Source organism: Scyliorhinus torazame, chromosome 5, assembly GCF_047496885.1.
Source record: "Scyliorhinus torazame isolate Kashiwa2021f chromosome 5, sScyTor2.1, whole genome shotgun sequence".
Lineage (NCBI taxonomy): Eukaryota > Metazoa > Chordata > Chondrichthyes > Carcharhiniformes > Scyliorhinidae > Scyliorhinus > Scyliorhinus torazame.
This window is the reverse complement of record NC_092711.1, coordinates 87,576,444-87,720,622: the sequence shown is the minus strand read 5'-3', so window position 1 is coordinate 87,720,622 and position 144,179 is coordinate 87,576,444. Positions and strand designations below refer to the sequence as shown.

At 46.2% G+C, this 144,179-nt stretch overlaps 3 protein-coding genes, 2 long non-coding RNA genes and 1 gene segment (V, D, J or C); 1 reads left to right on the top strand and 5 right to left on the bottom strand.

The window, feature by feature from the left end:
* Positions 1 to 6,835, bottom strand: part of LOC140418812 (uncharacterized) — a 9,453-nt gene extending 2,618 nt beyond the window's left edge. Inside the window, exon 1 of one of the 2 annotated variants that reach the window (XM_072502426.1) lies at positions 6,549 to 6,835. The gene's annotated coding sequence lies outside the window, so the exon portion shown is untranslated. Of the gene's footprint in view, positions 1 to 4,245; positions 4,376 to 6,548 lie in introns of those variants that run through there. The other variant, XM_072502424.1, reaches the window with a different exon arrangement.
* LOC140418811 (uncharacterized) lies at positions 2,620 to 5,324 on the bottom strand. The gene has a single exon (XM_072502423.1). The coding sequence runs from the start codon at positions 5,322 to 5,324 to the stop codon at positions 4,290 to 4,292; it is 1,035 nt and encodes a 344-aa protein (XP_072358524.1). The 3' UTR covers positions 2,620 to 4,289.
* A 9,566-nt stretch (positions 6,836 to 16,401) lies between the features above and the next one.
* On the bottom strand, positions 16,402 to 20,326 carry LOC140418810 (uncharacterized). The gene is made up of 2 exons (XR_011945350.1): positions 20,172 to 20,326; positions 16,402 to 20,002 (listed from the first exon to the last, which is right to left on the bottom strand). It is a non-coding gene; the product is annotated as an uncharacterized lncRNA (long non-coding RNA).
* A 42,674-nt stretch (positions 20,327 to 63,000) lies between these two features.
* LOC140418808 (uncharacterized) lies at positions 63,001 to 80,738 on the bottom strand. Of its 6 annotated transcripts, none has more exons than XR_011945348.1 (3): positions 80,543 to 80,734; positions 79,265 to 79,387; positions 63,001 to 65,491 (listed from the first exon to the last, which is right to left on the bottom strand). XR_011945348.1 is itself a non-coding variant. In XM_072502419.1 (3 exons), the coding sequence occupies exon 3, from the start codon at positions 71,580 to 71,582 to the stop codon at positions 70,461 to 70,463; it is 1,122 nt and encodes a 373-aa protein (XP_072358520.1). In that variant the 5' UTR covers positions 71,583 to 71,697; positions 79,272 to 79,387; positions 80,650 to 80,738; the 3' UTR covers positions 70,316 to 70,460. The 6 variants fall into 6 exon arrangements, 4 of the variants coding, with proteins under 4 accessions (XP_072358520.1, XP_072358521.1, XP_072358522.1 ...); XR_011945347.1 differs by having other exon boundaries at positions 79,272 to 79,387; positions 80,543 to 80,733; XM_072502419.1 differs by lacking the exon at positions 63,001 to 65,491 and adding an exon at positions 70,316 to 71,697 and having other exon boundaries at positions 79,272 to 79,387; positions 80,650 to 80,738.
* Positions 66,634 to 101,053, top strand: LOC140418809 (uncharacterized). The gene is made up of 4 exons (XR_011945349.1): positions 66,634 to 66,780; positions 69,583 to 69,690; positions 91,736 to 91,884; positions 99,144 to 101,053. It is a non-coding gene; the product is annotated as an uncharacterized lncRNA (long non-coding RNA).
* On the bottom strand, positions 99,178 to 121,557 carry LOC140418807 (Ig heavy chain C region, membrane-bound form-like). The segment is given in 7 exon segments: positions 99,178 to 99,201; positions 99,342 to 99,469; positions 103,055 to 103,384; positions 104,859 to 105,167; positions 105,990 to 106,301; positions 106,501 to 106,800; positions 121,486 to 121,557. Coding segments are annotated over 7 exon segments (1,431 nt in total).
* Between the last annotated feature and the right edge of the window lie 22,622 nt (positions 121,558 to 144,179).

The window sequence follows — 144,179 nt, the reverse complement described above, 5'->3', positions numbered from 1 at the left end:
GCCTTGGGAGACTGTTTACACTTTCTCCCCATGTCTGTGTGCGTTTCCTCTATGTGCTCTGATTTGCTCCCACAATCCAAAGATGTGCACGTTAAGTGGATCGGCTATACTAAATTGCCACTTAGTGTCCACAGATGTGGGGTGGCACAGTGGGCTAGAGACACGAGTTCAACTCCACCTTATCATCATATCATAGAAGTTACAGTGCAGGAGGCCATTCGGCCCATTGAGTCTGCACTGGCCCTTGGAAAGAACACCCTACTTAAGCTCATGCCTCCACCCTATTCCTGTAACCCCACCGAACTGTTTTTGATTCTGCAGTTATTGCTGCTGTTAATCACATCCATGCCGGATCCATGTTTATTCCAATATTTATTTCTGATGTAAATCAGCCCTAGTTGGATGCAGTTTGTGCCCTATAGCATTATAGCATCTCATTTATGTATGAATAGACCATCATGTCTCAAAAGCTTGTTTTAAATTTAAATCACTCCTAAACTGTATTAACTGAAGATGAGCAATAAACAAATCACAGTCCAATCCTGCAGCTCTATATTGACAGGAGAAAGTCTGTTCTATAACTCGAGGATGAGGCTGCATCCAGGATTTTGACCCAGCGACAGTGAAAGAACATTAATATATTTCCAAGTCAGGAGTAACTTGGAGGGGAACCTCCAGGTGGTGGTGTGTCGATGTATCTGCTGCTCTTGTCCTTCTGGATGGTAGAGGTTATGAGTTTGGAAGGTGCTGCCTAAATGAACCTGGGTGAGTGATTGTGCATCTTGTAGCTGGTACACACTGCTGCTACTGTTCGCCGGTGTAGTGAGATTGAATGTTTGTGGATGGGGTGCCAATCAAATGGGCTTGTTTTTTCTGGATGTTGTCAAGCTTCTTGAATGTTGTTGGAGCTGCACTCATACAGGCAATTGGGGAATATTCCATCATGCTCCTGACCTGTGCCTTGCAAATGGTGGACTGGCTTTGGTGAGTTACGTGCCACAGGATTCCTGGCCTCCAACCTGCTCTGGTAGCCACAATATTTATATGGCTAGTCCAGTTCATTTTCTGGTCAGTGCTAACCCCCAGGATGTTGATTGTGGGAGGTTCAGCGATGGTAATGCCATTGAATGTTAAGGGTCAATCATTAGATCCTCTCTCGTTAGAGACGGTCATTACCTGGCACTTGTGTGGTGTGAAGGTAACTTGCCACGTTCAGCTCAAGCCTGGATATTGCCCAGGTCTTGCTGCATTTGGACATGGATTGTGTTATAACCCCAATGGAGGTCCCGGGACAGGACCATACAATTTCCCATGACCTCCCCAGAATAGGAACTGCCCCTTTAAGGGAGCGGGGCTTCCCCTTAACAGGGAGAGCCCCATCTCACATAAAATCCTCGTCTGGGGACAATCAAGGAAGGAGATTCTTTGGGGAGTGAAGGAGTTTGGATTTGTATCGTAATAAACCTTATTCATTACTTTCTACCTATCATCTCTGTGTCCTGCTGTCTGAAATTCGACAGATTGCGTCAGTGTCGGAGGAGCAGTGAATGGTCCTGAACATTATTTAGTCACATGCAAACATCCTCAATTCTTTAAAAAAATTTTTTTAGAGTACCCAATTAATTTTTTCCAATTAATGGGCCATTTTGTGTGGCCAATCCACCTAGCCTGCACATCTTTTGGGTTGTGGGGGCGAAACCCACGGAAAGTTTGGGGAGAATGTGCAAACTCCACACGAACAGTGACCCAGGGCCAGGATCGACCCTGGGACCTTGGCACCGTGAGAAGCAGTGTTAACATCCCCAATTCTGAAGTTATGAGGGAAGGCAGGTCATTGATAAAGATTTTGGGCCTAGGACTCTGCCATGAGAAACTCCTGCAGTGATGTCCTGGAACTGAGATAATTGACATTCAACAAACACAAGCATCTTCCTTTGTGCAAGTTATGACCAGCGGAGTTTCCCCCGATTCCCATTGACACCAGTTTTGCTCGGATTCCCTGATGCAATACTTGGTTAAATGCTGGCTTGGTTTAAATAACAGTCACTCTCAGATTACCTTTGGAGTTCAGCTCTTTTGACCATGTTTGAACCAAGGCTGTGATGAGATCAGGAGCTAAGTGACCCTGCCAGAACCCAAACTGGCATCAATGATAATCTAATAATAATCATTATTAGTGTCACAATTAGGCTTACATTAACACTGCAATGAAGTTATTTCGAAAAGCCCCTAGTCGCCACACTCCGGCACCTGTTCGGGTACACTGCGGGAGAATTCAGAATGTCCAATTCACCTACCAAGCACGTCTTTCGGGACTTCTGGGAGGAAACCGGAGACTCAATGTGCAGACGCCGCACAGACATGACCCAAGAGCAGGTTATTGCTGAGCAAGTGCCACTTGATAGCACTGTTGATGGCCCCTCCATCACCTTACTGATGATTGAGAGAAGACTGATGAGGCGGTATTGGGCTGGGTTTGATTTGTCCTGCTCTTTGTGTACAGGACATACCTGAGTAATTTTCCACACTGCTGGGTAATCAGTAATTTACAAAGATTCCCAATAGCTTCCTTGCATTTGCACTCCATGTCTACATTAATAAACTGAGGACCCCATTAGCTTTTTTTTTTAAACAACTTGATCAACAGTTTAATCACCCAATTGTCGACATTTACCACCCTTCACCCCCACCACCGCTGCGATATTTGATTCTACACTGTTTAAAATTGCACCGTTGACGGAGAGGTTTAGAGAGGGAATTTCACAGTTTCCGGCCTTGGCCCTACACTGATGGTGGAATAATTAAAATGGGGAATGCTAAATAGGCCAGAGTGAGCAGAGTGCAGATATCTCAGAGGGTTGTAAAACTGGAGATTACAGAGATAGGGAGGGATGAGGCCATGAAGGGATTTGCAAACAAGGTAGAGGATGTGAATTTTAAAATCAAGACTGTCCTACATAAGGAGCCAGTGTAGGTCAGTGAGCACAGGGGTGATGGGTGAACAGGACTACTTGGTGTGAGAAAGCCCACAGTCAGCAGAGTTTGGGATGATCTCACGTTTCCGTGGGGGTGAATGTGAGAGGCTGGTCAGTACTGTATTGGAATCATCAAGTCTAAAGGTAACAGGGGCATGGATGAGGGTTTCAGCATCAGATGAGCTGGGGTGATATGGACACAGGTGACATTATGGAGATTGAAATATCTGGTATTAGTGATGGTGTGGAGATGGGGTCAGAAACTCATCTTGGGGTCAAATCTGACACAGAGATTGTGCAGAGTGTGGTACAGCCTCAGACAGTTCCCAGGGAGAGGGATGGACTCGGTGGTTAGGGAATGGAATTTCTAATGGTGACTGAAGACAATGGCTTTGATATTCCCAAATTTTTAATTGGAGGAAATTTCTGCCCATCCAGCACTGGATGTGGGATAAGCAGTTTGATAATTTAGTAACAGTGGAGGAATGGAGAGGGATGGTGGTGAGGTAGAGCTGGGTGATGTCAGTGTACATGTGAAATCTAACATGGTGCTTTGGGATGATGTCACCGAGTGGCAGCGTGTAGATGAGAAATAGGAGGGGCTGAGGATAGATCCTTGGGGGACACCGAGTACAGGGACTTGGAGAGAAAAGGGAGAATGGCGATGGAACGGTAGGTTGCCAGGATGATGGGGTCAAAGGTTTTTTTTCCCGGTTGAATGAGAGTGAATTTAATGGTGGGAGGGACAGAACCAGAAGAGACAGAACCATTAACAATATCAGATAATGTGGGGAGTTGAGTGATCAGTAATTTAGTGGGAAAATGGTAAAGGGAGAATCCGGAAGGTCTCATGGACAGGATGATCAATGAGAAGGTTTGACAGGAGAGAAACTGGAGAAAGATGTGAGTTCAGATCATGGACAAGGGGGACTGTAGAGACAGTTTGGTCCAGTGTGCTAGTGGGAGGGAGGGAAGCAGCAGATTGGATTGTCTCAATCTTAATGACAAATAAGCTCCATGAGTTCCTCACTTGTTGTCGGAGGTGAAAATGGAGGAGACAGGGGAGGGGAGAACCCTTCAAAAGGAGAACCCTTCAGATATTAAAAATACACGATACAGCATGTTTAACACAAAGATGGCATATTTGATTTTTGTCCAGGATATTTGTCTCTATGACTGGTCTGAAATGTATTAACATCAGCAGAAACAGATTACAATGAAAGGGCTCGGTTCTCATTGTGAGTAACAACAAAATCCAATCACCAGTTACCAGTGAACTCGCTGGTGTCTCAGCAGGGCGGATGACGAGAAAAATCACTTCCAACACGAGGAACAGGTAAACTGTCTCTCCCCGGTGTGAACTTGTTGGTGTGTCAGCAGGTTGGATGACTGAATGAATCTCTTCCCACAATCAGAGCAGATGAACAACCTCTCCCCAGTGTGAACTCGCTGGTGTCTTAGCAGAGCGGATGACTGAGTGAATCTCTTTCCACACTTGTAGCAGATGAATGGCCTCTCCCCAGTGTGAGTGCGTTGGTGTACAGTGAGATGAGACGATCGTCTGAACCCAGTCCCGCAATGAGAGCACCTGAACGGTTTCTCATCAGTGTGAACCTGTTGATGGGAGACCAGTTCCTGCGAGGTTTTAAAACACTTCCCGCAGTCCAGACATTTAAAAGGTCTCTCGTCAGTATGAACTCTTTGGTGTACCATCAGGTGTGATGAATTAATGAATCCCTTCCCACACTCGAAGCAGTTGAACGGTCTCTGTCTAGTGTGAACCTGCTGGTGTGTCAGCAGGGTGGATTGGTGAGAGAATCTCTTCCCACACTCAGAGCAGGTAAATGGCTTCTCCCTGGTGTGTATTCGCTGGTGTGTCAGCAGGGTGGATGACTGAGTGAATCCCATCCCACACAAACAGGTGAATGGTTTCTCTCCAGTGTGTATTCGCTGATGTTTCTGCAGGGTGGATGACTGAGTGAATCTCTTCCCACAGTCAGAGCAGGTGAATGGCTTCTCCCCACTGTGTGTGCGCTGGTGTGTCAGCAGGATGGATGACTTAGTAAATCCCCTCCCACAGTCCGAGCAGGTGAATGGCCTCTCCCCGGTGTGACCACGCTGATGAATTTCCAGCTCTGATGGGTAATTGAATCCTTTCCCACAGTCCTCACATTTCCACGGCTTCTCCCCATCATGCCTACATTTATGTTTTGAAAGGCCAGATGATCGATTGAACCCTCGTCCACACACAGAACACGTGTACGGTTTCTCCTCACTGTGAATGGTGCTTTTTTCTTCCATCTTCAAAATCCGATGATATTCAGGTTGCAATAGATTGGGCGCGTCCATGAGATCCTGATATGATCTTTAGTTTCAGTTTCCTGACTGCAAATCCTCCCCTTTCTAATATCCTGTGATATAGATTTCAAAAAGAATAAAGGACGTGAGAGAGAGCCCACAGAAACACAAAGGCAAGTTGTAAAATTCTGCTGAATGAATCTGGTAATTTGTGAGGTCGGCACGAGGAAAGTGACTGTGAAACTTGCTGGATTGTCATAATAATCAGGCTGGTTTACTAATGTTGTTCACGGAATGGATCCCACCACTCAATCTGGGATTACACATAATCTAGCATCGACAGAAGGGGGTGAGAGGAAGAGACAGGGGGTGAGAGGGGTGCAAGAAACAGAGGGTGAAAGAGAGGGATTTTCTACATCTACAGCTTCACCGAAACTCTGACAGAATCTTCTAATCCATCAACCTCCATTGCCTGGATGCACCCGTGTAGGAGGTGCAAGTGAAGATCATCACCTCCTAGTTCATCTCCAACTCACACACACTGTGCTGGCTTGTCTGACATCAAGTGCTGCAGGAGCAGAACTTTCCAGCCTTTAAACACTGGGAAAGCTGAAGCCATTCTCTCCAGTCACCATCACAAATTTCCCTCTCTAATCACTAATTCCATCCCTCTACTTGTTAACTGTCTGAGGCTGAAGGACATATTTTGACCACATATCCACATCATCACCAAGACCACCTATTTCCACCTCAGTTACATTGCCCGGCTCCACTTTAGTGTCAGTTTATCTGCTGGAGAAACCATCATTTTTTCCTTTTGGTTTTATAGACAGATTTATTCTGTTAAAGACACAATATGAATACAAATGATTGTCATTGACCTGATATCATTGTTCGGCGTTATCGATAACAAATTGGAGGCGAAAGAGTGAAGCAGTTTAATGAACAATTTGTTCGCGCTGTTACTGGATAAATTTCAAAAATATTGCCCCTAACAAAGATGGCGGGTGCGCTTGCGCCCTCGCTGTCAGTATCTTCAATAAAGATGGGGATCGCGCCGCCCTGCTACCAGTGCCCCCGACAAAGATGGCGGACATTAATCCGGGTTTGGAACTGAGGAAAGCTGCGGCCTTGCTCTGTGCAAAGGGCGGGGGGGCCATCCCGGATATCGGTAGGTTATTTTTCATGAGTTTGCGGTTCATATAACATGTTTACAAAGCTTCTCCACCCCCCGCGCGCTTGATCCATAGCTCCCCCCGGTTCCGCCATACCCACCTCTGCGGATTATCGTACCGAAAAAGAACCGTCTCGACGCCGCCATTAATCACACTGCGCATGCCTCACACGACCGAGCCCAGCCCGGCCCTCGCTCACTCGGATTGGTTGGAGGACCAGTCACTCCCGCTCGGTCCTCCAGTCCCGCCTCCTCTTTCCCTATTGGCCCGGATATGCCGTCAATCATTCCCTGGACATTGTGAGGTTCCAGGTTAGTGACTATCCGCCGCTTCCGCTTCTCTCCACAAACAACCTCATAGAGACCAGGGGGGAGATACTGACCCAGTGACAATGTCACTGCATTAGTCATCCAGAGAGACAGGAAAATGTTCTGGGGACATGGGCTCCAATCCATTCAATTAATAACATCTGGAATTTAAAGTTAGTGTCAGTGATGGTGACTGAGGGTCCACTGAGAAAATCTTAACACAGTCAGTTCTGGACACAAGGTTAACGTCTGTTATTGTGTCTGCTCAATCAGGGTGATTCATAGATTTCATAGAATTTACAGTGTAGAAGGAGGCCATTCGGCCCATCGAGTCTGCACCGGTTCTTGGAAAGAGCACCCTACCCAACCTCCACCCTTTCCCCATAACCCAGTAACCCCACCCAACACTAAGGGCAATTTTGGCCACTAAGGGCAATTTATCATGGCCAATCCACCTAACCTGCACATCTTTGCACATTCAGATTCATATTTTGTCACAAATCATGAGTGAATTTATCTCCAGATCGTTAAAAGGATCCGGAAATAATTTGCCAAAACATTTTTGGATTTCAGCCCAATGAAGAGGGAGTGTGTGTGGGACGGGGATTTACAGTTCTGGGGGAACGAGAGGGAAGAAATGTTCCACAGAAACTGGAATTAATGTTCAAAATTTCTATCCTGGACTGACACTGGGTACTCTTGTAAACTCCTTTAGCAGGATATTTATGGGGAAGGATTTGCAGATGGGAAACTCAAACCAAACATCACATCAAGATCTGACACAGGCACTCGATTAATCAGGATCTGAATATAATGGACCTTTGAATCTAGAAAAATACATTTATTGCCTTGCTGTCTGTGGGAAAAGCTTTAATGTGAGGCTGGCTAATTGAGTAAACCCCTTCCCACACACTGAGCAAGTGAACGGCTTCTCCCCAGTGTGAATGCGTCAATAGTTTCTCAGTGCACCAGTGACAGTGTGGAGAAATATTAAATGTGTTTGGTATATGGTCATTGCTTTAACTGTCTCCGGCTCTATGGAGAAACTGTGGAAATCTGAGGACTGTGGTAAAGGATTCAATTATCCATCCCATCTGGAAATCCATTGATGCAGCCACACTGAGCCCAGCACCATAGAGAAACCTTGGAAATGTGAAGATTGTGGGAAAGGATTCAAAACCTATCCCTGCTGAGGAACCATCGACGCATTCACACTGGGGAGAAGCCGTTCACATGCTCAGTGTTTGGGAAGGGGTGTACTCAATTAGCAGGCCTTGCAATACACCAGCGAGATCACACCAGGAAGAGGCCATTCATCTGCTTAGAGTTTGGGAAGAGATTCACCTGCTAACACATGGCTTATTCACACTGAGGAGAAGCTATTCAACTGTACTCCCTGTGGAAAGAAGTTCAGGTCTTCAGCCAACCTCACCGCACACCAGCGAGTTCACACTGGGGAGAAGCCGTACACCTGCTCCCTGTGTGGGGAGGAATTTTCCCGGATATCCAGCCTCTAGTACCACCAGGGAGTTCACATCCCAGAGAGGCCGTTCAGCTGCACATCCTCTGGAAAGAATTTCAGGTCTTCATCCAACCTCATTGAACACCAGCGAGGTCACACCAGAGAGAGGCCGTTTATCTGCTCCGTGTGTGGGAAGGGATTCACAAAGTCCAACTTGGTGATGCACCAGCGAATTCACACTGGGGAGAGGCCGTTCACCTGCTCTGTGTGGGGAAAAGGAAGAGATTCACTGAGGCACCTAAAGAACGGTGACATCAGCGAGTTCACAAGTGACATCAGGCATTGGATTCTGTTACTTTTGCTGCTGTTAGTCACGCCCAGAATTGATTGTCTGACAATATCCGGTTTGATTCTGCTGATATTAACAATCCCTGGAGTTTAATATTCTGGAGATGTCGCTGATTTTCGGGGCTGCTGTGTCCCCTTTTAAAAGAACCACCTGTGATCTTTCTCCCTAATTCAAGAACTCTCAACAGGAATTTTTTACAATAAAATTATTAACTTTGACTTAAATCCTGAACTGAATTTAGGTGCAAATCTACAATTGAGTGTTTGAAAGGTTCCACTGATTAATATCTCCAATCAGAAAGTGTTGATTAATCCTTGTTGACAATTCTCACTGACTTGTACATTCTTGACAGTGACATCTCCATTATGAACTTACATTGTGAAGGAACGTGAAATGAAACATAACTATTTTGCAGGAACATCAGGAAAAGCTTCAAGCAAAATCTACCCCATGCACAAGATAAACCCAACAGCTGGAACACTGCATCACACCAAGAGAGCTGTGTAAAATACAGGGAGATGGTTTGTAAATAAACACTGGAGCAGCCTACATCGGGAAATCCAAACTGCCTGTGACAATGAATATGTGCCTGCTGTGTATGTGGGATCAAGAGGCTGCTTGATTCTCCCATCAACAAAGATATTGACAAATGGTGAGCTTCTCACCGACAGAAGTAACCAGATGTCCCCCTGGGTTGAACACGTCTGTGAGCTGTACTCCTGTGAGATGGACATCTCCCAGTCTCTGACTCTCCTACAGCTTCCTGTCATGGTTGAGTTAGACAAGGAATCTTCACCACGCGTTTGAAAAAGCCATTGATCGCTGAGCAAGCAGAGGCACCCGGCAAGGATGGAATTTCAGCTGAACTGTGCAAACATGGAAAGTCCCATCGAATGTCACACCTTCATGATGTCTTGCTGTTTAGGGATGTAAGACTGGTTCACAGAACAGGTGTGATGCAATAACCATAACAATCTGCAAACACAAAGGTGACAGAGAAAATTACAACTACAGGAACATCTCACTCCTTAAAGTCACTGGGAAGCCCTACACTCGGGTCATGTTTAAAAATCTTCACTGTCCTGCAGACTGAGTGTATCCAGAAGCACAGTGCGGTTTCTGTGCTGACAGATCTACAGAGAACATGATCTTCTCCACACACCAGCGACACACGACAAGAGAAGTGAACAATTGGAATTTAATCTAAAATGCTACCAGGTCCTGTGCTGGGAAAAGTGAAATGTTTCAATTACTGAGTGAAAGTAAACCTTTCAGTGTGAATCACAATTTACTGGTACAATTGGAAAAGGCACCAAAATGTTTGATTCCCTGAAAATAAACGTCAGCCTTGAAGTTATGTTTCACAGCCCAAAATCTGTGGGAAGCTCCACTCTCTTTTGCATTTTTTGGTCTAAGAAGGTTGAAGTTTCCCTTGAAAGCTAATTTTCATTTCCCTTCAGTTTATTTGGAAAGGTGCCTGAAGCAGAATGAAAAGAAAAACAATTGGGCAAAACTGAAAAAACAAAAACCCAAAAGAACTGGCGATAAAAGTTGAAAATGGTTCACCTTTGATCTGAAAAGTCATTCAAAGTTGACAATGTTTGCTTGTCCCGTTTGGAAACAGAAGTTAACCCTTTCCACTGACGGCATGGGGATAATTTGAACTAAGACTTTTGTCTTCTAAAGATTTGACTTCATCCTATTTGTGATCTTTCAAGACAAAGTGTTTGAGAACGGGCGATATGGGAGTTATCTCCAAACTGATCACAAATACTTCTGTTTCTGATGTAAAAACAACAGATTATGTGAATATTGATGGATGATCTGCAGGTGGGGAGGATGAATCTGAGTCGATGGTTATCACATTTTACTGGAAATGTTTTACTTTTATTTGTGATGACAGCTCAAGGGTTTGTGTCACTGATTGTGATCATTCTGCTGGCTTTAGTTTGTTATCTACAGTTTATCATCAAGAAATTAGGAAAACAAGCTCACAGCTTTGAAATAGCTGGGTTGTCAGAAATCAGTTGTGTGAAGTCAATAAGGATATTCCCTTTCTCCAGGTTGGGAGATCTGTAAGACGTCCTTGTCCAAGAACCTTATAAAATCTTAAATGTATTGCCTCTGTTTGGAATAGCTCCCTCTCGCTCTCTTGTGAAGAAAGCTTCCTGGGTTGACAAACACAGAACAGTGTTGGCCTGTTTTCTCTGACAAGGACTTGTCTCGAGCACAGAACCTGAAACAAGATAAATGTGAGAGGGTGGGGAGGATCTGAGGACCCATATGTAAACCTGCAGCTGAGTAAAGGTTGAACACAGATCCTAGCAAGCAATGGGCCACAAAATGACCATAAGATATAGGAGCAGAATTAGTCCATTCAAGTCTGCTCTGCCATTCAGTCATGGCTTATATTTTTCTCATCCCCATTCTCCTGCCTTCTCTCCATAATCCCTGATCCCCTTATTAACAGGAACCTATCTACCTCTGTCTTAAAGACACTACGTGATTTGGCCTCCACAGCCTTCTGCGTCAAGAGTACCACATAACCATAATCTTCATTAGTGTCACAAGTAGGCTTACATTAACACTGCAGTAAAGTTACTGTGAAAATCCCCGAGTCGCCACATTCCGGCGCCTGTTCGGGTACACGGAGGGAGAATTCAGAATGTCCAATTCACCTAACAAGCACGTCTTTCGGGACTTGGGGAAGGAAATCGGAGCACCCGGAGGAAACCCACGCAGACACGGGGAGAACATGCAGACTCCACACAGACAGTGACCCAAGCCGGGAATCGATCCCGGGTCCCTGTGAAACAACAGTGCTAACTATTGTGCTACTGTGAGAGAGTGAGAAAGAGAGAGTGAGAATATTCACCACCCTCTGGCTGAAGAAATTCCTCCTCGTCTCAGTTTGAAAGGTTCGTCCCTTCAGTCGGAGGCTGTGCCCTCGAGTTCTAGTTTCTCCTACTGGTGGAAACATCCTCTCCACATCCACTCTATCTGGGCCTCTCAGTATTCTGTAAGTTTCAGTGAGAATGGCAGAGTGGTTAGCACTGCTGCCTCAAAGCGCCACAGGTTCAATTCTGGTTTTGGGTGGCTGACTGTGACGTTTGCACTTTGTCCCAGTGTCTGCGTGGGTTTCCTCCGGGTGCCCCAATGTCCTCCCATAGTCCGAAGATGTGCAGGTTAGGTGGATTGGCAATGCTAAACTGCCCTTTATTTAGGTTAAGTGGGGTTTCGGGGATAGCGTGGGGGCATGGGCCTAGATAGGGTGCTCTTTGAGGGTCCATGAAGACTCAATGGGCTAAATGGCCTCCTTCTGACTGTTAAGATTCTATCCCCCTCTCATCCTTCTAAACTCCATCGAGCACAGATCCAGAGTCCTCACCTGCTCCTCATACAAGTTCTTCATTCCATAACTTCATGGTTTATGATGGAAATAGGAAGCATTACCTTGAATATCTGTTCATTTCTAATAAATCGTTAAATAAATCTCGGTTCTGGGGCACTGCTCATGTGAAGTTTGCACATTCTCCCCATGTCTGCGTGGGTTTCACCCCCACAACTTCAAAGATGGTTATAATAAAATAAAGGTTAGGTGGATTGGTCAGGCTAAATAGCCCCTTTATTTGAAATAAAAATAATTGGGTACTCTAAATTTATATTAAAAAAATGAAAAATTAATAGATAAATAAATGATAAGAACCTCCAACCATGGAGATCTGCAGCCTCCTGATCCGGGATCAGTAAATTATTCTGAGGAGATATCACCTCCAGCACCGGAGATCACCACCCTCCTGATCTAGGATCAGTAATCCATTCCGAAGAAACTGTCACGTCCAGCCCCGGATATCACCATCCTCCTGATCTGGGATCAGTAATCCATTCCGAGGAGACTGTCACCTCCAGCCCCGGAGATCACCATCCTCCTGATCTAGGATCAGTAATCCATTCCGAAGACACTGTCACCTCCAGCCCCGGATATCACCATCCTCCTGATCTGGGATCAGTAATCCATTCCGAGGAGACTGTCACCTCCAGCCATGGACATCAGCATTCAAACCAGCAGGAACTAGTGTTCTCTCCAGTAAGTTCGGAATTCTGCTGCTCAATTTAAAGGCACCTGTCCATTAATCCTACTTGATTTAAAGATACCTGTCCATTAATCCTGTTTGATTTAAATATACATGTCCATTAATCCTGCTTGATTTAAATATACATGTCCATTAATCCTGCTTGATTTAAAGATACATGTCATCTCTGGATCTGTAAAGATTTAATCACCTGCTAATGGTCGCATTGCAAGCATTGTTTGGCATCTTTAAATTTGTCTATATATATGTTTCTGGAACATACCTCTTCTTTCACCGGAGGAAGGAGCAGCGCTCCAAAAGCTAGTGACATCGAAAAAAACCTGTTGGACTTTAACCTGGTGTTGTAAGACTTCGTACTGTGCTCATTTTAGGAAGGATGTGGAAGCTTTGGAAAAGGTGCAAAGGAGATTTACCATCATGTTGCCTGGAATGGAGAGTAGGTCTTACGAGGAAAGGTTGAAGGTGCTAGGCCTTTTCTCATTAGAATGGAGAAGGATGAGGGGTGACTTGATAGAGGTTTATAAGATGATCAGGGGAATAGATAGAGTAGACATTCAGAGACTTTTTCCCCGGGTGGAACAAACCATTACAAGGGGACATAAATTTAAGGTGAAAGGTGGAAGATATAGGAGGGATATCAGAGGTAGGTTCTTTACCCAGAGAGTAGTGGGGGCATGGAATGCACTGACTGTGGAAGTAGTTGAGTTGGAAACATTAGGGACCTTCAAGCAGCTGTTGGATAGGTACGTGGATTACGGTAAAATGATATAGTATAGATTTATTTGTTCTTAAGGGCAGCACAGTAGCATTGTGGATAGCACAATTGCTTCACAGCTCCAGGGTCCCAGGTTCGATTCTGGCTTGGATCACTGTCTGTGCGGAGTCTGAACATCCTCCCCGTGTCTGCGTGGGATTCCTCCGGGTGCTCCGGTTTCCTCCCACAGTCCAAAGATGTGCAGGTTAGGTGGATTGGCCATGATAAATTGCCCTTAGTGTCCAGAATTGCCCTTGGTGTTGAGTGGAGGTGTTGAGTTTGGGTAGGGTGCTCTTTCCAAGAGCCGGTGCAGACTCAAAGGGCCGAATGGCCTCCTTCTGCACTGTAAATTCAGTGATAATCTATGATTAATCTAGGACAAAGATTCGGCACAACATTGTGGGCCGAACGGCCTGTTCTGTGCTGTATTTTCTATGTTCTATGTCCATTAATCCTGCTTGATTTAAAGATATATATCCATTAATCCTGCTTGATTTAAAGATACATGTCCATTAATTCTGCTTGACGGAAAGATACATGTCCATTAATCCTGCTTGATTTAAAGATACATGTCCATTAACCCTGCTTGATTTAAATATACATGTCCATTAATCCTGCTTGATTTAAAGATATATGTCCTTTAATCCTGCTTGATTTAAAGATACATGTCCATTAATCCTGCTTGATTTAAAGATATATGTCCTTTAATCCTGCTTGATTTAAAGATACATGTCCATTAATCCTACTTGACGTAAAGATACCTGTCCATTAATCCTACTTGACGTAAAGATACCTGTCCATTAATCCTGCTTGACGTAAAGATACATGTCCATTAATCCTGCTTGACGTAAAGGTACCTGTCCATTAATCCTACTTGACGTAAAGATACCTGTCCATTAATCCTGCTTGACGTAAAGATACATGTCCATTAATCCTGCTTGATTTAAAGATACATGTCCATTAATCCTGCTTGATTGAAAGATACCTGTCTATTAATCCTACTTGACGTAAAGATACCTGTCCATTAATCCTGCTTGATTTAAAGATACATGTCCATTAATCCTGCTTGACGTAAAGATACCTGTCCATTAATCCTGCTTGATTTAAAGATACATGTCCATTAATCCTGCTTGACGTAAAGATACCTGTCCATTAATCCTACTTGATTTAAAGATACATGTCCATTAATCCTAATTGACTTCAAGATACCTGACCATTAATCCTGCTTGACGTAAAGGTACCTGTCCATTAATCCTACTTCACGTAAAGATACCTGTCCATTAATCCTGCTTGACGTAAAGATACCTGTCCATTAATCCTGCTTGACGTAAAGATACATGTCCATTAATCCTGCTTGACGTAAAGGTACCTGTCCATTAATCCTGCTTGACGTAAAGATACATGTCCATTAATCCTACTTCACGTAAAGATACCTGTCCATTAATCCTGCTTGATTTAAAGATACATGTCCTTTAATCCTAATTGACTTCAAGATACCTGACCATTAATCCTGCTTGACGTAAAGGTACCTGTCCATTAATCCTACTTCACGTAAAGATACCTGTCCATTAATCCTGCTTGACGTAAAGATACCTGTCCATTAATCCTGCTTGATTTAAAGATACATGTCCATTAATCCTACTTGATTTAAAGATACCTGTCCATTAATCCTGCTTGATTTAAAGATACATGTCCATTAATCCTGCTTGATTTAAAGATACATGTCCATTAATCCTGCTTGATTTAAAGATACATGTCCATTAATCCTGCTTGATTTAAAGATACATGTCCATTAATCCTACTTGATTTAAAGATACCTGTCCATTAATCCTGCTTGATTTAAAGATACATGTCCATTAATCCTGCTTGATTTAAAGATACATGCCCATTAATCCTGCTTGGTTTAAAGATACATGTCCATTAATCCTACTTGATTTAAAGATACATATCCATTAATCCTGCTTGACGTAAAGATACCTGTCCATTAATCCTGCTTGACGTAAAGATACCTGTCCATTAATCCTGCTTGACGTAAAGATACCTGTCCATTAATCCTGCTCGACGTAAAGATACATGTCCATTAATCCTGCTTGACGTAGATACCTGTCCATTAATCCTGCTTGACGTAAAGATACATGTCCATTAATCCTGCTTGACGTAAAGATATATGTCCTTTAATCCTGCTTGATTTAAAGATACATGTCCATTAATCCTGCTTGATTTAAAGATACATGTCCATTAATCCTACTTGATTTAAAGATACCTGTCCATTAATCCTGCTTGATTTAAAGATACATGTCAATTAATCCTGCTTGATTTAAAGATACATGTCCATTAATCCTGCTTGATTTAAAGATACATGTCCATTAATCCTACTTGATTTAAAGATACATATCCATTAATCCTGCTTGACGTAAAGATACCTGTCCATTAATCCTGCTTGACGTAAAGATACCTGTCCATTAATCCTGCTTGACGTAAAGATACCTGTCCATTAATCCTGCTCGACGTAAAGATACATGTCCATTAATCCTGCTTGATTTAAAGATACCTGTCCATTAATCCTGCTTGATTTAAAGATACATGTCCATTAATCCTGCTTGATTTAAAGATACATGTCCATTAATCCTGCTTGATTTAAAGATACATGTCCATTAATCCTACTTGATTTAAAGATACATATCCATTAATCCTGCTTGATTTAAAGATACCTGTCCATTAATCCTGCTTGACGTAAAGATACCTGTCCATTAATCCTGCTTGACGTAAAGATACCTGTCCATTAATCCTGCTTGACGTAAAGATACCTGTCCATTAATCCTGCTCGACGTAAAGATACATGTCCATTAATCCTGCTTGACGTAGATACCTGTCCATTAATCCTGCTTGACGTAAAGATACATGTCCATTAATCCTGCTTGACGTAAAGATACATGTCCATTAATCCTGCTTGACGTAAAGATACCTGTCCATTAGTCCTGCTTGATTTAAAGATATATGTCCTTTAATCCTGCTTGATTTAAAGATACATGTCCATTAATCCTGCTTGACTTAAAGATACATGTCCATTAATCCTACTTGATTTAAAGATACCTGTCCATTAATCCTGCTTGACGTGAAGATACCTGTCCATTAGTCCTGCTTGATTTAAAGATACATGTCCATTAATCCTACTTGATTTGTAGATACCTGTCCATTAATCCTACTTGATTTAAAGATACATATCCATTAGTCCTGCTTGACGTAAAGATACATGTCCATTAGTCCTACTTGACGTAAAGATACCTGTCCATTAATCCTGCTTGACGTAAAGATACATGTCCATTAATCCTGCTTGACGTAAAGATACCTGTCCATTAATCCTGCTTGATTTAAAGATACATGTCCTTTAATCCTGCTTGATTTAAAGATACATGTCCATTAATCCTGCTTGACTTAAAGATACCTGTCCATTAATCCTGCTTGACGTAAAGATACATATCCATTAATCCTGCTTGACGTAAAGATACATGTCCATTAATCCTGCTTGACGTAAAGATACCTGTCCATTAATCCTACTTGACGTAAAGATACATGTCCATTAATCCTGCTTGATTTAAAGATATATGTCCATTAATCCTGCTTGATTTAAAGATATATGTCCATTAATCCTGCTTGATTTAAAGATATATTTCCATTAATCCTGCTTGATTTAAAGATATATGTCCATTAATCCTGCTTGATTTAAAGATACATGTCCATTAATCCTGCTTGATTTAAAGATACCTGTCCATGAATCCTGCTTGATTTAAAGATACATGTCCATTAATCCTGCTTGACGTAAAGATACCTGTCCATTAATCCTGCTTGATTTAAAGATACATGTCCATTAATCCTGCTTGATTTAAAGATACCTGTCCATTAATCCTGCTTGACGTAAAGATACATATCCATTAATCCTACTTGACGTAAAGATACCTGTCCATTAGTCCTGCTTGACGTAAAGTTACATGTCCATTAATCCTGCTCGACGTAAAGATACATGTCCATTAATCCTACTTGACGTAAAGATATATGTCCATTAGTCCTGCTTGACGTAAAGATACCTGTCCATTAGTCCTGCTTGACGTAAAGTTACATGTCCATTGATCCTGCTTGATTTAAAGATACATGTCCATTAATCCTGCTTGACGTAAAGATACCTGTCCATTAGTCCTGCTTGACGTAAAGTTACATGTCCATTAATCCTGCTTGATTTAAAGATACATGTCCATTAATCCTGCTTGACGTAAAGATACATGTCCATTAATCCTGCTTGATTTAAAGATACCTGTCCATTAATCCTGCTTGACGTAAAGATACCTGTCCATTAATCCTGCTTGATTTAAAGATACATGTCCATTAATCCTACTTGACGTAAAGATACCTGTCCATTAATCCTGCTTGACGTAAAGATACCTGTCCATTAATCCTGCTTGATTTAAAGATACATGTCCATTGGTCCTACTTGACGTAAAGATACCTGTCCATTAATCCTGCTTGACATAAAGATACCTGTCCATTAATCCTGCTTGATTTAAAGATACATGTCCATTAATCCTGCTTGACATAAAGATACCTGTCCATTAATCCTACTTGATTTAAAGATACATGTCCATTAATCCTGCTTGACGTAAAGATACATGTATCTTTAAATCATGTAGGATTAATGGACATGCATCTTTACGTCAAGCAGGATTAATGGATATGTACCTTTAAATCATGTAGGATTAATGGACATGTCCATTAATCCTGCTTGACGTAAAGATACCTGTACATTAATCCAACTTGATTTAAAGATACCTGTCCACTGATCCTGCTTGACGTAAAGATACCTGTCCATTAATCCTACTTGATTTAAAGACAAATCCATTAATCACCCATGGATCAAAAATAATAACGACAAGATAAAAGATAGTGAAAATAAGGGAATAAACAGAAAGGAGCCTTACAACTGTTGTGGGTCACATGTATTTTCTGCCGATTTAGCTGGGGTACTGCATCTAATCTGTTGTTTTTCATAAACTCTTTAAAATTACCAATGAGATGGACCCCCCTTTTTGGGTAAATTGTGTCTCCCGGAGAAAAAATGTTAGTTTCCAGCATTCATCATGTTGACTCTGAACACAGTTGTAAAGGAGCCTTCTGTCTGTATCTAGGAGCTCTGAACCATGGAAGAGAGCGACTGGGGCGTGTTTCTTACACACCACAGGATTAACCCACACATTCACTCCTGGATCTGATTGACAGCAGCAAAAACAGCTGAACCCAATCCCCGCAGACACTCATGAAGTTGCTGGTGTTTCAGCATAAGTTGTAAGTCAGTGAATCCATTCCCACACTCGGGGCAGGTGAACGATTTCTCTCCAGAGTGAACTTGCTGGTGCATCATCAGCCCATTGCTGCTTCTAAAGCTCTGCTCACAGGCAAAACATTGAAAAGGTTTTATATCAGAGTGAATTTGTTGATGTTTCAGCAGGTTATATGACTGAGTAAATCCCTTCCCACACACAGAGCAAGTAAACGGTCTCTCCCCAGTGTGAATTCGCGGATGCATCACTAGACCATTGCTGCTTCTAAAGCTCTGCTCACAGTCAAAACATTTAAAAGGTTTTATATCAGAGTGAATTTGTTGGTGTTTCAGTAGGTGATAAGACTGAAGGAATCCCTTCCCACACACAGAGCAGGTAAACGGTCTCCCCCCCCCCAGTGTGAAGAATTTGTTGATGTACAGTAAGTTCAGATGATCGCCTGAAGCCAGTCCCGCAGTGAGAGCACCTGAATGGTCTCTCGTCAGTGTGAACACGTTGATGATAGGTCACTTCCCCGGAAGTTTTAAAGCACTTCCCACAGTCTGGACATTTAAAAGGTCTTTTGTCAGTGTGAACTCGCTGGTGTTTCTGCAGGTTAGATGGAGCAGTGAATCCCTTTCCACACAAGGAGCAGATGAATGGCTTCTCCTCACTGTGAATGCGATGGTGTCTCAACAGATACTTTTTGCTTTTAAATTTCTTCTCACAGTCAGAACATTTGAAAGGTGTCTGATCAGTGTGAACATACTGGTGTGTCAGCAGGCTGGGTGACTGAGTGAATCCCTTCCCACAGGTGGAGCAGGTGAATGGCCTCTACGCAGTGTGACTGCGTCGATGCATTTCCAGTTCAGAAGGGTAACTGAATCCCTTCCAACAGTCCCCACATTTCCACGGTTTCTCCATGTTGCTGGTGTCCTTGTGTCTCTCCAGGTTCAGTGGCAAGTTGAACTCTCGTCCACACACAGAACACATGTACGGTTTCTCCCCACTGTGAATGGTGTGGTGGTTTTTCTGTCTATGTAACTGGTTAAATCTCTTTCCACAGTCAGTTCACTGGAACACTCACTGTGTATGTGCGTCTCGGTGCTTTTCCAGTCACACTGATGTTTAAAATCTTTTCCCCAAACTGAACAGACAAACTTTACTCCTTCCACATTCAAAGACCGATGATATTCAGGTTCTAAAGAATTGAGTTACTCTGTCTGATCTTGATGTTTGGTTTAAGTTTTCTGTGGCCAATCTTCCGCTTCTAATATCCTGTAAAAGGAGTTTACAAAAGTCATCACTGTCAGTCTAGGATAGAAATTCTGAACAGACAATTCCAGTTTCTCTGGAACATTCTTTCCTCTCTTGTTCCCCCAAAGCTGTAAATCCCAGTCCCACACACTCTCCCTCCTCCCTGGGCTGAAATCCAAACCCATCTCACCATCTGCACCATTTCTTTCCTCCACTCCCAGTTTTCTCGCTCCTTCTCCTCTACCTGGGTTCAGTTCTGCAGACTGACAATCAAATCAGTGGGTCTTATTGGGGGGGGGTTGGGGCCTCCACTCACCCGCCTGAGTCCAGCTTCATACCTGCACTGCGCATGCTCCAGTTCACAATGGCTGGGGAGTGATTGACGGCGTGTCACGGCCAATAGGAAGAAGGTAATCCGGGTCTGGATTTCCCCTGCAACCGGCCGCCATCTTGGGAAAGGAAATAGGGTCTTTTGTTCTTGGAGTGGAGCGCTGGGGCGGCCATCTTAGTATGGGGAGAGGCCTGTACACCCTACCCAGTTACAGGAACGGGGAAACCGGCGACCGCCGCCATCTTGGGAATGGAAGTCGAGTATTTTGTTCTTGGAGCGGAACGCTGGGGCGGCCATCTTAGTATGGGAAGAGGGAAAAGGCGAGGTTTCCGCTCCTGTCACAGGCTCCTGTCATCCTTGCCATCCGGGCAACTGGCGGCCGCCGCCATCTTGTGGCGGGATTTTCTATCCGGGTCTTTAGTGAAGGACAATGAGCTGGAGCTGAGGTTGAAAAGGTGTTCAGAGGAAAGTCTGAAATCAGATTTACAGCCAGATATCTGTAAGAACCACAAAGTTCACATTCAGTATGTTTGGCAAATGAAATCACAATGCTGCAAAAACTCAGTTCTGAAGAAGTATCAGATTAGATTGGAAATGTTAGCTCTCTTTCTCTCTCCACAGAAGCTGCCAAACCTGCTGAGGATTTCCACAACTTTCTGTTTTCACTTCACATTTCCAGCTTCCGCAGTGTTTTACTCATTATTATTATGGTTTTGAAATTGTGTTACATTACCAGTTCAGAGTAAAATAATTGTCACCATTTATTGAAATGAGGGCAGCACGGTAGCATAGTGGTTAGCACAAATGCTTCACAGCTCCAGGGTCCCAGGTTCGATTCCGGCTTGGGTCACTGTCTGTGCGGAGTCGGCACATCCTCCCCGTGTGTGCGTGGGTTTCCTCCGGGTTCTCCGGTTTCCTCCCACAGTCCAAAGATGTGCGGGTTAGGTGGATTGGCCATGCTAAACTGCCCATAGTGTCCAAAATTGCCCTTAGTGTAGGGTGGGGTTACTGGGTTATGGGGATAGGGTGGAGGTGTGGACCTTGGGTAGGGTGCTCTTTCCAAGAGCCGGTGCAGACTCGATGGGCCGAATGGCCTCCTTCTGCACTGTAAATTCTGTAAATTTAAATGTCCAAATTAATAATTATTTGTTTAACTGAGACTGGGCTGTTCAGGAGCAATGTCAGAAATCACTTCACAAAACATAGTGAAATCTGGAATTCTGTTCAGATTCAGTCAACAGAAACTATAAAAACTGAGATTGATAGAAGTTTGTGAGATGTGAGTATTAATGGTTATAGAATCAAGGGAGATGGATGGATTTAACAAACAGATCAGGCATCTGCAAACTGGAGCTTAATTTTGAAAAACTTGAGGATAGACAAGTCCCCCGGGCCTGACGGGATATATCCAAAGATTCTATGGGAAGCAAGAGATGAAATTGCAGAGCCGTTGGCAATGATCTTTTCGTCCTCACTGTCAACAGGGGTGGTACCAGGGGATTGGAGAGTGGCGAATGTTGTGCACCTGTTCAAAAAAGGAACTAGGGATAACCCTGGGAATTACAGGCCACTTAGTCTTACTTCGGTGGTAGGCAAAGTAATGGAAAGGGTACTGAAGGATAGGATTTCTGAGCATCTGGAAAGACACTGCTTGATTAGGGATAGTCAGCACGGATTTGTGAGGGGTAGGTCTTGCCTTACAAATCTTATTGAATTCTTTGAGGAGGTGACCAAGCATGTGGATGAAGGTAAAGCAGTGGATGTAGTGTACATGGATTTTAGTAAGGCATTTGATAAGGTTCCCCATGGTAGGCCTATGCAGAAAGTAAGGAGGCATGGGATAGTGGGAAATTTGGCCAGTTGGATAACGAACTGGCTAACCGATAGAAGTCAGAGAGTGGTGGTGGATGGCAAATATTCAGCCTGGATCCCAGTTACCAGTGGCGTACTGCAGGGATCAGTTCTGGGTCCTCTGCTGTTTGTGATTTTCATTAATGACTTGGATGAGGGAGTTGAAGGGTGGGTCAGTAAATTTGCAGACGATACGAAGATTGGTGGAGTTGTGGATAGTAAGGAGGGCTGATGTCGGCTGCAAAGAGACATAGATAGGATGCAGAGCTGGGCTGAGAAGTGGCAGATGGAGTTTAACCCTGAAAAGTGTGAGGTTGTCCATTTTGGAAGGACAAATATGAATGCGGAATATAGGGTTAACGGTAGAGTTCTTGGCAATGTGGAGGAGCAGAGAGATCTTGGGGTCTATGTTCATACATCTTTGAAAGTTGCCACTCAAGTGGATAGAGCTGTGAAGAAGGCCTATGGTGTGCTCGCGTTCATTAACAGAGGGATTGAATTTAAGAGCCGTGAGGTGATGATGCAGCTGTACAAAACTTTGGTAAGGCCACATTTGGAGTACTGTGTACAGTTCTGGTCGCCTCATTTTAGGAAGGATGTGGAAGCTCTGAAAAAGGTGCAAAGAAGATTTACCAGGATGTTGCCTGGAATGGAGAGTAGGTCTTACGAGGAAAGGTTGAGGGTGCTAGGCCTTTTCTCATTAGAGCGGAGAAGGATGAGGGGCGACTTGATAGAGGTTTATAAGATGATCAGGGGAATAGATAGAGTAGACAGTCAGAGACTTTTTCCCCGGGTGGAACACACCATTACAAGGGGACATAAATTTAAGGTGAAAGGTGGAAGATATAGGAGGGATATCAGAGGTAGGTTCTTTACCCAGAGAGTAGTGGGGGCATGGAATGCACTGCCTGTGGAAGTAGTTGAGTCGGAAACATTAGGGACCTTCAAGCAGCTATTGGATAGGTACATGGATGACGGTAAAATGATATAGTGTAGATTTATTTGTTCTTAAGGGCAGCACGGTAGCATTGTGGATAGCGCAATTGCTTCACAGCTCCATGGTCCCAGGTTCGATTCCGGCTTGGGTCATTGTCTGTGCGGAGTCTGCACGTCCTCCCCGTGTCTGCGTGGGTTTCCTCCGGGTGCTCCGGTTTCCTCCCACAGTCCAAAGATGTGCGGGTTAGGTGAATTGGCCAATCATAAATTGCCCTTAATGTCCAAATTGCCCTTGGTGTTGGGTGGAGGTGTTGAGTTTGGGTATGGTGCTCTTTCCAAGAGCCGGTGCAGACTCAAAGGGCCGAATGGCCTCCTTCTGCACTGTAAATTCAATGATAATCTATGATTAATCTAGGACAAAGATTCGGCACAACATCGTGGGCCGAAGGGCCTGTTCTGTGCTGTATTTTCTATGTTCTATGTAATGTCTGAGGTTGGACTGATTCTGGTTTTGTTTTGAAGGTGGTGGCGGTTTCCTGTCCTGTCGATTATCTCCACACCTGTGGGTAATTTGCTGGAGATGAGATAATAATCTTTATTAGTGTCATAAGTAGGCATACATTAAGTAGCCTTGCAGGTTTGAAGGGCCAAAAGGCCTCCTCCTGCTCCTATCTTCTATGTAACACTGCAATGAAGTTACTGTGAAAATCCCTGAGTTGCCACACTCCGGCACCTGTTTGGGTAAATTGAGGGAAATTTCAGAATGTCCAATTCACCTAACAATTCGCCTCATGTCGTTCGGAACTTGTGGGAGACACGGGGAGAATGTGCAGACTCCGCACAGTGACCCAAGTGGGAATCGAACCCAGGTGCATGGTGCTGTGAAGCAACAGTGCTAACCACTGTGCTACTGTGAAGGGGAAGAGGGTTGGTACAGTGACACAACCTTGGCTGGTCCCAGTCTTCACTGAGATAGCGCCTGGGTGTTCCCATTGATGAGGATCATGGCTTGTGTGTCATCGTGGTGTAGATGGAGGATGGTGGCCAAGTTCTGAGGACAGCCAAATTTGAAGAACATACTGAATAAAACATCACTTTGACGGTGTAAAGTGTTTTTGTGAGGTCAGAAAAGACCTGTGATTGGTGCTGTTCCTTGTATTTTCCTTGGGTTTGTCAAGTAGTGTAGATCATGTCTTTGGTGCCTCGTGATGGGAGAAAACCTAACTGACTCTGGAAGGAGCTCTTTGGCCACAAAAAGGAGGTCATTGAGGAGGATCCTGGCAGTGATCTTCTCTGTGGCAGACAGCAGGGAGTCGCCTCTGCAGTTACCACAATCAGACTTCTCTCTCTTCTTGAATATAGTCACAGTGTCTCTGAGATCCCCGGCATGCATCCTTCTTCCCAGGTGAGGAAAATGAGATTATAGAATCAAGGGAGATGGATGGATTTAGCAAACAGATCAGACATCTGCAAACTGGAGTTTAATGTCTTGAGGTTGAACTGATTCTAATTTTGTTTTGAAGGTCGTGTTGATTTCTTGCCTTGTTGATTATCTCCACACCCGTGGGTAATTTGCCGGAGGTGAGACAATAATAATGTTTGTTAGTGTCACAAGTAGGCTTACATTAAGTAGCCTTGCAGGCTCGAAGGGCCAAAAGGCCTCCTCCTGCTGCTATCTTCTATGTATCTTCTATGTAGCAATGCAATAAAGTTACTATGAAAATCGCTGAGTTGCCACACTCCGGCGCCTCTAAATTGAGTGTTTTTGTGAGGTCAGAAAAGACATGTGAGGGGCGGCATGTGGCCCAGTGGTTTGCACTGGCACTGAGGACCCGGGTTCGAATCCCGGCCCTGGGTCACTGTCCGTGTGGAGTTTCCACATTCTCCCCATGTCTGCGTGGGTTTCGCCCCACAACCCAAAGATGTGCAGGTTAGGGGGATTGGCCACGCTAAATTGCCCCTTAATTGGAAAAAAAATAATTGGGTACTCTAAATTTATTTTAAAAAAGAAAAGACCTGTGATTGGTGCTGCTCCTTGCATTTTGCTTGGGTTTGTCACGTAGTGTAGAATGTCTTCGGTGCCTCGCAAAGGGAGAAAACCTAACTGTGACTCTTTGCCACTAAGAGGGGATCATTGAGGAGGATCCTGGCAATGATCTTCTCTGTGGCAGACAGCAGCGAGTACCCTGTGTAACTACCACAATCAGACTCGTCTCTCTTGAATATAGTCATAGTGTCTCTGGGATCCCCGGCATGCATCCTTCTTCCCAGGTGAGCAATATGAGATTGTGTAGCTATGCCAGGAGTGTAACCCTGCCATGCTTTAGAATTTCAGCAGCGATTCATTCTCCTCCAGAGGCCGTGTTGTTTTCCAGCTGTTGAATGGCTTTTTCTCAGTGGGATGGGCCATTGAGTGCTTAGGTCATCAATTGTATTGGCAGCGCTGGTGAAACTGTGCATTCCATTGCTTTCCATGAGCTGTTGGCTATCCCTCACTCGTTCTTCTCTCTAAAGACTTCAGAAACTTGAAAAACCAAGAGGAGGCACCTCAAAAGCACTGGAGCAGTACTTCCAGCAGTGCCTTCACAAGATGCTCCAAATCCAGAGGCAAGGAGGGCGATCTAACAGAGGAGAGGGAAAGAGAAAACTGGGAGTGGAGGAAAGAAAGTCGGGGCAGAGGTGAGTGTAGTGGCCATCACTAAGGAGAAGGTACTGGGGAAGCTGAAAGGTCTGAAGGTGGATAAATCACCCAGACTGGATGGACTACATCCCAGGGTACTGAAGGAGATAACTGGGGAGGCTGTGGAGCCATTGGTGGTGATCTTTCAGGATTCACTGGAGTCAAGGGGCTCACAGAGGACAGGGAAATGACTAATGTAACACCCCAGTTTAAGAAGGGAAGGAGGTAGAACAGGGGCAATTATTGACCGATGAGTCTGACTTTGGTTTTTGATAAGATTTTAGAGTCCATTATTAAAGATGAGATTAAGGAGTTCTTGGAAGTGCATGGTAAAATAGGACTGAGTCAGCACGGCTTCATCAAGGGGAGGTCATGCCTGACAAATCTGTTAGAATTCTTTGAGGAGGTAAAAAGGAAGTTAGACAAAGGAGAGCCAGTGGATGTGATCCATTTGGGTTTCCAGAAGGCCTTTGACAAGGTGCCGCACAGGAGACTGTTAAATAAATTAAGAGCCCATGGTGTTAAGTGTAAGATCCTGGCATGGATAGAGGATTGGCTGACTGGCAGAAGGCAGAGAGTAACGATAAAGGGGTCTTCTTCAGGATGGCAGCTGGTGACTAGTGGTGTGCATCAGGGGTTCGGTGCTGGGACCTGTATTCTTGTGCTCAACTTTCGTTACGAATAAAGATATTAATCCTTTCTGAATTACTATATCCTATAACTTCTTAACTAGTTGGCCACTCTAAGGTCTTCTATCCCTTAGACTCCCTTGCTGATACCAGATGGGAACTAATCTATTTCAAACTATTTTTCAAGTTATAGGATGCCAAATCCACAAGGAAGAATTTTAACTCACTTACCACTCAATGTCCCTTAAGTGTGTGGAGTTGTTGAGAATGTGTAGGTGAGTCTTTTGGGTAAACCGCTATTTCAGGTTCCGATTTAAAACAAACCACTGTTTCAGGTTTAGATTTGAAATAAACCACTATTTCCGGTTTAGAGTTAAAATAAAACTTGTTTTTATTTGCCTTTACAAAATCCTAACAAATTCCTTTGTATTTAAAGATCTCTTTTAGTTGATCAGACCTCAAGAGCTCTCTTTAACGATTCTTCTTCTGCCCTGATAGCTGGTGGCTGTTCTTATTCTTCGGTCTTCCAGCTCCTTCCCATGGACCGATGAGCTGACTCGAATCGGATCTAAGAATAAACTCGAACCGAATGCTCTAAGGTTGTCAGTTCTCGGAGTTCTGATTTTGCCACTGGTGATTCGAGGCTTTAAATTTGCCTCTCCAGCACATTTCAGCCACAAAGCATTGTCTCATAATTTCCCTTATGGATATGTCACATTTCAAAAAACCTCGCTGTCCTGCACCTGGCGCAAGGCTGCGATACATTTTAAAACCACTCGTCTCCTTTTTCCCAAAATATACACGTCCTGTTCAAGATTGCCACATTGGCAAAACACCATTTGTTCCCTTTTTCTCAGAAACTAATTTACAGCTAATCCTGTCCACTTAGAATACCAGCAGTTTTCTTTTTAATAACTGTTTTAGTGAGGTAATTTAACAGCAACAAAATCAACAATATGCATAACAAGGAAAATATAAACATAGTGCAAATTCCACCTCCCTCTCCCACCGGTCTTGCTATTACTTACCCCCCTCACCTACGCTAACCTAACCCCCCCCTCCTTTTCTGCTGGCTATTAGTTCTCTGCGAGGATGTCGACGAATGGTTGCCACCTCCGGGCGAATCACAACAGAGACCCTCTCAAGGCGAACTTAATTTTCTCCAACAGAGGAAGCTCGCCATGTCCGATAGCCAGGTCTCCGATTTCGGGGGATTTGAGTCCCTTCATGCCAGCAATATACGCCTCCGGGCTACCCGGGAAGCAAAGGCCAGAACGTCTGCCTCTTTCTCCTCCTGGATTCCCGGGTCCTATGATACCCCCAAAATCGCCACCTCTGGACTCATTGCCACCCTCCCATTTAATACTGTGGACATGGCGTCAGCAAATACCTGCCAAAATCCCCTCAGCGTTGGACATGCCCAGAACATATGGACATGATTCGCTGGGCCCCCCGCACACTTCGCACACCAATCCTCCACCCCAAAGAATCTGCTCATCCGGGCCACTGTCATGTGAGCCCGGTGAACAACCTTAAATTGGATCAGGCTGAGCCTGGCACGTGTTGCAGTAGTATTGACCCTTCCTAATGCGTCCGCCCAGAGGCCCTCCTCCCACTTTTGCTTCAGCTCCTTGGTCTGCATCTCCTCCGAACCCATAAGCTCTTTATATATGTCCGAGACGCTCCTCCTATCCATTTTGCTATTATTCCGACCAAAATGGATAACCTCACATTTGTCAACATTGCATTCCATCTGCCATCAAGGGACTTATGGTTAGGTTTTAGGGTGTGGATAGGTGATGTAAAGGTTGTTGTTGTAATTTAGGGTTAGTGTCTGAATAAGTGTACCCCTCAAGGGACTTAGGGCTAGGTTTTAGGGTGTGGATAGGTGATGTCAAGGTGGTTGTTGTAATTTAGGGTGTTGGATAGGTGATGTATAAGTTGTTGTTGTATTGGGGTTAGGGTTTGCGTATGTCATATAACATACATATGAACATATATTCTGGTGTTATGAAAAGATCATAATTTATCTTGTTTCTGTTCCCCGTCTCCTACCTGGGGCTACACTTTCAAGCGACCAGGTTTTTTTTTGGGGGTGTGGTTTAGGGATAGATTTGTGTTTACTATACCCTAGTTAGGGTTAAGATTAGGGACAGAGTTAGGGTTAAGATAAGGGTGAGGCCCAAAAGTCCAAGGTGTTAGGGTGGGGATCAAGGACAGGGTCCCGGGTCAGGGTTTAAGGTTAAGGTCTAGACTCGAGGTCATGGTATGATGAAAGACTGAATAAGTGTTGTTATCAAGGGAATATGTATTCATGTTTGAAAATTCTGTTCATTTTTCATTTAGACTGTTCGGGGACTTTGTTCTAAGATTTAGAATCCAATGTCTTTCATGTCTTTTTCTTTGTGGAGTTGACCATTTGCCATTTGCTTCTAAGCCTATAATTTGTAATGCATCAAGGCCATGCTCTATAAAATGTATGTTAATTAATTTACGTCTTTTCTGAGTACAGATCTCACTGCAATATCCTGTCAGTCTGGTTTGTAAGGTGTTACCTCTTTCGCCGATGTGCAAAATGTCACACCTTTTACACCGTATAGCATAGACCAAATTTTTATGTTGGCATGTTATTTTTTGTTTTATTGAGGTACTTTTCCTACTCTGGGATTGTGAATTATAGATGTGATTTTTAAATATTTACAGCTTGTGCAGTTGGCACGTCCACAATTGTAGGTCTTTTCCAAGGGTAGTTTGCTCTTGACATAAAGGTCTTTTAGGTTCTTGCTTCTCTTGTCGGCAGAGACTATATCCCAATGGGCTAATGGAACAATGTCCTGTTTAAATTTCTCAAAATGTTTTTTGATGAGTTTATTTATTTGTGTGGTTTATTACAAAAGGTATTTTTGAGGACAAAGTTTTATTGCTGGAGGGGTTATGTAATTCTGCTAGAAAGTTTGACGTAATATATCTCAGAAATCTTTTTGTGTATCCTCTATGTTGTAAAGCTGTAAATAAAGTATGTACTGCAGTCTCAAAATCTGAGTTTTCTGAGCAAATGCAGTGGAACCTTATCAATTGCGATTTAATGGGGACCCTAAAAACTTGTTTCAAGTGATGGCGGTTAGTGTGCAGAAGTGCATGACTGTCTGTTTAAAGAAAACTTTAATTTGTATTCACCATTTGCCTTTCTGACTTTATATACAATGGTGTACAAACAATCTATTGGGCGCAATTCTCCGCCCCCCCCCCCCCCCCCCCCCCCCCGCCCCCCAATGCCGGATGGGAGAATTGTCGGGGCGCCGTGCGAATCGCGCTGCGCCTCCCCGACCCCTGCATGCGATTCTCCCACCCCCCCCCCCAAAACCAGCTCCGCGCAAATCGTGCCGGGCCGCTCGGAGAATCCCCGCAAACAGCGAGCGGCGATTCTCTGGCCCGGATGGGCCGAGCGGCCGCTACGACACGACAGGTTCCCGCCGGCGCCATCCACCCCTGGTCGCTGCCGGCGGGAGCTCTGCGTGAACGCTGGGCGGCGGCCTGTGGGGGGGGGGGGGGGGGGCTACTTCACCGGGGGGGGCCGCCGATGGGGTCTGGCCTGCGATCGAGGCCCACCAATCGGTGGGTCGGGCCCCCCCCCCCCCCCCCGGGGCCTACCTCCTTCCGCGCGCGGCCCCAGAATGCCGGCACCATGTTGGTGAGTGGCCGGCGCACGTAACCAGTTGCCCGCGCATGCGCAGGATGGCGCGGTAAGGAGGCTGGAGCGGCGTGAACCGCTCCAGTGACGTGCTGGCCCCCACATAGGTTGTGCCCGGGCCCTGTTCGTGCCGTCGTGAAATACGACGGCGATCACAACTGCGCGGGCACTTAGTCCCGGGAGCGGAGAATCCCGCCCATTGTGTGTTTGTGTGTAATGACTTTAATTTTAATAGATGGGTGATGATTGTTCAGGATATGTACAATTTGGTCAAATTCCAATTGTGTGTGTGTCCAAATACCCCATATATCATCTAGATATCCGTAGTGGCATAATGGTGTCTTGGGGCACTTTTTGAAGACAGTTTCTTCCCATTCGGCCATGTAGATATTGGCATCGGCCGGTGCAAATTTTTTGCCCATTGCTGTACCCTTAATCTGTAGATAATGTTCATTATTAAATTGAAAGTCATTTCTCTTCAGTCCTAAGTGTAATAGTTGAACAAGGATTGCATCCGGTCCATCAGGTTGCCAATATTTCTTGAAAATATTTCTCACCGCCTCAATTCCTCTATCCGTCTCAAAGTTGGTGTAGAGGTTATCGACATCCATGGTGAATAGCATTGTGTTAGAAGTGATTGTTAGGGATCGTAGGGATCTAGCAATTTCAATTAAATGATATGTGTCTTTAATGTAACTCGGATGTTTTGGGGCTAAGGGGTTTAAAAATGAGTCAAATGAATTCTGCGGTCCTATAGGACTCGCTCCCACAGTCTGAAACTGTGGGTCTACCTGGGGGAATTTCATGTGGTGCAGTCCATGTTTCCGGATTTTTATGTATTTTTGGGAGGAGGTCAAATATTTGTGGTAAAGGTTGAAATTGTTTAAAATAGTCCATTTGTTTCTCAGTAATACAGTGTAAATTGTATAATTGTACTAACAGGTCTGTGATCTGCTCGTATGTTTGGTGGTTTATTGGTGCTGGTAATTTAGTATAATGTTCAGTGTTGTTGAGTTGCCGATAAGCTTCAAAAAGGTATTGTTGCCGATCCATAATAACAATATTATTCCCTTTGTCTGCTGGCTTTATAATGATATCTGAATTAGATTTAAGCTGCATGATTGCTTGCCTCTCTATTCTTGTTAAGTTTTGTTTATCTTTTACTTGTTTGATCTTTGTAATGTCTGAGTTAATTTTTTTGATAAAACTTTGCATTTTGGGGTCTATTTTCTGTTCTGGTGGGTTCCAATCCGATTGGGGTAGGAAGGGTTGTTCATCCTCTGATGTTGAGTATTCAAAGAAACTCAGAATTTTAATTCTTCTGTAAAATCTTTCAAGGTCTATTTGAATTTGTGTATTGTCTGGCTTTTGTACTGGGACGAAGATTAACTCTTCATTTAAAATCTTTTCTTGTATGGTGGTGAGTTTGAATGTGTTTGATATGTTAACTATTGTATTGTCGAGATTAAGTGGTTCTTTTTGCAGGCTTGTTTTGGAATTGTGTAAATAGAACAAAGAATGAAGAAAAGTACAGCACAGGAACAGGCCCTTCGGCCCTCCAAGCCCGTGCCGACCATGCTACCTGACTAAACTACAATCGTCTACCCTTCCTGGGTCTGTATCCCTCTATTCCCATCATATTCATGTATTTGTCAAGATGCCCCTTAAATGTCACTCGTCCCTGCTTCCACCACCTCCTCAGGCAGCGAGTTCCAGGCACCCACTACCCTCTGTGTAAAAATACTTGCCTCGTACATCTCCTCTAAACCTTGCCCCTCACACCTTAAACCTATGCCCCCCTAGTAATTGACCCCTCTACCCTGGGGAACAGCCTCTGACTATCCACTCTGTCTATGCCCCTCATAATTTTGTAGACCTCTATCAGGTCTCCCCTCAACCTCTGTCGTTCCTGTGAGAACAAACCGAGTTTATTCAACCGCTCCTCATAGCTAATGCCCTCCATTCCAGGCAACATCCTGGTAAATCTCTTCTGCACCCTCGCTAAAGCCTCCACATCCTTCCGGTAGTGTGGCGACCAGAATTGAACACTATACTCCAAGTGTGGCCTAACTAAGGTTCTATACAGCTGCCACATGACTTGCCAATTCTTATACTCAATGCCCCGGCCAATGAAGGCAAGCATGCTGTACGCCTTCTTGACTACCTTCTCCACCTGTGTTGCCCCTTTCAGTGACCTGTGGACCTGTACTCCTAGATCTCTCTGACTTTCAATACTCTTGAAGGTTCTGCCATTCACTGTATATTCCCTACCTGCATTAGACCTGCCAAAATGCAATACCTCATCCAAATGAGTCATCCAGTTATTTAGCACAGCAGTGGCTGTTTCATCCGTCCAATAGATGTTGTCTGATTGTACTTGGAAGGATTTGTTTGAAATTGCTGGGATGAACAATGTTGGTTAATGTATTGATTTAAGGCCATGATTGTTTTTATCTGTTTTTGTGGGAGACTCTTACTGTAATTGAGTTCAATAATAAAGATTTCAGCTTTGGAGAATTTTTGTTTTGTTGTATTTAATAAAATTTCGAGTTTAATCGCGATGGAAGGTTTTTATGTGCGATTATTAATGCCAATTGATAATATTACTTTTTGTATTTCCGAATGGGGTTGTAATTTATTTAAAATGGTACTAATATGAGAAAGTTTTGCTCCAGGAAAACAGTCGAATTGAATACTTGGATCTGGGCAATGTTTAATTTTCGTAATGTTAGAATCTCCTTTGATTAATATAGATTTTTGTGGCAAAAATGACCAATCTTTATTCTTGTCATTTGTGTGAGGATGTTATGTCATTGCAATTGTAGTTATATTTTGTATCATGGTGAGTGTTGTGTCAGGCGAAGATGAGTGCACCTGTAATGACTGTGTGGGACGACCTCTATCTACTTCTGGGCTCCCAGCTATGTAGGACCAGGTAAGTGCTTGGATTGGGGCTTTTAAAAGACCCAAATGGCTAGAACAAGTCGGTGTAGGTGATGGGGGTGAAATTATGTGATCGGTAGTTAAATTCTTAGGAGTGCTTGGCACAGGCAATGTGTGTATTGGTATTTTCTGCTTTATCTGTAATGTTGTCAGTGCATCATTACATGTTGTGTATTTTGTGATGTCTGTATGTTTGGAAAGTGGTCCATCAATTTGTCGATTGTCATGTTGCTGTGTTGTGGAGAAGTTTTTGTTTTTAATTCTTCCAATGTTAAGTCTTTTTGTAAATTAAAGATGCACTCTTTTGTTTTTTGGATTGTTTTAGTTCTGAATTTATTCTTCAACTTCCTTTTGTGCCATTGCACAGCTTTTGAAAAAGCTTCCTCGTATCTATTTGTATTAATAATTTTTTGTCATTTATTAAATGTTTTTCGGTTTGTTTTATAGTGTTCAATTATTAAAAATGTATTGTTATAAACCCAATTGTTTGCATTGATTGTTAATCTGTTCGCTGTTGCGATAGTTAAACCTGCTGGTTTGATTGAGTCTATTAGTGACTTTGATAATTCTTCAATGTGTGTAGGGGTGTCCGACTCGAGAATAGATAACTGGTGCACCATTTGTAACATCTTTAAAATTAACTTCACTGTTGGGGTAAATGTATCTGTCTGGATAGAGAGGGGATTCGTTTTGCTGTTCATTTTTAGTTTGTGATGTCAGCAACGTCAAGGTACCTTTAAAAATTGTCAATTGAAATATTTAAATCAGAAATACATATAATCAGGAATATTGAAATAAATGGCAGTTAAGGATTTTAGACTATTTTTAATATATTTCAGAAAAAGTAATTTTTTTGTTAACATTTTCACTAAATTGTCAGTAAGAACTCATTCATTTACAGGAACAAAATGTAATATAAATACATCTACATATTCTTGTTCCCCATTTTTTACCTCGGGCTACTATGTCAAGTAGCTAGGTTTTCTTCCATTGGGGGATGATTTCTATTTACTGTTACTTAATTAAGATTGCAATATAAAACGGTTGTTTTTACCAATGGTTACTGTAGTATATTCCTATACTTGTGTATAATATTGTTACTTTAAAGAACACTATGTCCCATGGAAAATAGAAGGGGATTGGGGGTTAGTTTAAGGGTCAGATTAGGGTTAAAAAATAAATTATTTGTTTTTGAGTTGGTTTTTGGGTTGTATGTTAATTAATTTAAATATATTTTAACCAATTATTAAGGATAGCTGTGGCAGTGTCATCTGTCCAGGTTACCTTGTTATGTGACACATTAAAAACTTTGTTTGATGAGGTACCATCAATTCACTACAAGACGATGAGAACGAGTGAACATAGGCTTTATTATCCAAGAACTTGCCTGCCTGTGACTGCTGTAACAATGAGTGCCGCCCACAGGTGGCAGGCCTATATACTGCCCCGGGGGGGGAGGGGGGGGGCGGAGCCCACCAGGGTTCCGGTACAATACATGGAAGGAGATCATATTACCATTCCCTGGCCATAGGCCACAATACTATACAGACAACTTATATTATGGTGAATACATTCACCACATTCACCCCTTGTTAAAAATGAAGTCCAGCAGGGGTGAAGTGGGGTCATCCTACGTTCAGTCTGTCTGGAGGCCGGATTGTTCTTTTGGACCTCCTCAGCTCTGGCGGTGCGGCGGGTACGGGCGTTGTAGTTGTTGACTCCGAGAGCGTGTTGTCTGGAGCTTTGGTCCGGCATGTCGGCGACGGTTGAGGGGTGGGGGTAGGCAGGGGGGTGGTGGATGGCGGCAATGTAGGTGCGGGACAGTACAGGAGCCCCAGAGGGGCGTTAGGGATTCGCGGGGTGGCGGTAGGCGGTGGGGAGGGGGGCGCGTTGACATGGGAACCATCGAGCGGCAGGTCCCGGAGGGAGACCGTATCTTGCCGTCCGTCTTCGTGTGCGGCATAGACATATTGGGGGTTGGCGTGCAACAGCTGGACCCTCTCGATCAGGGGGTCGGTCTTATGGCTCCTCATATGCTTCCGGAGAAGGACAGGTCCCAGAGTTGTCAGCCAGATTGGAAGTGAGACCCCGGAGATGGACTTCCTAGGGAAGACAAACAAACGGTCGTGAGGGGTCTCGTTCGTGGCTGTGCAGAGGAGCGATCTAATGGAGTGGAGCGCATCGGGGAGGACCTCCTGCCAGTGGGGAATCTGGAGACTTCTAGACCGAAGGGCAAGAAGAACAGCCTTCCATACCGTTGCGTTCTCCCTTTCCACCTGCCCGTTTCCCTGCGGGTTGTAGCTTGTAGTCCTGCTCGAGGGGATGCCCTTACTGAGCAGGTACTGACGCAGCTCATCACTAATGAAAGAGGAGCCCGGGTCACTGTAGACGTATGCAGGGAAACCAAACAAGGTGAAAATGCTGTGCAGTGCCTTTATAACAGCGGCCGAGGTCATGTTGGGACATGGGATAGCGAAGGGGAAGCGGGAGTACTCGTCAATGACGGTCAGGAAGTATATATTGCGGTTGGTGGAAGGGAGGGGCCCTTTGAAGTCGTTACTGAGGCGCTCAAAGGGTCGGGAGGCCTTTACCAGGTGGGCCTTGTCTGGCCGGTAGAAGTGCGTTTGCACTCTGCGCAGACTTGGCAATCCCTGGTCATGGCCCTGACCTCCTCGGAGGAGTAGGGCAGATTGTGGGCCTTAATAAAGTGAATAAGCCGAGTGACCCCCGGGTGACAGAGGTCATTGTGGATAGCCTGAAGTCGGTCATCTTGCGCACTGGCGCATGTGCGGCGGGACAGGGCATCTGAGGGCTCGTTGAGCTCCCCAGGACGATACTTGATATCGTAAGTATAGGTGGAGAGTTCGATCCTCCACCTCAAGATTTTGTCGTTTTTAATTTTGCCCCGTTGTGCATTGTCGAACATAAAGGCTACCCACCGTTGGTCGGTAACGAGGGTGAACCTCCTACCGGCTAGGTACTGCCTCCAATGCCGCACAGCGTCCACAATGGCTTGCGCTTCCTTCTCGACAGAGGAGTGTCGAATCTCGGACGCATGGAGGGTTCTAGAAAAGAAGACTACTGACCTGCCCGCCTGGTTGAGGGTGGCGGCCAGGGCGACGTCTGACACATCGCTCCCTACCTGGAAGGGGACGGACTCGTCCACCGCGTGCATCGCGGCCTTAGTGATATCGGCCTTGATGCGGCTGAAGGCCGAGCGGGCTTCAGCCGTCGGGGGGAATATAGTGTCTTTGATAAGTGGGCGGGCTTTGTCCGCATAGTTGGGGACCCACTGTGCGTAATAGGAGAATAGCCCCAGGCAGCGTTTAAGGGCCTTGTGGCTGTGGGGAAGGGGAAGTTCCATGAGGGGGCACATGTGGTCAGAGTCGGGCCCTAGGACCCCGTTTTCCACGACATAGTTGAGGATGGCTAGCCTTGTTATATGTGAGGTTGAGGGATTGGGTGGTCTGGAGGAACCTCTGAAGGTTGGCGTCATTGGTCCTGCTGATCATGGCTGCAGATGGTAACATTGTCCAAGTACGGGTGTGCAGCCCACAGGCGTACTGGTCCACCATTCAGTCCATCGTTCTCTGGAAGACCGAGACCCCGAAAGAGACCCTGAGGAAGTGGAAGAGTCGGCCGGCTGCTTCAAAAGCAGTGTAGTGGCGATCTTCCGGGTGGATCGGGAGCGGGTGTTAGGCAGACTCCAGATCTACCATGGAGAACACCTGGTACTGTGCGATCTGGTTGACCATCTCCGCTATGCGGGGGAGGGGGGACGCATCAAGTTGCGTGAACCGGTTTATGGTCTGGCTGTAGTCCACAACCATCCGATTCTTTTCCCGGGTCCTGACAACCACCACTTGTGCTCTCCAGGGGCTGTTGCTGGCCTCGATGACCCCCTCCCTCGAGTCGCTGGACCTCCGACTTGATAAAAATCATGTCTTGTGCACTGTACCGCCTGCTCCTGGTGGCGACGGGCTTACAGTCGGGGCTGAGGTTCGCAAAGAGTGAAGGGGGGGTGACCTTAAGGGTCGCAAGGCTACATACAGTGAGAGGGGCTAGGAGTCCGCCGAACTTTAGGGTCAAGCTTCGGTGACTGCATTGGAAGCCGTGTCCAAGCAGTGGGGGGGGGGCTCAGAGGTGAGGGAGGACACACAGTTTAAAATGGGAGTACTCAGCGCCCGGTATCGTGAGGTTCACGACACAGTACCCCCGGATCTGTCCCGAACGGGATCCGGAGGCAAGGGAGATTGTCTGGGACGCGGGGTAGATGTGGAGGGAGCAGCGCCTTACTGTGTCGGGATGGACGAAGCTCTCTGTACTCTCGGAGTCGATAAGACAGGGGGGCTCGCGCCCATTGACCCGGATGGCCATCATCGAATTCTTCAGATGTTTTGGCCGTGACTTGGTTGAGGGTCACTGCGCCGAGCTGCAGGTAGTCTGCGTAGTCGGAGGTATCGGGGTCACAAGATGGCGGCCCCCACGAGTCGCACGTGTCGGGCTGAGTTAAAGATGGCGACCAAGATGGTCACCCCATCGGTCGCACGTGTCTGTTGGTGTTGAATATGGCCGCCCCCATGGGTCGCACGTGTCGGGCTGAGTTAAAGATGGCGCCCCCACGAGCTGCACGAGGCGGATGACGCATCTGAAGGGGATGGTATCAGTAGTCACGCAGCCACTTTGTGGAGTCTGTGGGCCTGTGAGTCCGTGGATCGGGCCTGGTAAGCTTTTGACTTCGGGGCTTTGGATCGGGCCAGACAGACTCTAGCAAAATGTCCCTTTTTGCTGCATGTCGCGCTGCGGGCTGGGCAATGCTGCCGGGGGTGTTGGCCCTGAATGCAGAAGTAGCAAGACGGTCCCCCGGGCTGAACGGGCAGCCGCGCGGCAGAAACCTGGGATGTAGTCTGGTCTTGCGAAGGCCCTGTCTGTGGTGCCCACGAGGGGTTCGCTGGGTCCACCAGGAACGCGCTGAGGCTCTGGTAGGCCACCTCTAACCAGGTGGCTAGTTTTACCGTGTCCTGTAGATCAGTGGCCCCGTTTTCCAGCAGTCGATGCCGAACGTAGTTAGACCGGACCCCAGCCGCGTAGGCGTCCCGGATCATCAGCTTCATGTGCCCATCGGTCTTCACATCCCTGTAGTTGCAGTTGCAGGCGAGTAGTGTCAGGTTCTCTAGATACTCATCCTGCGATTCCCCGGAGCGTTGATGGCGGGAAGTGAGGAGGAGCCGCGCGAACACTTCGCTCACGGGCTTCACAAACTGTTTCTTTAGAATCGCGACCGCCGCTTTGTAGGTTACTGCGTCCTCAATCATACCCGAGATTCGGTGACTCACCCGGGCATGGAGCAGGCGCAGCTTGAGGGCGTCGGAGGGAAGCGTTTCAGAGGAGTCGAGGTAGGCCTCAAAACAGCGGAGCCAGTGGGTGAAGATTTCCTTAGCTTCTGCTGCTCGTGCGCGATTTCTAGTTTATCAGGCTTCAGAGCGGCTTCCATCATGATGTCTTTGGATAATAAATTGATGTACCATCAATTCACTACAAGATGATGAGAATGAGTGAACATAGGCTTTATTATCCAAGAACTTGCCTGCCTGTGACTGCTGTAACAATGAGTGCCGCCCACAGGCGGCAGGTCTATATACTGCCCCGGGGGGGGGGCGGAGCCCACCAGGGTTCCGGTACAATACATGGACGGGGATCATATTACCATTCCCTAGCCATAGGCCACAGTACTATACAGAAAACTTATTATGGTGAATATTTTCACCACATTTGATATACGTGGGATAAAACATTTTTTTCTAATAAATTCACTTAGGGTGATAATTGTCTGTATTTGTTTTTTTGGAAGACTCTGGCTATAATTAATTTCCGTGATAAAGATTTTAGTTTCGGGGAATTTTTGTGTGGCTACTTTTGAAAGAATTTGTAATTGTTTGATTGCAGTGGTAGCTCTCTGCGTACGGTTAAAAATGCCAATTGAAAATATAATTGTGTTTACTATGGGATGGAATTTTAATTTATTTAGAATGGAAGTAATGTGGATGAATTTAGCTCGGGGAAAGCTGTCAAATTAAATGTTAGGGATTGGACAACTCTTATTTATGGACAGATTGGAGTCTCCTATGATTAGAATGGATTTTTTGGGACTAAGCCATTTTTTATTTTTGTAATATGTATGGGGGTGTTGCGATGTGATATGTGTGGTTGTGTTATTTGTGGTAGTGGGTGTTTTGTTGTGCTCTTGACATAGCATAAGCAGCTTCCTTGATGTGCACTCTGACAAAGGAAGGTTCAGACTTGGAGATAGCTTTAACATGTTTATTAAACCATTGACAATTCTCCTACTTGGATTCGACTCTACTGTTAATCCTTCTATAGCTACTCAGACTGATGAACCAGTCTGCTACAATCCACATGGTGGGTGTGGTGTTCAATCAACCCTGTGTCTGTACTCACTGAGTGTCTCCACTGGAAAGAGGAAGATCATGTGTGCTGTGTCCTTTTATATGGATGGTGTAATGCCCCCCTGTGATAGTGTCACCTCTGTGTGTATCTTGAATGCCCATTGGTTGTGTCCTGTCTTACTGACCTATTGGTTGAATGTCTGTGTGTCATGTCTCTGGTGCTCCCTCTAGTGTCTATTTAGTCTACGTGTATTTACATTAACCCCGTGTGCATTTACAGTGATGCATATCACCACAGTGGGTAAGTCCTTTTTTGGTGTTTGTGTAGCATTGGTTTTCTTTTCAATTGGGCTATCAATTGTGTCGATCCATGATTGTGCCTGGACCGGAGCCGTTAATGGGTTGAGATATGCGGGGTTGAGATGTGTGGTACAAGTTGGAACTACTGGTGAGGGTGAAATCCTGTTGTTGTGACGAGGCATTGTATTCTGGAAATCTGAATCCAGGTCCTGTGTCTTAGGTGAATCAATGATGTCAGTATCCTTGGGTGATAGGTTTATGTTTGAGTTGAAAATGAAGTTTTGGGTTTTTTGAATTATATCGAAATTAGCATTTTCCTTGAAGTTTTTTTTTACCATCTTTTTGCTGTGCAGAATGCTTCTTGTGATCTATCCTTATTATCAATTTTTTCTAATTTATTAAGTAGTATTTTTAAATTTGTTATATCATGGTCCATTAGAATTATTTGAGTATTTTGGGCCCAATTGTTTGCATTAGTAATCAATTTTGTACTTATTTCAGGGGTGACTCCTATGGGTCGGATTGAATTAATTAATGTTTTTGACAATTTTTTGATACTTTTGGGGATATCGCCTTCTATTAGAATCATAGAATCATAGAAGTTTACAGCATGGAAACAGGCCCTTCGGCCCAACCAGTCCATGCCGCCCAGTTTTTGCCATTAAGCTAGTCCCAGTTGCCCGCACTTGGCCCATAACCCTCTATACCCATCTTACCCATGTAACTATCTAAATGTTTTTTAAAAGACACAATTGTACCTGCCTCTACTACTACCTCTGGCAGCCCATTCCAGACAGTCACTACCCTCTGAGTGAAGAAATTGCCCCTCTGGGCCCTTCTGAATCTCTCCCCTCTCACCTTAAACCTATGCCCTCTAGTTTTAGACTCCCCTACCTTTGGGAAAAGATGTTGACTATCTACTTTATCTATGCCCCTCATTATTTTATAGACCTCTATAAGATCACCCCTAAGCCTCCTACGCTCCAAGGAAAAAAGTCCCAGTCTATCCAGCCTCTCCTTATAACTCAAACCATCAAGTCCCGGCAACATCCTAGTAAATCTTTTCTGCACTCTTTCCAGTTTAATAATATCCTTCCTATAATAGGGTGACCAGAACTGCACACAGTATTCCAAGTGTGGCCGTACCAATGTCTTGTACAACTTCAACAAGACGTCCCAACTCCTGTATTCAATGTTCTGACCAATGAAACCAAGCATGCCGAATGCCTTCTTCACCACCCTGTCCATCTGCGACTCCACCTTCAAGGAGCTATGAACCTGTACTCCTAGATCTCTTTGTTCTATAACTCTCCCCAACGCCCTACCATTAACTGAGTAGGTCCTGGCCTGATTCGATCTGCCAAAATGCATCACCTCACATTTATCTAAATTAAACTCCATCTGCCATTCGTCGGCCCACTGGCCTAATTGATCAAGATAATTGTAAGATGATGCATAGATTGTAGCATTTTATATATAATTTTGGTTGTTGAACCAATATTTTCTTGAGTAGGAAGAATGGTGGTTTTCATCCTTAGAAGGAAACAGAAAAAATTAATTTCTCATAAAATTTTAAATGTTTTCTGTGAGTAATATTAATTTCCTATTAAAAAAATTATGAAAAAAACGAGAATGAATGCAATCCAAACTCAACCATTATTAAAAAATATATATATCAATATTAATTCAATTATTATTACACTTTAAGCTATTTTAATGTGATAAAGATAGAGAGCCTGAGATCAATCAGATGTGAGACTAAAGGAACTTTAAGAAACAAATTAATAAATATAAGATAATCAAATAGGAGTTTTTCTCTAACAAATTGCGATGTACCTGGAAAGTGGTCCTGTTGAAATTTTGGATCAGATGGTAGTCTAATACTCGACTGTCTCGCGGAAGGAATCGTTTTTTGATTTTGACTTTATTTTTATTTTTAGTAAAAATATTTGAATTGAAAAATGCTACCTGAAGAGTTGTCCTGTTGAAATTTTGAATCGGAAGGTAGACTAACCCTCGATTGTTTAGCGATGGGAATCGTCCTTTGTAAATGTTCCAAGTTTTTTTTACATTAAAAAACGACAGAATTTTAAAATGTGCTACCTGCATCAAAGTAGAGAGTACAGTTCTTTATGTGGGCTACTAAAACCTGTTTTTAGGCAAACTTTGGTCCCTACATGTTTCGCAGACAATACTGCTCCTCAGGGGACTGTTTTTCGTCCACTAAGAGCCTTCCTCTCACTAAGTGTGTAGCACCAATTTCCAAATTTAAAAAATCCTTAAAAATCAAATTAGGTGGATAAATCTTACAACTATGAAAAAGTATTCAATTATTGAAATGGATTTACCTCAAAAAAGTAAAAAATAGCTCAGCTGTTCTGAGAAATGCCTCAAATTGTGGAGAACTTGACAAAGCCAGTGGCTCCTGATTGTGTCTGGAACCTGCTGGCAAACTGCCAAACACCAGCTGCAGAAAACCGCTTGTTACAACTGTCTTTGCCAATGGTTACCAGAAAAACCTCCTATACTTGTGTGCCGTACTGCCACCCTGGAAAACTATGTATATCCCATGGAAAGTAAAAGGTTAAAAATTCAAAACAAAAAATTAAAATTTGAAAAAAAATTAGCATTAAGACATCTAAGCTGTAGACGTATATTAAGTAAGGGGTTAAAATAAATTAGGATAAAGGTAGGAGTCATTGAGGTTTGGGATAAGGTTGGAACTACTAAAACCATCAGGGGACTGAGGGCTAGTCCCAGGGTTAAAAATAATTTAATTGTTGTTTGTTTTCGGGTTGTATGTTATTTTATCCAGTTGTTTAAGATTGCAATGGCAGTGTCACTTGTCCAATGTATGTTGTTAAGTGACACTTGAAAAGCTCATTCGGTATACTTGGGATAAACATTTTCCTCCTGATGAATTGATTTGGGCGACAATTGTCTCCATTTGCTTTTTGGGGAGACTCTGGCTGTAATTTAGTTCAGTGATGAAGAGTTTTGTTTTTGGGAATTTCTGTTTTGCTACTTTTAATAGTATTTGGAGTTGTTTAATCGCAGTAGTAGCTCTGTGTCCGGTTAAAAATACCATTTGAAAATATCCTGTGTATTTTGGGATAATGTTTTAGTTTATTTAAAATGGATATACTATGGATAAATTTGGCTCTAGGGAAACAGTCGAATTGGATGTTGGTGACTGGACAACTATTAATTTTGGAGAGATTGGAGTCACCTATGGCCAGTGTGGATTTTTTTTGAACTAATAACCATTTTTTATTTTCAATTGGGTGTCAGCTGTGTAGACCATGTTTGTGCCTGGACCGGGGCTGCCAATCGGTTCATATCTGCGGTACAGATTGGTGCACCTGATGGTGGTGAAACTATGTGACTGTGACGAGTAATTGAATTCGAAGAATTAAATGAAGCCATCACATCCGGAATTAAATGTTTTGTTCGCCATTTTCAATGACGTTGATGAATTCTTAGGAATTATGTTTTTTGAGGTCTTATATTGAGGAATTGTGATGAAATCCTCAAAATCTGAACTACTCTGTTGGGTCACAGGAGAAGTCATGGTGTTGTGTTTGTCTCCTGAGGTGGTAGGTCCATTTTTGAATTGAAAATGTATGTTTTGTTTTTTTAAATTATTTTGGATTTGGAATTCTCTTCAAAGTTTATTTTATACCTTGTTTTGCTCTGGAGAATGCTTCTTGTAATTTGTCCCTATTGTCAATTTTTTCTAATTTATCGAGCAATATTTTTAAATTTGTTGTGTAGTGATCAATTAGAATCAATTTAGTGTTTTGGGCCCAATTGTTTGCATTAATAATTTTGTAATTATTTCAGTGGTCACCCCTATGGGTCGAATTGAATCAATTAATATCTTTGATAATTCTTTAATACTTTTAGGGGTTATCCACTTTGAGTGGTATTAGGTGATGCATGGCTTGTATCATTTTATAGATAATTTTGACTGTTGAGGAGAAAATGTTTTTTCGAGGAGAAAGTGGATTAATGCTGATATTCATCCTGAGGAGAAAACAGAAAAAATTAAATTCTTATATACGTTTAAAAGCTTTATATACGAGTTGTTTTATTTTTAAAAAATATGAAGAAACAAGGAATGAATACCACATAAAAATCGAAGAATTATTAAATATAAGAGAAAATAAAGTTTTTTCATAAAAAATTAACCCACTTACTGTTAAAATTTGAACTATTTCAATCAGACAAAGATAGAGAGGCCGAGATCAATCAGATATGAGACTGTAAAGGAACTGTTGAGTTACCTGCATGGTCGATAACACGTGTTACTCAATCCTTGGTTGATGGTGAGGTCCTCTGAATCTTGTTGAACAAGACTCAAACTCGTCCAGTAACAACAAAGATTTATTGAGTAACTATAACAATAAGTGCATGAGTTCTTTACCTTAACTTGGAAACTAGGGATAAGGTGAATAAGATTTAACAACAATAACGTAACTCCACTATCTAAACTATTCTGATATTACTCTGTTCACAGTACACTCAAGACAGAGAGAGCGAGAGACCCGGTGTTGCTGCGTTTTATACCCCTGTTGGTCCGGCCCTCTAGTGATCATGTGGTGCTGCTATTTACCCATTAACCCCTTGTGTACATGCACCTACAGAGATCACTACATCCCCCTCTTTTTCTTGTGTTACAGATTTTCAGTATGGTGTATAGAAAATTGAACAGTCAACTGGGGACAGACAATACAAATAACACTGCGTACAGTATGTGATGGTCAATCAATCTTTAAAAAGTCCAATCTTAACGAAAAAAATGTGAGAGTCCAGACTGTATGAATTTGACCAGGTGGGTTGATTTCTTCTGTCGTTGAGGTGGCAGTGTTGATGTTGTCAATTCGTTGTGAACACCGTCAGTGTTTATGTGTGTATGTGAGCACATCACAAGATATCGGAATGGTCGAAGTAGTTTGTTGTCAGTACCAGACTTTCTTTTGTGCTTGCGGTATTGACTCCGTATGTCATCTTTTTTGCAAACTGGGTTGGTTGATTGCTGCGGCGCAGATACAAAATCACAAGATCTGTTGTCATGGAATGTAAAGTTTGTAGTCTTACTCCTGTTTTGAACAGTACTGGAACATTGTCACTTATGTGTGGAGTTGTGATATGATGTGCAGGTCATTGTTTCATTGGTGTGGTTTGTGTGATTTCTGTCTCTGTTGATACCGCTGTTGGTATTGTTGTTGCGGTTTTGCTCACTGACTGTACCATTGAGAATTTGCGTTCTTTTTGCCCTCAGTCTGGTTCAGTAAATATACTGAGTCGGAATTGCAGGTAAAATTAGTTACTTTATTTGCGCGGCTCGCCGGCGGACATCTGTCGAATCCACCAAAGTAAGTAAAAAAACGAACATGGTTCCACATATACATTGTTATCTTCTCAGTAAATTGAATGAGGTTTCATACATGCCCAAATAAGGTAACTTGGCAACTATAGGGTTCCCATAGGTTCTTCTTAACTTCTTAACATGACCAAATAAGATAACTTGGCAACTATAGGGTTCCGATAGGTTCTTCTTACATTCCTTTTGTCTAACGGTCTTTTGCCAGTATCTGTCTTCAACAGAGCGACTCAGTGTCTACCCACCCTGCGTCATACATTCTCAGAATTCCACAGCTGCAGAACTGCACTTCTTTGCAAGCACTAGGCAGGAATCTTTGCAAAGTCCGACAACCTAGCTCCTCACTCCCCTCCAGCAAGAATCACTCCTGACTTGGCCTAATTACCCATCAAGCATTCGTGCCATGCCTGTCTGTTCATTTCCTCACCATGTTTATTATTTGAGTCATACTTAAAGGTGTTCGTGTCAGTAGCCAATTTTTCGATGAGCGTATCTGTACATGCGAGCTGAGCTCTGTCAGTCTCGCTGTAATCTTGCATACCTTGTCTGCCTAGTGTGATCACTTTGTCACTGTTTTTATCGACAGTGGGTAGACATTTAATGTCTTCTCGGTGGTGACATGAACTGGGTAGACTTTCATAGTCTGCTGCTGGCTGCTCCTATAAGGCAGATAGACCGTCATAGTCTTCCTCGTTCACGGCTGTCGCTCCGCAGTCTTTGATTGCGTCCATTCTGGAGTCTGTCAATGAGCTCGCTATGGAGGCTGGTATCACTCCCTCAGTGGAGTCGACCTGTGCTCTCTGCGTGATGTCGCCTTCTTCTAGGATATTTGGCATGTGGCTGTCACCCACTGTATCGACGAGCTGCCATGTCGTCATGGTACTGGATTCCTCCACCATGAGATTCGTATTGAACTTGGCACCCATGTTGCTGTTGCAATGACCATTAGATCCAGAGAACTGATCCATGGCTGAGTGGCATTCGTCAGCGAGCAAATCATCGCTTCTTGTCGACGATGTGTCATGGTGCTCTATTTGTCCAATGAGGAACTCATCTCCTGAGTAATCATCGTCAATGAACAAATCTTTTGCTATGGATTTGTCATTGTGCTCTCTTTGGGTCTTGCAAACTGCATGTTCCAGGGTGTTGCGACAGTGAGCTTTAACTGTGAGTGGAGGCTCGGGCTTCATTCTGTCGTTGGGGAAAATATAAAATATATATATATTTTTTAAAAACTTTAAAACCCTTGTCGTTTACTCTCGGGCATTTCGGATGAGGTGTGGTGACGTAAGGTTCTTCAGTTGCCGCAACCATGTCAACAGCGTATGAGTCATCATAGGCTAGGTCATCATGTTCTGACAGGTAATCACTATATATTGGTTTGCGTTCCATAGATGCCACGTTCCTAACGTCGCCGGGCCTTAGTTTTTGTACCGTGGAAGTCATCTATAGCACAGCTCGACATTTGAATGCATTGTGATTGTATCTTCCACACCTGAATTGAATTGAATTTGATTTATTGTCACGTGTACCGAGGTACAGTGAAAAGTATTTTTCTGCATACAGTCCAGACAGATAGGTCCATACACGGAGAAACATAGGACATACATACGACTGTTTGCCGAAAGCTGGACATTGCCCTTTTAAGTGGGCGCTTCCGCAGTTAGGACACGTCATGACGGTGTCCCGCCACGCTCGCGCAGCGTTGATATTGTGCTTCAGTGTTTTCGTGAGCAGAGCATTTTTGTATGGCCATTTCCAGAGTAAGGTTTTTGTGCTTCAGGAGAGATTTTCTGAGTCCATCATCAGAGATGCCACTGACAAGTTGGTCCCTGATGAGGGAGTCATGGAGGTTCTCATAATTACAGGATCAGGCCAACAGCTTTAAGCCAGTGACAAAACTGTTGAACGATTTTCCTGGTCTTTGTATACGCCTGGTGAATTTAAAGCGTTCAAATATCTCATTAACCTCCGATTTGCAGTGGATGTCGAATTTTCTTATAATTATGTCCCACTTATCCTTGTCCTTCCGCGTAGGTAAATGAATTATATATCTCCATGGCTGGTTTCCCTGCCGCAGCTAAGAGGTATGCTATTTTTTTGGAATCTGGCGCAGCGATCATGTCCTTAATTTCCAGAAACAGATTAAATTGTTGTAGGAAAATTTTCCAATTATACTAGAGATTACCAGAGGTTCTGAGGTGTTCTGGAGCTGGAAGTGACTCCATTTTTCCAGTTTGTGCCCGAGAGTTCCGAGTGTAGCAATGCTTTCCTCGGCCGAATATCTTATCCAAATTTTTTTTTTCTCATCTCTTTTTTAATTGTCGAACCTAATCTAGCTAGTTTCTGTTTTTGTCGTTAAGGCCAACACTTCTTGGTACCATGTGGTGTTACCTGAGTGGTCGATAACATGTGTTACTCAATCCTTGGTTGATGGTGAGGTCCTCTGAATCTAGTTGAAGAAGACTCAAACTCGTCCAGTAACAACAAAGATTTATTGAGTAACTCTAACAATGAGTTCTTTATCTTAACTTGGAAACTAGGGATAAGGTGAACAAGATTTAACAACAATAACTAAACTTAACTCCACTAACTATCTAAACTTTTCTGATATTACCCTGTCCACAGTACACCTGAGAGAGAGAGCAAGACACCCAGTGTGGCTGCTTTTTATACCCCTGTTGGTCCGATCCTTTAGTGATCATGTGGTGCTGCTAGTTACACATAAACCCCTTGTGTACATACACCTACAGAGATCACTGCATAGACTACTCCTATCAGTGACTTTTTCGCCTTACTATTCCTGATTTCCAGCCAAATGGATTCAACCTGATCCTCCATAACACCGATGTCATCCCTTACTGTTGCCTGGATGTCATCCTTAAATAACAGAGCTACACCACCTCCCTTACCATCCACTCTGTCCTTCCGAATAGTTTGATACCCTCGGATATTTAACTCCCAGTCGTGACCATCCTTTAACCATGTTTCAGTAATGGCCACTAAACCATAGTCATTCACGATGATTTGCGCCATCAACTCATTTACCTTATTCCGAACAGTATGAGCATTCAGGTTAAGTACACTACTGTTGGCTTTTTTACCTCTGTTTTGAATCTTAACACCTTGATCAGTAACCTCTCCTAAGTTATTTTTCCTCTTAACTTTTCTCCTAATTTTCCTTGTCGTTGAACCCATATCTTCATGTAACAATCTGCCGCGTTGCTTTCCATTTATGTTTTTACTTCCTGTTTTATTGCTTTTAGTATTAAGGGCCTATTCACTGAGCTCCCCATAGTCACTGTACCTTGTACTGTCGCCCTTTTTGATTTTTGACGATGGCTTCTCTGCCTTACACTTTCCCCCTTACTGCCTTTTGTTTCTGTCCCTGTTTTACTACTTTCCGACGTCCTGCACCGGTTCCCATCCCCCGCCCACGTTAGTTTAAGCACTCCCCAACCGCTCTAGCAAATAGCCCCCCCAAGGACATCAGTTCCAGTCCTGCCCAGGTGTAACCCGTCCAGTTTGTACCACCTCCCCCAGAACCGGTCCCAATACCCAGGAATCTGAAACCCTCCCCCTGACACCATCCCTTCAGCCATGTATTCATCCTATATATCCTGTCATTTCTACTCTAACCAGCACATAGCACCGGTAGTAATCCTGAGATCACTACCTTCGAGGTCTGATTTCTTAACTTCCTTCCTACCTCCCTGTATTCTGCTTTTAGGACCTCATCCCTTTTTTAACCTTTTTTAACCTATGTCATTTGTACCAATGTGTATCACGACCACTGGCTGTTCACCCTTCCCCTCCAGAATGTCCTGGACCCACTCTGAGACATCCTTGACCCCAGCACCAGGGAGGCAACATACCATCCTGGAGTCTCATTTGCGGCCACAGAAACGCCCGTCTGTTCCCCATACAATCAAATCCCCTATAACTATTGCACTGTCACACTTATCACCCCTCCCCTCTGCAGCAGAACCAACTGTGGTGCCACGTGTTTGGCTGTTGTTTTCCCGAGAGGCCATTCCCCTCAACAGTATCCAAAGCAGTTCTGCAGGGAATGGCCACAGGAGATTTCTGCACTACCTGCCTCGATCTCTTGCTCTGTCTGGTGGTCACCCATTCCCTTCCTGCCTGCAGAGTCTGAGCCTGCGGTGTGACCACCTCTCTATACGTGCTATCCACGATGCTCTCCGACTCGCGGATGCTCCACAGTATCTCCAGCTGCCGCTCCAGCTCTGAAACTCGAGCTTCCAGGAGCTGTAACTGGAGACACTTCCTGCACACATGTTGACCCTGGGGACTGGAACTGTCCCCAGTCTGCCACATGGAGCAAGAGGAGCAGACCGTGCCTTGGAGCTGTCCTGCCATGATTTAGTCCTTTCAATTAAACTTTTGAAATTAAATTTTAGAAAGATGTTTTTGTGTCGGATGATATCCAATCTCCTTTTACTATTTGGATGTGGTCCAAATTCTAACAGCATTGGTTCAGTCTTTCGGAGGGTAAAAGAATCTCCCCCTGCTGCAAAAGCGTTAATCTTTCCTGCATTTAGGGGAAATAAATCAGCATAGTCTTGAGTAACACAGGTAAGTTCAGCGCCAGTATCAAAAAGAAAATCAATATTATATCCTCCCACTCTTAGTGAAATATATAATCCATCCTTTTTCTGTTCAAGCAGTGCATGCAATGAAAGACAAAAAGAATCACCAAGAGTGGGGTCCATTAGTTTTTTGAAGCTTCAAGCAGAGCACGTCTTTGTATTGCGGCTAAGCTGTTGAACATGTCAGTCATTTCATTGTCGTCATTGCGTGCATCCCTGCGTGGGAACGGCTGGAGGGGCCTAGGTTCCCTGTACGTCTTGTTGGTACGCAACCCTGGGCGTGTCCTGTCTGTACGCATGACATGGCCGGCTACGGGGCAGAAACATATTGTATGAGTTATTGGACATTTCATAGGCGGATTGATACCAGAACTATTATTTCTTTAGTCGTCTTGTTTGTAACACGGTAGCATAATGGTTAGCACAATTGCTTCACAGTTCCAGGGTCCGAGGTTCGATTCCCGGCTTGGGTCACTGCCTGTGCGGAGTCTGCACGTTCTTCCCCTGTGTGCGTGGGTTTTCTCCGGGTGCTCCGGTTTCCTCCCACAGTCCAAAGATGTGCAGGTTAGGTGGATTGGACATGGTAAATTGCCCTTAGTGTCCAAAATTGGGGTTGCTGGGTTATGGGGATAGGGTGGGGGTGTGGGCTTGGGTAGGGTGCTCTTTCCAAGGGCCGGTGCAGACTCGATGGGCCAAATGGCCTCCTTCTGCACTGTAAATTCTGTGAAATCTAAAAAAATTCTATGTAACAACATGATTTCATCCAATATCCTGTTTTACCACAATAAAGACATTGTGAAGGTTTTCTGTATTCTTTTTTTAAAAATATATTTTATTCAAAATTTTTGGCCAACCATAACAGTACATTGTGTATCTTTTACACAGTAATATAACAATATAAATAACAATGGCCAGTTTTTTAAACAAGAAATAAATAATATATAAACAACATCAAAATTAATAAACAAAACAAAACTAAATGGCAACTGCCATTGTCCAAAATAAATACTCTCCAAAAATACAATTCAGCAGTCCAGTATACAATTACCGATAACAACAACCTATACATATTATACTTATACACTAACATCCCTGAGAGCCTGAGAGTCCTTATGGTTCCTCCCCCTCCCCCCCCCCCCCACCCCCCACAACCCCCCCCCCCCCCCACCCCCTGGGTTGCTGCTGCTGTGTTCTTCTTTTCCATTCCCTCTATCTTTCTGTGAGGTATTCGACGAACGGTTGCCACCGCCTGGTGAACCCTTGAGCCGATCCCCTTAGGGCGATCTTAATCCGTTCCAGCTTTATAAACCCTGCCATGTCATATATCCAGGTCTCCACACCCGGGGGCTTGGCTTCCTTCCACATCAACAGTATCCTGCGCCGGGCTACTAGGGACGCAAAGGCCAAAATATCAGCCTCTTTCGCCTCCTGCACTCCCGGCTCTTCTGCAACCCCGAATATAGCCAACCCCCAGCTTGGTTCGACCTGGACCCCCACCACCTTCGAAAGCACCTTTGTCACCCCCACCCAAAACCCCTGTAGTGCCGGACATGACCAGAACATGTGGGTGTGATTCGCTGGGCTTCTCGAGCATCTCGCACACCTATCCTCTACTCCAAAAAATTTACTGAGCCGTGCTCCAGTCATATGCGCCCTGTGTAACACCTTAAATTGTATCAGGCTTAGCCTGGCACACGAGGACGATGAGTTTACCCTACTTAGGGCATCAGCCGACAGTCCCTCCTCAATCTCCTCCCCCAGCTCTTCTTCCCATTTCCCTTTCAGCTCATCTACCATAATCTCCCCCTCGTCCCTCATTTCCCTATATATGTCTGATACCTTACCGTCCCCCACCCATGTCTTCGAGATCACTCTGTCCTGCACCTCCTGCGTCGGGAGCTGCGGGAATTCACTCACCCGTTGCCTCGCAAAAGCCCTCAGTTGCATATACCGGAATGCATTCCCTTGGGGCAACCCATATTTTTCGGTCAGCGCTCCCAGACTTGCAAACGTCCCATCTACAAACAGATCTCTCAATTGTGTTACTCCTGCTCTTTGCCATGTTCCAAATCCCCCATCCATTCTCCCCGGAGCAAACCTATGGTTATTTCTTATCGGGGACCACACCGAGGCTCCCGTCTTTCCCCTATGCCGTCTCCACTGCCCCCAAATTTTCAAAGTGGCCACCACCACCGGGCTTGTGGTGTATTTCTTCGGTGAGAACGGCAACGGCGCCGTCACCATAGCTTGTAGGCTAGTCCCCCTGCAGGATGCCCTCTCCAATCTCTTCCACGCCGCTCCCTCCTCTTCTCCCATCCACTTACATACCATTGAGATATTGGCGGCCCAGTAGTACTCACTTAGGCTCGGTAGTGCCAGCCCCCCCCTATCCCTACTACGCTGCAAAAATCCCTTCCTCACTCTCGGGGTCTTCCCGGCCCACACAAAATTCATGATACTCTTCTCAATCCTTTTGAAAAAAGCCTTCGTGATCACCACCGGGAGGCACTGAAACACAAAGAGGAATCTCGGGAGGACCACCATTTTAACCGCCTGCACCCTCCCTGCCAGTGACAGGGATACCATGTCCCATCTCTTGAAGTCCTCCTCCATCTGTTCCACCAACCGCGTTAAATTTAACCTATGCAATGTACCCCAATTCTTGGCTATCTGGATCCCCAAGTAGCGAAAGTCCCTTGTTCCCTTCCTCAGCGGTAAGTCCTCTATTTCTCTGCTCTGCTCCCCTGGATGCACCACAAACAACTCACTTTTCCCCATGTTCAGTTTATATCCTGAAAATTCTCGAAACTCCCCAAGTATCCGCAGTATCTCTGGCATCCCCTCCGCCGGGTCCGCCACATACAACAACAAATCGTCCGCATACAGAGATACCCGGTGTTCTTCTCCTCCCCTGAGTACTCCCCTCCACTTCCTGGAACCCCTCAATGCTATTGCCAGGGGCTCAATCGCCAGTGCAAACAATAATGGGGACAGAGGACATCCCTGCCTCGTCCCTCTGTGGAGCCGAAAATACGCAGACCCCCGTCCATTCGTGACCACGCTCGCCACGCTCGCCATCGGGGCCCTATACAGCAGCTGTACCCATCTAATATACTCATCTCCAAAGCCAAATCTCCTCAACACCTCCCACAAATAATCCCACTCCACTCTATCAAATGCTTTCTCGGCATCCATCGCCACCACTATCTCCGCTTCCCCCTCTGGTGGGGGCATCATCATTACCCCTAGCAGCCTCCGTATATTCGTATTCAGCTGTCTCCCCTTCACAAACCCAGTTTGGTCCTCATGGACCACCCCCGGGACACAATCCTCTATCCTCATTGCCATTACCTTGGCCAGAATCTTAGCGTCTACGTTCAGGAGGGAAATAGGCCTATAGGACCCGCATTGCAGCGGGTCTTTTTCCTTCTTTAGGAGAAGCGATATCGTTGCCTCTGACATAGTCGGGGCAGCTGTCCCCTTTCCCTCGCCTCATTAAAGGTTCTCATCAGTAGCGGGGCGAGCAAGTCCACATATTTCCTGTAAAATTCAACTGGGAATCCATCCGGTCCCGGGGCCTTCCCCGCCTGCATGCTCCTAATTCCTTTCACGACTTCCTCCATTTCGATCTGTGCTCCCAGTCCCACCCTCTCCTGCTCCTCCACCTTAGGAAATTCCAGCTGGTCCAGAAAACACATTGTTCTCTCCTTCCCATCCGGGGGCTGAGCTTCATATAATCTTTCATAGAATGCCTTGAACACTCCATTCACTCTCTCCGCTCCCCGCTCCATCTCTCCCTCCTCATCCCTCACTCCCCCTATTTCCCTCGCTGCTCCCCTTTTCCTCAATTGGTGGGCCATATTCGTACTGTACACCCTGTGCCTTCCTCCACTGTGCCTCTGCAGTACCCGTTGTCAGCAACTCAAATTCTACGTGTAGCCTTTGCCTTTCCCTGTACAGTCCCTCCTCCGGTGCCTCCACATATTGCCTGTCCACCCTCAGAAGTTCTTGCAGCAACCGCTCCCGTTCCCTACTCTCCTGCTTTCCTTTATGTGCCCTGATTGATATCAGCTCCCCTCTAACCATTGCCTTCAGCGCCTCCCAGACCACTCCCACCTGGACCTCCCCATTATCATTGAGTTCCAAGTACTTTTCAATACACCCCCTCACCCTTAGACACACCCCCTCATCCGCCATTAGTCCCATGTCCATTCCCCAGGGTGGACGCCGTTCTTTTTCCTCCCCTATCTCCAAGTCCACCCAGTGTGGAGCGTGATCCGAAATAGCTATAGCCGTATACTCCGTCCCCCTCACCTTCGGGATCAACGCCCTTCCCAAAACAAAAAAGTTTATTCGCGAATAAACTTTGTGGACATAGGAGAAAAACGAAAACTCCTTACTCCTAGGTCTGCTAAATCTCCATGGGTCTACTCCTCCCACCTGCTCCATAAAATCTTTAAGCACCTTGACTGCTGCCGGCCTCCTTCCAGTCCTGGACCTCGATCTGTCCAGCCGTGGTTCCAGCACCGTGTTAAAATCTCCACCCATTACCAACTTCCCCACCTCTAGGTCCGGGATACGTCCTAACATGCGCCTCATAAAGTTGGCATCATCCCAGTTCGGGGCATATACGTTCACTAAGACCACTGCCTCCCCCTGTAATTTGCCACTCACCATCACGTATCTGCCCCCACTATCCGCCACTATGGTCTTTGCCTCAAACATTACCCGCTTCCCCACTAGTATAGCCACCCCCTATTTTTCGCATCTAGCCCCGAATGAAACACCTGCCCCACCCATCCTTTGCGTAGTCTAACCTGGTCTATCAGTTTCAAATGCGTCTCCTGTAACATAACCACATCTGCCTTAAGTTTCTTAAGGTGTGCGAGTACCCGTGCCCTCTTTATCGGCCCGTTCAGCCCTCTCACATTCCACGTGATCAGCCGGGTTGGGGGGCTCTTTACCCCCCCCCCCCCCCCTTGTCGATTAGCCATCCCCTTTTATCCAGCTCCTCACCCGGTTCCCACGCAGCTGTGTCCCCCCCAGGCGGTGCCCTCCCGTCCCACCCACCCCACCCCATACCAGCTCCCCCTTCTCCCCAGCAGCAGCAGCCCAGTAAATCCCCCCTCCCACCCCCCCCCCCCTGCTAGATCCCCCACTAGCGTAGTTACACCCCCCATGTTGCTCCCAGAAGTCAGCAAACTCTGGCCGACCTCGGCTTCCCCCGTGACCTCGGCTCGCACCGTGCGACGCCCCCTCCTTCCTGCTACCCTATTCCCGCCATAATTATCATAGCGCGGGAACAAAGCCCGCGCTTCCCTTTTGTCCCCGCCCCCAATGGCCAACGCCCCCAGCTCCTCCACCTCCCTTCCTCCCTCCCCCACAACCTGTGGAAGAGAGAAAAGTTACCGGGTCGCAGGATTAACAACATAAAAATCATCTCTCCCCCCATTTTTCCCCCCTCTTCGCCCCCCATATTCGCCCCACCACTTTGTCTCAAACGTTCTTTTTTAATAACCCGCTTATTCCAATTTCTCTTCAACAATAAATGTCCACGCCTCATCCGCCGTTTCAAAGTAGTGGTGCTTCCCTTGATATGTGACCCACAGTCTTGCCGGCTGCAGCATTCCAAATTTAATCTTCTTTTTATGAAGCACCGCCTTGGCCCGATTAAAGCTCGCCCTTCTCGCCACCTCCGCACTCCAGTCTTGATATACGCGGATCACCGCGTTCTCCCACCTACTGCTCCGAGTTTTCTTTGCCCATCTGAGGACCATCTCTCTGTCCTTAAAACGGAGGAATCTCACCACTATGGCTCTGGGAATTTCTCCTGCTCTCGGTCCTCGCGTCATCACTCGGTATGCTCCTTCCACCTCCAACGGACCCGTCGGGGCCTCCGCTCCCATTAACGAGTGCAGCATCGTGCTCACATATGCCCCAACGTCCGACCCTTCTGCACCTTCAGGAAGACCAAGAATCCTTAAATTCTTCCTCCTCGCATTATTCTCCAGCACCTCCAGCCTTTCCACACATCGTTTATGGTGTGCCTCGTGCACCTCCGTCTTCACCACCAGGCCTTGTATATCGTCCTCGTTCTCGGCAGCCTTTGCCTTCACGACCCGAAGCTCCCGCTCCTGGGTCTTTTGCTCATCTTTTAGCCCTTCAATCGCCTGTAATATCGGGGCCAACAGCTCCTTCTTCATCTCCTTTTTAAGCTCTTCCACGCAGCGTTTCAAAAACTCGTGTTGTTCAGGGCCCCATATTAAACTACCACCTTCCGACGCCATCTTGGTTTTTGCTTGCCTTCCTTGCCGCTGCTCTAAAGGATCCACCGCAATCCGGCCACTTTCCTCTCCTTTTTCCATCCGTATCCAGGGGGGATTCCCTTCTGGTTTACCGCGCAGTGCTTTTAGCCGTTAAAATTGCCGTTGGGGCTCTTATTAAGAGCCCAAAAGTCCATTCCACCGGGAGCTGCCGAAACGTGCGACTTAGCTGGTCATCGCCGCACCCGGAACCTTTTCTGTATTCTTTTAATGGGGCAAGGGAACATGTGGAAGCCGATTCTTCTGGAGAGGTTGCATTTACGGCTGATAACCCTGCAGCAGCCGCCACTGGAGCGGCAGCTGCCACAGGCTGAATTTGGCCAGCTGGAGGGGTATTGTTTGTCTGACTATGCATGCCGCAATCGATCGGAATATATCGGTCAACTGCTTCTCGACTGAAGCTCAATTACGTAGGATCAGGTTTAAAGCGTTAGATATTTCGGCTTTTAAACCAGCTTTTAAAACATATGACCCAATTGGTGGGAAGACAGTGAATTAAAAGCCGTTAGCAGAATTGGTGGACAGATGATGAAGTTAAAATGTCATGTTTGGAACTTACCTTCATAAAAATCCGGTCGTAATCAAAATAAAGTAATTAAAGTAAATGCAGTAGCAACATCAGGAATGTATCAGGGTAAGGTTTCGACCAGATTGGATCACTGAGTGAGCAAATGAGGAGGAGTTTGAGATTCTTTGAATCTCACTCAGGGGTGCAATGATAGAATCAATGTACATCAATGGTAAGGAAAATAAACCAGTTCAAAAAGAAAAAGGAAAGAAATGGTGGCAAAAGAAATCCGGAAGTCCTGGAGAGGGCACTTCTGGAGTATCCAAACGAAGATAGAAAGTACAAATTAAAGAATAGGGCCCTCTCCACCCTTGACCTGTTCATTTGATTTTTCAGATGGAAAAAATAAATAACAGACAAACCAGTTCACAAGAAGGAAGAGAACGACAATCCAGAAAAGAATGTTTCAACAGTATTGGGGGGAAACTAATCATACAATTGGCTACATATTTGGGAGAATTAAATGACAGAGCCTGGAGGAAAACTTTACGGGTTAGAAACAAATCAAAATATCAAATTATTACTGAGCATTGAAACCTCCGGTCAGACATCTCTAACTGGACATCAGCTGATGGATGATCTGCGGTCTCCACGGGGTATGTACCATTCAGTGGATTTACTAAGGATCTCGGCAGACAGCAGCGACTGACGAGGAACCCTAACATGAGAATTTTTGTAGCTTGATGCCACGGTGGGAAAATTATTACCAATGCAGCAAACAATATTGCATTGGAGAGCTGTAATAGTTATTAAGGAAGAAATGTCATGTAAACTGTTAGGGACTGTTATGTATGTATGATAATGGGGTATGTGTGCCGTTCAAGAACTTGATCAGCATTTCTAAACTGTGTGAATGTTTTAATAGAGGGGGAATAGTGGTAGTTTAGTGTGTTTTCTTGATTTACCTGCATAGAACATCACGAATAATATTGATGTTGTTAACACACCATATTTTATATGTAATGACTATTGGTCCCAAAGTGACGAAGTGATGTATTGATATTGTACTTTATTTTTAGTGCTGAAATTGTGATAACATTTGCAAATATGTAAAGTTGTGACACACTGTCTATTTGTGTGGTTAGGTAATGAGTAATGTATTAAGATAAGACTTAATTTTTATTTTTACTGTGTATTTAACAATAGGGAGAATTTATTTGGAAAAAGGAAAGTGATAGTTCGATGTGGTTTTGCGAATACTGTTGGCATATTGTGTTGCAAATGTTGTAATGGAAAAGATACACTTTCATGTTGTAAGGGAAATGATAACAGACAAAAGGGATTTGAAGGAAATTTGTCAGAAAGATATTCTCTCACGTACACCAGGGGCTGGCAGACATACATAGTTCAGGACAATGTTAGACATTAATGTGGAGAAGTCCGGGATAGAAGCAGGATCGATTGAACCTTTTAAATTAATGAAGCAAGGGAATCAGTGGGTGGTACATGATATCATAATTTACCATTCCAATAAGAAACGGAGAGCAATTTGGATGACAGAAAAATGGGACACTCGACAGCCAGTGATGGATAAAAGACCTTTTTGGTTACTGATGGACTGGGTTGTGTGCTGTTTCTAAGGGACATGAGGAAGCCTCTACGGTGCTGCTACCCCAAGGAAGTAAAATGCTTTGGAGGTAGTGGAACACACGGATATAGCCATTGTGTTACCTTCCTGAGCAGCTACAGCTATGGTTCATGGTAATTGGACTTGAGGAACGGAAAAAAAAGACTCTTTATCGACTCTGGTCTGTGATATGGATACATTTACGAATTGATTTCGGTGCACAATTTAAAATCACAACACATACATACAAATGACAAAGATCGTGGATAAATGTTAGTCAGCATAATTGGATGGGGGGTGTAATTGACCAAATGATGTAGTTATGTTTCAAATGTCAAGACGGGATGTAATTGAAAATATGGAAAGATGTGTCATTTGAAACATGGAAGTCTGGCAATATCTGGTCTGAGAGAAACATGAGAGAACATAAGAACTAGGAGCAGGAGTAGGCCATCTGGCCCCTCGAGCCTGCTCCACCATTCAATGAGATTATGGCTGATCTTTTGTGGACTCAGCTCCACTTTCCGGCCCGAACACCATAACCCTTAATCCCTTTATTCTTCAAAAAACTATCTATCCTTATCTTAAAAACATTTAATGAAGGAGCCTCTACTGCTTCACTGGGCAAGGAATTCCATTGATTCACAACCCTTTGGGTGAAGAAGTTCCTCCTAAACTCAGTCCTAAATCTACTTCCCCTTATTTTGAGGCTATGCCCCCTAGTTCTGCTTTCACCCGCCAGTGGAAACAACCTGCCCGCATCTATCCTATCTATTCCTTTCATAATTTGATATGTTTCTATTAGATCCCCCCCTCATCCTTCTAAATTCCAACGAGTACAGTCCCAGTCTACTCAACCTCTCCTCGTAATCCAACCCCTTCAGCTCTGGGGGGAAAGATCCCATGAAGGGTTAACAGCAGCTGCAAAGAGCAGGATTATAAACAGGTGGAGCAAACAAACAGGATTTTTGTATGAAGCTAAAAACAATGGCTCACACTTTCATTGAAATTAACCATCTTAGTAAGCATCTGGAAAAGCATGGATGAGGGTTTCAGTCGAGTTAGGTGATAAATGTAAACCTTTCAAGTTATATCCAAGTGGATTTTTAGCATTACGCTAGAAGCAATGATTCACACCTTCATTGAAGTAAAATCAGCAGATAGAAAAGAATGACTCGGGGTGGGGGGGGGGGGGGGTGGGGGGGGGGGGGGGGGGGGGGGGGGGTGCAAATGTAAGATGTGAAGCTCTGCTGACATCAGGTAAATTAAAAGAAAATTGGAGACTATCAGTCTACGAGAAACATAATTTAAAGCCAAAATCAAAGTAAAAATTATGAGCTGGGGACACAGTTGGAAAATAAAACTATAGAAATGACAGGGATCAAAATTCACACCCCTGTGAAATCGAAGCATTTTGAACACCACAAAGGAAACAATATAATCAGAGATCTATAAGCTGAGGTCATGTCAAAATGAATACCTCGTCGTGTTAGAAAAATTTAGGTTAAAGGTACCTTTTACAATCCAAATGAAATAAAAGTTACTTTACAATAAAGTCATAAAAACTTAATAACTATTAGAAAAATATATAAACCCTGAGAAAGGGGCAGAGAAGGAACAAGAGAAGCAAGCAGAGTCAGCTTACAGTCAGCTCGGCCATGGGACAGAGAAAAGCAGCCGAGCTAAAACAGCTAATACACCTAAGGAAAACCAGAATTTAAAGAGGAGGCATTATCAGCTCAGAGACAGCCAGCAGAGCTAGCTCTCACAGCTCAGTACATGGGAAAGATTGAGCATAGCAACCGAGCAGAACAGTGAATATATCTAAAGAAGACCAGATTTTAAAAAGAAGATTGATTGTCAAGTTGGGCCTGAAGGTCACTTCAACCAACCAGGAGGGTCCAGAAGCAAGATCTTTTTACCTTTCTGTAAAGACAGTGATTGCAGCTTTTAAAAGAAAAAATATAATAATAAAATAGCTTAAAAGTTTTAACCTGAAACAGTGGTTATTAGCCTACTTTACTTACTTAGCAACGCGGGTCCAGGATCGATGCTACTAAGTGGTAAGTAGATGAAATCTTCTGTGAAGGTATGGGTTATACCGGGGGATAACTTGAAAATATAGTTTGACCTGAATAGCACCCACCGAAGCCTGCACAGGAGTCAGGGAGCGAGAATCCCTGTTCACCATTTAGAATGTCGGCACTTTTTGGTATGGGGGACTTCTAAGAATAGTGGTGAGTTTTCAACTTCACAGTTCAAAGCGAAAGTGCAGAAAGTAGTCAGAAATTAAGTAAGGTGATTCCGGAATGAATTGTTCAAAATTGGCAGTACTTTTTAATGTTATGGCTATCACCAATGTCTGTCCCCTTTCTGGCTGTGATTGGGTTAAAGTAATTATAGTATTATTTAATTTGATTGAGATTTCTGTCCATCAAATTTAGGTATGGAGTGATTGAAATACATCTTTCTTATGAACTTTATCAGTTGTCATGAAGATCTGTTCTGGGGCCGTTGCTGTTTGTCATTTTTATCAATGACCTAGAGGAAGGCGCAGAAGGGTGGGTGAGTAAATTTGCAGACGATACTAAAGTCGGTGGTGTTGTCGATAGTGTGGAAGGAAGTAGCAGGTTACAGAGGGATATAGATAAGCTGCAGTGCTGGGCTGAGAGGTGGCAAATGGAGTTTAATGTAGAGAAGTGTGAGGTGATTCACTTTGGAAGGAAAAACAGGAATGTGGAATATTTGGCTAATGGAAAAGTTCTTGAAAGTGTGGATGAGCAGAGGGATCTAGGTGTCCATGTACATAGATCCCTGAAAGTTGCCACCCAGGTTGATAGGGTGGTGAAGAAGGCCTATGGAGTGTTGGCCTTTATTGGTAGAGGGATTGAATTCCGGAGTCAGGAGGTCATGTTGCAGCTGTACAGAACTCTGGTACGGCCGCATTTGGAGTATTGCGTACAGTTCTGGTCACCGCATTATAGGAAGGACGTGGAGGCTTTGGAACGGGTGCAGAGGAGATTTACCAGGATGTTGCCTGGTATGGAGGGAAAATCTTATGAGGAAAGGCTGATGGACTTGAGGTTGTTTTCGTTAGAGAGAAGAAGGTTAAGAGGAAACTTAATAGAGGCATACAAAATGATCAGAGGGATAGATAGGGTGGACAGTGAGACCCTTCTCCCGCGGATGGAAATGGCTAGCACGAGGGGACATAGCCTTAAACTGAGGGGTAATAGATATAGGACAGAAGTCAGGGGTAGGTTCTTTACGCAAAGAGTAGTGAGGCCGTGGAATGCCCTACCTGCTACAGTAGTGAACTCGCCAACATTGAGGGCATTTAAAAGTTTATTGGATAAACATATGGATGATAATGGTATAGTGTAGGTTAGATGGCTTTTGTTTCGGTGCAACATCGTGGGCCGAAGGGCCTGTACTGCGCTGTATTGTTCTATGTTCTATGTTCTATAAGCCCGTGCCGACCATGCTGCCCGACTAAACTACAATCTTCTACACTTCCTGGGTCCGTATGCCTCTATTCCCATCCTATTCATATATTTGTCAAGATGCCCCTTAAATGTCACTATCGTCCCTGCTTCCACCACCTCCTCTGGTAGCGAGTTACAGGCACCCACTACCCTCTGCGTAAAAAACTTGCCTCGTACATCTACTCTAAACCTTGCCGCTCTCACCTTAAACCTATGCCTCCTAGTAATTGACCCAGTCTCATCAGTCTGCAGACTCCTGTTAAATACAGAGCAGTACAGGAGCACACTGACAGTGTAACAGTGTCTCATCAGTCTGCAGACTCCTGTTAAATACAGAGCAGTACAGGAGCACACTGACAGTGTAACACAGTCTCATCAGTCTGCAGACTCCTGTTAAATACAGAGCAGTACAGGAACACACTGACAGTGTAACACAGTCTCATTAGTCTGCAGACTCCTGTTAAATACAGAGCAGTACAGGAGCACACTGACAGTGTAACACAGTCTCATCAGTCTGCAGACTCCTGTTAAATACAGAGCAGTACAGGAGTACGCTGACAGTGTGACACAGTCTCATCAGTCTGCAGACTCCTGTTAAATACAGAGCAGTACAGGAGCTCACTGACAGTGTAACACAGTCTCATTAGTCTGCAGACTCCTGTTGAATATAGAGCAGTACAGGAGCACACTGACAGTGTAACACAGTCTCATTAGTCTGCAGACTCGTTTGGAGACTTGGGCAGAGAGATGGCAGATGGAGTTCAATCCGGACAAATGTGAGGTGATGCATTTTGGAAGGTCTAATACAGGTAGGGAAAATACAGTGAATGGCAGCACCCACAAGTGTATTGACAGTCAGAGAGATCTAGGTGTACAGGACCACAGGTCACTGAAAGGGGCAACACATGTGGAGAAGGTAGTCAAGGCATTCGGCATGCTTGCGTTCACTGGCCAGGGCATTGAGTATAAAAATTGGCAAGTCATGTTGCAGCTGTATAGAACCTTAGTTAGGCCACACTTTGAGTATAGTGTTCAAGTTTTTAACACAGAGGGTAGTGGGTGCCTGGAACTCGCTGCCGGAGGAGTTGGTGGAAGCAGAGACGATAGTGACGTTTAAGGGGCATTTGACAAATACATGAATAGGATGGGAATAGAGGGATATGGACCCCGGAAGTGTTGAAGATTTTCGTTTAGACGGGCAGCATGGTCGACGCAGGCTTGGAGGGCCGAAGGGCCTGTTCCTGTGCTGTACTTTTCTTTGTTCTTTGTTCTCTTTGACTCCTGTTAAATACAGAGCAGTACAGGGGCACACTGACAGTGGATTTCTTTATTGTCACGTGTACCGAGGTACAGTGAAAAGTATTTTTTGCAAGCAACTCAACAGATCATTAAGTACATGAAAAGAAAAGGAAATAAAAGAAAATACATCCTAGGGCAACACAAGGTACACAATGTAGCTACATAAACACCGGCATCGGGTGAAGCATTCAGGGGTGTAGTGTTAATCAGGTCAGTACATAAGAGGGTCATTTAGGAGTCTGGTAACAGCGGGGAAGAAGCTGTTTTTGAGTCTGTTTATGCGTATCCTCAGACTTTTTTATCTCCTGCCCGATGGAAGACTAACACAATCTCATCAGTCTGCAGACTCCTGTTAAATACAGAGCAGTACAGGAGCACACTGACAGTGCAACACAGTCTCATCAGTCTGAAGGCTCTGTTAAATACAGAGCAGTGCAGGAGCACACTGACAGTGTAACACAGTCTCATCAGTCTGCAGACTCCTGTTAAATACAGAGCAGTACAGGAGCACACTGACAGTGCAACACAGTCTCATCAGCTTGCAGACTCCTGTTAAATACAGAGCAGTACAGGAGCACACTGACAGTGTAACACAGTCTCATCAGTCTGCAGACTCCTGTTAAATACAGAGGAGTACAGGAGCACACTGACAGTGTAACACAGTCTCATCAGTCTGCAGACTCCTGTTAAATACAGAGCAGTACAGGAGCATGCTGACAGTGTAACACAGTCTCATGGGCGGCATGGTAGCACAGTGGTTAGCACTACTACTTCATAGTGCCAGTGTCCCAGGTTTGATTCCTGGCTTTTGATCCCTGTCTGTGCAGAGTCTGTACATTCTCCCTGTGTCTGCGTGGGTTTCCTCCGGGTGCTCCGGTTTCCTCCCATATATCCCGGAAGACATGCTGTTAGGTGAATTGGACATGCTGAATTTGCTCTCTGTGTTCCCGAACAGGCGCCAGAATGTGGCGACTAGGGGCTTTTCACAGAAACTTCATTGCAGTGTTAATGTAAGCCTACTTGTGACAATAATAAAGATTATGATTTATCAGTCTGCAAGATATGGAGAGCTGGGAATTGTCCACGAGAGTGACCAAAACTGTGAGATTTGAAATAATCTAGGATTAGAAGAGAAAAGGCCCCAAAAATGAAGCAGTCGGCAACAGGACATCAATTAATCTCCTCGTACATTGGAGAAAAATGGAACATAACACAGTGTATTTGCTCAACAACTGACCAAGCTCACATTCATGTAGAATGGGAAAAAAAATAGATTTAAAGTACCCAATTCTTTTTTTTCCAATTAAGGGGCAATTTAGCGTTGCCAATCCACCTACCCTGCACATCTTTGGTTGTGGGGGTGAGCCCCTCGCAGACACGGGGAGAACGTCTTCATGTAAAATTTCAATAACCTCCAAGATGGGGCTGGAGTTTACTATCAGCAGAAACAAACAGTGAAAGTGATGAACAGCAGAGTCCCACCCCTGCAATCACATGTAAACTCACTGCTCTCACAATAGGTGATGGGACTGAGTGAACCCTTTTCACACACAGAGGTGACCAGCCTCTCCCCAATGTGAGTGCGTTGGTGTGTCTGCACCTCACTTGTACTTCTCATATTCATAACAAGAGGTCATTTATCAATGTGAACAAGTTGAAGTGCAGCGAGGGTGCTTAACCGAGTCAATCCCTTCCCACACACAGAGCAGGTGAATGGCCTCTCCCCAGTGTGAACCCGCTGGTGCCTCAGCGGGGTGGATGACTGAATGAATCTCCTGTCTCACACAGAGCAGGTGAATGGCCTTTTTCCAGTGTGAGTCTGCTGGTGCCTGATCAGGGTGGATGACTGAGTGAATCCTTTCCCACACATGGGGCAGGTGAACGGCCTCTCTCCAGTGTGAGTGTGTTGGTGTTGCATCAGGTTCTTTCTGCTTTTAAAGCTCTTCCCACAGTCAGAACATTCTCAAGGTCTCTTATTGGAGTGAGCACGCTGGTGTGACTGCAGGTGTTGTGACTGAATTAAATGTTTTCCACACAAGGAGCAGGTGAACGGCCTCTCCCCTGTGTGACTGGGTCGATGAGTTTCGAGATGGGATGGGTAATTGAATCCCTTCCCACAGTCCCCACATTTCCACGGTTTCTCCACGGTGCCGGTGTCCTTTTGTCTCTCCAGGTTCGATGATCAGTTGAAGCCTTGTCCACACACAGACCCCGTGTATGATTTCTCCTCACTGTGAATGGTGTGATTTTTGTTCCAGCTGTGTAACTGGTTAAAGCTCTTTCCACAGTCAGTTCACTGGATCACTCTCACCCGGGTGTGTGTGTCTCAGTGCTCTTCCAGTCACATTGATGTTTGAAATCTTTTCCCAGACAGAAGTCAAACAATTCTCCCTCCACATGCAAAGACCAATGAGATTCAGGTCCTGATAATCGAGTGACTTTGTTGAATCTTGATGTGATGCTTGGTTTGAATTTCCCGTCTGTAAATCACCCCTTCGAATATCCTGTAAATGGTGATTACCAAAGTCAAAGCTGTAAATCCCTGTCCCGCACACTCTCCCTCCTCCCTGGGCAGAAATCCAAACCCATCTCACCATCTGCATCATTTCTTTCCTCCACTCCCAGTTTTCCCCCTCCCTCTCCTCTGCCTGGGTTCAGTTCTCCAGCTCCTGTCTGCAGACTTACAATAAAATGAATTGGTCTTATGGTGGGGGGCACGGTTTGGGGTCTCCTCTTACCCACGTGAGTCCACATCAAGAGCCCGCACTGCACGTGTTCCAGCTCACAATGCCCGAGCTGCGATTGACGGCATCTCTAGACCTATAAGAGGCAGCAGTGGGGCTGGAGGACCGAGCAGGAGCAGCTGGTCTTCCAACCAATCAGAGTGAATGAGGGGCGGAGCTGAGCCCGGATCTCTCTCTTTGGCTGAAACTCTGCATCATTTTGAAAACTGATTTGTCTCAAACTCCAGGAGAAAAGTGGACCTTTCTGTCTGTGTTGGGAGACATCACTCACTCCCTCCAGCCTGCTCCACCATTGAATAAGAACCTGGCTGAACTGACTGTAACACCCACTACACATGCAGCGAGCGGGACTGCCCTGGAGCTCAATTATACTCAAATTCTGATCATGTTCAGGTTCTGATGAACAGAGTGACTCTGTTAGAACTTGATGTGATCTTTGATTTGAGTTTTCTGTGTAAATCCAGCCTCCCAACCCCTGTAAAAGGAGTTTGCAGAACCCATCCCTGTCAGTCCAGGAGAGAAATTCACAACATTCTCTCCTCCTGCTGACAGGGAGCACCGCGCATGCGCCCTTAACACGGGCCTCTCACTCCAGATGCGGTCCCGCCGCCTCCGCCGCACAGATACAAACCCGGCACCGGCAGCTTCTTATTCCGGTGTCAGAGCCGCATCGGGGATCAAGGAGCCTCCCCGCCCACCTCTCGGCTCCGCCTCTCCCTCCATTCCGCCATTTCCCTCACCGCCTGTGGATCTGACAAACAAGCATCTGTCCCTGGACACCGCCTGCACTGCGCATGCTCAACGTCACAATGCCCGGGGAGTGATTGACGGCAGGGCCAGGCCAATAGGAAGAAGGGGCAGGGCCGGAGGACCGAGCAGCAGCGGCTGGTCCTCCCACCAATCGGAGTGAAAGGGGGGCTGGGGGCTCACCACTGACTGAAGCATGCGCCGTACGAGCCCCAGAGCTGGAAAAGGCGGTCCAGTTGAGGTCATGATGTGGAGATGCCGGCATTGCACTGGGGTGGGCACAGTAAGAAGTCTTCCACCAGGTTAAAGTCCAACATGTTTGTATTGAGGTCACAAAGAGTGAGAAGTGAATCCGGGGGGGGGGGGGGGGGGGATTGTGAACAAAGCAGGAGGTTGGGAGCCAGGGATGAGATGGTGGTGGAGTGGGAATGTCCCTGGGTGGGTATTACTGAGTCCCCTAGGGTAATGGTCTGAGGAGCTAGTGGAATATTCCCGGTTACCAAACAACTACATTCAATTCATAAAACAGTGAAAACTCAAATCAGTAATGGTGACCATGCAGCTATCACTGGTTGTGTTTAAACTGATCTGGTTCACTAATGGCCTTTAAGAAATCTGCCAACCCTACCTGGTCTGACCTACATGTGACTCCAGAGCCACAGCAGTAAATCTGCCCTCTGAAATAGACCAGTAAGCCATTCAGTTCAAGAGCAATTCGGGATCGGCAACAAATAAGGGGACAGCATAGCAGCATTGTGGATAGCGCAATTACTGCACAGCTCCAGGGTCCCAGTTTTGATTCCGGCTTGGGTCACTGTCTGTGTGGAGTCTGCACATCCTCCCGGTGTCTGCGTGGGTTTCCTCCCACAGTCCAAAGATGTGCAGGTTAGATGGATTGGCCATGCTAAAATTGTCCTTACTGTCAAAAATTGTCCTTAGTGTTGGGTGGGTTTACTGGGTTATGGGGATAGGGTGGAGATGTGGACCTTGGGTAGGGTGCTCTTTCCAAGAGCTGGTGCAGACTCGATGGGCCGAATGGCCTCCATCTGCACTGTAAATTCTATGAAAGATAGTGGATTCACCAGGGATTGCCACAGGAATTGTCATTTACGGGAGAGAATTCCAAATGTGTCCCAGATTTTGTGTCAACAAGTGTTTCCTCAATTCACACTGAGTTCTGTGACCTGGCTACAATTTTTAAGCAATGTCCCAAGTCCTTACTCCCCAGTCAGCAGAAATCACTCCTCTCTGTCTTTGATTAAATCATGCTGTAATTTACTAAACACCAGGATGTGGAGATACCGGCGTTGCACTGGGGTGGGCACAGTGAGAAGTCTTACAACACCAGGTTAAAGTCCAACAGATTTGTTTCGAATCACAAGCATTCAGAGCATAGTTCCTTCCTCAGCTGTGCTCCAAAAGCTAGTGATTCTAAATAAACCTGTTGGACTTTAACCTGGTGTTGTAAGACTGCTTACTGTGCCCACCCCAGTGCAACACCGGCATCTCCACATTTCATAGAATTTACAGTGCCATTCGGCCCATCGAGTCTGCACCGGCTCTTGGAAAGAGCACCCTACCCAAGGTCCACACCTCCACCCTATCCCCATAATCCAGTAACCCCACCCAACATCATGGCCTCAAGATGAGACAAACAAGCGTCTGTCCCTGGGCATGAGCCGCACTGCACATGCTCCACATCACAATGCCCGGCGAGTGATTGACGGTAGCTTTGCAACAATAGGAAGAGGAGGCGGGACTGCAGGACCGAATGACAGCAGCTGGTCCTCCACCCAATTGGAGTGAATGAGGGGCGTGGCTGCTCTCAGATCTCCCTCATTGGCTGAGACTGCATTATTTTGAGTTGTTCCCATTAGCCACGTGCGCACGGGTTCCACGACCTCATTTCCTGTCTGAGAGGGGATGACCAACGGGAAGATTGGGAGGACGGGATGGATTCTGGTCCTTCAGCCAATCAGACTGCGGGCTTTGTGTGAATGAAACTGGGGCTTCACACAGAGTGAAATTTGTTCCTGTGTCAAACCGCTTCAATGGACAAAAATGTCTTATTTCGACTTCAATGGGCTTTTTTTAGAATCCATTGATCCTTCTACAGAACTGTTACAAGGAACAACAAACATTAACTCTGTTTCTCTCATCACAGATGTGGCACAATGGTTAGCACTGCTGCCTCACAGCGCCAGTGACCAGGGTTCAATTCCGGTCTTGGATGACTGTGTGGAGTTTGCACATTCTTCCCGTGTCTGTGTGGTTCCCTCTGGGTGCTCGAGTTTTCTCCCACGAGAATGTGTAGGCTTGGTGGATTGGCTATGCTAAATTGCTCCTTAGTGTCCAAAGGTGAAGTGGGGTTATGGGGAGAGGGTGGGGGAAGTGCACCTGGGTGGGACGCACTTTTGTAGGGTTGGTGCAAACGCGATGGACCGAATGGCCTCCTGCACTTTAAGGATTCGATGATACTGCCAGACCTGTTTTGTTAATCTCGCATTTTCTGTTTTACTATATATTACACACCTTTATAATCCACTGATTATATTTATTGAACCACTATACCATCAACCACCAGGAGCAGTGTGTTGATGTTTCAGCAATTTCAGCCTTGAGTAACTGGGTAAAGTTTGCACATTTTCCCTGTGTCTGTGTGCGTTCCCTCCGGGTGCTCCAGTTTTCTCCCACCGTCCAAAGAGTTAAGGTCGATTGGCCCCTTAGTGTCCAAATAAAGGTTAGGTGAGTTACTGGGATGGGCTTAAGTAGGGTATTCTTTCTGAGGGCCGGTGCAGGCTAAATGGGCCAAATGGCCTCTTTCTGCACTGTAAATTCTATGATTCTGTTGGATTTTCTCTCCCACAGTCTTGGCCCGGTGGGTCTGTCTGGTGGTATTTCCCTGGTACTGTCCATGTGTTTGGATGTTTGAGTATTTTAGGGAGTAGGTAGAACTTCCTTGGTTCTACCTGTTTTCTTTGGTTAATATGTCTGGAGTCTGTGTTCTTCCAGTCTGTCTCCAATTCTCCTTCCTGTCTCGGGTATATGGGTCTAGGTAGCTTGGTGTTGTGATTCGTGTTGTTTAGTTGTCTGTCTGTCTCCAGCAGGTATTGTTGTCTCTCGATAATGACTGTGCTGCTACCCTTGCTTCTGATCTTATGAACATATCCGTGTTGGATCCAAGCTCCCGGATTGTCTGTCTTTCTCTCCGGGTAAGATTCTGTTTGTCTCTTGTGTTTCACTGTGACAGGGCAGAGACCCGATTGAAGGGATTCAAACATGGGAATTCTGGGAAAGATGGGCAAGGATTTGGGAGGGACAACATGTTCAAAGAGTTTGGGAGGAGAGGGAGGTTGAAGATGGGGCAGTAATTTGTAAGGATGGCAGGGTCAAGGGTTTGTTTTATTGAGGGGGTGATGATGGCAGATTTGAAGGACAGAGGGACAGCACCCGATGAGAGAGAAATGTTGACAATATCCATGGACACAGGGTAGTTGGCTGATCAGTAGCTCAGTGGGAATAGGGTCGATGGAGCAGGAGCTGGGTCTCATGGACAAGATGAGCTCTGAGAGGGCATGAGGGGAGATGGGAGAGAAACTAGAGAAAGATGTGGGTTCAGGGCTCAGGAAAGGATGACATTTAGAGACAGTTTGGTCCGGTGGGCCCGTGGAAGGGAGGGAAGCAGCAGAGGCGGCTGATCGGATTTACTCAATCTCAGTCACAAAGAAGCTCCTCACACTTCTTGTTGGAGGTGAGGATGGAAGAGACGGGAGAGCGAGATTACTTCAAAAGGAACTAACTTGTGTCAGAGTAATTAAAAAGTTTCAGCACACTGCGTATGTCACACAAATCTAATTTATTTGACTTTTAGCTAGAATATTAGCCCCTGTAAATGGGCTGGATTTTGTTATCAGCAGAAAGAGACCCAAATGAATATGGTTCAGTCCTGAATGTGAGGAACAGCAAAATCCAATCACTGTTGTTATTTGTGGCCTCGTTGGTGTTTCAGCAGGAGGGATGAAGTGGCGAATCCCTTCCTACACTTGGAACAGGTGAACGGTCTCTCCCCAGTGTGAACTCGCTGATGTGCAGTGAGATGAGACGATTGTCTGAACCCAGTCCCACAGTGAGAGCACCTAAACGGTCTCCTGTCAGTGTGAACACGTTGATGGCGCATCAGTTCCCCAGAACGTTTATAACAATTCCCGCAGTCTGGACAATGAAATGGTCTCTCATCAGTGTGAATTCGCTGGTGATTCAGAAGTTCGGATGACTGAATGAATCCCTTCCCACACTCTGAGCAGATGAATGGCCTCTCCCCAGTGTGAGTTCGCTGATGTACAGTGAGATGAGATGATCGTCTGAACCCAGTCCCGCAGTGAGAGCACCTAAACGGTCTCTCGTCAGTGTGAACACGTTGATGTTGTAACAGTTCCCCAAAACGTTTATAGCACTTCTCGCAGTCTGGACATTGAAACAGTCTCTCCCCAGTGTGAATTCGCTGATGCTTCTGCAGGTCGGATGACTGAGTGAATCTCTTCCCACACTTGGTGCAGACGAATGGCCTCTCCACTGTGTGAGTTCGCTGATGTACAGTGAGGTTAGATGATCGTCTGAACCCAGTCCCACACTGAGAGCACCTGAATGGTCTCTCGTCAGTGTGAACACGTTGATGGCACGTCAGATCCCCAGATCTTTTATAGCATTTCCCACAGTCTGGACATTGAAATGGTTTCTCATCAGTGTGAACTAGCTGGTGACTCAGCAAGTGGGCTGAAATAGTAAATCCTTTCCCACATGTGGAGCAGGTGAATGGTCTCTCCCTGGAGTGAAGTCGCTGGTGTGTGGACAGAGCGGATGACTGAGTGAATCTCTTCCCACACTTGGAGCAGGTGAATGGTCTCTCCCCAGTGTGACTGCGTCGATGAGTTTCCAGCTTGGATGGATAAGTGAATCCTTTCCCACAGTCCGCACATTTCCACGGTTTCTCCTCAGTGTGATTGCATTTGTGTCTTGTGAGGCCTGATGATTGACTGAATCCTCGTCCACACACACAACACGTATACGGCTTCTCCCCACTGTGAACGATGCTTTTTCCTTCCATGTTCAAAATCTCATGATATTCAGAAATGATAAATTGAGGACTCTGTCAGACCCTGATGTGATGCTTGGTTTGTGTTTCCGGATCTTGAAGTCTCACCTTCGAACACCCTGTGAAACTGATTGAAAACAGAAAATAGGGAGTGAGAGAGAACCCACAAAAACACAAAGGCAGGTTGTGAAATTGAGCTGAATGAATCTGGTCATTTCAAGGGACCATAAAAACAGCTGGATTGTTGTAAAAACCCAACTGGCCTCTTTGGGAGGAGAGAGGAAGAGGTGAGGAGGGATTTTGTATATCTACAAGACATATTAAGAGAGTAGTTGGCAAAGCAAATTCGACCTTGAGCTTCATAACTGACACAGAAACTATGCTTCTGGTGGCACAGTGATTAGCACTGCTGCCTCACAGTGCCAAGGACTCGGGTTCAATTCTGGCCTTGATGACTGTCTGTGTGGAGTTTGCACTTTCTCCCCGTGTCATCGTGGGTTTCCACCCGGTGCTCAGGATTCCTCCAACAGACCAAAAAATAATGATAATAATAATCACTTATTGTCACAAGTAGGCTTCAATGAAGTTACTGTGAAAATCCCCTAGTCGCCACATTCCGGCGCCTGTTCGGGGAGGCCGGTACAGGACTTGAACCCGCGCTGCTGGTCTTATTCTGCATTACAAGCCAGCTGTCTTAGCCCACTGTGCTATACCAGCCCCAAAGCCCCTAGTCGCCACATTCCGGCGCCTGTTTGGGGAGGCTGATAGGGGAGCAAGTTAGATCGATTGGCCTTGATAAATTGCCCCTTAGTGTCCAGGGATGTGCAGGTTTGGTGGGGCTATGGGGTTACAGGGACAGGGTAGCGGTGTGGGCCTAGGCAGGGTGCCCTTTCAGTGAATCAGTGCACACTTGATGGGCCGAATGGCCTCCTTCTGCACTGTAGGAATTCTATGGTTCTAATTCTATTCTATGAATCTTTATAAAGCTCTGGTCACCACTCTTCAAGAAGGATGTGAAGGTTCTTGGAGAAGGTGTAGAGGAGATTTACCAGAATGGTTCCAGCAAAGGAGGTTGAGGGGAGATTTGATTCAGGGACACAAGATTATGCCAGGTTTCGATCGGGTGGACAAAGACACTCTGTTTCCATTCACTGATCGTACAAGCAGCCGGGACACAGATTCAAAGTTTTGGGTAAAACCTGGATTGAACGATATAAGATGCTGACGGGTCTTGACAGGGTGGATGTGGAGAGGATGTTTCCTCTTGTGGGAGAATCTGGAACAAGGGGGTCACTGTTGGAAAGTGAGGGGTCACCCATTTCAGATGGGGATGAGGATTTTTTTTTCGCTCGAGGGTTGTAAAAGAGGGGGTGGCACAGTGGTTAGCGCTGCTGCATCACAGCACCAGGGACCCAGGTTCACGCCTGACCCTGGATGACTGTGTGGAGTTTGCACATTCTCCCCTTGTCTGTGTGGGTTTCTTCCGGGTGCTCCGGTTTCCTCACACAGTTCAAAGATTTGCAGGTTAGGTGCTAAATTGCCTCTTCATCTCCAAGGATGTGCACGTTGGGTGGGATGTGAGGATGGGGCAGGGTGGGTTGGGGGGGGGGGGGGGGGGGTTTCGGAGGGTTGGTGCTGACTTGGGCTCCTTCTGCACTGTGGGGATTCTATGACTTAGATCTTGCGTCCTTAAAACGCAGTGGAAGTCGAGTCCTTGAATATTTTTAAGGCAGAGATGGATAGATTCTCGATAAGCAAGGGGGTGAAAGGTTATCGGGGTCGGCAGGAATATGGAGTTGAGGTTAAAATTATTGTATAATGGAGCAGGCTCGAGGAGCCGACTCCTAGTTTGTGTGTAAGGAGCAGGCTCGAGGGGCTGACTTTAGTTTGTGAGTAAGGAGCAGGCTCGAGGGGCCGACTCCTAGTTTGTGTGTAAGGAGCAGGCTCGAGGGGCAGACTCCTAGTTTGTGTGTAAGGAGCAGGCTCGAGGGGCCAGCTCCTAGTTTGTGTGTAAGGAGCAGGCTCGAGGGGCCGACTCCTAGTTTGTGTGTAAGGAATAGGCTCGAGGGGCTGACTTTAGTTTGTGTGTAAGGAGCAGGCTCGAGAGGCTGGCTCCTAGTTTGTGTGTAAGGAGCAGGCTCGAGGGGCCGAGTGGCCTGCTCCTAGTTTGTATGGAAGCATGCAAATACAGCATGCGGTAAAGAAGGCAAATGGGCTGCACGATGGCGCAGTGGTTAGCACTGTTGCCTCACGTCACCAAGGACCTAGGTTCGATCCCGGTCCTGGGTCACTGTCCATGTAGAGTTTGCGCATTCTCCCTGTGTCTGTGTGGGTCCCACCCCCACAACACAAAGATGTGCAGGGTAGGTAGATTAGCCATGCTAAAATTACCCCTTAATTGGGACAAAAAAGAATTGGGCACTCTAAATTTATATTTTTAAAAAACCTATAACATTCTAACAGGGCGAGACAGATTAGATTCGGGAAGGATGTTCCCGATGGTGGGTGTGTCCAGAACCCGGGGTCACAGTCTGAGGATACGGGATAGCACGGGCAGCACAAGTGGCTAGCACTGTGGCTTCACAGCGCCAGGGTCCCAGGTTCGATTCTCTGCTGAGTTACTGTCTGTGCGGAGTCTGCACGTTCTCCCCGTGTCTGCGTGGGTTTCCTCCGGATGCTCCGCCTTCCTCCCACAGTCCAAAGATGTGCAGGTTAGGTGGATTAGCCACGCTAAATTGTCCTTAGTGTCCAAAAAGGTTAGGAGGGGTTATTGGGTTACGGGGATTGGGTGGAAGTGAGGATTTAAGTGGGTCGGTGCAGACTCGATGGGCGAATGGCATCCTTCTGCACTGTATGTTCTATGACAGACCATTTAGGACAGAGGTGAGGAGAAATGTCTTCACCCAGAGAGTGGTGAGCCTGTGGAATTCATCACCACAGGAAGAATTGAGACCAAAACATTGCATGTTTTCAAGAAGTAGTTAGATACAGCACTGAGGGTGAAGGGGATCAAAGGATCTGGGGGAAAGCGGGATTAGACTATTGAGCCCAATCTGCTCTGATCGTAATGAATGGTGGAGCAGGTTCGAAGGGCCAAATGGTCCCCTCCTGCTCCTATTTTCTACGTTGCTCCGTATCTATGCATGTAAATGGTCCAGGAGGTATGAGGAAGAAGGTTTTTACACAGCCAGTGGCAATTACCTGAACCTTGCTGCCTATGACAGAGCAGAAATAGACACCAATGAATGATTTTGTTAAAAATTGGATAGAAACCTGAGAGAAATAAAGCTGTTAGGATACAGGGATAAAGCAGGAGAATGATACTGACTGGATTGTTCCAGATAATAACAGTAATCTTTATTAGTCTCACAAGTATGAATGTTTGAGGTGAGGGACGCCGTCAGTGTCCCTGCTGATTTCACTGGTGGGAAGCGCACCCATCTTCAGCTCCTCAGAAACCGCGTTAAGGAACTGGAGGTGGAGCTGGATGAACTTCGGATCATTCGGGACGCAGAGGTGGTCATAGAAAGTAGCTTCAGGGATGTAGTTACGCCGAAGAATCAAGACGGTGACGGTGAGAGGGGCTGGGAGGAAGCAGTCAGTGCAGGGATCCTCTGTGGTCGTTCCCCTCAGTAACAAGTATACCGTTTTGGATACTGTTGAGGGGGACGACCTACCAGGGGTAAGCCACGGTGAACGGATCTCCAGCGCTGAGTCCGTCCCTGTAGCTCAGAAGGGAAAGAGGGAGAGCAGGAGAGCAATAGTTATTGGGGACTCGATAGTTAGAGGGACAGATAGACGGTTCTATGGCAGCGAAAGAGACTCACGGATGGTATGTTGCCTCCCGGGTGCCAGGGTCCATGACGCCTCGGACCATGTTTTCAGAATCCTTAAAGGGGAGGGGGAGCAGTCACAAGTTGTGGAACACATCAGTACCAACGACATAGGTACGAGAAGGGACGGGGATTTAAACCAGGAACTAAGGGAGCTAGGGAGGAAGCTGAGAGCCAGGACAAACCATGTTGTCATCTCTGGTTTGTTGCCGGTGCCACGTGCTCGTGAGGTGAGGAACAGGGAGAGAGTGCAGATAAACACGTGGCTGCAGGGATGGTGTAGGAGGGAGGGTTTCAGGTACGTGGATAATTGGAACACATTCTGGGGAAGGTGGAACCTGTACAGACAGGACGGTTTGCACCTGAACCAGAGGGGCACCAATATCCTGGGAGGGAAATTTGCTACGGCTCTTTGGGGGGGTTTAAACTAATTTGTCAGTGGGCTGGGAAAACGAGCTGTAGTCCAGAAGCCAGTGTTGAGAGTAGTGAGGTACTGAGGAGGGTATCAAGGTCGCAGGAGTGTACCGGCAGACAGAAAGATAGGTAGAAGTGTGTCTACTTCAATGCAAGGAGCATCCGGAATAAGGTAGGTGAACTTGGAGCGTAGGTTGGTACTTGGGACTACGATGTTGTGGCCATTTCGGAGACATGGTTAGAACACGGACAGGAATGGTTGTTGGAAGTTCCGGGGTATAGATGTTTCAGTAAGAGTAGGGAAGGTGATAAAAGAGGTGGAGGAGTAGCATTGTTAATCAAGGATAGTTTAACGGCTGCAGAAAGGCAGTTTGAAGGGGATCTGCCTACTGAGGTAATGTGGGTTGAAGTTAGAAATAGGAAAGGAGCGGTCACATTGTTGGGAGTTTTCTATAGGCCCCCAAATAGTAATAGAGATGTGGAGGAAGAAATTGCAAAACAGATTATGGATAGGTGTGGAGGTCTCAGGGTAGTTGTCATGGATGACTTTAACTTTCAAAATATTGATTGGAACCTCTATAAGTCGAACAGTTCGGATGGGGCAGTTTTTGTACAGTGTGGATAGGCCGACAAGAGGGGGGGGCCACATTGGATTTGATACTGGGTAATGAACAGGGCCAAGTGTTAGATTTGTTTGTGGGAGAGCACTTTGGAGATAGTGACCACAATTCGGTGTCTTTCATTATTGCAATGGAGAGGGATAGGGCAAGGTTTATAATTGGGGGAGGGGTAATTATGATGCGATTAGGCAAGAATTAGGGAGCATAAGATGGGAACAGAAACTGTCAGGGAAAGGCACAAATGAAAAGTGGAGCTTGTTCAAGGAACAAATACTGCGTGTCCTTGATAGGCATGTCCCTGTCAGGCAGGGTGAAAATGGCCGTGTGAGGGAACCATGGTTCACAAAAGAGGTTGAATGTCTTGTCAAGAGGAAAAAGGAAGAGTATGTAAGGATGAGAAAACAAGGTTTAGTAGGGTCGCTTGAGAGTTATAAGGTAGCAAGGAATGAGCTGAAAAAAGGGCTTGAGAGCTAGGAGGGGGCATGAGAAGTCCTTGGCGGGTTGTATCAAGGAAACCCCAAGGCATTTTACTCTTATGTGAGAAATAAGGGTGACGGTAGGGCCTGTCAAGGACAGTAGTGGGAACTTGTGCATGGAGTCAGAAGAGATAGGAGGGGCGTTGAATGAATACTTTTCTTCAGTGTTCATAAAGGAGAGGGACCATGTTTTTGGGGATGAGTGTGTGATACAGGCGGGTAGGCTGGAGGAGGTAGATGAGGAAGAATGTATTTGCAATTTTGAAAAACCTGAGGGTCGACAAGTCCCTTGGTCTAGATGGGATATATCCAAGGATTCTTTGGGAGGCAAGGGATGAGATTGCAGAGCCTTTGGCTTTGATCTTTGGGTCCTCACTGTCCACGGGGATAGTGCCAGAGAGTGTTGAATGTTGTTCCTCTGTTCAAGAAAGGGAACAGGAATGACCCTGGTAATTATAGACCAGTTAGTCTTACTTCGGTGGTCGGTAAGATAATGGAAAAGGTCCTGAAGGATAGGATTTTTAACCATTTGGAAAGATGCAGCTTAATCTGGGACAGTCAACACGGATTCATGAAGGGTAGGTCTTGCCTCACAAATTTGATTGAATTCTTTGAGGAGGTAACAAAGTGTGTAGATGAAGGTAGAGCAGTTGATGTTGTTTCCATGGATTTTAGTAAGGCGTTGATAAGGTTCCCCATGGTCGGCTCATGAAGAAAGTAAGGAGGTGTCGGATGGAGGGAAATTTGGCCAATTGGATAAGTAACTGGCTATCACATAGAAGACAGAGGGTGGTGGTGGATGGAAAATGTTTAGACTGGAGACCAGTTACCAGCGGTGTACCACAGGGATCAGTGCTGGGTCCTCTGCTATTTGTGATTTTTATCAATGACTTGGAGGAGGGGGCTGAAGGGTGGGTCAGTAAATTTGCTGATGACACCAAGATTGGTGGAGTAGTGGATGAGGTGGAGGGCTGTTGTCGGCTGCAAAGAGACATTAATAGGATGCAGAGCTGGGCTGAAAAATGGCAGATGGAGTTTTACCCTGATAAGTGCAAGGTGATCCATTTTGGTAGAAAAAATTTGAATGCGGATTACAGGGTCAATGGCAGGGTTCTGAGGAATGTGGAGGAACAGAGAGATCTTGGGGTTCATGTCCACAGATCTCTGAAGGTTGCCACTCAAATGGATAGAGCAGTGAAGAAGGCTTATAGTGTGTTAACGTTTATTAAAGGGGGCTTGAGTTTAAGAGCCGCGGGGTTATGCTGCAACTATACATGATTGTGTGAGACCACATTTGGAGTATTGTGTGCAGTTCTGGTCACCTCATTATAGGAAGGATGTGGAAGCATTGGAAAGGGTGCAAAGGAGATTTTACCAGGATGCTGCCTGGTTTGCAGAATAGGTCTTATGAGGAAAGGTTGAGGGAGCTAAGGCTTTTCTCTTTGGAGTGGAGGAGGATGAGGTGACTTAATGGAGGTTTATAAGATGATCAGGGGGACAGATAGAGTGGACGTTCAGAGACTATTTCCTCGGGTGGAGGTAGCTGTTACAACGGGTATAACTATAAGATTCAGGGTTGGAGATATAGGAGGGATTTCTGAGGTAGGTTCTTTACTCAGTGGTTCGGGGGTGGAATGGACTGCCTGCTGTGATAGTGGAGTCGGACACTTTAGGAACTTTCAAGCGGTTATTGGATACGCACATGGAGCACACCAGAATGACAGGGAGTGGGATAGCTTGATCTTGGTTTTGGACAATGCTCGGCACAACATCGAGGGCCGAAGGGCCTGTTCTGTGCTGTACTATTCTATGTTCTAAGTAGGCTTACATTAACACTGCAATGAAGTTCCTGTGAAAAGCCCCTTGTCGCCACATTCCGGCACCTTTTGGGTAGACAGAGGGAGAATTCAGAATGTCCAATTCACCTAGCAAGCACATCTTCCGGGACTTGTGGGAGGAAACCGGAGCACCCGGAGGAAACCCACGCAGACACGGGGAGAACGTGCAGACTCCACCCATTCAGTGACCCAAGCCGGGAAAGAAATCGGGTTCCCTGGCGCTGTGAAGCAATGGTGCTACCATGTCGATTAGAGAGCTGGCATGGACCGAATGCTTTTCTCTGTCCCACAATTACAGATTTTTTTGTGCAATCTAGTTTTGTAATTTAACCCCGGGGGGTTCAGATAAATCTGTGCTGCACTCCCTCCAAGGCCATTCTATCCTTCCTCAGGTTTGTTGTCCAGAACTGAACACAGTTCTCCAGGTTTGGTCGAACCACGGTTTGTGAATCTCGGGGCTTTTCTAATCACACGGAGACCTGAAATCTTCCCTCACAGACAGAACAGACAAACCTTTTACCTTCCACACCCAGATGCTGCTGATATTCAGGTTCTGATGAACCGAGTGACTCTGTCAGATTGCAATGTGACGTTTGGTTTGCATTTCCCGTCTGTTAAACCTCCAATTCCAGTATCCTGTAAATTTACAGAAACCTCACTGTCAGTTTAAGATAGAAATTCACAACATTCTCTTCTCGCCAACTTTGATTAAATGTATTCCTGGAGGTTTGATCACATGACCTGCCCCCATCCTCCAGCCATTAATCGGTCAACACATCCATCCTTGTGACACACTGCCTTCCTCGGCCAATTGGGAAGCAAAAGGACTAATTACCTCACAGGACAGTGTTTGACTGTCAGCCAATCAACCTTTATCCCATATTCAATAATTTATATCCGCTTTAAGAGAAATATTCAAAAAAATATTTTTTACTATCCTAATCATTTTCCAAAGATCCAAAAATATTTTCCACTGTCCTAATGATTTCCTAAGTATGAATCTCACCGAGACTGAAGGTAAAATTTGAATTCAGTGCAAGTCTACTGATGACCATGAAACCATTGTCAATTGTTGTAAAGACACATCTGTCCACTCATGTCCTTCAGTGAAGGAAATAATCTATCCTTACCTCGTCTGGCTGACACAATTCCAAATCACAGCAATATGGTTGACTCTTTAAATGCCCTCCGAGATGGCCGAGCAAGCCACTCAGTTCAAGGGAAATTAGGGATGGGCAATAAATGTTGACCCAGCCAGTGACTTCCACAAATGATCAAAATAAAATTCGGGGGCACACAGTGGGCTATCCCTGATGGCTCACGGCGCTGAGGACCCTTGCTTCGATCCCTGCTCTGGGTCACTGTCTGTGTGGAATTTGCACATTCTCCCCATGTTTATGTGGGTTTTGCCCCCACAACCCAAAGATGTGCAGGGTCGGTGGATTGGCCAGACAAAATTGCCCCTTAATTGGATAAAATTAATTGGATATACTAAATTTATGAGAAAAAAAAAATCCTGGAGACTCCAGTCAGTGAATCCGGGAGAGTTGGCATCCGGTCCAGGCTCGCAGCGCATGCGCCCTGTGGCACCGTGTCCTCTGTAAAGATGGCGGCCGGTAACCCGGGTCTGTCACCGCTCAGCCCTCAGTCTATAGAGAAACTACCAAAGCCACAACATTCACCAGCTCTGAGGACACACCTTAGCTCCCTTTCCAAACTGAAAGCAGCCTGAGCTGGATTTACATTCCCCTTAATTGATCATTGCTGGGTGATAATCCTGTACTTCCTCACCTCACACCACTGTGACAGCACCTTCACTACACAGACTGCAGCAACTGACCAAACATCACCTTCCCAGTTATTCCTGAAGGCACCGCATTCCCAACCTGGCCCCTTGCCTGAGGTGCGGTGATCCTCAGGTCACATCACCGCCGGTCAGCTCTCTCCCGGGACCAGGCCCTGGTTCACAGCCGCCATCTTGGGGAAACAGAGCGCATGCGCTGGCGTCTTGTTGACGCAACAGCTAGTGGGCGGGGCCTGAAGGTTTCTGTTCCCAGCCGGGTCCTAGTGCCGGTGAGAAAAAGGCAGCGAAACAGGTTTTTACTAAGTTTCACCCACTCCCAGGCTCCAGCTGATCTTTGTAGCCTGAATCACGGATACATTCAGTGTGAGAGGCTGCAGCATCTATATAGCTACCTGAAGGGGGTTATACAGCGTTTGATTACATTTCGTGGTCCTTTCCAGTTCATTATCAGGATGTTTGTGTGATATTTTCGTCCCCTCAGAGTGATATTTATTTATTTAAAATACATTTCAGCAGCAAGCTTACTGGTGATTTTTTAAAGGAAAGGAGGTTATTTATTGTCACACAATTTCCTGGATGTTTGAACATCTCAGTTTCTCGTCTATTTCACACTCACTGACACATACACAGAAATTAGGTACAGATCAAGTTGAAGCTGTAATGATCAAAATGGAATGTAGACTGCAATCTTTATATCGCTGCAGGTCTGTTGTCTTCTTGTTGAGCTGGTCCTTTAGTTGGAGCCAAGGGTTTTTAGAAACAAATAATTCTCATGAGGCTCTGAAGCTTCTTGTTGATGAATCGCCAGGAGGTTGGTTCTCAGGTGGACTTGGAAGCTGAAATAAGTTCAGTACTGTGGCTGCACTGGGAGACATTCAGCTCTGCTGGTTCAGCTGGTTCCTGGTGCTTCAGATGCTTCTCACACACACATTTGCTTTGTTCAGGGTTTATTATACTGCATCCCTGACAATTAACTGCAGAGTTAAAACTCTGGGACCCAGAACACTCCGATACAATAGCAGTTTACGATGCTCACTCACGCTTATCTCTATCCCAATTCGAGCTCATTCTCCTGTGTTCAATACGGCACTTGGAGACAAACAGTCCAGAGATTTCATATTCCTCAAATGCTGGTTCATCCTGACACAACGAGACATTTAAACTTCACAGGTGGCTCAAAGTTTCCTTATTCAGATCTGTGTTTAACTAATTATCGGTCACAGAATCGAATATTGCCCACAGTTTAATGCCCATAATAACCTGTTAAGTTGCAGCCATCTTGGCAGAGTTTGTGGATCTTACAATCTATAATATCTAGTATTCTTGTGCTGAGCGTAAGATCTTGAATCTAATCTTGGGCCTGGTTAAAACAGTGAATTGTAGCTGGGTGAGGACCTTGGAGGTGGGTGGGTGGTTACTCTGGCGCCGACTGTGTTGCGTGGTTTTGTCTATTCCCAGTGGCTCTGCAGAGGGAGCATGCGGTATCCACCGGAATGCTTGACACCTCCCACAACCAGTGGAATGCTTGACACCTTCCACAACCACACCTCAGCGGACAGCTGTTTCAGAGGCACTGGGAACAATATTCTGGTTCAGTTAGGAAGGTTCCCTACACTTTTGTTGGGATTTCTAGCTGATTTTGGTCTTTTTATTTGACTGGACCACATGCTTGGGGAGAGCAAGAGAGGAAAGAAGGTTCTATAGAAACTAGAATGATCTGTTGTGAATTTCTATCCTATTCGTACAGTGATCATTTTTGGAAACCTCTTTTTCAGAGCATTAAAATGGGAGGTTTGGCAGCTGGGCAACTCGAACCAAACATCATATTGAGATCTGACAGTGTCATTCAATTCATTATGACCTAAAAAACACAAACTTTCAATGTGTTTGCCTGTTCTGTCTGGGGGCAAAGATTTCAAATATCAGTGTGATACCCAAGTGAGAAGGTTCCAGTGAATTGACTGTGGAAAGAGATTTAACCAGTTTCACGGCCTGAAAGAACATCACACCATTCACAGCAAGGAAAGACTGCACACGTGTTCTGTGTGTGGACGAGGATTCAACTGATCATTGGGTTGGATTGGATTGGATTTGTTTATTGTCACGTGTACCGAGATACAATGAAAAGTATTTTTCTGCGAGCAGCTCAACAGATCATTAAGTAAATGAAAAGAAATGGGAATAAAAGAAAATACATAACAGGGCAACACAAGGTACACAATGCAACTGTGTAAGCACCGGCATCGGATGAAGCATACAGAGGTGTAGTGTCAATGAGGTCAGTACATAAGAGGGTTGTTTAGGAGTCTGGTAACAGCGGGAAGAAGAGGACTTCTGGTGGTGGCTATGAAGGAGTAAGTCACACATTTGCTGGCTCCCACTCGAGTCAGCATTTTGGGCCTTTCCCCCCAATTTTCCACCGGACTTGAATTGTAAAACTGATGACAGAGGCAATTGTGTACTGAATTCCCACATTGGTGCATGGAGAGAAGGACTAGACATGCTCATCAAGGCAGAAACAGAAAGACAGAGAAGGCTTGGGCTGAAACTGCAGCGGGAGACAGCATAGCGGATGACCGGACCTCTGGTTTGTCAACCCAGCAGTCTCTGGAGCAGCTGATGCAAGTTATTCAGGAAGGCTTTGCTTAGCAGAAACTGGACAGCTTGGACCCGCTAAAAGTGTCAATTGAGCGGCTGGAGCTTAGATTGGACGCCCAAGATTGGGCGATCCAGAAGGTAGAGAAGGCACTGGCTGAGCAGGAGGAATATCAAACTGCGGTGGAGTTGGAGGTGGGGATGCTGAGAGACCAGCAGAAGAAGCCCCTGGAGGAGGTGGAGGACCAAGAGAACAGGTCTCGCCGGCAGAAATTGAGAATTGTTGGGCTCCCGGAGGGGTCTGAAGGAGCGGACGCTGGGGCATACATCACGGACATGTTTGAGAAGCTGCTGGGGGATGGGGCATTCCCCCGACCCTTGGAGGTGGACAGGGCTCACAGAGCGCTCGCGAGGAAGCCGTGAATGGGAGACCCCCTGAGGGCAATGGTCGTGAGATTCCACAGGTACTTGGATAAGGAGCGCATTCTACAGTGGGCCAAGCAGACACGAAGCTGTACGTGGGATAACAGTATCCTGCGGATCTATCAGGACCTGAGTGTGGAGGTGGAAAAGAGCAGGCTTCAACCAGATCAGGTCAATCCTTTTTAAGAAAAAGGTGAAGTTCAAACTGTTGTCTCCGGCCCATCTTTGGGTCATGCATGAGGAGCAGCACTTTTATTTTGAGTGGCCCAAGGATGCGCTGGACTTCGCGAATAGGAAAGGACTGGTGGTGGACCGAGAACTTTTGAACTTTGCTGCAATGTTCATGTTTTTTTTTTGGTTTTTCTGTTCTTTTTTTAAAAAAAGTTTCTTGTTTCTCGTTTTCTGGAAGCTGTTTGTAATGCATTTTGCATTGATTTGGGACCAGCGGTAGAGCTGAGTGAGTTAAGGTTTTCATTTGCACTGTTGGGGATGGAGGTGTGCTTGTTTAGATTTTGGTGTTTTCTGTCGGGCAATTGTGTGGGGATTGTATGACGTTGGAGTTTGTTTGTATGAGCAAGGGGAGGGTGGGGAGGGAACACTAGGTGGGAGACTATCCAGCGCCAGGGATGGGGGCCAATAAGCGAGCTGGGCGGGCTTGCTCACAAAAGCACAGTGGTGGGTGTGCATATGTTCGGTTTATTAAAGGGTTTGGGTTACAGAGTGTTGTTACTGGGGGGAGGGAGGGGGTGAATATTCTGCTGACGAAGGAGGGATTTGGGCTAAGGGACAGAGAGGAGGTTGGGGGTGGAGACTGTCTGGGGGCGGGCTGGTGGAGGTGCGGAGCATGGGCTGCAGGTGGGCCCAAAAAAGGGGATGGCTGATCGGTGAAAGGGGGGGGGGGCAATGTGCCCCCCAACTAGGTTGATCACCTGGAATGTTCGAGGGTTAAATGGGCCGTTCAAGAGGGCATGTGTGTTTGCGCATCTTAGGGGACTGAAGGTGGATGTGGTAATGTTGCGGGAGAGGCACCTTAGAGTAACTGATCAGATTAGATTGAGGAAAGGCTGGGTCAGTCAGGTCTTTCACTCGGGACTAGACTCAGAGACTGGAGGGGTTGCGATCCTGATCAATAAGCGGTTGGTGTTTGAGGCGGGTAGAATAGTCTCAGATGTGGGAGATCGGTACATTATGGTCCGTGGGAAACTGGAGGGGGTGCAGGTGGTATTAGTAAATATATACGTGCCAAATTGGGATGATGTGAAGTTTATAAAGAGGCCACTGAGGAAGATACCGGACCTGGACTCGCAAAGTTGGTCATGGGAGGGGACTTCAACATAGTTATTGACCCTGGCTTGGACCAGTCAAGCTCGAAAACGGGCAGAGTGCCAGCGATGGCAAAGGAACTAAAAGGGTTCATGGAGATTTGGGCAGCCGAGGGTGAAGGAGTTCTCCTTCTACTCACACGTGCATAGAGTGTACTCCCGGATTGATTTCTTTGTTTTTGAGTAGGTGAGTAAGGCCTTATTGACAGGGGTGGTGGACACGGGGTACTCGGCGATCACAGTCGCAGACCATGCTCCACACTGGGTTGACCTGCAGGTTAGTAAAGACAGTAACCAGCGCCTGCACTGGAGGTTGGATGTGGGACTTTTGGCCGACGAAGGGGTGTGCAAGCGGCTGAGGAAATGTATTCAGAATTACCTGCAGGTCAACGACACGGGGAAAATTTAAGCAGCGATGGTCTAGGAAGCAATGAAGGCAGTGGTCAGAGGGGAGCTGATCTTGTTACGGACCCAGAGGGAGAAGGTGGACAGGGCAGAGACGGGCCGACTGGTAAAGGAGATACTACAGATCAATAGGAGGTATACGGAGACCCCAGAGGCAGGGCTTTTAAGGGAATTGCAGAGGCTACATCGGAGTCTGGCTTGTTAACCACAGGGAGGGTGGTGGTGCAGCTGAGAAAGGCGAGGGGGGCGATCTCTGGGTATGGAGAGAAGGCCAGTAGAATGCGTGCACAGCAGCTTAGAAAGAGGGAGGCAGCCAGGGAGATAGGGAAAGTAAATGGCGGAGATGGGAACCTGGTTGGAGATTCAGCAGGGGTGAGTAAGGCGTTCAGGTATTTCTACAGTAGGCTGTATAGGTCAGAACCCCCTACGGGGCCGGAGAGGATGAGGCACTTCTTGGAGGGGCTGAATTTCCCAAAGGTGGACAGGGAGGTGGTAGAAGGGCTGGGGGCCCCGATCGGGCTGGAAGAGATAGTGGAGGGATTGAAGGCCATGCAGTCAGGTAAAGCCCTGGGGCCGGACGGGTACCCAGTGGAGTTTTATAAAAGGTTCTCTGGGATATTGGGGCCGGTGTTGTTGAGGATGTTCAATGAGATAAAGGAAAGAGGGGTGCTGCCCCCGATGTTGTCACAGGCCACGATTTCGCTGATCCTTAAGCGGGACAAGAACCCGGAGCTGTGTGGATCCTATAGGCCGACCTCCCTGTTGAATGTAGATGCCAAATTGCTGGCCAAAATTTTGTCCTCCGGGATTGAGGATTGAGTTCCTGACATTATTGGGGAGGGCCAGACGAGGTTTGTTAAGGGTAGGCAGTTGGTGGCCAATGTAAGAAGGTTGTTAAACGTGATCATGATTCCCCCGGAAGGTAGGGAGTTGGAGGTAGTGATCGCAATGGATGTAGAAAAGGCCTTTGATCAGGTCATCTTTGATGGGATTATCTGTGGGAGGTACTGGGACGGTTTGGATTTGGGCAGGGTTTTATTGACTGGGTCAGGTTGCTGTATAAGGCTCCTGTGGCAAGTGTATGGATGAATAGGACGACATCGGACTATTTTAGTCTGCACAGAGGGGCGAGACAGAGATGCCCCCTTTCCCCACTGTTGTTTGCGCTGGCAAAAGAGCCACTGGCGATTGCTCTGAAAGCCTCAAGGGGCTGGAAGGGGCTGTTCCGGGAGGGGGGGGGGGGGGCGTGGAGCACAGAGTCTCGCTCTATGCAGACGACCTGCTTCTGTATATATCGGACTCAATAGAGGGGATGGAAGAAATTATGAGTATTCTAGGGGAATTTAGCTGGTTTTCGGGGTACAAGTTAAATATGGGGAAAAGTGAGATGTTTGTGGTCCAGACAAGGGGACAGGAGAGGCGATTGGGGGAGCTGTCGTTTAGATTAGTAGGGGGAAGCTTTAGGTACTTAACCATCAAAGAGGCGCGGGAATGAGACCGGATGCATTAATTAAATTTGGCCCGGCGAGTAGACCAAATGAAGGATGATTTCCGAAAGTGGGACGCGGTTCCGTCGTCACTGGCTGGGAGGGTGCAGACGGTGAAGATGACAGTCCTCCCAAGATTCCTGTTCGCGTTTCAATGTCTCCCAATTTTTATTCCGCGGTCCTTTTTTAAACGGGTCAACAAAGTGATCACTGGCAAGACCCCACGAGTGAGGAAGGTAATACTTGAGCGGAGTCGGGGAGAGGGCGGGCTGGCGCTGCCAAATTTTAGTAACTATTACTGGGCAGCGAATATAGCCATGATCAGGAAGTGGGTGGTGGGGGAGGGGTGGGCATGGGAGCGTATGGAGGTGGCTTCATGCAAGGGCACCAGTCTGGGGGCATTGGTAACTGTGCCTCTGTCATTCCCATTGGCACGATACTCCACCAGCCCTGTGGTGGTGGTGGCCCTGAGAGTCTGGGGGCAATGGAGGAGACATGTGGGAGCAGAGGGAGCATCGGTCTGGTCCCCAATCTGTAATAATCAACGGTTTGCCCCGGGAAGTATGGATGGGGGGGTTGCGGATATGGCGGAGAGCAGGGATTGAGAGGATGGGGGATATGTTTATAGAGGAGAGCTTTCCGAGTATGAGGGCACTGGAGGAGAAGTTTGGGTTGGCGAGGGGATACGAATTCAGGTATCTGCAGGTGCGGGACTTCCTACGTAAAGAGGTGTCAACCTTCCTGCTCCTACCGCTAAGGGGAATTCAGGACAGGGTAGTTTCCAGAGGGTGGGTAGGTGAAGGGAGCGTCTCTGACATTTACAAGGAACTTATGGGGTCAGAGGAGATGCAGACCAAGGAGCTGAAGCGCAAGTGGGAGAAGGAGCTAGGAGGAGAGATAGAGGATGGTCTATGGGCAGACACGTTGAGTAGAATCAACGCGTCCACAACATGTGCCAGGCTCAGCCTGATACAATTCAAGTTCGTTCAGTCGGGCTCACATGACAGTGGCCCGGATGAGCAGATTTCTGGGGTGGGAGACAGGTGTGCAAAATGTGCGGGAGGACCAGCAAACCATGTCCACATGTTCTGGACATGTCTGAAGCTTAGGGTATTTTGGCAGGGGTTTGCAGATGCTATGTCCACGGTGTTTAAAACAAGGGTGGCATTGAGTCCAGAGGGGGCGATTTTCGGAATGTCAGAAGACCCAGGAATCCAGAAGGAGAAAGAGGCAGACGTTCTGGCCTTTGCTTCCCTGGTTGCCCGGAAACGGATATTATTAGCTTGGAGGGACTCAAAGCCCCCGAAGTCAGAGACCTGGCTATCGGACATGGCTAGCTTCCTGTTTGGAGAAAATCAAGTTCGCCTTGAGAGGGTCTATGTTAGGGTTCACCCGGAGGTGGCAACCGTTCGTCGACTTCTTCGTGGAAAATTGATCACCAGCAGAAGGTTGGGGGGGGGGGGGGGGGGGGTTAGTTTAGCTTAAAGTAGGGGGTTATTAAAGGTGGGACCTGTAAGGGCGGGTGACGGCTTTTGCACTATGTATATAGTTTCATGTACATTGTTTATTTTGTTGTTACAACACCAAAAAATACCTCAAGAAAATGTTTATTTAAAAAAAACAGCGGGAAGGAGCTGTTTTTGAGTCTCTCCGTGCGTGTTCTCAGCCTTCTGTATCTCCTGCCCGATGGAAGATGTTGGAAGAGTGAGTAAGCCGGGTGGGAGGGGTCTTTGATTATGCTGCCCGCTTTCCCCAGGCCATGAGAGGTGTAGATGGAGTCAATAGATGGGAGGCAGGTTTGTGTGATGGACTGAGCTATGTTCACGACTCTCTGAAGTTTCTTGCGATCTTGGGCCGAGCAGTTCCCATACAAGGCTGTGATGCAGCCAGATAGGATGCTTTCTATGGTGCATCTGCAAAGGTTGGCAAGACTAAATGTGGACATGCTGAATTTCCTTAGTTTCCTGAGGAAGTTTAGGCGCTGTTGTGCTTTCTTGGTGGTAGCATCAACATGGGTGGACCAGGACAGATTTTTTGAGATGTGCACCCATCGGAATTTGAAACTGCTAACCATCTCCACCTCGGCCCCGTTGATGCTGACAGGGGTGTGTGTACAGTACTTTGCTTCCTGCAGTCAATGACCAGCTCTTTAGTTTTGCTGGCATTGAGGGATAGACTGTTGGTTTTGGAGCTTTGATATGAGCTTGGCTGGGATTATGGTGTTGAAGGCGGATATGTAGTAAATAAATAGGAGTCTGATGTCAGAGTCCTTGCTGTCGAGATGCTCTAGGGATGAGTGTAGGGCCAGAGAAATGGCATCTGCTGTGGACCGGTTGTGGCGGTATGCGAATTGCAGTGGATCAAGGCGTTCTGGGAGTATGGAGGTGATGCGCTTCATGATCAACCTATCGAAGTACTTCATTATGACTGAAGTCAGGGCCACCGGATGGTAGTCGTTGAGGCACGCTGCCTGGTTCTTCTTTGGCACCGGTGTATGATGGTGGTCTTCTTGAAGCCAATCTGGACAGACACAAGGACACTGGCACCATGGAGAAACCATGGAAATGTGGGGATTGTGGGAAGAGATTCAGATCCCTGTCTGTGCTGGAAATTCATCAATGGAGTCACACCGGGGGAGGCCATTCATCTGCTCAGAATGTGGTCAAGGATTCACTCAGCTATCCAACTTACATAAACACCAGAGAACTCGCACCAGCGAGAAACTGTTCATCTGCTCTATTTGTGAGAAGGGATTGTCAACTAACTGACCTCAGTTCAAACCGACTTCTTCACTCTGACTTGAGGCCGTTTAAATGCTCCAGCTGGGAAAAGAGCTTTAAAAGTAACAAGCTTTTGCTGACTCACCGGCGAATTCAAAGTGGGGAGAGGCTATTCACCTGCTCCGTGTGCGGGAAGTGACTCACTCATTTAGCCTACTGAAACACCACTGAATTCACACCGGGGAGAGACCATTCACCTGCTCCGTGTCTGGGAAGGGATTCGCTCAATCATTCAGCCTGCTGAAACACCAGATTACACCGGGAAGAGACCATTCACTGCTCTGTGTGTGGGGAGAGATTCACTCAGTCATCCACCCTGCTGAATCACCAGTGGGTTCACACTGGGGAGAGACCATTCATTTGCTTCATGTGTGAGAAGCGATTCACTCAGTTATCCCAGTTTCAGAGGCGGTGTATAGGGGAGATGGTGGCGTAGTGGTCTTGTCGCTGGACTAATGATCCAGATACCCAGGATAATGACCTGTGGACCTGGATTCGAAGATGATTGGGCCTAGGACACTACCCTGAGGGACTCCTGCAGTGATGTCCTGGAGCTGAGATGATTGACCTCCAAACACCACGACCAATTTCCTTTGTGCCAGATATGACTCCAGTAAGTGGAGAGTTTTTCCCCTGATTCCCATTGACTCCAGTTTACCTAGGGCTCCTTGATGCCATACTCTATCAAATACTGCCTTGATGTCAAGGGCAGTTATTCTCACCTCTCACATTCAGCTCTTGTGTCCATGTTTGAACCAAGGTTGCAATGAGGTTAGGAGCAGATTGACCCTGGCGGAACCCAAACCGAGCATCCGAGAGAAGGGTATTACTGAGTAAGTGCCACTTGATCGCACTACTGATGACTCCTTCCATCACTTTGCTGATCATGGAGAGTAGATTGACAGTGTGATAATTGGCTGGGTTGCATTTGTCATGTTGTGTACAGGACACGCCTGGGCAATTTTCGACAGTGTAGATGCCAGTGTTCTAGCTGTGCTGGGACAGCTTGGCTAGGGGTGCGGCAAGTTCAGGAGCACAAGTTATCAGTACTATTGTCCCTACATTGTCAGAGCCTAAAGCCTTTGCAGTATCCAGTGCCTTCAGCCGTTTCTTCATATCACGTGGAGTGAATTTCTCGACTGAAGACTGACATCTGTAATGCTGGTGACCTCCGAAAGAGACTGAGATGGATCATCCAGTCGGTACTTCTGGCTGATGATTGTTGCAAATACCTCAGCCTTGCCTTTTGCACATATGTGCTTGGCTCCTCCATCATTGAGGATGGGGATATTTGTGGAGCCTCCTCCTCCAGTGAATTGTTTAATTGTCCACAACCATACGTGACTGGATGTGGCAGAACTGCAGAGTTTGGATCTGATGTGTTCGTTATGGAACCGTTTAGCTCTGTCTATTACTTGCTGCTTATGCTGTTTGGCACACAAGACGTCCTGTGTTGTAGCTTCACCAGATTGACACCTCATTTTTTGGTATGTCTAATGTTGTTCCTGGCATGTTCTCCTGCACTCTTCATAGAATCAGTGTTGATCCCCTGGCTTGGTGGTAATGGTAGAGTGGTGGCCATGAGGGTGGCAGGTTGTGGTTGAATACAATTCTGCTGCTGCTGATGGCCCACATAGCCTCCTAGATGCCCAGTTTTGAGTTTCAAGATCTGTTCGAAGTCTATCCCATTTAGCACAGTGGTAGTGCCACACAACACGATGGAGATAATATCCTCAATGTGAAGACGGGACTTTGTCACCACAAGGACTGTGCGGTGGCCACTTCTACTGATACTGTCATGGACAGATGCATCTGCAGCAGGCAGATTGGTGAGGATGAGGTCAAGTATGCTTTTCCCTCTTGTTGGTCCCCTCACCACCTGCTGCAGTCCCAGTCTAGCGGCTATGTCCTTTAGGGCCCGGCCAGCTCGGTCTGTGGTGGTACTACCAAGACACTCTTAGTGATGGACATTGAAGTACCCTTCCCAGAGCATAATCTGCTCCCTTGCCACCCTCAGTGCTTCCTCCAAGTGGTGTTCAACATGGAGGCGTACATCATTCATCAGCGGATGGTGGCCGGTACATTGTAATCAGCGGATGGTGGCCGGTACATTGCCCATATTTAACCTGAAGCCGTGGGACTTCATGTTGTCTTCATGTTCTCAACAGAGCCCATGTTGAGGACTCCTAGGGCATCTCCTTCCTGAATGTATACCACTGTGCCGCTGCCTCTGCTGGATCTGTCCGACCGGTGAAACAGGACATACCCAGGAATGGTAACAGTGCTGTCTGGAACATTGTCTGTAAGGTATGATTCTGTGAGTATGACTATGTCAGGTTGTTGCTTAACTAGTCTGTGAGGCAGCTCTGCCAAGTTAAAGATAGTGTTAAACTCAAAGTCAAAACGTATCTTGGCAAATATATTCCCAGAGGTTTGGGGAAGTTTTCAGAAAAAAAACAGTAGATGAGCAAAAACAGGGAGGACATATACCATGAGGATAAACTAGGAAGTAATATAGAAATGGACAGCAAGAGTTTCCTTAAATTCTTAAAAATGAAGAGAGGCACTGAAGTGGACGTCGGTTCCTGAGAGAATGAGACTGCGGAAAGAATAATGGGGAGTCAGGAAATGGCAGAGGAGTTAAATAAATACTGTGAGTCAGTCTTCACGGTAGGAGACAGGAATAGCATTCCACAAATACTAAATAATCAAAGGCAAAAGGGGAAGGCAATAAACACAATAACTAGACCGGAGAAAAAGTATTCTGGAAACGAATGGAGCAAAAGTCTGCTATGTTCCTGGCCTGATGGGTTGCATCCCAGGATAGTAAAGGAAGTAGCTGCAGAGATAGTGGATGTCCTGGTCAAATTCTTGACAAGTCCCGAAGGATTGGAAAACTGCTAATGCAACATCGTTATTTAATAAAGGAGGGAGACAAAAAACAATAACGATAGGCCAATAAACTTAACATCTGTCATCGGGAAAATGTTAAGAGCCCATTATAAAGGATGTAATAGCAGAACATTTTGAAAAGCATAATATCATCAAACAGAGTCAGCATGGCTTCATGAAGGGGAAATCATGTTTGAAACATTTTTAGAAATTTTTGAGGTGGTAACAAGCAGGATAGATGATGGGGAGCCAGTAGATCTAGTACACTTGGATTTCCAAAAAGTGTTTGATAAGGTACCACACAACCGGCTACATAATAAGATAAGAGCTCATAGTGTTGGGAAACTGACCATGATAATGCACGTTCTCCCCGTGTCTCCGTGGGTTTCCTCCAGGTGCTCTGGTTTCCTCCCACAAGTCCCGAAGACGTGGTTGTTAGGTGAATTGGACATTCTGAATTCTCCCTCAGTGTACCCGAACAGGCGTTGGTGTGTGGCGACCAGGGGGTTTTCACAGTAACTTCATTGCAATGTTAATGGAAGCCTACTTGTGACAATAATTATTACTATTATAAAAGACAGGAAATTGGGATAAGGGGGCATTTTCAGAATGGCAACGTAACTAGCGGAGTGCCGCTGGGATCCATACTGGGGCCACAGTTATTTACCATATATATTAATGACTTGGACGAGGGAAGCGAATGCACTTTTGCAAACTTTGTGGATGACACAAAAATAGGTGGGAAGTCTACACACGGCTATAAACAGGTTAGTTGAGTGGGCAAAAACTTGAGAAATGGAATATAATGTAGGAAACCGAAAATGTATGCACTTTGATGGGAAGAATAAAGGAGTTGAATATTATTCAAAGTGAGAAAGACTACAGAAAACTGCAGCACAGAGGGGCCTGGGGGTCCTCGGGCATAAATCACAAAAGCTAGCGTGCAGGTTCAGCAGGTCATTGGGAAGGTAAATGGAAGGTTGGCCTTTATTTCAAAGGGAATGCAGCATAAAAATAGAGAAGTCCAGCTGGAATTATACAAGGCAATAGTTAGACCACACTTGGAATACTGTGAACAACATTAGTCCCCTTTCCTGAGGAAAGATATGCGGGCATTGGAGACAGTCAAGAGAAGGTTCACTAGGTTAGAACATAGAACATAGAAAAATACAGCACAGAACAGGCCCTTCGGCCCACGATATTGTGCCGAACCTTTGTCCTAGATTAATCATAGATTATCATAGAATTTACAGTGCAGACGGAGGCCACTCAGCCCATCGTGTCTGCACCGGCTCTTGGAAAGAGCACCCTACCCAAGGTCAACACCTCCACCCTATCGCCATAACCCAGTAACCCACCCAACACTAAGGGCAATTTTGGACACTAAGGGCAATTTATCATGGCCAATCCACCTAACCTGCACATCTTTGGACTGTGGGAGGAAACCGGAGCACCCGGAGGAAACCCACGCACACACGGGGAGGCGGGGCAGACTCTGCACAGACAGTGACCCAAGCCGTAATCGAACCTGGGACCCTGGAGCTGAGGAGCTATTGTGCTATCCACAATGCTTCCGTGCTGCCCTTAAGAACAAATTAATCTACACTGTATCATTCTACCATGATCCATGTACCTGTCCAATAGCCGCTTGAAGGTTCCTAATGTTTCCGACTCAACTACTTCCACAGGCAGTGCATTCCATGCCCCCACTACTCTCTGGGTAAAGAACCTACCTCTGACATCCCCCCTATGTCTTCCACCATTCACCTTAAATTTATGTCCCCTTGTAATGGTTTGTTCCACCCGGGGAAATGGTCTCTGACTGACTACTCTATCTATTCCCCTGATCATCTTATAAACCTCTATCAAGTCACCCCTCATCCTTCTCCGTTCTAATGAGTAAAGGCCTAGCACCCTCAACCTTTCCTCGTATGACATACTCTCCATTCCAGGCAACATCCTGGTAAATCTCCTTTGCACCTTTTCCAAAGCTTCCACATCCTTCCTAAAATGAGGTGACCAGAACTGTACACAGTACTCCAAATTTGGCCTTACCAAAGTTTTGTACAGCTGCATCATCACCGCACGGCTCTTAAATTCAATCCCTCTGTTAATGAACGCTAGCACACCATAGGCCTTCTTCACAGCTCTATCCACTTGAGTGGCAACTTTCAAAGATTATGAACATAGACCCCAAGATCTCTGCTCCCCTACATTGCCAAGAACCCTACCGTTAACCCTGTATTCCGCATTCATATTTGTCCTTCCAAAATGGGCAACCTCACACTTTTCAGGGTTAAACTACATCTGCCACTTCTCAGCCCAGCTCTGCATCCTATCTATGTCAATTTGCAGCCGACAACAGCCCTCCTCATGATACACAACTCCACCAATCTTCATATCGTCTGCAAATTTACTGACCCACCCTTCAACTCCCTCATCCAAGTCATTAATGAAAATCACAAACAGCAGAGGACCCAGAACTGATCCCTGCGGTATGCCACTGGCAACTGGGATCCAGGCTGAATATTTGCCATCCACCACCACTCTCTGACTTCCAGCGGTTAGCCAGTTCATTATGCAACTGGCCAAATTTCCCGCTATCCCATGCCTCCTTACTTTCTGCATAAGCCTACCATGAGGAAACTTATCAAATGCCATACTAAAATCCATGTACACTACATGCACTGCTTTACCTTCATCCACATGCTTGGTCATCTCCTCAAATAATTCAATAAGGCTTGTAAGGCAAGAACTACCCCTCACAAATCCGTGCTGACTATCCCTAATCAAGCAGTGTCTTTCCAGATGCTCAGAAATCCTATCCCTCAATACACCTTCCATTACTTTGCCTACCACTGAAGTAAGACTAACTGGCCTGTAATTGCCAGTGTTATCCCTATTCCCGTTTTTGAACAGGGGCACGGCATTCGCCACTCTCCAATCCCCTGGTACCACCCCTGTTGACAGTGAGGACGAAAAGATCATTGTCAATGGCTCTGCAATTTAATCTCTTGCTTCCCATAGAATCCTTGGATATATCCCGTCAGGCCCGGGGGACTTGTTTATCCTCAAGTTTTTCAAAATGCCCAACACATCTTCCTTCCCAACAAGTATTTCCTCGAGCTTACCAATCTGTTTCACACTGTCCTCTCCAACAATATGGCCCCTCTCATTTGTAAATACTGAAAAAAGTACTCGTTCAAGACCTCTCCTATCTCTTCAGACTCAATACACAATCTCCCGCTACTATCCTTGATCAGACCTACCCTCGCTCTAGTCATTCTCATATTTCTCACATATGTGTAAAACATCTTGGGGTTTTCCTTGATCCTACCCGCCAAAGATTGTTCGTGCCCTCTCTTAGTTCTCCTAATCCCTTTCTTCAGTTCCCTCCTGGCTATCTTGTATCCCTCCAGCGCCCTGTCTGAACCTTGTTTCCTCAGCCTTACATAAGTCTCCTTCTTCCTCTTGACAAGACAGTCAACCTCTCTTGTCAACCATGGTTTCCTCACTCGACCATCTCTTCCCTGCCTGACAGGGACATACATATCAAGGACACGTAGTACCTTTTCCTTGAACAAGTTCCACATTTCACTTCTGTCCTTCCCTGACAGCCTATGTTTCCAACTTATGCACTTCAGTTCTTGTCTGACAACATCGTATTTACCCTTCCCCCAATTGTAAACCTTGCCCTGTTGCACGCACCTATCCCTCTCCATTACTACAGTGAAAGTCACAGAATTGTGGTCACTATCTCCAAAATGCTCCCCCACTATTAAATCTGCCACTTGCCCTGGTTCATTACCAAGTACCAAATCCAATATGGCCTCCCCTCTGGTCGGACAATCTACGTACTGTGTTAGAAAAGCTTCCTGGACACACTGCACAAACACCACCCCATCCAAACTATTTGATCTAAAGAGTTTCCACTCAATGTTTGGGAAGTTGAAGTCACCCATGACTATTACCCTGTGACTTCTGCACCTTTCCAAAATCCGTTTCCCAATCTGTTCCTCCACATCTCTGCTACTATTGGGGGGCATATAGAAAACTCCCAACAAGGTGACTGCTCCTTTCCTATTTCTGACTTCAACCCATACTACCTCAGTAGGTAGATACTCCTCGAACTGCCTTTCTGCAGCTGTTATACTATCTCTAATTAACAATGCCAGCCCCCCCCCCCCCACCTCTTTTACCACCCTCCCGAATCTTATTGAAACATCGAGAACCAGGGACCTCCAACAACCATTTCTGCCCCTCTTCTATCCAAGTTTCCGTGATGGCCACCACATCGTAGTCCCAAGTACCGATCCATGCCTGAACTTCACCCACCTTATTCCTGATGCTTCTTGCGTTGAAGTATACACACTTCAACCCATCTCCGTGCCTGCAAGTACTCTCCTTTGTCAGTGTTCCCTTCCCCACTGCCTCACTACACGCTTTGGCGTCCTGAATATCGGCTAACTTAGTTGCTGGACTACAAATCCGGTTCCCATTCCCCTGCCAAATTAGTTTAAACCCTCCCGAAGAGTACTAGAAAACCTCCCTCCCAGGATATTGGTGCCCCTCTGGTTCAGATGCAACCCGTCCCGCTTGTACAGGTCCCACCTTCCCCAGAATGCGCTCCAATTATCCAAATACCTGAAGCCCTCCCTCTTAGACCATTCCTGCAGCCACGTGTTCAACTGCACTCTCTCCCTATTCCTAGCCTCGCTATCACGTTGCACCGGCAACAAACCAGAGATGACAACTCTGTCTGTCCTGGCTTTTAACTTCCAGCCTAACACCCTAAACTTGTTTATCACCTCCACACCCCTTTTCCTACCTACGTCATTGGTACCAATGTGCACCACGACTTATGGCTGCTCCCCCTCCCCCTTAAGGATCCTGAAGACATGATCCGAGACATCCCTGGCCCTGGCAACCAGGAGGCAACATACCTTCCGGGAGTCTCGCTCGCGACCACAGAATCTCCTATCTATTCCCCTCACCATTGAATCTCCTATTACTATTGCTTTTCCATTCTCCCCCCTTCCCTTCTGAGCCCCAGAGTCAGACTCAGTGCCAGAGACCTGGCCGCTAGGGCCTTCCCCCGGTAGGTCATCCCCCCCCAACAGCATCCAAAACGGTATACTTGTTTTGAAGGGGAACGGCCACGAGGGATCCCTGCACTGTCTGACTGTTTGTTTTCTTTCCCCTGACTGTAACCCAGCTACTCTTGTCCTATACCTTGGGCGTGGTTACCTCTCTGTAACTCATCTCTATAACCCCCTCTGCCTCCCGGATGATCCGAAGTTCATCCAGCTCCAGTTCCCTAACACGGTCTCTAAGGAGCTGGAGTTGGGTGCATTTCCCGCAGGTATAGTCAGCGGGGACACTGGTGGTATCCCTCACCACCCACATCCTACAGGAGGAGCATGCAACTGGCCTAGCCTCCATCCCCTCTTACCTTACAGAATATAGCTGCCCTGTGGACCAACTGGACCTCCGCCCTCCGACTCTGCTCCCAGTCAGTTGCACTCTCTGTAAACTCCTGGCTCCCTTCTCGCTCTTTGAGGAAATGTAGGAAACAAAATGAAAGGAGCACCTTACTCCCTCCTCACCCAGCTCCCTCAGTCACCAAACTCTCACTATGGCACTCAAATGCACCAAATTCAGCACTCAGTGAAAACAAAGTCTGCACTGTCGGTGGATCACTTTTATACTGTGAATCTAGCCTCTGAAAACTGGCCTAATCCAATTAACTAAAGGTTCGTCCCGGATATGGAGAGATTTTCTGATTAGAAGAGGTTGAGTTGTTTGGGCCTGTACTCATTGGAGTTGAGACGAATGAGAGGTGACCTTTTTGAGACATAAGCATTCTCAGGGGGGTTGACAGGGTAGATGCTGAGAGGATGTTTCCTCTTGTGGGAGAGTCCAGGACCAGAGGGCATAATCTCAAAGTAACGGGTCTCAAATTTAAGACAGACATGAGGCGACATTTCTTCTCTCAGAGCGCAGTGAATCTGTGGAATCCTTTAGCTGTGCAATCATCCTGTCGCTGGAGTTTAACCAGAAAAAGGCAAAGGTGAAGATGTGTTTACCCGGATGGACCGCTTGGTGGCGCAGTGGCTCTTTCACGGAGGGGCCTTGAGTTCAGACACATCCCAGACAGGACTGGTGAGAAATATCTGTCTGGGAAAGGGGAGAAAACTGGATAATCGTGGAAATGGAGCGGTGCCGATTGGCCTGAGAGAAAGGATTCAGACAAGTCTTATTTTCTTCATTTTTCATTCAATATTTATTAAAATTTCAGAGAAAATATTACACAAAAGTTTATTTTGAAGTTGACGAAAGGAAACATAACGATTGAGGGTCACAGTGAGAACAGAACACATGCCCTCTGAGCTGCCAAATGTATGTACAACTGTAACAGACACCAGAAAGAGAGGACAGGAGCTCAATGTAAAGGGAAGGCCAAAGTTATGAGTAAGGAACGAGATAAGTTACTTTATTTAGACATGATATTGAGGGAAATTATTAGCTACAATTACATTACAGCCAAAATTATCTCGTACATTTCAAACTGGGAAACAGAAATACTGTCCATGATTGTCTCAGTTACAGATGCAGAATAATAAACTGAGAGAATTTTACTGTGAGAGTCACCAAGAGGAAATATTGTATTTGTGTCACACACAGATCATAATAAACAGCTGAGGAAAATCTACAGCGTCCGAACGTCAACCGATCACTTGATCTGTAAAAGAGAGAGAAAATGATGAAGCAGATGTTTATAATCTGGGACATTGATGTTAGAGTTTTTAATCAATCAAACATTTAGCGATTTTTGAAACGGCTTCTGTCAGTTTGAAGTGTGAGTGGATTGAATCTTCTCACCTTCACCAGAGTGACTGCAGCACTGTAGGAAATGCTCAGGAAGAACAGGGTGATGAATGTGGAAGCGGTTGTCCAGATGTTGCCGTTATCATCCTCATCGTCTTCAGTCCAGGTGTGTTCTGTGGTATCTACGAAGATAGAGCCGAATAAGTATAATCAGATTGTTCATTAATCCACGATTTATTTTTAATATTCTCGTTTCATTTTCTCCCGCTGCTAATTCATTCTTTAATACATTTGTCATTGCATATCTACTGTTGCGTTCATGACACTCAGAAATTGATGTCTTTAACTTTTTTTTTCTAATTAAGGGGCAATTTAGCATGGCCAATCCACCTACCCTGCACATCTTTGGGTTGTCGGGGTGAGACCCACGGGTCATGGGGAGAATGTGAAAACTCCACTGTGACAGGGACCCAGGAGCGGGATCAACCCCAGGTCCATGGTGGCGTGAGGCAGCAGCGCTAACCACTATGCCACCGTGCCGCCATTGCCTGCCGTTTCTGTTTGTTCCTTAGCTTTTGTGTCTGTGTCGATGCGAAATTCCGTGTTTTGATTTACTCCTCTGTTGTGTGTCCAGATGTCTGTGTAGGTTCACTGTGTGTTCATCGTGTCAATGAGTATTGGTCTGTGTATTTGTGTGTCAGCGCCTGTGTGTGAACTTTGTTTGTCTTCTGTCAATGTGTATATATGAGTGATATATTGTATGTGTATGTGTTGAAATCTATGTTTAGATATCATTGCCTGTGTTAATATGTGTTTATACTTTCCTGTCTAGTAATATATGTGTTAATGTGTCTTTTTGCGTTCAACATGCATGCCAGTGTCTTAATGTTTGTGTCTGGATAAATGCGTTTGTGTGTGTCAATGCGTGTATTTCATCATAGAATCATCATCATATCCCTACAGTGGAGAACGAGGCCATTCGGCCTATTGAGTCTGCACCGACCCTCCGAAAGAACACCCTACCGAGGTGCACGGTGCACGCCCTCCCCTATCCCCAGAACCTCGTAACACCACCTAACGTTTTGGGCGCGAAGGGGTGATATAGCATGGCTAATCCCCCTAACCTGCACATCTTTGGACTGTGGGAGGAAACTGGAGCACGCGGAGGAAACACGGACACGGGAGAATGTGGAAACTCAACACGGACAATCACCCGAGGCTGGAATTGAACCCGGGTTTCTGGCGCTGTGAGGCAGCAGTGCTATTTGTGCGTTGATGTTTGTTTATATCTATTGCTGTGTATTGACGCCTCCATGTGTATTCATGTGTGTTTGTATGAGCGTGTGTACGAATCTGTTAATATGTAACTACATGTGCCCATTAGTGTGTTAATGTGGATTATTGTCTCTGTTTTAATGGAAATATTTCTGTCATTGTGAAATTGTGCGATTACGGGCGGCGCGGTAGCACAGTGGTTAGCACTGTTGCTTCACAGCGCCAGAGTCCCAGGTTCGATTCCTGGCTTGGGTTACTGTCTGTGCGGAGTCTGCACGTTCTCCCTGTGTCCGTGTGGGTTTCGTCCGGTGCTCCGGTTTCTTCCCATAAGTCCCGAAAGATGTGCTTGTGAGGTAATTTGGACATTCAAAATTTTCCCTCTGTGTACCCGAACAGGCGCCAAGAGTGTGGCGACTAGGGTTTTTTCACAGTAACTTCTTGCAGTGTTAATGTAAGCCTTCTTGTGACAATAAACTTTATTTTTACTATTATGTATATGTTATTGCTTACAGTTGTGTTTCATATTCTTGGGTCAGTCTGTGTGTCTGGTTTTATATGTTTGTGTTTGCATATTTGTGTGTCTGTGTGGACATGTGGATGTATGTGCATGTTTGTGCATGCCGGCTTGTGTGTGTGGATTTGTGTGTGTGTGTACACGAGTGTCTTTGTGTACATAAACGTGTGCTTGTTTGTGTTTATGTGCATGTTTGTAAATTTTTGTTTGTTTGTGTGTATATGTATGCATGTGTTTCTATGTGTACATCTATGTGTGTGTTTGTGTCTATGTGTGCTCATGTATATGGTTGTGGGTGTGTGTACGTGTGCATGTATGTTTAGTGTTTGTGTCTTTATCTGTCTGTGTATTTGTATCAGCTGCCTGTAGCTTTGCCAGTTGTGGGTATTATTGGTACCGATGTGGAATATGTTGAACTTTCTGCTTATAAATGTGTTTTCTGTGAGGTGCAAGCTGACATCATTGACAGAATGCAAAAATACAAGGAAGTGCCTCAGGAGAGAACAGTGAAAACCCAGGGAGAATTCAATCACCATCTGGATTTGGATTTTGGGAAATCAGTTGTCGCATATGGATAAGAGGAACAAGGGGGCTAAAGAAAAATATGTTGCGTGAATAGATAGTTTAAGAACATATTTAGCATGATGGGCTTTTAAAATCTTCAGCCAGTAAGCTACAAGCCATCTTGTAATGTCAGTAACTGAATCCTTAGTGTAGAGACACATCCACTCCCAACTTCCCTGCTTGGGGAGTAGGTGGATAGTGATTTAATAGTCTTTCCCTCTCTGGCCAGCTGAACAAATTCTCTTTGGGTTCCCCCTGCTGAGGAGGTGGAGATACAGAGAGTTCACTCATCACATTCCTTCTCTTTTGGTCGGGAAAGTGGAGGTAAAATGGGTTTATAATGCCCATCCCCCTCTCTCTGTTGGGGAAGTGGGCGGACAGTGCATTTATTTAGGCCCTCCCCCTCTCTTTGTTGGAAGCGGCTGTACAGTGAATTAACTAATGCCCCAGCTCTTTGGTGGGAAAGTGGGGGTACAGGGTTAATTAATGCTCCTCCCCCACTATTTGTTGGGGCGTGGTGATACACTGGATTAACTACTGCCCCCATGCTTTGGTGTGGAAGTGAGGGGTATAGTGGGTTCACTAAGTCCCTTCCTCTTTGTTAGGGAGTTGGGGTGCAGGGCATTAGCGAACGTCCATTCCCCACTCTGTTGGAGAAGTGGGGGTGCAGTCGATTAACTATAACCCCTCCCCCTCTCTGTTTGGGAAGTGTGGTTGCAGTGGATTAATTTATGCCCCTTCCTCTCTCTTTTGAGGAAGTGGCAGTAGAGTGCATTAACTAATGCCCCTCCTCCTGTCTCTGTTGGGGAGGTGGGGGGACAGTGGATTAACTAACGCCCCTCCTCCTGATTTTGTAGGAGAGGTGGAGATATAATGGATTAACAATTTCTCTTTTCCCTCTCCGTGATGGGCGATTGTTGGTCCTTGTTTCTGTTTGATTCTCAATTCAGTTCCCAGTGGGTGTGATGCAGCAATTTTAAGCTGACATCAATTTTAAAGGGATGGGCAATGGGAGAAGCAGGAACACCGAGATCTAAATGTGATGTGTTTGTCTATCTGAAATGGGAAATTGTCCGATTTCTCCTCAGCGAGAAGAAAGTCAATGAATATATTTTGTGAATACTGCAATGAATGAATTTTACTCTGTCTCTGACCCAGGGTGTATCTGAGCTCGGAGCTCTGGTTGTATCAGACTTGGGGCTGAGACCTGTAGAAATCTTGGTCTCCTTGAACAGATCTAATATCAGCAAAGTCGAAGCTCCATTAATTAAGCGGCTGTGCATTTAAATCACAATTAGAGGAAAAAAAACTTTATTATTTTTAATTTAGTTCGAAATGCAATTGATAGATTCTCATTGACATGAATTAACGGTGTCCATCAGAGCGAGGGAAATGTTCACAAAACTGGGTTTACCGCTGGATTTATCAACCGTTCTGTTGATGATCTTCAAGGGGATGGCTTCATGTCCCACCACACAGGAGTAAGAAGCGCCGCTGGCCCACTCCTCCGCTGCAATGGATAACAGGCTGTACATGAAGAAGGAGCTATTGCCGTTCTCCGCCATCACCTCGGTGTTCTTGTAGTTCCCGGGATTCACCGGCTTGTCATTGACGGTCCACTTGACGAAGATCTCTCGGGGGGAGAAACCTCTCACTAAGCAGCTGAGGGAGACGAATCTCTGAGCGGAGACGTCTTCAGCCGAGGGCAGGAGGACAGAGACGGACGGTTCCCGCGGATTGGGATCTGCAGAAGATGTACAATAGATGTCAGTAAAATGGGGAATTCGGGAGACATTGGAACCGCGGGTTAGATGTGAGAGAAATGTGTTTTGTGTTGGATTTTAAAGGTTTCCATTTCCCAGTTTGGGATCTGTCCGGTTTCCCAGCTCGGAGCTGAGGTGGACACAAGCCTTTTCCCTGAGAATTTACGGATATTGGATTCGAAAGTTTCAGAAAGTGTACAGCAGGGAAACAGGCCATTCGGCCCGCCTGTTCTGTGCTGGTGTATAAGCTCCACACCAAGCTCATCCCACCTTACTCCCAAAGGATTGGGAAACTGCCAATGTAACACCCTTATTCAAAAGGGAGGGAGACAAAAACAGGTAACTATCGGCCAGTGACCTTAACATCTGTCAGTGGGAAACGGTTAGAGTCCATTATAACGGATCCAATCGCTGAGCAGTTAGAAATACACAATATAATCAACAGAGTCAGCGCGGCCTCGTGAAGGCGAAATCAGTGCCGAACAAATTTAGATGGAGAAATACTGGATAAAGCTGAAGTAACGGGGGAATTGGGGGCCCCCGTGCAGAAACCACACAAAGCAAGTTCTGCAGGTAATATGGAGACAAATTGAATGTTGACATTTATTTCAAAGGAAATAGAATATAAACATGGGGAAGTCTGGCTAAAACTATACAAGGCACGAGTTAGTCGACACCTGGTATACTTTGAATAGTCTCGGTGCCCTTATCTACGGAAGACAGATTGGTTTTGAAGGCAGTCCAGAGAAGGATCACGAGGTTGATCGCGAGTATGGAGGGATTTTCTTATGGGGAGAGGGTAAGTAGGCTGGGCTGTACTGATTGGAGTTTAGAAGAATGAAGGCGACCTAATCGAGACATGAAAGATTTTCAGGGAGCTTCTTAGGATAGACGCTGGGAGGTTGTTTTCCCCTGTGGGAGCGTCTAGGACCAGAGCGCAGGATCACAAAGTGAGGGTTCTCCCATTTAACAAAGAGATGAGGTGGACTTCCTCTCTCAGAGAGTAGTGAAGCTGTGGAATTATTTAACCCGGGGGCAGTAGATTCTGGGTTGTTCAATATGTTCAAGGTTGAGAGAGAAATATTTTAAATCAGTAAAGGCGTCAAGAGATATGGGGATAAGTCGGGAAAGAGGAGTTGAAGATTATCACATCAGATCAGTCATGACCTCACTGCCGGCTGGACCGGTGTTGATGGGCCCAATGGCCTATGTCTGTTCCTAAGTCTTGTGGTCTATGGTCTCGCTCCATCTAAACCCAATATCACTGCTTTCAATTCATTGTTCGATCATCTGCATATCAATTTCCCCCTTAAACTCTAAACGCCCAGAGTATTTAGTTAGTGGAATTCCCAATCAGAATGGACCATAAATACCCTGAATGCTAAATACTGACCGCTGCACTGACACTAGAAATAGACACAATGACTCACTTATTGCTTCAATCTCTCTACCCACCTATTTTTTTGTGGATTGAAATTCTTAAAGGAGTTGGCAGGTCCTGATGGCTCGCCACACAGTCAAACACAGCACCACTCAGCCAGGCTTGTGTCGAGATGTTTAATTTGCTGACCACGCTTTCAGTATCTGCCCCAGGCTGGTCGGCAATCTCTGATTTCAGCGGCTTCTTCGCTTCACTCCAGGACACGTTGACTCCATAAGGAGCCTTCGAAATGACGCAGGTTAAGGTTACGGTCGCCTCCAATAAGACCTGTTCTATTGGTGGTGGCAGTATTGTTACTGAGGCATCAGTGCAACCGGAAGGATCTGCGAATGAAAAAAGTGGAAATTAACCCAAGTTTGATCTTCAGAATCAGGGCAGCAGGATTCAGCCTGAACTCTACATGGAAATAAATCAACTTAGAAACATCAACCTCTAAAGATCGCCTTTAATCTTCTGTAAGCAATGGAAAACCAGTTTGGTTTGTGAAAACTATTCTCATTGTGAAATACAGTCAGCCCCGATATCATTCTAACGAATCAGTATTTCAGCATTCCCAATACAAATATTCCATTCCTTCTCAGGAACGAAGTACTGGCGGCTGATCCATAAATAGGTTGGATGAACTTTCCAACACTTTCCCCCGGAGCTGTTATCAGTTAAGTGTTTGAGACACCCACTGACTCAAATATAATCAGCTGTCTCAGGATAAAGCTGGCATTAAGTACCCCAGGGGCTGGTTTAGCACAGGGCAAAATAGCTGGCTTTTAAAGCAGACCAAGGCAGGCCACCAGCGCGGGTCCAATTCCCATACCAGCCTCCCCGAACAGGCGCCGGAATGTGGCGACTCGGGGCTTTTCACAGTAACTTCATTTGAAGCCTACTTGTGACAAGAAGCGATTTTCATTTCATTCATTCACCTCACTCACTAAATGACTTCAAATTATACGGATACATTTATTTCTATATTCATAAAATCGTGAATGATTAGCAACCCTCATGCAGCTCTTACATCAGAATGAAACACAAACGACATGGCAGTAAATTAGAAGTTATTCTGTGCTTTGCACTAACTTCAGTAAATTCCTGATTTGGATTAACATCAGAGTGCAGGATGATTTATTGTTTCCTCTGTTTGTGTCTCTTACCAGACGCGGTGATGTTGCGACTTTGGGTGACCTCTTGATGAGTGACCAGGCAGGTATAGACGGCTTTGCTGAACCATTCCCGAGCGGAGACTGTCAGCCGACTGCTCGCCGAGAAGTTCCCGTTCACTTCACAGGGGGGCGAGGTGACAAATCCTGAACCCATGGGTTGTCCATTCTTCAGCCACTTTACCGTCATTGACTTTGGCTGGAAATCGTTGATTGAACAGACCATGGTTGCAAATTTCTGTCTTGAGATTTCTTCATTGGAACTCACGGTGAGGAGAACATTTGGAGTGTTGACAGGTGGAGGGCCTTCAAGAAACACAAGTTAGACATTTCTTGAAGAAGATGTTGTAACGAATAAAATGACGAATTATATTTTAACAGTTTCTCTGTGGTCACTATTTCGCGCAGGAATCAGAACTATGCAGAGAACCATAAATGTGTTATCACCAAAGATGTAAATAAAGTAATCAAAGCATCTGTTTCTCACAGATTCCACAAAACTTACATGGAATTCCAATGCTCTTGTCTGAGCCGCTGTGTCGAACCTCACAGCTGATTTTGCTGCATCCCCCCTCTGACTCGGTGATGGTTAACTGGCTGCTCAGGGTGTAGGTTCCCTTCTTGTTTCTCACTGACGGGTATTTCTTAACTCCAGTGGTGATCAGCTGCCCATCTTTCTTCCAGGTAAGGCTGGTGATTTCTGGGGAGTAGTCCATCGCCAAACAGCCGTAGGTCACGGAGCCGTCATTGTTGTGTTGCTGACAGGAGGAGACCAGGCTGTAGAGAGTGGGTGGAGACGGTGTTGCTGGGAAAGAATGGCCCATTCAACAAGTTAGACTCTGTTATTTGTGATCTATAAGTTACCAAGCACATCAAAATGTGACGATGCATTTAACCTAACATGTTCTCATTAACTGTTACATCCATATTTCAGCGTCTATTAGTTCTATGATTTGAGAATCACCATCTCTTTGCCGCCTCATTAGAAACTCGCATCCCTTTCTCCGTTTCTAACACATACAAAAAAATAACATTTGATGCCGCCTGAATGATGTAACTGTCATTGGATTGAAGGAGGGGAGCAGAGGGTTTCCCCCATTATTTCAGCCACCATGTAAAATAAAATAGAAATGTTGCCATAGTCCCGGGGACTGCCCTTTCCTTCTGAGAGCTGACTGGTGGTGATTTAACCTGAGGGTTAAATCTTTATGAATATCCTCAGCCGGTACAACAATTGAATCCGCGCTGTTGGGATCGCTCTTCATCACAAACCAGCCGTCCAGCTAACTGAGTTGTATACGTCACAATCCAGCTAACTGAGCTGCGTACGTCACAATCCAGCTAACTGAGCTGTGTACGTCACAATCCAGCTAACTGAGCTGTGTACGTCACAATCCAGCTAACTGAGCTGTGTACATCACAATCCAGCTCACTGAGCTGTGTACGTCACAATCCAGCTAACTGAGCTGTGTACGTCACAATCCAGCTAACTGAGCTGTGTACGTCACAATCCAGCTCACTGAGCTGTGTACGTCACAATCCAGCTAACTGAGCTGTGTATGTCACAATTCAGTTAACTGAGCTGTGTACGTCACAATCCAGCTAACTGAGCTGTGTACGTCACAATCCAGCTAACTGAGCTGTGTACGTCACAATCCAGCTAACTGAGCTGCGTACGTCACAATCCAGCTCACTGAGCTGTGTACGTCACAATCCAGCTAACTGAGCTGTGTACGTCACAATCCAGCTCACTGAGCTGTGTACGTCACAATCCAGCTCACTGAGCTGTGTACGTCACAATCCAGCTAACTGAGCTGCGTACGTCACAATCCAGCTCACTGAGCTGTGTACGTCACACTCCAGCTATCTGAGCTGTGTACGTCACAATCCAGCTAACTGAGCTGTGTACGTCACAATCCAGCTAACTGAGCTGTGTACGTCACAATCCAGCGAACTGAGCTGTGTACGTCACAATCCAGCGAACTGAGCTGTGTACGTCACAATCCAGCTATCTGAGCTGTGTACGTCACAATCCAGCTAACTGAGCCGTGTACGTCACAATCCAGCTAACTGAGCTGTGTACGTCACAATCCAGCTAGCTGAGCTGTGTACATCACAATGCAGCTATCTGAGCTGTGTACGTCACAATCCAGCTCACTGAGCTGTGTACGTCACAATCCAGCTCACTGAGCTGTGTACATCACAATCCAGCTAGCTGAGCTGTGTACGTCACAATCCAGCTATCTGAGCTGTGTACGTCACAATCCAGCTCACTGAGCTGTGTACGTCACAATCCAGCTCACTGAGCTGTGTACATCACAATCCAGCTAGCTGAGCTGTGTACGTCACAGTCCAGTGAGGGTGTGTGTGAGTGAGGGTCAGTGAGTAGGGTGTGTGAGTGAGGGTGTGTGAGTGAGGGTGTGTGAGTGAGGGTGTGTGAGTGAGGGTGTGTGAGTGAGGGTGGGTGAGTGAGTGAGGGTGGGTGAGTGAGTGAGGGTGTGTGAGTGAGTGAGGGTGTGTGGACGAGGGTGTGTGAGTGAGGGTGTGTGAGTGAGGGGGTGTGAGTGAGGGTGTGTGAGTCAGGGTGTGTGAGTGAGGGTGTGTGAGAGGGTGTGCGAGTGCGGGTGTGCGAGTGAGGCTGTGCGAGTGAGGCTGTGCGAGTGAGGGTGTGCGAGTGAGGGTGTGTGAGTGAGGGTGTGTGAGTGAGGGTCAGTGAGTGAGCTGTGTGAGTGAGGGTGTGTGAGTGAGGGTGTGTGAGTGAGGGTGTGCGAGTGAGGGTGTGTGAGTGAGGGTGTGTGAGTGAGGGTGTGTGAGTGAGGGTGTGTGAGTGAGGGTGTGTGAGAGGGTGTGCGAGTGAGGGTGTGTGAGTGAGGGTGTGTGAGTGAGTGAGTGTGATTGAGGGTGTGTGAGTGAAGGTGTGTGAGTGAGGGTGTGTGAGTGAGGGTGTGTGAGTGAGGGTGTGTGAGTGAGGGTGTGTGAGTGAGGGTGTGTGAGTGAGGGTGTGTGAGTGAGGGTGTGTGAGTGAGGGTGAGTGAGTGCGGGTGTGTGAGTGAGGGTATGTGAGTGAGGGTGTGTGAGTGAGGGTGTGTGAGTGAGGGTGTGTGAGTGAGGGTGTGTGAGTGAGGGTCAGTGAGTAGGGTGTGTGAGTGAGGGTGTGTGAGTGAGGGTGTGTGAGTGAGGGTGTGTGAGTGAGGGTGTGTGAGTGAGTGAGGGTGTGTGAGTGAGTGAGGGTGTGTGAGTGAGTGAGGGTGTGTGAGTGAGTGAGGGTGTGTGAGTGAGTGAGGGTGTGTGGACGAGGGTGTGTGAGTGAGGGTGTGTGAGTGAGGGTGTGTGAGTGAGGGTGAGTGAGTGAGGGTATATGTGAGTGAGGGTGAGTGAGTGAGGGTGTGTGAGTGAGGGTGAGTGAGTTAGGGTGTGTGAGTGAGGGGGTGTGAGTCAGGGTGTGTGAGTGAGGGTGTGTGAGAGGGTGTGCGAGTGCGGGTGTGCGAGTGAGGCTGTGCGAGTGAGGCTGTGCGAGTGAGGGTGTGTGAGTGAGGGTGTGTGAGTGAGGGTGTGTGAGTGAGGGTGTGTGAGTGAGGGTGTGTGAGTGAGGGTGTGCGAGTGAGGGTGTGTGAGTGAGTGAGTGTGATTGAGGGTGTGTGAGTGAGGGTGTGTGAGTGAGGGTGTGTGAGTGAGGGTGTGTGAGTGAGGGTGTGTGAGTGAGGGTGTGTGAGTGAGGGTGTGTGAGTGAGGGTGTGTGAGTGAGGGTGTGTGAGTGAGGGTGTGTGAGTGAGGGTGAGTGAGTGCGGGTGTGTGAGTGAGGGTATGTGAGTGTGGGTGTGTTAGTGAGGGTGTGTGAGTGAGGGTGTGTGAGTGACAGTGTGTGAGTGAGAGTGTGTGAGTGAGGGTGTGTGAGTGAGGGTGTGTGAGTGAGGGTGTGTGAGTGAGGGTGTGTGAGTGAGGGTGTGTGAGTGAGGGTGTGTGAGTGAGGGTGTGTGAGTGAGGGTGTGTGAGTGAGGGTGTGTGAGTGAGGGTGAGTGAGTGAGGGTGTGTGAGTGAGGGTGTGTGAGTGAGGGTGTGTGAGTGAGGGTGTGTGAGTGAGGGTGGGTGAGTGAGGGTGGGTGAGTGAGGGTGGGTGAGTGAGGGTGTGTGTGTGAGTGAGGGTTTGTGAGTGAGGGTTTGTGAGTGAGGGTGTGTGAGTGAGGGTGTGTGAGTGAGGGTGTGTGAGTGAGGGTGTGTGAGTGAGGGTGTGTGAGTGAGGGTGTGTGAGTGAGGGTGTGTGAGTGAGCTGTGTGAGGGAGGGTGTGTGAGTGAGAGTGTGTGAGTGAGGGTGTGTGAGTGAGCGTGTGTGAGTGAGGGTGTGAATGAGGGTGTGAGAGTGAGGGTGTGAGACGGTGTGTGTGTGAATGTGTCTGTGAGAGGGTGTGTGAGTGAGGGTGTGTGAGTGAGGGTGTGTGAGTGAGGGCGTGTGAGTGAGGGCGTGTGAGTGAGGGCGTGTGAGTGATGGTGTGTGAGTGATGGTGTGTGAGTGACGGTGTGTGGGTGAGGGTGTGTGAGTTAGGGTGTGTGAGTGAGGGTGTGTGTGTGAATGTGTGTGTGTGTGAATGTGTGTGTGAGTGAGGGTGTGTGAGTGAGGGTGTGAATGAGGGTGTGAGAGTGATGGTGTGTGAGTGAGGGTGTGAGATAGTGTGTGTGAATGTGTGTGTGAGAGGGTGGGTGAGTGAGGGTGGGTGAGTGAGGGTGGGTGAGTGAGGGTGTGTGAGTGAGGGTGTGTGAGTGAGTGTGTGTGAGTGAGGGTGTGTGAGTGAGGGTGTGTGAGTGAGGGCGTGTGAGTGAGGGTGTGTGAGTTAGGGTGTGTGAGTGAGGGTGTGTGTGTGAATGTGTGTGTGTGTGAATGTGTGTGTGAGTGAGGGTGTGTGAGTGAGGGTGTGAATGAGGGTGTGAGAGTGATGGTGTGTGAGTGAGGGTGTGAGACGGTGTGTGTGTGAATGTGTGTGTGAGAGGGTGGGTGAGTGAGGGTGGGTGAGTGAGGGTGGGTGAGTGAGGGTGGGTGAGTGAGGGTGGGTGAGTGAGGGTGTGTGAGTGAGGGTGTGTAAGTGAGGGTGTGTGAGTGAGGGTGTGTGAGTGAGGGTGTGTGAGTGAGGGTGTGTGAGTGAGGGTGTGTGAGTGAGGGTGTGTGAGTGAGGGTGTATGAAGGTGTGTGAGTGAGGGTGTGTGAGTGAGGGTGTGTGAGTGAGGGATGGTATGTGAGTGAGGGTGAATGAGGGTGTGTGAGTGAGGGTGTGTGAGTGAGGGTGTATGAGGGTGTGAGTGAGGGCGTGTGAGAGAGGTTGTGTGAGTGAGGTTGTGTGAGAGGGTATGTGAGCGAGGGTGTGTGAGTGAGGGAGTGAGACGGTGTGTGTGAATGTGTGTGTGAAAGTGTGGGTTAGTGAGGGTGTATGAGGATGTGTGTGACTGCAGGTGTATGAGTGAGGGTGTGTGTGTGAGGGTGTGTGAGTGAGGGTGTGTGAGTGAGGGTGTGTGAGTGAGGGTGTGTGAGTGAGGGTGTGTGAGTGAGGGTGTGTGAGTGAGGGTGTGTTAGTGACGGTGTGTGAATGAGGGTGTATGAGTGAGGTTGTGAGAGTGAGGGTATGTGTGTGAGGGTGTGTGAGTGAGGGTGTGTGAGTGAGGGTGTATGATTGAGGGTGTGTGAGTGAGGGTGTGTGTGCGAGGGTGTGTGATTGAGAGTGTGTGAGTGAGGGTGTGAGTGAGGGTGTGTTTGTGAGGGTGTGTGAGTGTGTGTGAGTGAGGGTTTGAGTGAGGGTGTATATGCAAGGGTGTGTGAGTGAGGGCGTGTGAGTGATGGTGTGTGAATGAGGGTGTAAGTGAGGGCGTGTGAGTGAGGTTGTGTGAGTCAGGGTTGTGTGAGTGAGGGCATGAGAGTGATGGTGTGTGAGTGAGGGTGTGTGAGTGAGGGTGTGTGAGTGAGACTTTGAGTGAGGGTGAATGAATGTGGGTGGTTGAGTGAGTGAGATCTATGAGAGTGTGTGTGTGAGAGGGTGTGTGAGAGGGTGTGTGAGTGAGGGTGTGTGAGTGAGGGTATGAGAGTGAGGGTGTGTGAGTTGCGGTGTGTGAGTGAATGTGTGTGAATGAGGGTGTGAGAGTGAGGTTGTGTGAGTGAGGGTGTGTGAGTGAGGGCGTGTGTTTGAGGGTGTGTGAGTGAGGGTGGGTGAGTGAAGGTATGTGAGTGAGGGTATGTGAGTGAGGGTGTGTGAATGAGGTGGTGTGTGAATGAGGGTGTGTGTGTGAGGGTGTGTGTGAGGGTGTGTGAGTGAGGTTGTTTGAGTGAGGTTGTTTGAGTGAGGTTGTTTGAGTGAGGGTGTGTGAGTGAAGGTGTGTGAGTGAAGGTGTGTGCGCGAGGGTGTGTGAGTGAGGGCGTGTGAATGAGGGTGTAAGTTTGGCGTGTGAGTGAGGATGAGAGAGTGAGGGTTGTGTGAGTGAGGGTATGAGAGTGACGGTGTGTGAGTGACGGTGTGTGTGAGAGGGTGTGTGAGTGAGGGTGTGTGAGTGAGGGTGTGTGAGTGTCGGTGTATGAGGGTGTGAGAGTGAGGGTGTGTGAGTGAGGGTGTATGAGTGAGGGCGAATGAATGTGGGTGGGTGAGTGAGGGTGTGTCTGGGTGGGAGAGTGGGAGCTGTGAGTGTGTGTGTGAGAGGGTGTGTAAGAGGGTGTGTGAGTTTGTGTGTGTGAGAGGGTGTGTGAGTGAGGGTGTGTGAGTGAGGGTGTGTGAGTGAGGGTGTGTGAGAGGATGTGTAAGTGAGGGTGTGTGAGAGGGTGTGTGAGTGAGGGTATGAGAGTGAGGGTGTGTGAGTGACGGTGTGTGTGAGAGAGGGTGTGTGAGAGAGGGTGTGCGAGTGAGGGTGTGTGAGTGAGGGTATGTGAGTGTGGGTGTATGAGGGTGTGTGAGTGAGGGTGTGTGAGCGAGGGTTTGTGAGTGAGGGTGTGTGTGTGAGGTTGTGTGAGGGTGTGTGTGTGAGTGAGGTTGTGTGAGTGAGGTTGTGTGAGTGAGGTTGTGTGAGTGAGGGTGTGTGAGTGAGGGTGTGTGAGTGAGGGTGTGTGAGTGAGGGTGTGTGAGTGAGGGCGTGTGAATGAGGGTGTAAGTGAGGGCGTGCGAGTGAGGTTGTCTGAGTCTGTGTGTGAGAGGGTGTGTGAGTGAGGTTGTGTGAGAGTGTATGTGAGTGAGGGTGTGTGAGAGTGTGTGTGAGTGAGGGTGTGAGACGGTGTGTGTGTGAATGTGTGTGTGAGAGGGTGGGTTAGTGAGGGTGTATGAGGGTGTGTGTGACTGCGGGTGTATGAGTGAGGGTGTGTGAGTGAGGGTGTGTGTGTGAGGGTGTGTGAGTGAGGGTATGAGAGTGAGGGTATGAGAGTGAGTGACGGTGTGTGTGAGAGGGGGTGTGTGAGAGGGTGTGCGAGTGAGTGTGTGTGAATGAGGGTGTGTGAGTGAGGGTGTGTGAGTGAGGGTGTGTGTGTGTGAGGGTGTGTGTGTGAGGGTGTATGATTGAGGGTGTGTGAGTGAGGGTGTGTGTGTGAGGGTGTGTGAGTGAGGGTGTGAGAGTGAGGGTGTGTGAGTGAGGGTGTGTGCGTGAGGGTGTGTGAGTGAGGGTGTGAGAGCGAGGGTGTGAGTGTGAGGGTGTGTGAGTGAGGGTGTGTGAGTGAGGGTGTGTGAGTGAGGGTGTGTGAGTGAGGGTGTGTGAGTGAGGGTGTGTGAGTGAGGGCGTGTGAGTGAGGGTGTGCGAATGAGGGTGTAAGTGAGGGCGTGTGAGTAAGGTTGTGTGAGTAAGGTTGTGTGAGTAAGGTTGTGTGAGTAAGGTTGTGTGAGTGAGGGTGTGTGAGTGAGGGTGTGTGAGTGAGGGTGTGTGAGTGAGGGTGTGTGAGTGAGGGTGTGTGAGTGAGGGTGTGTGAGTAAGGTTGTGTGAGTAAGGTTGTGTGAGTGAGGGTGTGTGAGTGAGGGTGTGTGAGTGAGGGTGTGTGAGTGAGGGTGTGAGTGAGTGAGGGTGTGTGAGTGAGGGTGTGTGTGTGAAAGGGTGAGTGAGCGTGTGTGAGTGAGGGTTGATGTGTTAGAGTGGGTGAATGCACTTTGCTAAAAGAGGATGAGTGAGTGAGGATGTGTGATTGAGGGTTGATGAGTTAGAGTGGGTGAGTGCGTGGTGCTGAAAAAAGTTGAGTGAGAAAACAATTTAGAACTGGAACAATGAACATTCCTGCGACTTAACGGATTTTCATTTTGCAAATGGGATTTTTGTGCCCGTAAAAGTCTTGTAATATTGTGTCAGAGAGAGTGTGTTGTGTTTATTAATTCTTGTGATGTAGGCTCGGCCTGCATTTATCTTCCATCCCTCATTGACTTTGAGAAGGTGCTGAGCTTCCTTCTTTAACCATTGCAGTCCATGTGGTGTTTCCCCGAGTCCGATACATGATGTTGAACCAGCGGCAGTGCAGGAACGGAGATATATTACATAGTCATGATGGTGAATGGTGAGGAGGGGACCTTCCAGTTGGTGATGTTCCCATGTGTCTATTGTCCTTGTCCAAATGGCCGCTGTCATCGGTTTGGAAAATGCTGCCTACGGAGACACGATGAGCTTCTGCAGCGGATCTTTAGACAGTCGACAGGCTTTGGGGAGTCAGAAGATGGGGTTTTCACCTTTGATCTGTTCTTCTGGCCTCAAAATTTCTATGACTCGCCCAGATCACTTTCTGGTCCATGTTAAGCACCAGGAGGTTGTTAGTGAGGATTCACTGATGGTAATGCCAGTGAATGTTAAGGGGCGGTGGTTAGATCCGTTCTTACTGGAGGTGAGCATTGCCTTCAATTGGGTGACTTGACTGTTACTTACCACTTGTCAGCCAGAACCGGATAGAGCCTCCATGTTGCTTTATTTACAGGTTTATTTAGTGACTGCACAGTTGCAAATTGTGCTGAGCATGGTGCAATCATCTGCCATCAACCCCTGTTCAGACCTGATGATGGAAAGAAGGTCATTGATGAACAAGCTGAAGACGGTTGGACCTCGGACACTGCCCTGAAGAAGTCTCGCAGTGATGTCCTAGAACTGAGCTGATTGGCCTCCAGCAATGGAATCCATCCACCTTGGTGCTGGTTGTGACTCCAACCAGCGGAGATTCTTCCCCTGATTCCCATCCATTCATTCTTTGGTTGGGCTGCTTGAGGTCTCACGTTTCAATGCTGCCTTGATTTGGCGGCACGGCAGCACAGTGGTTAACCCTGTTGCTTCACAGCACCAGGGACCCGGGTTCGATTCCCACTTGGGTCATTGCCTGTGCGGAGTCTGCACGTTCTCCCCGGAGTCTGGGTGGGTTTTCTCCGAGTGATCCGGTTTCCTCCCACAAGTCCCGAAAATCGACCTGTTAGGTGGTTTGGATATTCCGAATTCTCCCTCTGTGTACCCGAACAGGCGCCAGAGTGTGGTGACTGGGGGCTTTTCACAGTAACTTCATTGCAGTGTTAATGTAAGCCTACTTGTGACAATAATAATGATTATTATTATTGATGTTAGTTCAGTCGCTCTCACCTGTGTATCTGAAAGTGTGTGCGTGTCAGAGTGTGTGTGTGTGTGTGTGTGTGTGTGAGGGAGAATTTGGGTATGTGAGAGCCCGTGACTGTGTGTATGCATGTGTCTGCATGCATGCGTGTGATTGTTTCTGCGAGAGATGGATCAAGAGAGTGGGAGAGAGAGAGTACACGTGTGAGTGTGTGTGTGCGAGAGAGTATCTGTGTGTGAGAGAATATCTGTGTGTGAGAGCGCGATTGTGTGTATTTCTGCGAGCGACAGGATATCTGTGTGTGTGAGGGAGCAAAATAGTGTGCACAGGAGAGAGACTGCATGTGCAAAATTGTGTGTGTGAGACAGCATGTGAGTGAAAGAGTGCTTTCACAAGAGAGCATGTGTGTGAGAGAGCATGTATGCACCAAAGCATGTGAGTGAGACAGCATGTATGTGAGAGCATGTGTGCGAGAGATCATGTGTGTGAGAACACGTGTGTGTGAGTGTGTAACAGACCATATGTGTGAGAGAGCATGTGTGCAAGAGAGCATATGTGTGAGAGAGCATGTGTGTGAGAGAACGTGTGCATGAGACAGCATGTGTGCAAAAGAACATGTGTGTGAGAGAGCATGACTGCGAGACAGCATGTGTGAGAGAGCATGTGTGCGAGAAATCATGAGTACGAGAGAGACCATGAGGTGTGTCAGAGTGCGTGTGTGCAAGAGAGAATGAGAGAGAGTGTGTGGGTGTGAGCGTGTGTGTCAGAGTGTGTGTGTGAGAGCATGAGTGTCGAGAGTGAGTGTATGAGAGAGTGTGTATGTGAGAGAGCAAGTGTATGAGAGAGCATGTGAGTGAGAGGGCATGTGTGTTAGGGAGCGTGTGTGCAAGAGAGCGTGAATGTGAGAGATATGTGATTGAGAGAGTGTGTGTGAGAAAGCATGTGTGGGAGAGTACATGGGTGTGAGAGCATGTGTGCAACAGAGCAAGTGTGTGAGAAATCATGTGTGTGAGAGAGCATGTGTGTAAACGAGCATGAGTGTGAGTGAGCAAGTGAGTGAATGTGCGAGAGAGTGTGAGTATCAGAGCGCATGTGTATGAGAGAGCATGTATGCAAGAGAGGATATATGTGTGAGAGCAGGAGTACAAGAGAGCATGTGTGTGCGAGAGGCTGTGTGTGTTCGAGAGAGCGTGTGTGTGAGAGCATGTGTGTGAGAGAGCATGCCTGCAAGAGACCATGCATGTCAGAGAGAGTGTATGTGTGAGAGAGTGTATGTGTGAGAGAACGGATGTGTGAGAGAGCCTGTATGTGAGAGAGCGTTTTTGTGTTGGAGAGATGTGTGTGACAGGGCATGTTTGTGAACGAGCGTGTGTGCAAGAGATAATGTGTGCAAGAGTGCATGTGTGCGAGAGTGTGTGTCTGTGAATGATTGTGTATGTGAGTGAGATTGGTAAAACGTGTGCATGAGACAGCATGTGTGCAAAAGAACATGTGTGTGAGAGAGCATGACTGCGAGACAGCATGTGTGAGAGAGCATGTGTGCGAGAAATCATGAGTACGAGAGAGACCATGAGGTGTGTCAGAGTGCGTGTGTGCAAGAGAGAATGAGAGAGAGTGTGTGGGTGTGAGCGTGTGTGTCAGAGTGTGTGTGTGAGAGCATGAGTGTCGAGAGTGAGTGTATGAGAGAGTGTGTATGTGAGAGAGCAAGTGTATGAGAGAGCATGTGAGTGAGAGGGCATGTGTGTTAGGGAGCGTGTGTGCAAGAGAGCGTGAATGTGAGAGATATGTGATTGAGAGAGTGTGTGTGAGAAAGCATGTGTGGGAGAGTACATGGGTGTGAGAGCATGTGTGCAACAGAGCAAGTGTGTGAGAAATCATGTGTGTGAGAGAGCATGTGTGTAAACGAGCATGAGTGTGAGTGAGCAAGTGAGTGAATGTGCGAGAGAGTGTGAGTATCAGAGCGCATGTGTATGAGAGAGCATGTATGCAAGAGAGGATATATGTGTGAGAGCAGGAGTACAAGAGAGCATGTGTGTGCGAGAGGCTGTGTGTGTTCGAGAGAGCGTGTGTGTGAGAGCATGTGTGTGAGAGAGCATGCCTGCAAGAGACCATGCATGTCAGAGAGAGTGTATGTGTGAGAGAGTGTATGTGTGAGAGAACGGATGTGTGAGAGAACGGATGTGTGAGAGAGCCTGTATGTGAGAGAGCGTTTTTGTGTTGGAGAGATGTGTGTGACAGGGCATGTTTGTGAACGAGCGTGTGTGCAAGAGATAATGTGTGCAAGAGTGCATGTGTGCGAGAGTGTGTGTCTGTGAATGATTGTGTATGTGAGTGAGATTGGTAAAACGTGTGCATGAGACAGCATGTGTGCAAAAGAACATGTGTGTGAGAGAGCATGACTGCGAGACAGCATGTGTGAGAGAGCATGTGTGCGAGAAATCATGAGTACGAGAGAGACCATGAGGTGTGTCAGAGTGCGTGTGTGCAAGAGAGAATGAGAGAGAGTGTGTGGGTGTGAGCGTGTGTGTCAGAGTGTGTGTGTGAGAGCATGAGTGTCGAGAGTGAGTGTATGAGAGAGTGTGTATGTGAGAGAGCAAGTGTATGAGAGAGCATGTGAGTGAGAGGGCATGTGTGTCAGGGAGCGTGTGTGCAAGAGTGTGTGTGAGAGTGTGAGAGAGGGAGATTGTCTGAAAGAGAGAGAGGGATAATGTGCCTGTGTCTGTGAGAGAGCGAGTGACAGTCTGTTGGTGTGTGAGGGAGAGTTGGAGAGAGAGAAAGTTGGAGACAGAGAGTATGTAAGAGAATGAGTGTGTGAGGCAATGCGTGTGTGACCGAGTATGTGTGTGAGAGAGACTGTGTGTTTTTGAAGAGCTATCGTGTATGTGAGAGTGTCTGTGAGAGAGAGTGTCTGTGTGTTTGAGGAATAGTCCGGGTTTCTGGGAGAGAGGGAGTGTGTGAGGGAGAAACAGTGTGCGGATGAGAGTGTACCTAGTGTGTCAAATTTCACTCTGAAACACAGGGGATCGAATCATTCAAACTGCTTGATTCTAATTGATAAATGGTCAACTTACGACAAATGAAATTAATAACCACTGTGAAATTAAACTGATATAAATTTCAAACTCCCTTCGCCTTTCAGCTATTTCTCCTGTCTGAACTGGGCAGAATGTATTTTCACTGAGAATGAACACATTAAATAGAACAGATTGAGGGGAGTTTAATGTCTGTGACAGAGATCCAGTGTTTGATAAGAAATAAACAAACCAGGAAACATTCACATTGGAAACTGATTACCCGATTTGATCCAATGTCTTAATTAAATACAATCAACAAAACAATGGAGGCGGGCCACCTCATCAACCGGAGCAAATAAATGTATTGTTTTCTAAATTATTTTCAGGGCAATTAAACATTCTCCAATAGCTTTAATATAACACGCCAGTATGCTACTCAATTGTAGCAGTTAATTTATGTTGAATTAGTTAGTACTAAAGTCGCATTGCAAGTTATTGCCAATTGTCAATTAGTTGACCTGTCAGCTGATTTGTACTCATAATATAAATAATAAAACATGGTTCTCTGTAATTCAAAACCTGCTCCTGCCTGAAATTTGATAAATATTTGGATTTAATTAAATATTAAACTTCAAATTATCGGATGGAATAATTCAGACATGTGTAATATCTAGAAAATGATGGAGAAATGTTTTTGTTCAATTTACGAGTTAAGAAGAAATAAGCTTGAGGCTCAGATATAATCTATTCTTCGATTGTATAATTTGTTTTATTTCAATAATGTTATATTGTGTACAGCACAGCTCTGCGAGACAGGATGTTATTATTTTTTGCAAAGCTAATATTCTCTTTTTGTAATTAAATTAATCTCTTTGAATTTCAAGCTTTTACTTGTCAAGCTCCAGCACTGTGCAGTCTGGACATTCCTACAATTCAGATAAAATCATAAGAACAATTCCTGCACTGTCAGCGACTTCCACCTCTGAGAAAACTCTTTATGATTAGGTTAGACAACTACAAATGACGTTGAAGAGATAATTAATATTCTTGCTGCTGCACATAAATAATACTATAACCGGATACATAAATTGCCAAACTGCAATATAAAACTCCTATTTAAGTAACTGCAAACGTAATCAGAGAAATAAAAATGAATTCAAATATATCTTGTGTAATTGAACAGTGCTGTAGAATCAGTATGTTATTATTAAAACAGTTTCATAAATAATCACAAAATATTCCCAGCCTACAAACTTTTCCGGTCATGCTGATGGTGTGCAAAGCACAGCAGAATTGTGGAAGGAGATTGATGATTAATGATATTAATATGGAAACATATTTGGATAATACCGCATTATAATTGTTTAAGTTATATTAATTTTACTCACGAATTTGAAAACGGTTTAATTAAATAGTTTCAGACTGCAGTAACGAACTGCGTTCTTAATGACGCCATGGTTTAGTTTAATCAGTAATCATTAGGTAAAATTTAAAAATGTCAATCAAATCTTTAATTCCTTTCTTTATTTTCGAAACCGGCCACGTTTACTCCCCACAATTGTGTTTCAAGGAGATTCAAACGCGCAAACCTTTTTACATTTAACCAGAAAACGTGTAACTGCTCAATGTCACCCAGTTTGAACAATGCAGAGACAACGTAGAAACAGAAAACCGCTTCACAAATTGTACTTATTCAAAGTCACCCAGACACACCATCTCCTCAGCAGCAAAACACCAAAACTCATCGTGAGGACTGAACCCGTTTCATTGAGAAGCAGCTCAATTCTACATTCAACAGAATCAAACGTAACATTTCAAAAACATCTGAATATCGAATCCAGCAAATCAGTTCGGCACCAAATGTATGAATTATCAAACTAAATAGAAATACAGAACAACAGTAATATCACTGTGAGCAGGTGGGGTATGTCCAAAATATTTTTGAAACTTTACCATATTTTATTCATGTTGGACCATATTTCAAACGCATTTCAACAGTTGACAGGAGAGATAAAAGCTGCATCCATCAATCCCACCAAGATGGAACATTGAAGAAAAGCCAGGCTGTGATTGCAGGAACAAATTATGTTCGGAAAGAGCATTTAAAACTGTGGCTTAGTTTAATCTGCAATCATCACTTTTAAAAAACTCTAAAATCCTGACCGTTGTCCACCCACAATCGTGTGCCAGGCAGTTTCAAACACGTGTCTTATTTTCATTCAATTACAAAACATGGAAACGCTCAATATCACCGAGTTTAAAGAGTATAGACACGCCAGAACCGTTTCACAACTTTACTCATTCAAAATCACCCAGACACAATCTCCTCAGCAGAAAAACACCAAATCACATCACCGAGGGGCTGAAACGCATCTCATGGAGAACCAGCTCAATTCTTCAAACACTTTCAATAGAATCAAACAGCATTTCAAGAAAATGTATATCTAGAACCCACCAAATTCGCCTTTCAGCAAGTGAATGAACAATTAAAACAAACAGAAAAATGGAAGAATATCATCAGCATTGTCAATATGCGGGAAGTGTTCAATAAATTGACACAGATACTTCAGCATATTTTGTGAATATTGGGTAGATTTCTAACACTTGTGCAGGAGGCGGTAAAATCTGCAGCCACCAGGTGTCACCGAGATTAAACATTGCAGAAATACCAAACTGTTTAACAGGCGTTAGGTATTTAAAGTAACCCGGCCACAGTATCCTCAGCAAATAAACATCAAATCACAACAACCAGGGACTGAATCCCTCAGCAGAACCTTTTGTCAAGAGGCAGAATAATTCATTTTCCAGCAGAATCACATGAAACATTGCAACAAAATCTCAATACAGAATCCAGCAAACCCGCAATTCAGTGAACGAATGCATAGTTAAAGTAGAAATAAATAAATAAAATAAAGACTCAAGTAAAACAGTTCATAAATAATGGATTGGTTCTTACCTGCAGTCACCGTCACCATGGTCCCCTGTCCCCAGTAGCCCATGATGTCACAGTGTCACATTCCCTGGGCAGCTCCGTACAATAACCGGACCTGCACAAAATAGACAGAAATCCACCATTATTTTAAATATTCACAACCCAGCGGCAAAGTAAACTTGTAATGAATTTTCAGTAAATTAGAATTGCATTTGTGGATATCGCTTGCTGTTCAGAAATGACCCTAATGTTTTATATTTCAGAGTAACACATGAACATGTTCTTGAAATCACCAACTAACGAGTGAATAATTGTCACAGATTTCCATATTAATTATTGTCATTTTGTCAGTGCTGGACATAAATAATACTTCACTGTGAATAAAGTTGGATTGTAAAAGCGACCACTGAGCCAGCCTCAGTTAATTGGTGCTGAGGGGCTTTTTGTATTGACAGTAACTGCTGTGATCCAGTTATCACAGTGAGACACAGCGTGTCAAATACTGCGGCAGACTGTTAACTGTAAAATACAGAGATTTAATTTCACTGCGCGTTCAAAAAACTAACTCTGTCTCTTCCAAGAGCGAATCTGAGTTATTTCAGCTTGTCCTGGTCAATACATTTATAAAGAGGATCGGAACACTTTTAAACCTTCTGGGCACATTTAGCGTGTCGTTCCACGGAGATAAAGTGGAAGATTGTTATACCTTTTCACAAACTAATATTGTGTTTTATTTAAGCCTCATTTACGTTGACAATCCTGCTGTGGCAATGATCACCAATTTGGACAAACTCTTTCACTGAGGTTTTTGTATGAGGATGTCGCTGTGCACAGCACCGTGACCCCACTGCTGTAGTCACAGTGACAGACACCCGCACAAAAACTGCACTCACTCCCTGTTCAGCCCTGCCGCTCAATATTCACTTCAAATAGACGATTACTTCTGATCTAATTTACAATTTAGACAGCAGTTCATAAAACGCAATGTACAAATACTTTCTCCAAGTATCAGAAATAATACAACGATGAGTATATCCAGGCCTGGATTTACTGAAACTGTTAACAGTAAACATCAACAGACAAAAGCTAATACTTGCAGATCGATTGGTTTGTTCGGTTTTACTGTTTAATTTTCCCTGTGTCAGTTATGTAAGAAGCAGCTTGTGTTTTGACTCTGATCACTGCCATAAATAATTACATTTGGATCAAGTACTGACCTTCAGGTTAAGGTGCAAGTTGCTGAATTCCCTCTCGAGCTGTTCTTGTGCGGGTCCAGCCCTGGTTCCTCTCGCTGTGGTCTCTTGCACAGTAATAGATGGCGGTGTCTTCGGTCTTCAGGTTCGTCATGGCCAAAGAGAAGATGTTGTTCGAAGTGTCTTTGGACGCAGTAAATCGATCTTTAATTGCTGGAGCGTAGTTGTTGCTGGATGAACTATAGTAGTAAAGCAGCCACTCCAGCCCCTGTCCGGGGACCTGGCGGACCCAGTTCATGGTGTAGCTGCCAAGATCGAAGCCGCTGGTTTTGCAGGTCAGCCTCAGGGAGCCTCCGGGACGCCCGGTCTCTGCCTCTGGCTGAGTCAACACAACCTCCGACTGGACACCTGTAAAAATATATCAAAAAGCCCTAGGATTAATGCTGGTGAAATGATGGGTGACTCTGGAACATTCCAGAGAGAGACTAACACTGAGACAGTAACAGTGAGAGACTTGGACAATAAAAACTACTCACGGGATAAGAAGGTCAGCAACAAACTGAGAGAAATGGCCCACCTCATCCTTCTGGTCATTTGGGGGAAATGGTTGTGTCAGGAACTCAGTGAACAAACCAGCTCCCGGACTGTTGGATTCGGGTCCCAGTGAGCGGCATTTAAATACCCGGCAGAAGGGGGCGGGTTTCCAGGCGCCGCCTGTTGATTCCCTGGTGGAGGCGGCGACTGGATCCAAGCCCCCCCCCCCCCCCCCCCCCTACAGAATGGACCCGGAGATTTACTCTGGGTTATTATTAAATAGACATTTATCTGTAGCGGGATATTTGTTTCTCTGAATCGATTCTTTATAATGTCCCCATTGCGAAATTACGTTTGCTCATCTGTTAAGAAAATAACTATTCCATTGCAAATTCAGTCCCTTTATTTCTACTCCAATATATTGAGATGATCTTAAAAAGACTAATTATTTTGTCAGGGAATAAGTTGTGTGTCAGTCTGATTTGCAACACTCCGGGTCCCCATTCCATTTGTAAACATGTATCATTTATCAGAGGAATTGTTGACGATTTATGTCGGAATGCGGGAATGAACAAGGTGATTCCATTTGCAGTGCGGATGGCTATCACTGAGCATTGCGGGTCTGCAGACAAGGCTCTAACATTACACAATGACTCTCCTTACATTTCTGGAACTGCCCCTGAGCCTCAGACAGTCCTGTGAACATTAGCGGTAAAAGAAACCCGCTTGCAAACATAAAATTGACATTAACATTTGACAGAATGAATCAGAACGGACAGGGCGATCAGCAAAGTCATCCTTCAGCATCCAAAGCAATGCCGCTAATTTCACTGACCACCGGCTGTCTAACATTCGCTATGTTGGGAACACAGGATATCAGGATTTTGCGGAATATTACACAATATCACAAGAATGAATGTTTTATCTTCCACTGAAGCAGGTCATGAACTGGTCATTTCTCCACTCATTGGCAGCAATGAGAGGGACTGTTAAATAATAATGGAAATCAGCACAAATTAAACTGCACAGAACACGGTGTTAATCAGGTATAAGAGACGTCTCCGTTTAAATGAAGTCAACAACTCGGAGAATATTCCAATAATTCAGGCGGGTTCAAGGCAGTTTTATGATTTTATTTAAGTACCTCGTCTTATTGGGCTTGTGGATTGGGTCCATCAACACCACTCACTCTCACTTCATTAGGTTCTTAACAAACGGACTTCAATAACTACAGTGACCTTTACTCAGAACTAATATAAATTAAATAGCATCTGGTCAGTTTACAATGTTCCGATCGCGTCTAACCTCAGCGTGATCACAGCATTCACTGAATATATTTATTTAGATGGAACACCATTTAAAACGTTTACTTCATGTGCGACTGAAACATTTATTGTTTAAATGAATAAATCCCATTTTATCCATTCATATTCAGGCTAATCTGCCCCACACAGTATTTGGCAGCAATCCAGCCGCCTGCAGCAGGCAGGCTCGAATGTTCAAAGTTGTTTACAGGAAGCATCTGGATTTTTCTTCAGAGATCTGTTTCCTCAGTACTGACCGTTTGGCTGCAAGCCAACTTCAAACTCTTAACATTGTCAATGAGGACTATTTATAAACAAATCTACCCAGCAACAGTACTGGACATAATTTTACGTTTTAAATTGCGAACCTATCTGAACTGTTCCCATCTCAGGAAAGGAGAGTTATCCAGCTTTTCTTGTCCCTCTTAGCAACAACAGCCGGCTGGAGATCTCTCCCACATCTCATAACATTGTGATGATGGATAGAAATACAATTAGACTATCAGACAGGGGCCCATTTGTAACAGATCAACATGTATATTCTGTCTTTTTTCCTACATGCTTCCATGGAATGTGAGACTCACTGGCAAGACCACCATGTGTTCCCTGTCCCTAATTGCTGTTGAATTGAGCGGTTTGCTGGGGCAGCTCAGAAGGAACTGAAGAGTCAGACATGTTGCTGTCTGACTGGAGCCACATGTAGGTGAGACCAGGGAGGGATGTCACATTTCCTTCATTGATGAAGCAGAGGGGATTCCATGGACACAGTTAGTCTATATTCCAGATTTATTAATTGAACTCAAATTCCCTCACCGGCCATGGTAGGATTTGTTCGCGAGTTCCCACAGAATTAGCCTGAGCCTTTGCATTATTGGTTCAATGGCATTAATACTCCCCCACCGCCCAACCAAAAGATAAAAGGATTACGGCTTTGATGTAGGGATGGATGTTGGTTGGATGCCTAAATATGTTGATTGAGGAATCAGTGAATGGGGTTGATGGATGGCTGGATAGATGGTCCTGAAAGATGCTGTTCTACATTCTCAGTTTTGCGCTTGATGACTTCACAAATTAAAGCTGGTCCTTTATAAATTGTGTCAGAATGATACAATCGGTGGCTGAAGATTTCCTGTGTGAATTCCATCCCCAGACTATTGGGAACAGACCAGCTGGGCGTTACTAGGAGGAAACTGGAGATACTCCTGTGGTGCTGGTGTTCTTCTCTGCTGATGGTGAATCTTCATCTCAATGACAGAAAGCTGGAACATGATTAGGTTGAGGAGGGACGGTAATATTTGGAACATGTGGTCATTTCATGTACAATAAGTCACTCAAGATGTCCTCCCCCAAATTAATGAAGACACCAGACTAAAAACATATTAATGTGAAAACAGAAATACTGCGAAACTCAGTGGACAGCTGCAGACTTAGAATTACTTTCCAAAACAGTGTAATAACAAATCGGGATTGAAAGGTGCAATAACGTCACATTAGGTACAGACATTTTCATTTCTACCATCACCACCTGGACATTCCGCTCCAAATCACTGACTATCCGGACTTGGAAATATATCGCCGAATCTTCGCTGTCGCTGGTTCAAATGACTAGTACTCCCTCCCTAACAGCATCGTCGGTGTGCCTGCACTAGAGTGACGGCAGAGGTTCAAACACGCAGTTCACCGCCACTTTGTGAAGGGTAATTAGCGATGGACAATAAATCATGGCCTAGCCTGCGACGGCCACACCGTATAACTTAATTTAAAACTGTTGTAATCTTTGTGAAACGATGGTAGTTGGTGAATCTAATTATTTATGTTCATAAATAAATGAAAAACTGTGAATATAATTACTATGTTTCTGAACATTTATGGCCTTCTCCTTCTCTGCTGGAAGATATAACCCATCCCACAGGAGATTCATGATGTAAAATCATAACCAATATGTGAAAGCAAAGTGGACAGAGGAGACTGCAGCAACTATTGACATATCTCACTCATAGCAGCACTGGGAAGGCCTCTGCTAGTTTCACACTTTAAACACTTCATCTGCTTGCAGGCCGAATGTAGCTGGAAGCAAGGTGCGGTATTCATGTCGCAAGATTTACTCTGGACATGATCTGCTCCCTCTGCCACACGTCTACCTCTTCACCTTACTTTCATCAATCTCAATAAACGTTCGGCACCGTCAGCGGAGCAGGGACTATAAGATTTGGAGACATTTGGCTGTCTGCTAAAGCTCCACTGTTTAATTCACTCTTTCCATGGCAAAACACTGTACAGATTGATGATTCCACTTCCGACAGATTCTAAGTGAATAATTGAATGAAAGAGGACCGTGTCCCACACCCAACTTTATTGGACAGCATCCTGCTGATCTTCGCCTTCCCTGAAGATATGGATGAAGTCCACTTGCACACTAGGCCAGGCTGCAACCTCTACAATCTTCCAGTCATCAAAACGGAGACATAATCACAATACATCCTCCACAGAGAATTCCTCTACGCGGAATCATCCAAACAAAACATCACCTACAGAAACTACGTCTCCGGTGCCTGTAACTTGTTCTTCCTTACCAATGAGTAGTATGAGGAAAACCGTGGTCGTGGGACAAGGTGTTGCACTTACGCCAATGGTCACACAAAATAAGAGCAGGCGAGCAATTTCTGCTGCCGAATTTCCGCGCTGAGAGGCTGCCTTGAAGTAGAATGTGATGCTGACATGGAGAAAGCAGATCCGACCTTTGTTTTACTCATTGAATGTCCGTGGAATAACATCAAGCTGACCCTTTGGAACAAGCTGATGGTTTATAAGGCCCGAGCTCTCAGAACCTTGTATGGATGTGAAACAAAGACTTACAGCTGTCAAGAAAAATAGCTCAGCCAATTTCATCTTTGTTGTCCGCAATGCATTATGGATATTTACTGGCGGGACAAAATCAGAAATGCGGCAGTTCTCTCAAAGACAGAGCTTCCAAGTCTCTCCAAGACAATTAAAAATAGGTGGTTTGCACATTTGCAGTATGGTCCCTAAATGGGACATGGTCACACGACCAAGGAATTTCCACTTTGCGAAGTAGCCGGAGCCACGCACCCAGTGGGAAGCCCGATATTTCGCTTCAATGATTCTTCCAAGTGTGACGTAATGTCCCTAAACCTAAACATTGATCATCACAATTGGGAGTCACCGACTTCCGGGTGCGGCGATGACCAGCTAAGTCGCACGTTTCGGCAGCTCCCGGTGGAACGGACTTTTGGGCTTTTAATAAGAGCCCCAACGGCAATTTTAACGGCTAAAAGTACTGTGCGGCAAACCAGAAGGGAATCCCCCCTGGATACGGATGGAAAAAGGAGAGGAAAGTGGCCGGATTGCGGTGGATCCTCTAGAGCAGCGGCAAGGAAGGCAAGCAAAAACCAAGATGGCGTTGGAAGGTGGCAGTTTAATATGGGGCCCTGAACAACACGAGTTTTTGAAACGCTGCGTGGAAGAGCTTAAAAAGGAGATGAAGAAGGAGCTGTTGGCCCCGATATTACAGGCGATTGAAGGGCTAAAAGATGAGCAAAAGACCCAGGAGCGGGAGCTTCGGGTCGTGAAGGCAAAGGCTGCCGAGAACGAGGGCGATATACAGGGCCTGGTGGTGAAGACGGAGATGCACGAGGCACACCATAAACGATGTGTGGAAAGGCTGGAGGTGCTGGAGAATAATGCGAGAAGGAAGAATTTAAGGATTCTTGGTCTTCCTGAAGGTGCAGAAGGGGCGGACGTCGGGGCATATGTGAGCACGATGCTGCACTCGTTAATGGGAGCGGAGGCCCCGACGGGTCCGTTGGAGGTGGAGGGAGCATACCGAGTGATGGCGCGATGACCGAGAGCAGGAGAAATTCCCAGAGCCATAGTGGTGAGATTCCTCCATTTTAAGGACAGAGAGATGGTCCTCAGATGGGCAAAGAAAACTCGGAGCAGTAGGTGGGAGAACGCAGTGATCCGCGTATATCAAGACTGGAGTGCGGAGGTGGCGAGAAGGAGGGCGAGCTTTAATCGGGCCAAGGCGGTGCTTCATAAAAAGAAGATTAAATTTGGAATGCTGCAGACGGCAAGACTGTGGGTCACATATCAAGGGAAGCACCACTACTTTGAAACGGCGGATGAGGCGTGGACATTTATTGTTGAAGAGAAATTGGAATAAGCGGGTTATTAAAAAAGAACGTTTGAGACAAAGTGGTGGGGCGAATATGGGGGGCGAAGAGGGGGGAAAAAGGGGGGAGAGATGATTTTTATGTTGTTAATCCTGCGACCCGGTAACTTTTCTCTCTTCCACAGGTTGTGGGGGAGGGAGGAAGGGAGGTGGAGGAGCTGGGGGCGTTGGCCATTGGGGGCGGGGCCAAAAGGGAAGCGCGGGCTTTGTTCCTGCGCTATGATAATTATGGCGGGAATAGGGAAGCAGGAAGGAGGGGGCTTCGCACAGTGCGAGCCGAGGTCACGGGGGGAAGCCGTGGTCGGCCAGAGTTTGCTGACTTCTGGGAGCAACATGGGGGGTGTAACTATGCTAGTGGGGGATCTAGCGGGGGGGGGGGGGGGGTGGGAGGGGGAATTTACTGGGTTGCTGCTGCTGGGGAGAAGGGGGAGCTGGTATGGGGTGGGGTGGGCGGGGCGGGAGGGCACCGCCTGGGGGGGACACAGCTGCGTGGGAACCGGGTGAGGAGCTGGATAAAAGGGGATGGCTAATCGACAAGGGGGGGGGGGGGGGTAAAGAGCCCCCCAACCTGGCTGATCATGTGGAATGTGAGAGGGCTGAACGGGCCGATAAAGAGGGCACGGGTACTCGCACACCTTAAGAAACTTAAGGCAGATGTGGTTATGTTACAGGAGACGCATTTGAAACTGATAGACCAGGTTAGACTACGTAACGGATGGGTGGGGCAGGTGTTTCATTCGGGGCTCGATGCAAAAAACAGGGGGGTGGCTATACTAGTGGGGAAGCGGGTAATGTTTGAGGCAAAGACCATGGTGGCGGATAGTGGGGGCAGATACGTGATGGTGAATGGCAAATTACAGGGGGAGGCAGTGGTCTTGGTGAACGTATATGCCCCGAACTGGGATGATGCCAACTTTATGAGGCGCATGTTAGGACGTATCCCAGACCTAGAGGTGGGGAAGTTGGTAATGGGTGGAGATTTTAACACGGTGCTGGAACCAGGGCTGGACAGATCGAGGTCCAGGACTGGAAGGAGGCCGGCAGCAGCCAAGGTGCTTAAAGACTTTATGGAGCAGATGGGAGGTGTAGACCCATGGTGATTTAGCAGACCTAGGAGCAAGGAGTTTTCGTTTTTCTCCTATGTCCACAAAGTTTATTCGCGAATAGACTTTTTTGTTTTGGGAAGGGCGTTGATCCCGAAGGTGAGGGGGACGGAGTATTCGGCGATAGCTATTTCGGATCACGCTCCACACTGGGTGGACTTGGAGATAGGGGAGGAAAAAGGACGGCGTCCACCCTGGAGAATGGACATGGGACTAATGGCGGATGAGGGTGTGTGTCTAAGGGTGAGGGGGTGTATTGAAAAGTACTTGGAACTCAATGATAATGGGGAGGTCCAGGTGGGAGTGGTCTGGGAGGCGCTGAAGGCAGTGTTTAGAGGGGAGCTGATATCAATCAGGGCACATAAAGGAAAGCAGGAGAGCAGGGAACGGGAGCGGTTGCTGCAAGAACTTCTGAGAGTGGACAGGCAATATGCGGAGGCACCGGAGGAGGGACTGTACAGGGAAAGGCAAAGGCTACACGTAGAATTTGATTTGCTGACAACGGGTACTGCAGAGGCACAGTGGAGGAAGGCACAGGGTGTACAGTACGAATATGGGGAGAAGGCGAGCAGGTTGCTGGCCCACCAATTGAGGAAAAGGGGAGCAGCGAGGGAAATAGGGGGAGTGAGGGATGAGGAGGGAGAGATGGAGCGGGGAGCGGAGAGAGTGGATGGAGTGTTCAAGGCATTCTATGAAAGATTATATGAAGCCCAGCCCCCGGATGGGAAGGAGAGAATGATGTGTTTTCTGGACCAGCTGGAATTTCCTAAGGTGGAGGAGCAGGAGAGGGTGGGACTGGGAGCACAGATCGAAATGGAGGAAGTAGTGAAAGGAATTAGGAGCATGCAGGCGGGGAAGGCCCCGGGACCGGATGGATTCCCAGTTGAATTTTACAGGAAATATGTGGACCTGCTCGCCCCGCTACTGATGAGAACTTTTAATGAGGCGAGGGAAAGGGGACAGGTGCCCCCGACTATGTCAGAGGCAATGATATCGCTTCTCCTAAAGAAGGAAAAAGACCCGCTGCAATGCGGGTCCTATAGGCCTATTTCCCTCCTGAACGTAGACGCTAAGATTCTGGCCAAGGTAATGGCAATGAGGATAGAGGATTGTGTCCCGGGGGTGGTCCATGAGGACCAAACTGGGTTTGTGAAGGGGAGACAGCTGAATACGAATATACGGGGGCTGCTAGGGGTAATGATGATGCCCCCACCAGAGGGGGAAGCGGAGATAGTGGTGGCGATGGATGCCGAGAAAGCATTTGATAGAGTGGAGTGGGATTATTTGTGGGAGGTGTTGAGGAGATTTGGCTTTGGAGATGAGTATATTAGATGGATACAGCTGCTGTATAGGGCCCCGATGGCGAGCGTGGTCACGAATGGACGGGGGTCTGCGTATTTTCGGCTCCATAGAGGGACGAGGCAGGGATGTCCTCTGTCCCCATTATTGTTTGCACTGGCGATAGAGCCCCTGGCAATAGCATTGAGGGGTTCCAGGAAGTGCAGGGGAGTACTCAGGGGAGAAGAACACCGGGTATCTCTGTATGCGGACGATTTGTTGTTGTATGTGGCGGACCCGGCGGAGGGGATGCCAGAGATAATGCGGATACTTGGGGAGTTTGGAGAATTTTCAGGATATAAACTGAACATGGGGAAAAGTGAGTTGTTTGTGGTGCACCCAGGGGAGCAGAGCAGAGGAATAGAGGACTTACCGCTGAGGAAGGTAACAAGGGACTTTCGCCACTTGGGGATCCAGATAGCCAAGAATTGGGATACATTGCATAGGTTAAATTTAATGCGATTGGTGGAACAGATGGAGGAGGACTTCAAGAGATGGGACATGGTATCCCTGTCACTGGCAGGGAGGGTGCAGGCGGCTAAAATGGTGGTCCTCCCGAGATTCCTCTTTGTATTTCAGTGCCTCCCGGTGGTGATCACGAAGGCTTTTTTCAAAAGAATTGAGAAGAGTATTATGAGTTTTGTGTGGGCCGGGAAGACCCCGAGAGTGAGGAGGGGACTTTTGCAGCGGAGTAGGGACAGGGGGGGGGGGGGGGTGGCTGGCACTACCGAGCCTAAGTGAGTACTACTGGGCCGCCAATATCTCAATGGTATGTAAGTGGATGGGAGAAGAGGAGGGAGCGGCGTGGAAGAGATTGGAGAGGGCGTCCTGCAGGGGGACTAGCCTACAAGCTATGGTGACGGCGCCATTGTCGTTCTCACCGAAGAAATACACCACAAGCCCGGTGGTGGTGGCTACATTGAAAATTTGGGGGCAGTGGAGACGGCATAGGGAGCCTCGGTGTGGTCCCCAATAAGAAATAACCATAGGTTTGCTCCGGGGAGAATGGATGGGGGATTTGGAACATGGCAAAGAGCAGAAGTAACACAATTGAGAGATCTGTTTGTAGATGGGACGTTTGCAATTCTGGGAGCGCTGACCGAAAAATATGGGTTGCCCCAGGGGAATGCATTCCGGTATATGCAACTGAGGGCTATTGCGAGGCAACAGGTGAGGGAATTCCCGCAGCTCCCGACGCAGGAGGTGCAGGACAGAGTGATCTCAAAGACATGGGTGGGGGACGGTAAGGTGTCAGACATATATAGGGAAATGAGGGACGAGGGGGAGATTATGGTAGATGAGCTGAAAGGGAAATGGGAAGAAGAGCTGGGGGAGGAGATTGAGGAGGGGCTGTGGGCTGAAGCCCTAAGTAGGGTAAACTCATCGTCCTCGTGTGCCAGGCTAAGCCTGATACAATTTAAAGTGTTACACAGGGCGCATATGACTGGAGCACGGCTCAGTAAATTTTTTGGAGTAGAGGATAGGTATGCGAGATGCTCGAGAAGCCCAGCGAATCACACCCACATGTTCTGGTCATGTCCGGCACTACAGGGGTTTTGGGTGGGGGTGACAAAGGTGCTTTCGAAGGTGGTGGGGGTCCAGGTCGAACCAAGCTGGGGGTTGGCTATATTCGGGGTTGCAGAAGAGCCGGGAGTGCAGGAGGCGAAAGAGGCTGATGTTTTGGCCTTTGCGTCCCAAGTAGCCCGGCGCAGGATACTGTTGATGTGGTAGGAAGCCAAGCCCCCGGGTGTGGAGACCTGGATAAATGACATGGCAGGGTTTATAAAGCTGGAACGGATTATGTTCGTCCTAAGGGGATCGGCTCAAGGGTTCACCAGGCGGTGGCAACCGTTCGTCGAATACCTCACAGAAAGATAGAGGGAATGGAAAAGAAGAAGACAGTCGCAGCAACCCAGGAGGGGGAGGGGGTGGGAAGGGGAGGGGGGGGGGGAGGAACCAGAAGGACTCTCAGGGATGTTAGTGTATAAGTATAATATGTATAGGTTGTTGTTATAGATAATTGTATACTGGACGGCTGAATTGTATTTTTTGGAGGGTATTTATTTGGGACAAGGTTTTGTTTTTTTAAATTTTGATGTTGTTTATATATTATTTATTTCTTGTTTAAAAAACTGGCCATTGTTATTTATATTGTTATATTACTGTGTGAAAGATACACAATGTACTGTTGTTGGTTGGCCAAAAATTTTGAATAAAATATATTTTTAAAAAAACAATTGGGAGTCACCAGCTGCAAACTGAAAATAATGGCGACACCTCCGGCGGGCTGGTGTGAACCACCAGGACCAGTGGATTTAGCAGCTTTGAAATAGACACAAACCGAGAAAATAACAACCCAGAACGACAAGTGGGAGCTTCAGGTGCAACATTTGTGGAAATATTTGCTGTGTATCTATTGGAAAAAGAAGTATGCCGCGGCCTTTGTGAAATTTAGTTGTACGCAACATGTGTTTCACACACACACACACACACACACACACAGTCTCTCACACACGCATTCTCTCTGTCTTACACGCACATCCACATTTCACCTTTAAAATTAAAATCCCATGTTAACTTCCTGGGAAGCTTCGGAGGCAATGGCCCCAACCATTTCCCAGGTGGTATAATGAATCAATAAACTCTCCCCAACACTATGTTTGTCAGATGAATGTTACATTTCCCATAGACTCCATCCAGCGCCCAGGTAAACATTTCTCTATTTAACAAAGATGAACAAAAATGCCTGACCAGGAATTGAGCCGCTTTGCTCTGGTGCTGATCTCAATGTGGGAGAATCAGTCAGCGACACCTGCAATTAGTTACACTTTATATGTTGGCACCTCCCGCAGAAGGCGATGCGATATTTCATTTGTGGAAATGGATTATGGATACATCAACATCATGGATTATACCTGACAGCGACATTTTCACAGTAACTGCAATTGCAACTTTTGGCCAGCAGATGGAATTTAAATCGAGATGCCTTGCATTACATGAAGCAGACATTGTCTCAATAATTACTGCTGTCTCTGCTAATTTTAAATTGGACTTCATCTGTATTTTTGTCAGACTAGACTCTGGCTTTGTTTATAATGCACAACAGTCTGTTTAAATTAATACTGCACCAGTAAATGTCAATGTTTATATCACACAATCAATGTGATCCTATTTTCAATATACAGGATCTATCTCTGCAGTTTTGCCACATCCAGTCCTGAATATTAATGAATAAATAAACAAAAAGCCGGCAGAGGAGCCTCAATAAAATCCCCCTCTTCAATAATGGGGGACCCCAGCACGTCAGGGCAAAAAACAAGACTGAAAGTTTCTGCCAGAGGTGCCGAGAGGATGATCCATCTCGGCCTCCTCCGGTGGTCCGCACCATCATGGGTGTCAGTCTTCAGGAAATTTGATTCACTCCACACGATATCAAGAAATGGCAGACGGCGCTGCAAATGCATTATCCCTGGCAACATTCCAGCAGCAATATTGAAGGTTTGTACTCCAGAACTGGCTGCGCCCCAGACAAGTTCCTCCAGTACAGGTACAGCACTGGCATGTACCCAACAATGTGTAACATTGCCAAACATGACCCGTCCACAAAAGGCATGAAAAATCCAACCCGGCTAATTATTTCCCTGTCAGTCCGCATTCGATCATCAGCAACTTCATGAGGAGTGTCAAGGATCACCCTGTCACATATAGTCTCCATAGCATAATGTCCCCGGCCCTAGCTTCTCAATTCATCATAAGGTCAGAAGTGGGATGTTCGCTGATGATTACTAAATGTTCTGCACCATATTCGACTCCTCTAATACTGAAGCAGTCTGTCTTCATATACAACAAGACTTGGACAACATTCAGGCTTGGGCTGACAAGTGTCAGGCAATGACCATCCCAAAAAGGGAGATTCTAACCATCTCCCCTGGATTTTAAATGACACTACCGTGATTGAATCCCCCACTATCAACATCCTCTGGATTTTCATTGATTAATAACTGAATTGGAAGACTCTTTTAAATAATATGGCTACAAGAGCAGCTCAGTGGCTGGAAATTCTGTGGTGAGTATCTCACCTCCTGACATCCTAACCCAGATCCATCATCGTAAGGCAGAAGTCGGGAGTTTAACTGAATGTTCTCCATTTGTCTCACATGTGCCCCTCAAGCAACACGAGAGAATCGCGACGCCATCCAGGACAAAGCAGCCGTCTCGACAACACCCCATCGACCAGCTTAAACATTCACTCCTTGAATCACGGGTGTACAATTCTAGCAGCGTGAACGATATTCAAGAATCTACTGCAGCAACTGCCTCCTTCTTTTGCACCTTCCAAACCCACAAACTCAGCCATCTAAAAGGACCAGGCCCGACCGATGCATTGCAACAGTAGGCCTTGCAAGTTCCCCGCCAAGCCACACATCATCTTGATGGGAACTATGTTTCTGTTCCTTCACTGTCACTGGTCAAAATCCTGGAATCCCTTCCGATCAGCACTTGCTCAGGATGGGATGCAATGGTTCAATAAGAGGGTTCAACACCATATTCTCAAGGGCAATTAGGAATTGGCATCGAATGTTGACGTTACTGGTGACGCCAAGATCCTATTAAATCATTTTAAACATATCTCTCAGCTTACATTCACCCAGCCCCCGCCTCGGTTTAAAGTACACTCGGCCATGTCTCTATCACATTGCAACAGGCTCTCTCTCAGTTTTCCTGCACTCGGCTGAATATCAGTTGTTAATATACCAGCCCACACCCTGTTTATATTACAAATCATTAATATTGACTGCACTGATCCATGTCTGGGTTAATCTGGCAAGAAATGCGTCACAATCGTTACTGCATCAGAACGTTTATCTGTGCATCGTAAACTGGAACAACATTCTGTTTGCATCACATGTGGTTCTGTCTCAATTATTACTCTACTAGATAGATTCTAATAAAGTCAATCCTGCCTTAGTTAATGCTACACCTGCCCATGTCCCTGTTTATATAACACTAGGCCCTGCCTGTTATTCTTGTATTGTACAATATCCTTCTTATTGCTGCATTGTTTGTGTCTCAATTTGTATCAGTCGACACTCCGCTAGAGCAGAACTCAGTTTAGATTGCACTAGACCCAGTCCCTGCTTATGTTACCGGCGGGACGGTGGCGCAGAGGTTAGCACTGCTGCCTCATAGCTCCAGTGTTCAATTCTTGACTATCGTGCCGAGTTTGCACTTTCTCCCTGTGTCTGAGTGGCTTTCCTCCGGGTGCTCCGGTTTCCTCCCATAGTCCAAAGATGCGTCGGTTAAGTTTATTGGCCATTCTAAATTGTGCAGGTCATGGTGCAAGGGCGGGGGATGGGGGAGGGTGATCTTTCATAGGTAGGTGCAGATGCTATGGGCCGAGTGACCTTCTGTCCTATAGGGATTCTATATTTGATCCTGAATCTGCCTATTTTTTCCGAGACGTGCTCACTTTTATTAATGCACCAGATGATGCCTCTGTTTTTAACTGTGGGCGCATTATTCCACATGTCTTTGAGATGGAAATATAATATATTAAATACATATTTTGGACAAGAAATCAGTATATGGCAACAGCCTGAAACGGGATGTATAGTGTCTACAGTGTGTGCGATGCAACATTTGATATTCATTTTCAGTGCAGTTAGCGGAATTAGATTTCAGTTGGCATTTCTTCTTTGCCAATGCCCAAGGCCAATTTCTGCCCCAGAGAGCTGTATGTGTAGGAGGATGCAGAGTATTATGTTCTCATGTGCTTGCTGCCCTTGTGATTCTCGGAGGTCTCGGGAATGGAAGGTGCTGTTGAAGAATTCTTGGCGAGTTGTTGCAGTGCATCCCATCGATGTTACACACTGCAGCTACTGTGTGGCCGTTGTGAAGAGAATGAATGTTGCTGTAACATTAAGTACTCAGTTATTTATCTAATGGTCCTTTGCTTATGTTGCACAATTACAACTGGTCCATTCCCTTAGTTTATTGCACTAGGCCCAGGCAATAGAAGTTAAGTTGCACAATTTGAAATGGCTGCAAGAAGATCAGGGAGATCTGCGGTTGTATGTACACACAACTAGGGTGCTGACAAGACAGGTGGCGACGTTTATCTGGGCATAGATCAGCATTGCTCGCTGAAGAATTTTACATTATTACTGTTACCTCAGTTTTTCTTTATCTTCACAATTTCCACCCCAGCCACTTTCGACATTATTGTGCATGGTTTACCGCAGCAAGTACTGAGGCCGGGTCCAATGTAATATGAACAGAGATATGGCCCAATGCAGAACTGAGGCTGTGTCTAATTTAATACAAAAACAGGTTTAAATTAATAGAAACAGAGTCAGGTTCTAGGTTAATGTAAACAGAGACAAACAGGTTCCATGTGTCCATAAGATATAGGAGCAGAATTAGGCCATTCGACCCATCGAGACTGCTCCGCCATTAAATCCTGGCCGATATGTTCTGAATCCCCATTCTCCTGCCTTCTTCCAATAACCCCTGAACTCCTTATTGAGCAAGGCATGTCCTCTAATTGGTGGCCTAGTTTAATATGAACAATCAGAAACAGATCCTTATTATAGAAGTTTACAGCATGGAAACAGGCCCTTCGGCCCAACCAGTCCATGCCGCCCAGTTTTTACCATTAAGCTCGTCCCAGTTGCCCGCACTTGGCCCATAACCCTCTATACCCATCTTACCCATGTAACTATCTAAATGTTTTTTAAAAGACATAATTGTACCCGCCTCTACTACTACCTCTGGCAGCACATTCCAGACACTCACTACCCTCTGAGTGAAGAAATTGCCCCTCTGGGCCCTTCTGAATCTCTACCCTCTCACCTTAAACCTATGCCCTCTAGTTTTAGACTCCCCTACCTTTGGGAAAAGATGTTGACGATCTACCTTATCTATGCCCCTCATTATTTTATAAACCTCTATAAGATCACCCCTAAGCCTCCTACGCTCCAAGGAAAAAAGTCCCAGTCTATCCAGCCTCTCCTTATAACTCAAACCATCAAGTCCCGGCAACATCCTAGTAAATCTTTTCTGCACTCTTTCCAGTTTAATAATATCCTTCCTATAATAGGGTGACCAGAACTGCACACAGTATTCCAAGTGTGGCCGTACCAGTGTCTTGTACAACTTCAACAAGACGTCCCAACTCCTGTATTCAATGTTCTGACCAATGAAACCAAGCATGCCGAATGCCTTCTTCACCACCCTGTCCACCTGCGACTCCACCTTCAAGGAGCTATGAACCTGTACTCCTAGATCTCTTTGTTCTATAACTCTCCCCAACGCCATACCATTAACTGAGTAGGTCCTGGCCTGATTCGATCTGCCAAAATGCATCACCTCACATTTATCTAAATTAAACTCCATCTGCCATTCGTCGGCCCACTGGCCTAATTGATCAAGATCCCGTTGCAATCCTAGATAACCTTCTTCACTATCCACTGTGCCACCAATCTTGGTGTCATCTGCAAACTTACTAACCATGCCTCCTAAATTCTCATCCAAATCATTAATATAAATCACAAATAACAGTGGACCCAGCACCGACCCCTGAGGCACACCACTGGTCACAGGCCTCCAGTTTGAAAAACAACCCTCTACAACCACCCTCTGCCTTCTGTCGTCCAGCCAATTTTGAATCCAATTGGCAACCTCACCCTGGATCCCGTGAGCTTTAACCTTCTGCAACAACCTACCATACGGTACCTTGTCAAAGGCTTTGCTAAAGTCCATGTAGACAACGTCTACTGCACTGCCCTCATCTACCTTCTTGGTCACCCCCTCAAAAAACTCAATCAAATTTGTGAGACATGATTTTCCAAGCACAAAGCCATGCTGACTGCCCCGAATCAGTCCTTGCCTCTCTAAATGCTTGTAGATCCTGTCTCTCAGAATACCTTCTAGCAACTTACCTACTACAGACATTAGGCTCACCGGTCTGTAGTTCCCAGGCTTTTCCCTGCTGCCCTTCTTAAACAAGGGCACAACATTCGCCACTCTCCAATCTTCAGGCACCTCACCTGTGGCTGCCAATGATTCAAATATCTCTGTTAGGGGACCCGCAATTTCCTCCCTAGCCTCCCACAACACCCTGGGATACATTTCATCAGGTCCCGGGGAATTATCTACCTTGATGCGCTTTAAGACTTCCAGCATCTCCTCCTCTGTAATATGCACACTTCTCAAGACATCACTATTTATTTCCCCTAGTTTCCTAACATCCATGCCTTTCTCCACCGTGAATACCGATGGGAAATATTCATTCAGGATCTCACCCAACTCTTGTGGCTCTGCACATAGATGCCCTTGTTGATCCTTAAGAGGCCCTAATCTGTCCCTAGTTACTCTTTTCCCCTTTATGTATTTGTAGAATCTCTTTGGATTCTCCCTTGCATTATTTGCCAAAGCAATTTCATGTCCCCTTTTTGCCCTCCTGATTTCCCTCTTAACTCTATTTCGACAATCTCTATACTCTTCAAGGGATCCACTTGATCCCAGTTGCTTATGTACGTCATATGCCTCCTTCTTCTTTTTGACCAGAGTCTCAATATCTCGAGTCATCCAGGGTTCCCTACTTCTACCCGCCTTACCCTTCACTCTAAAGGGAATGTGCTTACCCTGCACCTATTATTATTGACTATAAACTGACACGGGTATGAGGTAATATAACATAAACAGAGGTGGGTTCACGGCCTGGTACAATACAGAGGCAGGGCCTACTGTCCCTTCAAACACTCGCAGGACAGTTGCATCATTGGTTGGAGGCAAGATGTCGCCAGGACTTCTTCAATCATACTGTCCCCATCAAACATTCCCAGAGCAGCTGCAGATTGCATGAGGGGCTGGTTTAGCACAGCGGGCTAAATAGCTGGCTTGCAATGCAGACCAATGCCAGCAGTGCGGGTTCGATTACCATACTGGCCTCTCTCAACAGGCGGTGGAATGTGGCGACTTGAGGCTTTTCACAGTAACTTAATTGAAGCCTACTTGTGACAACAAGCGATTATTATTATGTGGAACGAAATTCCCTCTACATAACTCGCTTAGACACATTAAAGGCCTGGAAATCAAGGGTTCGATACCAGGTAAAAGCTCTTCTGCACTCTTCCTTCCGAGATCCCCAAGCCAGGTTGACAGTGGGGTTAGTTACTGGGTAAAGAAACCTCTGCATTTTTCCATCAAACTCACCCAGGTCAGGTCCAGCAGAGTTCAGATACGGAGTAAATCTCCCTGTGCACATTCATAACAAACACTCACAGGGCAGGTTTAGTGCAGGTTACATGCAAGTAAAGCTTGCTCCACCCTGGGCAAACAAATGCTCCAAGGTCACGGCAGCTTGGTGAAGTACAAGGAAAGATTCTCCGGCCCTGCCACATTAAATCCTCGCCACCAGGTGCAGCCCAGATCAGATATAGAGTAAAATTGTCCTACAGTTCTCATTAAACACTCCAAGATCATTGAATGCTCCAACCACATTTTAGAGTTAAACTCCCTCTACGTATTCCAATTCATTGGATTCAATCCATTTAGTTGGAAACCAATGGGGTGCAATTGGGCTGAGAGAATGTATTCGCCACATGTTGACTTCATGTTGTCGATTAAGCACAATGACCCATCGCGGAGAGTTATGAGAAAGGCAGAGAGAGAGATAGGATACAGAAAAACTCTACGAACACATTTCGCAGGTCCTTATATTTAGAGATTAGAGGGAATCTTTCCTAATTCTGAACATGGATATCATCATGAAATTTTTCTCATACAACTGACGAATAAAAAATGTCGAAAAACAAGCATCACTGGAATCCGTTGATCTATTTGCATCCTTGCCTCTATTTCAGTGTTGTGTTGGTGGGGAAATATTTGTTTTGTTTTTCTCAGTCCACAATCTAAACTGGGACTTCTATTTCTGTGTACATAAACACCTCACGTATTGATTAGTTTCAACTCCAAATAGTGGTTTATTTTAAGAATATTGACAGTTGGTTAAAATGAATAGAAACTTCCATTAGAACAGATGTTACTTAATTGAAAGAAAAATAGATTTAAATTAAGTATTCATTCTGAAAGTTATGAAGCCTCAATTAATAAAGCATCTTTAACCAGCTACTTTTCCACTGAATGTGACTTTGATTGAAATATTAACCAGTTTAAAGTATTTAAATTAAAACGTAAGGCAGTGGAGTGATCTATTGTCACATTAATCTCAGATCATTCGACATGTTACAACTTGCATTTTAAAAAGTAATCATTTGGAAAGAGCTTGCTTTTGTAAAACGCTTTACTCGACCTCAGGTCACCCCAACGCCCTTAAAACTCACTGATATATTTTTGCTGAATTTAGTCACTGCTGTAATGTTGGAAGCAGAGCAGGGAATTAGTGCACAGCAAGCTCCCACAAACTGAGATGTGATAAGTGACCAGCTAATCTGTGATTTTAGTTGAAGAACGGACATTGGTCTCGCATACTGGGAAAAGCAGCTCTGCTCTTTAGAATTATATCAATGAGGTAATCCACCTGAAATGTGAATCTGTTCCTCTCTCTGCTGATGCTCACTGACCTGCTGAGCAGCCTTTCTTGTTGTTTTAGTTTTAGATTTCCAGAATCTGCAGCACTTTGAACAGTTTTGGATTCATTTCCGCCATATGGCCATCAATGACAGTCAGCATTAACTGTCCATCCTGAGGAGCCGGATGTGAACCACCTTTTTGATAAGGTGCACTTCGGGCGGTTTAATTCACATTTGACTTTCTGTAGCATCTTCCCATCAACTGACTTGCTTGCTCGGCAATATCGGAGATAGTTAATAGTCAACCCATCACTGTTGAACTAGAGTTACATATGGGGGAAAGAGATTAAGGAGGGAAGCTTTCTCCTCCTGAAGGACATTGGTGAATCTGCTGGGCTTGGCGAAATTTCGATAGCTTCATGAGTATTATGAATGACACGATGATTTTTATTTCTGATTTATTAATTCATTCAATTGCTATTTCCCCCAGCTACCATAAAACTATAAGAGGGAGGAGCAGATGTTGGCCGTTCAGCTGATGGAATATGATCTGCCATTCAATGAGATCGTGGCTGATCTGATAAAATCCACAACTGCTTCCGGTTGCGGCTATGCGGAGCTAAGCCGCACGATTCGGCAGCTCCCGCTACCACGGACTTTCGGACTCGCTAAAGGAGCCCCAACGGAACTTTTTATGACGTCAACCCGTGGTGAAGGGAAGAGAGAGGTCCCCCTCCAACTTCTATGAAAGGGACCAGAAGTGTAAAGGCCAAAAAATCGGCACTGGAGCAGCGGGAGAAGCGAGGGAAAGAAAACAAAATGGCGGCGGCCAGAGACAAAGGGGAGCTGCAGGAGTTCATCAAGCGCTGCTTCGAGGAGCAGCGCGAGGAGATGCGCAAGGAGATGCTGGCGCCTATGCTTTCGGCAATTGAAGGACTCGGGATCACCCAGAAGGCCCACGAGGTTAAGATTCAGGAGGTAGAGAAAAGAGTCAGTCAGAACGAGGACGAGCTCTTGGGTCCTGGCGGTGAGAGTGGAGCAGCACGAGGCGCCACACAAGAGTTGGGCGGGAAGACTCGAAGACCTGGAGAACAGGTCGAGGAGAAAGAATCTGCAGATCCTAGGTCTCCCTGAAGGATTGGAGGGGGCCGATGCCGGGGCACGATGCTCGGGGCGATGATGGGCAAGGAGGCCCCTTTGAGGCCGCTGGAGTTGGACGGGGCACACCGGGTCCTGGCGAGGAAGCTCCAGGCAAATGAGCCGCCAAGGGCGAGGTGGTGAGGTTTCACCGGTTCACGGACAGAGAGTGGATCCTGAAATGGGCCAAGAAGGAGCGAAGCAGTAAGTGGGACAATGCAGAGATCCGAATATACCCGGACTGGAGCACGGAGGTTGCAAAGCGGAGAGCGGGTTTCAACCGGGCCAAAGCGGTGCTGCACCGAAAAGGAGTGAAATTCGGAATGCTGCAGCCAGCGCGACTGTGGGTCACATACAAGGGCCAACACTATTACTTCGAAACGCCTGAAGAGGCGTGGACCTTTATTCAAACCAAAAAGTTGGACTCTAACTGAGGGTTTGTGAGGGTGGGGGGGATGTTTGAGGTTTGATGTGTGATGGTTGGTGTATATAGGGGGTCAACCACGCGCAGGAATGTTACATGGTCTGGGGGAGAGAGACAAGGCCGCGACAGGAGCTGCGCCAGAGGGGGAGGAGTGGGCTGTGGAAAGCGCTGTGTTTTTCCCGCGCGCAGTAAGAAAGGTGGGAAGGGGAATGAAGGGACGCAGATAGAATGGGGGCTCCCACACGGGGAGGTCAATGGGACGGCGGGGGAAGCCGGGGTCAGCAGGTGTCAGCTGACTTGCGGGAGTGACATGGGGGGGAGCAAAAAAGCTAGACAGGGGTCTAGCATGGGGGGAGGGGAAGGGGGGAAGGGGGGGTGGGAAAGGGTTGCTGCTGCACTGGCCGAAAGAGAATGGGACACAGAAGAGGTGGGCGGGGCTCCCCCATCTGGGGTTTGGAGGGTGAGTGAGGCGTGGACACGGGACTGGCCCAGAAAAGGAGATGGCTAGTCGCCGGCTGATAACGTGGAACGTGAGGGGCCTGAATTGGCCGGTGAAGAGGGCTCGAGTGTTCGCGCACTTCAAGGGACTGAAGGCGGACGTGGTCATGCTCCAAGACACACACCTGAAGGTGGCAGACCAGATCAGGCTAAGAAAGGGATGGGTAGGACAGGTATTCCACTCGGGACTGGTCGCGAAGAATAGAGGGGTGGCAATATTGGTGGGAAAGTGGGTGTCATTTGAGGCCAAGACTATTGTAGTGGACAATGGAGGGCGATATGTAATGGTGAGCGGTAGGCTGCAAGGGACGTGGGTGGTGTTGGTAAACGTATACGCCCCGAACTGGGATGATGCAGGATTCATGAAGCGCATGTTGGGGCACATTCCAGACCTGGAAATAGGAGGCCTGATAATGGGAGGGGACTTCAATACAGTGTTGGATCCAGCACTGGACCGCTC

Coding starts and splice junctions, on each gene's coding strand:
- LOC140418811 (XM_072502423.1), bottom strand. CDS start 5,324: ATGGACGCGCCCAATCTATTGCAACCTGAATATCATCGGATTTTGAAG.
- LOC140418808 (XM_072502419.1), bottom strand. CDS start 71,582: ATGGAAGGAAAAAGCATCGTTCACAGTGGGGAGAAGCCGTATACGTGT.